The 121,896-nt window shown below is 37.7% G+C and overlaps 8 protein-coding genes and 1 long non-coding RNA gene across 15 annotated transcripts; 5 read left to right on the top strand and 4 right to left on the bottom strand.

Moving 5' to 3' along the window:
- Positions 1-987: 987 nt before the first annotated feature.
- Positions 988-1,846, bottom strand: LOC128861679 (uncharacterized). Its single transcript, XM_054099982.1, has 2 exons — positions 1,448-1,846; positions 988-1,387 (listed from the first exon to the last, which is right to left on the bottom strand). Exons 1-2 carry the CDS (start codon positions 1,773-1,775, stop codon positions 1,173-1,175), a joined length of 543 nt encoding a protein of 180 aa, XP_053955957.1. The 5' UTR covers positions 1,776-1,846; the 3' UTR covers positions 988-1,172.
- A 636-nt stretch (positions 1,847-2,482) lies between these two features.
- On the top strand, positions 2,483-5,045 carry LOC128859611 (integrator complex subunit 9). Its single transcript, XM_054096556.1, has 7 exons — positions 2,483-2,591; positions 2,655-3,251; positions 3,314-3,560; positions 3,634-3,947; positions 4,137-4,239; positions 4,296-4,495; positions 4,548-5,045. Exons 1-7 carry the CDS (start codon positions 2,583-2,585, stop codon positions 5,043-5,045), a joined length of 1,968 nt encoding a protein of 655 aa, XP_053952531.1. The 5' UTR covers positions 2,483-2,582.
- Positions 5,046-5,087: 42 nt separating this feature from the next.
- Positions 5,088-9,307, bottom strand: LOC128859610 (isoleucine--tRNA ligase, mitochondrial). Of its 2 annotated transcripts, none has more exons than XM_054096554.1 (12): positions 8,684-9,307; positions 8,503-8,622; positions 8,254-8,413; positions 7,912-8,119; positions 7,369-7,855; positions 7,064-7,306; positions 6,816-6,982; positions 6,451-6,753; positions 6,148-6,264; positions 5,865-6,084; positions 5,573-5,807; positions 5,088-5,503 (listed from the first exon to the last, which is right to left on the bottom strand). In XM_054096554.1, the coding sequence occupies exons 1-12, from the start codon at positions 8,846-8,848 to the stop codon at positions 5,088-5,090; spliced, it is 2,841 nt and encodes a 946-aa protein (XP_053952529.1). In that variant the 5' UTR covers positions 8,849-9,307. The 2 variants fall into 2 exon arrangements, with proteins under 2 accessions (XP_053952529.1, XP_053952530.1); XM_054096555.1 differs by having other exon boundaries at positions 8,679-8,764.
- A 2,352-nt stretch (positions 9,308-11,659) lies between these two features.
- On the top strand, positions 11,660-12,703 carry LOC128859612 (MRN complex-interacting protein). Of its 2 annotated transcripts, none has more exons than XM_054096559.1 (2): positions 11,660-11,850; positions 12,218-12,703. In XM_054096559.1, exons 1-2 carry the CDS (start codon positions 11,821-11,823, stop codon positions 12,674-12,676), a joined length of 489 nt encoding a protein of 162 aa, XP_053952534.1. In that variant the 5' UTR covers positions 11,660-11,820; the 3' UTR covers positions 12,677-12,703. The 2 variants fall into 2 exon arrangements, with proteins under 2 accessions (XP_053952534.1, XP_053952533.1); XM_054096558.1 differs by having other exon boundaries at positions 11,661-12,159.
- Positions 12,704-20,037: 7,334 nt separating this feature from the next.
- LOC128859739 (zinc finger RNA-binding protein 2) lies at positions 20,038-29,903 on the bottom strand. 2 transcript variants are annotated; one of them, XM_054096794.1, is made up of 7 exons: positions 29,796-29,903; positions 29,465-29,595; positions 28,363-29,403; positions 27,462-27,887; positions 26,887-27,393; positions 20,919-21,118; positions 20,038-20,851 (listed from the first exon to the last, which is right to left on the bottom strand). In XM_054096794.1, exons 3-7 carry the CDS (start codon positions 29,372-29,374, stop codon positions 20,300-20,302), a joined length of 2,697 nt encoding a protein of 898 aa, XP_053952769.1. In that variant the 5' UTR covers positions 29,375-29,403; positions 29,465-29,595; positions 29,796-29,903; the 3' UTR covers positions 20,038-20,299. The 2 variants fall into 2 exon arrangements, with proteins under 2 accessions (XP_053952769.1, XP_053952770.1); XM_054096795.1 differs by lacking the exons at positions 20,038-20,851; positions 20,919-21,118 and adding an exon at positions 26,044-26,176.
- An 8,910-nt stretch (positions 29,904-38,813) lies between these two features.
- LOC128859808 (uncharacterized) lies at positions 38,814-62,931 on the top strand. The gene is made up of 9 exons (XM_054096899.1): positions 38,814-38,845; positions 38,907-39,104; positions 39,286-39,443; positions 50,522-51,002; positions 54,643-55,483; positions 58,138-58,452; positions 58,520-58,709; positions 61,999-62,235; positions 62,323-62,931. Exons 1-9 carry the CDS (start codon positions 38,829-38,831, stop codon positions 62,370-62,372), a joined length of 2,487 nt encoding a protein of 828 aa, XP_053952874.1. The 5' UTR covers positions 38,814-38,828; the 3' UTR covers positions 62,373-62,931.
- A 4,294-nt stretch (positions 62,932-67,225) lies between these two features.
- Positions 67,226-68,353, top strand: LOC128860269 (mitochondrial assembly of ribosomal large subunit protein 1). The gene is made up of 4 exons (XM_054097684.1): positions 67,226-67,469; positions 67,534-67,696; positions 67,750-68,010; positions 68,084-68,353. Exons 1-4 carry the CDS (start codon positions 67,302-67,304, stop codon positions 68,266-68,268), a joined length of 777 nt encoding a protein of 258 aa, XP_053953659.1. The 5' UTR covers positions 67,226-67,301; the 3' UTR covers positions 68,269-68,353.
- LOC128860268 (rhythmically expressed gene 2 protein) lies at positions 68,288-70,487 on the bottom strand. 4 transcript variants are annotated; one of them, XM_054097683.1, is made up of 4 exons: positions 70,398-70,487; positions 69,196-69,691; positions 69,044-69,126; positions 68,288-68,941 (listed from the first exon to the last, which is right to left on the bottom strand). In XM_054097683.1, exons 2-4 carry the CDS (start codon positions 69,354-69,356, stop codon positions 68,355-68,357), a joined length of 831 nt encoding a protein of 276 aa, XP_053953658.1. In that variant the 5' UTR covers positions 69,357-69,691; positions 70,398-70,487; the 3' UTR covers positions 68,288-68,354. The 4 variants fall into 4 exon arrangements, with proteins under 4 accessions (XP_053953658.1, XP_053953656.1, XP_053953657.1 ...); XM_054097681.1 differs by lacking the exon at positions 70,398-70,487 and adding an exon at positions 70,183-70,391; XM_054097682.1 differs by lacking the exon at positions 70,398-70,487 and adding an exon at positions 69,930-70,174.
- Positions 70,488-76,874: 6,387 nt separating this feature from the next.
- On the top strand, positions 76,875-81,030 carry LOC128860267 (uncharacterized). The gene is made up of 3 exons (XR_008454235.1): positions 76,875-77,154; positions 80,417-80,794; positions 80,851-81,030. It is a non-coding gene; the product is annotated as an uncharacterized LOC128860267 (long non-coding RNA).
- Positions 81,031-121,896: the final 40,866 nt, after the last annotated feature.

The raw sequence follows: 121,896 nt of genomic DNA, 5'->3' as shown, positions 1-121,896 counted from the left end.
TGTAGGCATGCCTGATTCGGTTGCTTCGCCAGCTCCATCAAATTCGCCGATATCACCTTCATGCTCCTCATTTTCAGCTGCTCCGTCTGCTTCGTTTTCATTTTCGCCACCATCGTCTCCAGCACTGAACGAAGCTTCCGCACCTGCAGCAAAAACAAAAAATGCGAAAGTAAGTGAATTAAACGAAACTATTAAATCTTGTATGACGGAAAACAATAAATTAACTGCTGAGTTAATTGAAATCGAGAAAAAAAAGGTTGCTGCTATTGAGTTATTGACAAAAAGTGTGGTTAGTTTCTTGGAGAGAAATTAATTAACTAAAACTTATAATTATAAATCCTTTGAAATATTGTTTGTGAAAGTGCTTAAAAATTAATATGTGAAATGATATTTAAGTTTTAATGAATTGTGCCTTTTAAAGTTGCACTATGTGCCTACTACTATCTTTTTTCAAAAATGAATAAAATGTTATTTTATAAAATTATGTATTAGAAATTTTATTGTTCTGGTGAAAAGTTGTTTTTCAAATTCAATCAATTGGACTCTTTGTGGCTTTTGTAGGTCGAAATATTTAAATAAATATTTGGTTTGAAGATAAAATTGTTTAAACCAAATAACCTTTTTAACCAATAAATTATGGTTAATTTAATAAAACATACGGGAGAATCTAGATGAAAAAAGTTATATTACTCACTGAAATATTCCTTTAACGCATTTCTTATCGATTCTCCTTCAGATCGGTCAACTGCATTGGTGCCGTATTGAATATTGCGCCTGGAATCGCGATGCATTTCCACTAGTCAATTTTCCAAAATTAAATCCTTCTCAGCAATCAAAAAATTATGTAAAACACATGCACATGGAATAACTGTGTTTACATTTTTGATGTGGTTATCCACGCCTTTTCCAATTCTCCTAAGTCTAAAATAGAACCTGTATTACCAATTTTTTAAAATATTAGAATCTCTAAGTTGTATTTACCGGGCTTTTAAATGGCCAAAAGCATTTTCCACAACACGCCGGCACTTAGACAATCTATAGTTGAATTTTTTTTGTTCGGGTGTATTGGTCACACTATGCGGATATGGCTTCATTAAATGCTGAGAGAGACGAAAAGCAGAGCCCCCTATAATATGGACTGGTATTTTTGTGGATCCATACAGCAAGCTCAATTAATCAAGAAGTGCACAACTTTGCAACTCGCGCTTTAGCGATGATTTTTCAAAAATTCCGGAGTCGTTGCATCTTCCAGGACTGCCGCAATGTATATAAACAAATCTATATTTTGCGTCTACCAAAGCCAATAGTACTACGGAATACCACCCTTTGTAGTTGTAGTAATCAATGGCTTCTTCCTTTCTTGGATGAATTTCAATATGACATCCATCTGTATAATAAAGATGCTTTTGATTAAACGTTATTTTTATCGCATTACTTATAAACCTACCTATTGCTCCAATACATTGTGGATAGCCCATTGCATTAAAATCTGCGACTCCATTCTCAATTTGCGCCCTTGTCAGTGGAAAATGTTTCAAATATATTGGAGCCAAAGATGTCCCAACTTCATTGCAAAACTCGATGAGTATTTTGCAAACAGTTGCTTTGCCTACTCCAAACAAATGTCCAATTGATCTGTATTCACTAGAAGATCCTAGTGCATACAGAGCAATTGCCACGCGCTTTTTTAGTGAAATCGGGTTTCGATAGTTCGTTTTTCTTTTGGCTATTTTTTCAAGTTTGCTGCACAATTTTTCAAAGCAGGATCTTTCCATTCGGAAATTATCTTTGAAAAACTTGTCCCCATTACTCTGGCAGTCTACTTCCCAAAAGGTACTGGAATGTTCCTAAAATATAATATACATGTACATTATACACAAATAATGTATCATAAATCTGTTTACCATACCAAAGACCATACACTTTGCGAACGTATTAAATTGGCAGCAACGCTTAAAATTATTTTATTTTCCCTTAACCTTTTTTTTAAATAATATGTGACCAACTCACTATCAATTATTTTAAAATAAAATGATAAAATCAACATAACAAATTGAATTTTATGCACCATTTTATAATTTTATCAATTTTTGTAATTTTTATTTCACAATGTCAACAAAAGACAGTTCAAACACAATTTCTCCCAAACTTCTGGTGGAAACAGTTGACAGTTCTCCCAAACACAACTCCTGCAAACACGGTGTTTGCTTTTGGTGGAAACGTAATATAAACATCATTGCGTTATTGTAAACAATTTTACCAGAGAATGAATTTTAGACGAAAACATTTTACATCCCAAAAATTTAGCTTTACGTACAAATGCAATTTGGCGTCCACGTGACAGGGAACGTGTTAATAATAATTTTCTGAAGAGTATTTCCTATACGGGTTCTGTTAATTTCCAAATTGAGGTATGTGCCAGCACTAAACCTTTTCTATTAAATCCATGCTCTCTAAATTTAGTTTAATCGATAAAAATCATCGCTTTGAGTAACATCGATGCATCGTTTGCATCTCTATTTCCACTGTAGTCACTTGTTTCCCGGTAAATAAAGGAACTTATCAAAAACAAAGAAGAAACAATGCGTTTAGTAAGTGAATATTGATTTATAAATTCGAACACATTTAGTGAAACATTGCACTATTTTATGTAGTATTGTTTAAGCAACGATTTGGCGAAGCACTGCTACGTTATAACCTTTAAAGGACTACGTATTATGCTTGATTGTGGGCTCACCGAACAGACGGTGTTGAATTTTTTACCGCTTCCATTCGTGCAGAGCGTCAAATTATCGAACCTCCCGAATTGGATACCAAACCGTGAACATGATCCTCAAATGGATGGCGAACTGAAGGAGTGTTGTGGTCGAGTTTTCGTCGATTCCGCACCCGAGTTCACCTTACCCATGGATAAGATGGTTGATTTTAGTGAGATTGATGTGATCTTAATATCCAACTACCTGAATATGCTCGCGCTACCCTTCATAACGGAACACACTGGTTTTAAAGGAAAAGTGTATGCAACAGAGCCCACATTGCAGATCGGGCGTTTTTTCCTCGAAGAACTAGTGGAATATATTGAGGTTGCGCCAAAAGCGAGTACGGCGCATCTATGGAAAGATGTCTTACATTTACTACCTAGTCCATTAAGTGAGGCATTTCGTCCTAAAAAATGGAAAACTATATTTAGCTTGAAAGATGTGCATAACAGCCTGGCACGCGTTACCATTATGGGTTACGATGAAAAATTGGTAAAATCCGTTAACGCTTCACATACAACAATAAAAATTAAATATTTTCTGTATATTTTAAGGACATATTGGGTGCATTTATAGCAACGCCGGTTAGTTCTGGATATTGTTTAGGTTCGAGCAATTGGGTGCTAAGTACGGCACATGAAAAGATCTGTTACGTTAGTGGTTCCTCAACATTAACTACACATCCGCGCCCCATTAATCAGTCGGCACTTAAACATGCTGACGTTTTAATAATGACTGGGCTAACTCAGGCCCCAACTGTTAATCCAGATACGAAGTTGGGTGAGCTATGTATGAATGTCGGTAAGTAAATACGTAATTAGCCAGTGGTCAATTGACCGTTTTTTAAACTTTCATCTTGACAATATCATTACAGCTTTAACGATCCGTAATAATGGCTCTGCACTGATACCTTGTTACCCTTCTGGTGTGGTATATGACCTCTTTGAATGCCTTACACAGAATTTGGAAAATGCTGGATTGAATAATGTACCTATGTTCTTCATTTCACCTGTAGCCGACCACTCATTAGCTTATTCAAACATTTTGGCAGAATGGCTGAGTTCGGCAAAACAAAATAAAGTTTATCTGCCCGATGATCCATTTCCTCACGCATTTTATTTACGTAATTCGAAATTGAAACACTACAAGCATGTGTTTTCGGAAGGGTTCAGCAAGGATTTTCGGCAGGTAATTTTATTTCATTATTAACGGCTGGCGATTCTATGTAATTACCACAACTTGATAACCATATTACATTCCCTCTGAAAAGTGTATTTAATGTTTTTGTTGTTTTGTTGAATCATTGTTTATTTCCACTAGCATTCATACATACATAAATCTATTTAATTGATTTAAAAATAACGCCTTTTTCCTTAGCCTTGTGTGGTATTTTGTGGACATCCAAGCTTGCGATTTGGCGATGCTGTGCATTTTATAGAAATGTGGGGTCATAATGTCAACAACTCCATTATATTTACAGGTAACTTTAAAATTGCATCACGTAACATAACAAGTTGTAAGTAAAATTTCTTCTAGAACCCGATTTTCCCTACCTTCAAGTATTAGCGCCGTTTCAACCACTTGCTATGAAAGCGTTTTATTGTCCCATCGACACGTCACTAAATTATCAGCAAGCAAATAAATTAATAAAAGAGCTAAAGCCCAATGTTTTGGTTATACCAGAAGCTTACACTAAACCACATCCAAATGCACCGAATCTATTTATCGAGCAACCAGTAAGTTCATAGTGGCAAATATTATATCAATCCACTTATATTATATTTTTAGGACAAAAAAATTATAACGTTTAAATGTGGTGAAATCATTCGTTTGCCCTTGAAGCGCAAATTAGATCGTGTTTTTATAACGTATGATATGGCACACAAAATTTTACCACGAGATGTGGGTAACGGCATATCCGTGTCCACCATTACTGGCATTCTCGAAGTTAAAGACAAGGTGCACAATATACAACCATGCACTGAGACGACAGATGACAAACCAAGTGGCAGTAAAATGCTACCTCCTAGTCGAGAAAATGTGTTCAAGAATATGAAGTACGAGTATGGTACCCTTGACGTAGACACACTTAAAAAACGTCTTGTACAAGATGGCATTACAAACATTAAAGTCGAACGCACTGGCAACGTAGTTACATTACATTTGGTCAATGAGGATACAACGATTAAATTTGATGAGAATGAAACGCACATAATATGTGGCGGAAAACAGTCTTTACGACTGAAATTACGTGATTCAGTACTAAAATGCTTACAAAGTTTTTAAATAGAATTGTGGGATTTATAAGAAACAAATGAAATTTAACTTCTATTTGCTGGATAAAACATGTGCACAGCGGGCACAAACGCTATCGATGTTTTCTACTGCATAGCGTCGACAGCGAGCACACAGGGCTACATTTAATTTCTGCATCTTAATGCTGCACGAATCAACATTATGGGATGGATGTAGGGATACGCTTTGGACTTGAAGAAGCTCACAAAGCTCTGAATTTGACACTTGTACTCCCAGTTCTCCGTCGTGTAGTGCTCGAAGCAGTTGCATTTGTTCATTGCTTTCGTCAAAGAAAATTTGTACTTCTAGATTAAATGAATTTGTACTACCGGCCTGCTGGTTGATTAATCGTTTAATTTCCAGTGCAGCATTTATAGTATTTTTCGCGTTAGTGTCCATCCATTCAGAATTCGCACTAAAACTTTGTTGGTGAAATGCGCTACTAGGATCTGTATAAAATAAAATGGAAGATCGATCAGCTCAGTTTCATATATTTAAATAGTTTAATATAGGCATACCGTAAAAATTCCAACTTTCCTCCACTAAGAAAGGCGTAAGCGGCCACAGTGTGGTACAAAGTATTTTATAACAGTTAAGCAGAGTGAAACGTATATTTCTTAAGTCGACGTCATCGCCACAATAGAGGCGATCCTTTATGGTATGCACATAAATGGCCGAAACTTGGTTGGTCACAAAGTTTTGCACGCTAGTTACTACACGATTGTATTCATATGCATCATATAATTGCCTTATCTACATAAAATAAATATAAGAGTGTTATGTACGAATAGAACAATGGATTTTTCGTACCTCATTTTCGTATTCCACTAAAGCGCTTAAAATGTATCGATTTAAGTAAATGTTTTTGCTGTCAAGCAAACTATCGTCTTTTTCTGATTTCTCCCTGATTACACCATTTAAAAAGCGTAAGATAGCGCGTATTTTGTGAACGCTATCTGCGGATTGTTGCATCAACTTCTCACTGACCGTTATGGACATGTTTTGAGCGCCATGTGAAGCCACCCACCACCTAAATGAGTTTAAATGAAATGTTAAATCGGCAGATCAAAGTTTTTTACACAGCATTTCGTACCTCAAAACATCGACTCCATATTTATTAATGATATCGTTTGGTGAGATAACATTGCCGAGTGATTTCGACATTTTGTGGCCCTTGTCGTCGACCGTGAAACCATGTACAAATATCGATCTAGAGATTAAAATAGAAATATAATATTAACGTAGCCGAAAGCAAGAGAGGTTCGATTTATAAATTTGTTTCTGTATACCAAATTATCCTTAAGAACTTCGCTAAGGACCCAAAATAGTGACTGCTTTGTTTTCATTATTAGATATCCTACCGAATGTGAAGCAGAAATGAAAAGTGACTACTCACTTATAGGGTGAACGATTTCTCGCCGCAATACTTGTCAGCAACGATGATTGGAACCAGCCACCGAACTGATCATATCCTTCAAGGTAGACGTCTGCCACTTTCTCATCACGTAGCACGCTTGACCATGTACTGCCTGAATCGAACCATATATCAAATATGTCTCCACCTTGTTCCAAATCAACAGCACGCATATTAAATTGGTCCAAAATATTTTGAGGTATAATTTCTTCGACGCTTTTCGACCACCAAAAATCAACATTGCCTTCTTTCTCTATGAGAGCACAGATATGATTGATCAGAGGCCTGTAAGCGGTATTGCAGCAGTGTTAAATAGTAGCAAATTATTTTACTTTTCAATACTCAACTTATTTAAAAAAATATTTTTCGTGGCTCGTTCATAAAAAACTGGTATGGGCACGCCCCAGATACGTTGGCGTGATATGCACCAATATGGCCGTTTGCGCACTTGAGACATCAGCGTTTTTCTACTCGCATCCGCTTGTACACGGGGATACACATTGATTTTGCTGATCTAAATGTTAGGAGCCATAAAAAGCAAGAATTTTATGTTATATCAAATAATATAAAATTGGTGTGTCATTTTAAAGTTAACCTCTTCAATAGCGCGGTCTTTTAGCTGTTCTGTATTCATAAACCATTGCTCACTGGCACGTATTATCACAGGCTTTTTCGTACGCCAATCAATTGGGTATGAATGTGTAAGCTTGCCAACATGTATCAAATCTGTTGCAATGCTTTGCAACACTATTTCATCACCTTCGCCAAGTACAGGTTTTCCCCTAAGTATGCTAGGAGCGTCCAAGGAATATAAACCGTCTTCATTTACAAAACACGTCTGCGGGGGTATAAGAGTGTTACTTAATAAATATTTTAGCATTGATTCTAGGAAACACTAACCACTGGCAATTTATTCTCAAGACCAATCAAAAAGTCTTCAGGCCCATGAGCTGGTGCGGTATGCACAAAACCAGTACCCTTTGTTTCCTGCACATGAGCTGCATCGAAGAATGGCAAATTTTTCTTCTCTGTGAAAATTGGATGCTGGTAGGTACACTTAGATAGTTCTGTAGCCATCAATGTCTGTACTCGCTCATATGAAATGCTGGTAGTATCCTCAAAATTGCTTAATAAACTCGTTGCAATGAGGTACAAATGATTACCGAAATTCGGCAATTTAATCACACTGTATTCTAGCGATGAATTGTAGCAAATTGCTTGATTACTAGGTAGTGTCCATGGTGTCGTTGTCCAAATCAAAGCGTATAAATTAGTATTGGGAGCTAAACTGATACTACTGGGCACTTCCGTTAATAGTAAACGTAAGTATACTGATGGACTAACGAAGTTCTCGTCGTATTCCAGTTCTGCTTCAGCTAAAGCTGTTCTGAAAAGTACAAGGAAATGCCAATATCATGCAATACATTAAAAAATATGACGTACCCCGACGAAGGTGACCAATATACCGGCTTCAAAGCTCGGTATACCAAACCTCGCTCATATAAATCCATGAACATCTTTAACTGATTTATTATAAAGTTCGGTCGCATTGTAAGATAAATGTTTTCCTCATTAAGCCAATCACTTAGCACACCCCAAGAACGAAACTCGTGTTTTTGTCGTTGCATTGCACTTAAAGCGAAATCGCGAGCTTAAAAAGAAAATAATATATAATTTATTTGCGTACTTAGGAAAGAGGTGAAAGGTGTAGCTTGAAATAATCTTGAACTTCTGATTTTTTAAACATATTTGTATGCATTTAAAATAAGTTATATTCGTATTTACACATATGTCGTATGCTGAGCGCATCTTTGTCTTTGGTCTTCTCATTCTTTTTAGCGGTTGCTTTCAACTCAATCGGCAAACCATGACAGTCCCAACCAGGTATGTAATGCACTTTTCGACCTTGCGCCACATGCTGACGTATAGTGATATCCTTCAGAATCTGCAAAAGAATTGTACATTGAAATTTATATATAATATGTACATATATACGTTTGTCACTTTTAAAATTTAAACACAATAATTTATAACCTTATTTACGGCGTGGCCCATGTGCAGATCTCCATTCGCGTATGGTGGACCATCGTGTAGCACAAAGGTTGGCTCACGATTATGCTTAAGCTGGTAGCAATATGCCTCGGAAAGCACTCCCTGCAATAAGTAGATAATTTCAGACTATGCCTTATTTACCTTACTAATTAACTTACTTTACCTCAACCAATTGACGCTCTATTTCCAAACGTTTTGAAGCACTTAAACGATTTGGAAATTTTGTTGTTGGTAAATTAATAGTATCCGTATATTTTATAGGTGGTTTTGCCGCTTGTTTTATTGAAAAACATCTTACACAACGAGAATAAATTATCACCCTCAACATTTTGTTTTCATTAAACAAATGTCATCGAAGCTGTTGGGAGATGTGTTCCGGCAAATCAGCTGCGAATTGAGTTCATATCCGAATTGGCAGTTTCAGGTGGAAATATCGACAACACAGGTCTACATAGTTTTTATTTTGTATTAAGAGCTCGTTGCCGATTCTGTCAATTTGTATCAAAACTGCCCCATCATTTTTCCTTGGTCCTTGGGCCCAACTTTTTTTGAAATATTTAAAATATTCTATTTTCTTTTTTATATATTCTCAATTTTAGTAAAAATTTTGAAAAGTGGTAGAATTAAAGAGTAACTAGTACTTCTAACTCGCCTTATACTATGTGCCAAAGTGCATTTATTGAAGGTGGTGGCACTAGACCAACAACAATGTTTTGTACGTTTGATTGTCTCGGCAAGGTATTGGCGAACTAGAAAACAAAAAATTAATTTGCCCTGTTTTATTCTGTGCTGACAGCTACATGGACACAGGAAAAAAACAAATCAGCTGATTTACCAAGACCACCTTTAATACATTCGGCTTGCTATGTTCCCACCTTACGTAATTCGCTCTCACGTTCGTAATTCGCCCGCACATCGTAATTCACTTTCGAATTACGTATACGCTATACAAAAGTTTGAGAGCGAATTACCTCGTTTGTAAATAATTCAGTCTCGATTTTCCTGCGAATTACAAACAAATCGCCATCTCCTTTAATTTTTATCAGAAATTTATCCAAATTAGTAAGCAGAAACAAACGAACCAAACGAAATGGTAAGCAAAGAAACATGGTGACCAAACGTTTTAATAACCAGAAACAATGGAAGTAAACATAAAATTCGTGATAAAAATATTATACCGTGGAGGTTTCTGAATATATCAAGATTGTGAAACAAGGTGAAATTATTTTCAGGGACTGATCGACCTTCTCCTAAATGCTTTCAATGATACTTTCGATGCGAAAAGTTTAACTTGGAAGAAAATAGTACCTTTGTATGAACAGGTGAATTTTTTTTTATAAATATCATTGGTAATTATTTTAGTAGTAAACTTTCTGGGAGACAGACTGCCGGCGAATTCATTAAAGGGCCAATAACAATGTTGTGCATATTAAAATGTCACGGCAAAGTAAAAGGATAAACGACGCCAAACAGCCGACAAGCAATTAGAGTTAGAAGTATATGATGATGGCGCGCATTGAACGGTTTTTCGTCATTTCATTTTGTATTGGTGCCTTAATGTACACGGCGAAAGAAAAAAACAAATGAACCGGTCTACGAATATGATTTAATAGATTCGCATTACCCAGCGCACTGATGAATAAGACAAATCGTTTCCACGACAGTCGGTTCTACGTTACATAGGTTCGCTTTGGAACAAATTGTTGTCTACCAAGTTTGCCGTGCTCAGCTGACAAACCGTAGTTATCGACATGGATCGATAGTTCTCATGCAGCTAAACAAAAAAAACCGATATGTTAATTTGACCATCATACATAATTATGGCGCCTAGTATTGTAGACACCTTATAAACATAATTGAATTAACATTTTATTCGAATACAGTGGCAATATTATCTATGGCGGCAATAACAGACACTATTTACAAAAGTTCGTTTTCGTCACCCATTTCTAGCTTAGATTTTTGGGGGAAATCCCCATTTGTTCTCCCGCCCCTTTTAAAAAAAGGGGTATAAGGGGGGGTAGAGGGGGTATTCTACTATCCAAAAGTGAAAACCTCACTGGCCGGAGGCTTATAGTTTTTAAGTTATTTGAGTTTAAAAATTGTAAAATTGACCAAGAAGCCTCCTATTTTGGTTACTACAACCAGCCGAAGTGCTGCCAGACATCGTATAATTAAACAATTTTAGAAGATAATAAATGACTAGAAATACAAAATTTTACAAATTATTTCTATATGATATACGTCTATTCATATATATATATATATATATATGATATATATATTTTTAATTCCACATTTTCACTATATTATGAATATATGATATATATATATACATATATATATTTAAAAAAAAAGAAAAAAAAGCGCCGCAGGCGAAAATCGCGCGATTTTTAATTCCAAATTTTCCCTATATTATGAATATATGATATATATATATACATATATATATTTAAAAAAAAAGAAAAAAAAGCGCCGCAGGCGAAAATTTGGAATAAAAAAGCGCGCGATTTTTAATTCCAAATTTTCACTATATTATACATATATATATTTAAAAAAAAAGAAAAAAAAAGCGCCGCAGGCGAAAATTTGGAATAAAAAATCGCGCGATTTTTAATTCCAAATTTTCCCTATGTTATGAATATATGATATATATATATACATATATATATTTAAAAAAAAAAAGAAAAAAAAGCGCCGCAGGCGATAATTTGGAATAAAAAATCGCGCGCTTTTTAATTCCAAATTTTCCCTATATTATGAATATATTATATATATTCTTTTTTATATATTAAATATCTATATATAAAAAAGAATAATTAAAACATTTTGCGTAAAACTTTTTTCTGCGTAGGCGGCCTACGGCCGCACTTCAAAAAAATAACCCTTAATAGTGCAACACCGTCTCCGATGCACATAGGAGTTTTACGTGAAGCGGAACTGTATTTCGAAAATCATATCGATATTGTATTTATATATATTTATGAACTCAATATATACACCTTAGAGGTTGTAAACCCCCATTCCTTCATTATTCTAACAGAAAAGAGTGTGTGGAAATTATGTTCCTATGTTGCTTCGTTTTCAATCGCATTCTATTATTTTTTTTTATTTTTTGCTTCTGGCAGCACTCCATTCAGCCAAGCTTTTCAGTTATTGTAAATTTAGCTGGCATATTTGGAGTTAGCAACTTAAGAATGCAATATAAATGGTTAATTTGTGGTATAAATAAATAAAAAGAGTTAAAAACGTGTGTGTATGTTAATATAGTTTCAATATTTATTAAAATAAATGTGATAAATGCACTTATTCTATCAAAATTTGGTGAAGGTAAAAGACAAATTTTATCAACAAATAACTTAAAAACTATTATTAACAGAATAGTGTTGGTGCTAGTTTTAGCAAAATAAGCACGAAGTGAACATCTCCTGTGAATTTCATTGAAAAATTCGTAATATTTCTCTCAAAAGAAGTGATGGGAGAACACATGGGGTCGGAGCCTTGACAATTTTTACTAAGTTTTGGCAACTGAACTGCAAACTAGATAATTGCCAAAGAATTGTTCGCGCGCTTTTAAGGAATTTTAAAATGACGCAGGAAGTTAGAGTGTTGCAATGCTTTGACTGTAAAATCTACCAAGTAAATTTTGTCAGCATCAGTTTAGTCAAAGGTTACTAATTTACTTTTATTTCTTAAGGTCGATTTGGTAAAAAAGGCGAAAAAATGGACTTGCAAAGTTTGTAATGCCAAGCAGAGTTTACAGGGCGAATATTTTCGTGGAAGTGGACCGGAATGCCGTACGCGGGTACAGGAGCTGAATAAACAACGCGAACTAAATGCCCTGAACAAGGATAAGATTGCATTCGAGCTAGCGAAAAATTCTGAATGCAGTATAGAAACCGCCATGGAGCACCAGATACCACAAGGAATGTCAAGCGAACTTGAGCAGAAAACAGTTCCCAGTAGATTTTCACATTTTGTAGCTAAAAATACTGAAGCATTTGAGAGAAATAACGATAAATTTCAACTGCACATTGATAACCAAAGCATACAACAGAGGACAACGCCAAAATCTACAAGTATTAAACGCTCCTCCGTGGAAAATGGAGATTTCAAAAGCACCAAAAAATGTAGCAAGTGGGATTTGTATCTATAAGAGTAATATATTTTCATGAGCAAAGGATTTGAAATGCTTTGTTGTTGTTGTTTTAACAGCATAGTTAGCCCTGTCAGTGTAAGTATATCATCGGTCGTCTTCGTCTAGCTCATCTAAGGGTAGGCCCAGGAAACATGCTGTTTCGACAGGTTGGGTCCAGAGGGAGAGGGGGGTTAGATGAGTCGGTTTGAGGGGGCATGTGAAGAGGTGGTTAGTGTCGTGTCGGTACCTTCACATGCCGGACATGTGTTTGATATGTCGGGGTCAATTCTGGATAAGTAGGAGTTTAACCTGCTACAATATCCAGAACGTAATTGTGCCAATGTTACACGAGTCTCACGGGGAAGCTGGAGCTCTTCATCTGCAATGGGTGGTGGTTGGACTCCGATTACGGCATTCACAGGACGGGAGTTCATGAAGGTGGTAAGTGTCTCCCGGTGAATGTCGTTTATTGACTGTCTAAATACTGTCCGGTCCAGTAGGTTTCGGTCAGTTTTGTCCAGGAGTTCGTCAGCGTAGTCTAGGAGGTGTCTCCTGACGTGCCTGGGAGGCGGCTCAGGCTCAAGCAGGTGTCTGCAGGGGTGAAACCTGCGGTAATACCCCAGCAGGAACTGCTTGCTGAGCAATTTGTTGTGCTCCGCAACTGGGAGCATTTGTGCCTCGTTGTGTGGATGTCGGATGGGTGACATCAGGAGGCACCCGGTCGCTGTCCGAATGGCGGTATTTTGACATGTCTGAAGCTTTGTCCACAGCGAATCACTAGTTCCAGGCGACCAGACAGGCGCAGCATAGTTTAGAACCGGCCGGCCAATTGCCTTAAATGTCGAAAGCAACAGTTCTTTGTCATTGCCCCAAGTGCTGCCGGCCAGCGATTTGAGGACCTTGTTGCGATTTTGGACTTTTGTGGCAATTGCGGTTGTATGCGCGGAGAAGGAGAGCAAGCTGTCAAAGGTTACACCCAAGATTTTGGGGTTATTTACAGTCGGAATTGGTGTGTCGTCGACTTTTACCTTTAGGGACAACTTGACCTCCTTTGTCCAGGTGGTGAAAAGGGTCGCCGTGGACTTGGTGGGGGAAAGTTGGAGATTCCTCGCAGTTAAAAAGCGAGAAAGGTCGGTGAGGTAGTTGTTCACTTTGGAACACAGGCCATCGATGTCATTGCCCGACGCCATTATCGTGCAATCGTCAGCGTATGAGATCAGGGAAACTCCCGCTGGTGGTTGGGGGAGCTTCGAGATGTAGAAGTTAAAAAGCAAGGGTGAAAGGACACCACCCTGCGGTACACCTTGCTTAATCTTCCTCTGCTTTGATATTTGATCTCGAAAAATCACTGACGAGTGCCGACCGCTCAGGTAGTTCGCGGACTACCTCTTCAGCCCTGGCGGGAGTGTCGACTGATAAATATCATCTAGTAGCGTGGAATGGCTGACTGTATCGAAAGCCTTCTTTAGGTCCAACGCTACTAGGACAGTCCTCTCGCAGGGGCGGTTTTGGTTAAGCCCGCGATTTATCTGGGCGTTTATGGCGGTGAGTGCAGTGGTGGTGCTGTGCACTCGTCGGAATCCGTGCTGATGTGGGGCTGGGGCCAGGTGTGTCGTGTAGAGTGGGAGTAGGAGGGCTTCAAGTGTCTTCACTACTGGGGAAAGGAGAGTTATCGGCCGATAAGACTCCCCTTGGTTGGCGGGCTTCCCAGGTTTCAGTAGTGGGACCACTCTCCCTGCTTTCCACTTGTCAGGGATGATGAGAGTGGCCAGGGACAAATTGAAGACCCTTGTGAGGTATCCTACTCCCAGGGGTCCCAGATGCTTCAGCATCAGCGCGTTTAATCCGTCAGGGCCAATGGCTTTCGATGATTTCGACTCGTTGATGGCCCCCTGAACGTCATCACCGGAGAAAGTAAGTGGCGCACTGTCGCTCGTCAGTTTGTGCAGCCTTCTGGTAACACGACGTTTGGTTCTGTCGCCCGGAGGATGCAGTATGAACAGCCGGCTAAAATAGCTCGCGCATCTCTTCGGGTCCGACGAAGTACAACCGTTGAAGGTGATAGCCACCTTGTCGTTGTGTTTCGTCGGGTTCGACAGGGACCTAACGGTGGACCAGAGCTTACTCACTCCGGAGGTGAGGTTACAAGTCTTCAGGTGCTCAACCCATTTAGTCCGCTTATGTTGATTTACCAGTTGCCGGATATCCAAATTGAGATCCCTTATGCGGGGATCCCCGGGATCGGCCTGGCGTAGGTGGTCACGCTCGTTTGCTAAACTGGCTGCTTCTGCTGGGAAATGAGGACGGATGTCCTTATAACTTCCAGCTGGGATGAAGGGAGCCGCAGCAGCTGTGAGCACCTTGCGGAACGCGCGTTCGCCCACGCGCACATCAGTGGAGATGGGAAGAGCGGCGAAGGTGTCCTTGGTGAATTCCGTGAAGCCGGCCGAATTAGCTTCTTTAAAGTTAAAATAAGACCGGTGGTTCGCGGAAACGAAATCGGCAGGTCTCTCAATCGAGACGATAATGGGCAAGTGGTCTGATGCAAGCGATAGCATAGGTCGCCACGTTATGCTATTTATCAGACCCGCGCTAGCTATTGTTAGGTCAGGCGAGCTGCTACAATTGCCCACTACCCTGGTGGGGGCGTCGTCGTTCACTGTGCTGAATGTCGAGTCGTCTATCTGCTCTGCCAATTGCTGTCCCCTACGATCATTTGGCAGGCTTGAATGCCAAAGATCGTGATGCGCATTAAAGTCACCTACAACCAATCGGTTTTCACCTCTGATGAGCGTACCTATATCAGGGTGATATCCTGCCGGGCAGCAGGTGACAGGGGTATATATACGTTGAATATTTCGAGCTCGGAATCGCCTGACCGGACAGCTATGCCTTGACATTCTAAGGTGCTGTCCCTGCAGTCGATTCCTTCATCGATGAGACGATACTGCACTGTGTGGTGGACTATAAACGCTAGGCCACCACCATTGTCTCGCTCGCGATCGTGTCTGTGTACGTTATAGCCATCCCTGGTGATCAGAGATGACCTAGCGTGCAACTTTGTTTCTTGGACCGCAGCTATTTTAATACTGTGCCGGCTCATAAAGTCAACTATCTCGTCGACCTTACTCGTAAGTCCGTTGCAGTTAAACTGGAGAAGCTTCAAGCTTCTCGGTGAGGTCAGTGTAATCCGGGGGGTGAGGGACGCGTGGGGTTGTCTACGTTGGACCTGCTGTGCAATCCACTGTGGTTGTTGCGGCCTGATGGTGGTGGGCGGCCGCGCCTCCGGGGGAGGTAGTGGGTGCAGAGCTCTGCAGCAGGGGGCAACGTAGGCAGTTGTCCACTCACGGGTGGTGCGCAGGCCGGAACATCTCCGAAAATGGCACCAGCCACTGCAGGAATTGCATTGGACTGATACCAGATTCCGAGGTATTACGGTCTGACACACGGAACAGACTGTACGGGGGACCAGGAGCTGCTGGTTTGTCCCCGCACTGGGGTTGGAGCAGAAAGGGATGGGAGGGGTTGAAGGGGAGTTGTGTTGCTCCGATAGGCTCCTCACCGTGGAGGTGTGGGTTGTGGTGGCGGTTGGTAGTGCCGGCCTATCAGGGGGTGTAGTAGCCGTGGAGGCATCAGACGCCTGTTGGCGGGAGCAACACGTGGCCACATACCGTGTGGACCACTCCCTGTGAGACTTAAGGCCTGAACAGGTCTTAAGGTGGCTCCACCCGTTTCACTTATTGCACCTAACCGAGGTGGAGTTCGGGTGAAGCCGTTTATGGCAGACGCAGCAGTAGAATACTTCTGGCCCAGGGTTGGATTCGACTCCAGCCCTGAGGAGAAGCATTTGGAGCAGGATTGCTGCGAGAGTTTGCTCCTGTGACGTAAGGGGTGGGGTGATATACGATACACTAGACAGGGCTAGTGTACTGGGGCGGCAGCCCTTGATCGGGAAAAACCCGAGTCATTCCGGTAACGTAGAACCGGCTGCCATGGGAATGAAATGCTTCTTTATGGGTGTTGTTTTTGTTACCAATAGTATGAAAATTTAATTACAGTATATAAAATAAAATACATAATTAGTCATGAAACGGTTTGGCAAGCATAAAAGCTATTAATAATATAATATATAATTTTAATAAATATTTTTTCTTGCTAAATAAATTGAAACTTCAAATTACAATTAAAATCGAGCCATTTAGTATACTATCACTACATATTATAAAACAAAGTCGCTTTTTCTTTCCCTATGTCCCCTTATACGCTTAAATCTTTAAAACTACGCAACGGATTTTGATGCGGTTTTTTTTTAAAGATAGATTGATTGAAGAGGAAGGTTTATATCTATATAATGTGAAGAAATATATAAAGGGGGCGTGGCAATCGGTCAAAATGTGGCAAAAAAACATAATTTTTTTGTTTTCACGGCCATAAATCATAAACGAATCAACCAATTAAAATGAAACTTTCTTGAAGTTTAACTTTGAAATATTTACTTTCGTTCTGCATCAAAAAAAAAAATTGATTTATTTGTTATTTAACCAAAATTGTTTAAACAAAAGCAGCTCTTTTTCCAAAAAAAGCTGTTTGTTTGTTTGTTCGCTGTCAACCGAATGAAGCAACAGGCGTTAAGCGATAATCTCACCACACCTCATTAATGTTGAATTACATCGTATGGTGACGTATGTATGTATTTACGAATCGCTCGCTTTATTTCATTTCGGACATATGTACATATGTATCTATGTATATTATGTACTGAATTCCATGTAATTATATGTACATACAATTTTACAGCGAAATAAAACGCTATTTTCAGGTTCTATATTAGAAAATCGCACATAATTAAAATACAGTTTTTGAATAGTTTTATTGATTCGGAGCGCGTTTAGTTTGCTATCAATTCCATACAATAACATTTTTTGTCATTTACTTTTTACGACAACTAATAGCTTATTTTCGAAGCGATTTCAACAAATGGGTACAACATTAATCCTTATCCAATTAAATACCTTAAATACATTGTTGTTTTCATATAGATCTATGTATATGGCTCTTTGCAGCATATAATTAAAAACAATATTTTTCAAGATATTACAACAGTAATTAGTAATTGAGATCTACCGGAAAAATTGCGTTAGCTGTTGCGTCATCCGGCATTACCGCTACTCTTTTGGAAAGAGGCCGAACCACACACTCTACAATGAAGCAACCGCTGAAAATCGCCACCGATGATGATAACAGCGTCTGTAGTGTTTCTAGACAGAGCAATACAGGAAAATTGATGCGTGACTGCTCATTAATAGTCTGGGACGAAGCTACCATGTCAAACAAGACGTCTGTGGAAGCACTGGATAGGACAATGCGCGATTTGCGCAACAAAAATGCACCTATGGGTGGATGTACAATTCTGTTCTCAGGAGATTTCCGTCAAATCCTACCAGTTGTGACTCGAGGAACACGTGCTGACGAAATAAATGCTTCGCTAAAAAGATCCCACCTTTAGTCGTATGTCAATAAATTAGAGCTTAAAACTAATATGAGGATTTCGTCATCTTCACGTGAGAACAGGCTATTTCCAGAGATGCTGCTAAAAGTTGGCAATGGAGAATTAACACAAAGTGAGGGAAGGATTAACCTAGAAAACCTTTGTGTTTTGATAGACAACATCCAAGAGTTAGTCAACAATGTCTATCCAGACATTGATAACATAAGTTATAAGACAATATCTTGGTTTAAAGAAAGAGCTATTCTGTCACCAACTAACGAACAAGTAGATAAAGTAAATAACTTGATTATTTCAAAGATTGATGCGCCGACGAAAATATACTACTCGGTCGATACTGTTCTCGATTTGGAAGAAGCTGTTCAATTTCCTACAGAATTTCTAAATTCTTTGAAACCGTCTGGACTCCCTCCTCACAAAATGGAGCTGAAAATAGGTTGTGCTGTTATTTTATTAAGAAACCTAAGTCCACCTAAACTTTGCAATGGCACGCGTCTGCTGGTAAAATCACTGAAAACTTTCATAATAGAGTGCACAATACTCACAGGATGTGGTACCGGAGAAGATGTATTGATTCCCCGAATCCCTCTGATACCATCGGATCTACCATTCCAATTTAAACGCTTACAATTTCCGGTAAAGACATCTTTTCCAATGACCATTAATAAATCTTAGGGTCAAACCTTCAACGTTGCAGGCTTAGATTTGAGTGTTGACTGTTTTTCACATGGCCAACTGTATGTCGCTCTTTCAAGAGTAACCTCTAGAGAAAACATGTTTGTATTGTCTAATGACAAGAAGGCTATGAACGTTATATATAAAGACATTCTGTAATATAGTAATTGTTGTAAAAATAAAATAAATACATATGTAAAAATGCAAAAAGTTAATATGCAAAAATGTAGGGTATGAATTTAGATATCCCAAAGATAGCAGGAAATCTTCATGCTTCATAAAGAAAGGAGAATTGTTTTACTCCAACTTTAACGCGTGCGGGCCACGGGCAATAATGAATAAGCCAAAACTACTGGATCGATTTTAATCATTTTTTCAGTGAGTGACATAGGGTATATATTTTATACCCGTGCGAAGCTGGGCGGGTTGCTAGTACTTTATAAACTAATTGGCGGCCATCGTGGTCGAGGGCCCATCATTCGTATACCCCGGGTTTGAATCTCACTTTGGGTATTAAGATTGGTGGACAAATGATAGAGGAAATTTTTCGGTATTTCTACTATGTATGATTTTTTTTTGACGTACCACGTCTTATAATTCGATGTAGCCGGCTGCACGCACCAAAAAATGTTGCGTTATATTGCATGCGGCGTTACCTTGTTTGAACTGCAAGCGAGAGCGCGGAACGATCTGAATTTAGACAACGTCATAGCTCTCAGTCGGCGCTAAATGTAGTGATCACGGCGTGAAAATAAAAAAATACATAGCTGAACGAAAATGTATAATGGACAGAAGTATTCTAATAAAAAAATGACAAATTACGCAATACAAGGAGTTGAACGAAAATGGTTCGAAAGCTATTTATACAACAGAAGACAATACACAAGGATATAGGAGTGGGTGTCGGACCAGAAATCCATTGCGTTGGGAGTACCTCAAGGAGTGGTGCTGGGAACATTCCATTTCCTCATACAAATGTGGAACTGGGAACTAAGAAGAAATTGAAGCTGTGACTACATAAGGCTTACAAAAACAACGCTGAGCACTACAAACCTGATTTTGTTTGCACATTTTGTCTCATTCTTATTAACGTCCATTGTACGGTGCTCGGTTCCAATTGTTGTTGTTGTTGTCGTAGCAGTATACTCGGTTTGAGTCTCAACGTTGTTGTACGGATTATAAATAAAAACAACGTTGGTAATTTATAATAATATATTATTATATGATCTGAATCTTAGTGTTTACATAAATTTTTTTTGCAAACGCCCGTTGCTTTATATTAGTTCTAACCAGATTGTTTTCATATTATTTTGTGTGGATGGATAGGCTGGTTTCCAAAGTGTCCACTTTTTAAAACATTAATACAATATATTTTTATTGAGAGAAGTTTTTTGTTTTGAAATCTAAAACTACATATATTGAACGCTATACTAAACGATTTCCGCAATGGTCGAATAGACTTAGGCTGCCACATCTTTTTTAGATACTTTTTCGTCTGTACAGCTTTCTTCGCCTTCGCCAGCATCAGCTTCACCACCTGGGCCACCTTTGCCCGATGAACGACGACGCTTACGATTTAAGCGCCATGGTCGTATGGGAAACTTCAATGCCGGCAGCTGATCCATGCCAAGTACCTTATAAATTTGCCTGAATGCAATATAACGCAAGAATAATTGCGCTGACACAGTTAGATCTTCACGCTGTTGCTTGGTCAAATCGTGCAAAGCATCCTGTGCCTCCTTTTCGCATGGATCCAATAGACCAGGACCGTTTATAAGAAAACCAGAAGCCAGTGCTTCCATTATACGACGTAGGCAATCACCTGGTGATATAGGGAAACCGGCCGACGAGATCACTTTCTCTACTAACAACTCTAGAGACCATTGGGGTAAGGCCTGCCATGACTGGATACGCTGACAGAGATCACGCAAAATGCGTATAACCATTACACATGATTGTAGACCAGTGGCGCGTGCTTGGAACCATTTAGCGTGACGCAATTCAGCCAAAGCCTTTAATATAATAGACAAATTAAGGAAAAAATATATTTTAATGCGTGGATGTTTTTGAAGCTCATACCCTTAAGCACGGTTCACGTGGTAAAAGTGCAACATCACCAGTGCCCCCATTGGTATTAGCAGCATCATTTTTACCATCTTGTGAAGCCTCACGCAATAGTGGTGAAGTAAGCGATATCTTGACGGATACTACGTCGTCTCGCACAATGACGGCGGACTCTTGAGCTACAACTTCGACGACATAATCGACCGGGTTCTCGCCTGAAAGCAACAAAAGCAAATATTAATAAAAATTATCAAAAAAATATGTCGACAAAGCAATAATAAAAAAAAATTTAGACAAATGTCGAAATGTCTTTAATGAACGATTAGGAAATATGGGATAAAAGTGACAAACACTAAGAATTATAATTGAGTGGCATTTCACTTGTCACTTTTACCAATATTCACATCATTAAAAAATCATTAGGTTTAACCTTTGTGTGGCTGAGGTAATTTGTGTAGACCAATCGCTCGAGTATTTTTTTCGTACAGAGTAAGGAAAGAAATAATTGCTAAAAAGATCTGAATTTAACAGTTACTACTACCAACTATCCAAGACAAATTCAAATGAATTTCCCACAACTGTGCAAATCACGTGCAATGAAATGCATGCGAATGTATGTATTCAAAGGATGAGGATTTAGGATTCATATATTCTTACATACATCCATATAATATATATGGGTTTACATATGCACATACATTCAGCAACATGCTCAAAATGTATAAACTTGCGTCATTTGTTACAAGCAGTTGCCATTACGGCTATTTGATATTGTGCATATCTGCAGGTTGTGGGTTCAATGCCAACTTCCAACGAATATGGAAATAAAAAAATATTTTTCTACAAGCTGTCGTCTCTTGGCAGTCAATAGCTAAATACAGCAAGCATTTCTGCCATGAGAAATATCACTACTGAATTTATCTTGAGTGCGGAGGCGGCACAAAACTACAGGGCGCTTCATTCGATGGAAAAAATGACAAGCCAGAAAAGGTTGTACCCATACTACTAGTATTATAATTATTATGAGTGTATTTCTTTGAGCTCAAATTCCGCGATAAATTTTGGTATGTGTCCTGTTTTATTGAGTTTCATTTCCTCCTTCCAGGTGGTTATCCCGCTCATTTATTAGTACTGGGCATAATGTCAGCGCAAGTTTGGTGTTTTCTTCTTCCTCCCTACCGAATCTGCAAGTTCTATTTGAGTATATTCCCAAGTTGGTAAGCAGATGATTCAATCTTCAAAGCACTGTTAGAATTTCAGTGATGACTCTTAAATGATTCTTATTTAATTCCATAATCTTTAAATTCATTTAGGTTAAAGCTACCTATCACTGATATCGTTAAACCCAGTATGATCTTCTTTGTAATTCTTTTACTTTCTGAGTAAGAGAGCAGAAACTACTCTTCCCTATTCCACAAATGACTCTGGGTTTATAAATGGGGAGGCCTGGCTTTTTCTTGGCTCATTTATTTGCCATTTTGTACCCAGTAATTTCTCTGCAACAGTTTTGATGTAACCTGGAAAGAGTTAAGAGCATCCATTGCTGCCTGGCTACCTATAAGGATAGCTTTGCTTCTGTGGCTATAGTTGAGTTGAAGGTTAAAGTGAACGCATATTTCTATTGCGTAGGCTTCAGCTTGACATATACTTGTATTTGTGCCTAGCGCTTCTGATTATCTTTTGCCCAGTTCGCAGACACCTGCCAGTGCACCTTCCTCGATGAAGGATCCCTCCGTGTATCATTGAAATCTATATATTATAACTATAAAAGATTAAGCTATCGGAGAAGCCGCCATTTTTAACTGGGTTGGAAATCGAATACAAATCGATACAAATCTAACAAAAATGAATTACTTTAGAATTAATTCTAGAAACCATACAAAACCCATCTTTGTTTTTCACTTATTGCAATACTGTCGTTATGCCATTGCCGATAGGGGTAGAAAATCTGAGCTCAACGCAAAAAAAAAATTTGTTTTCAACACATCATTGCATGTATAGTAGGCTTATGGTACCAGTCTATTAAATCTTTTCATAAAAGCTGTATGGCAAGTGCGCGTGGCTACAATTTTACATTTCGACACTCTACCCATGATTTTCGCCTACAGAACTATTTTATGTCCGTCCACGTTACCTTCGAATATATTTTATAGGGTTGATAATTATGAACTATGGTTGTTGTTGTTGTTGTTGTAGCAGTATCTTCGCCGTCAGTGTAGTGTAATCACCGGTCGTCTTCGTCTAGCTCATCTAACGGTAGGCCCAGGAAACTAGCTGTTTCGACGGGTTGGGTCCAGAAGGAGAGGGGTGTTAGATGAGTGGGTTTGATGGGACATGTGAAAATGTGGTTAGTGTAGTGCGAGGTGCCTTCACATGCCGGACATATGTTTAGTATGTCGGGGTCTATTCTGGATAAGTAGGAGTTTAACCTGCTACAGTATCCAGAACGTAATTGTGCCAAGGTTACGCGGGACTCTCGGGGAAGCTGGAGCTCTTCGTCTGCAATAGGTGGTGGTTGGACTCCGATAACGGCATTCGGGGGTCGGGAGCTTAAGAAGGTGGTAAGGGTCTCCCGATGAATGTCGTTTATGGCCTGTCTGTACACTGTCTGATCCTGGAGTGGTGCCTAGGAGGTGGCTCAGGCTCAAGCAGGTGTCTGCATGGGTGAGGCATACGGTGACACCCTAGCAGAAACTGCTTGCTGAGCAGTTTGTTATGCTCCTTCACAGGAAGCATGTGAGCCTCGTCATGCAGGTGTTGTATTGGGGACATCAGGAGACATCCTGTCGCGGTCCTAATTGCAGTATTTTGGCAGGTCTGGAGCTTCGTCCATTGCGTATCACTGGTTCCAGGCGCAGCATAGTTAAGAACCGGTCGGCCTATTGCTTTGAAGGTCGACAGCAACATTTCTTGAACTATGGTAGAGTGCCGTAGATTTGTGGTGCATCTGACGAGTCCATGTTGGGACCTTGCTACAAAGATATATCTCACACTCACTTGAAGATAGTACATCTGTAATTTTCTTTGATTTCAAAATAAACACGCCAGTTATTCAATTCTGGGTGGGCACAGCATCTTCAACGGTTGGTCGCCCATTTAAAAACTGCTAACTGAATTAAAGTTGGTTGGTTGGTTAAAGTGGTGATGCATCCAGAATTCAACTAGCGCTTCCGCACCATTTTGTTGTCACATTCTCGCTACCAACTTGTTTAACAGTTGTTTACGACTATATTCAGTCTTTGCAGCTTATGAACATTCTTAGGTTGTTGACTTCTAAGCCAGACAGTTGTTCGATACTCTTGAACAGTAGTTTGTCCAGGGTTAACATTCTCTCCTTCCATAAAGCAGGACATTCACAAAGGAAATGGAAAACAGTATCATTTTTTTACAACTGTGAAAATATGTGTTGTGACGGGTGCCCATTTTCCCCGATAGTCCAGAAGCCAGTTATCACTGCCGTCAATCTGGTGGGCCATTGCTAACTTTGCAGAATTAGAGTTGATTGGTTAAAGTGGTGATTCATCCAGAATCAGAATTAGAGTACTAGTTGTTGTTGTTGTAGCAGCATTAAGATTCCCCAGACTTATATACGGGGAATCCTGCTGGAGTGACAGTCCTTGGCCGGATATAACGTAGGGCCGTTTCGGTTACGTAGAACCGACTTTCGTGGAAAAAGCGTACTAGTTCAAAATATTTGCTTTTGTAAAAAGGCGTTAGATGCATAAGTACATACATATATTATATAACACGGTATAAATATATGTATATAGTATACATACATGTCCAGGCTATTACTGGTACAACTTGTATGCAAATGAGAATTATGAGGAAAGGAATAATATATCTGACACCGATACTTGTTCCTACTTAGTAAATAACTTTCCAAGAAAAATATTAGTAGTCAGAAGAAAAACTATAAAGAATGTTGTGTTGACGTAGATTCCTACTTTCGTTACCATCATTGCAAATGCTTTCTATCGACATTAAAAACTTTTCGTTTTTCATATTTCTTCGTATTTTATGGTATATATTTTATACACGGAAATGAATAAACTTATAAGTGAGTTGAGTTGAAAAAAAAAACACATGCACGCGAATATATCCCTCTGTATGTACCTTCAAAAGTATAGTTGAGAGTCAGCCACATAAAGGTTAAATATACATTAGTAAATATAATTCCATAGAGAGATAAATCCTCCCCAGTAAGCAGAGGTACAAAGTATCAAAGCATAAGCATAGGCGACTTTACATAATAAACACGAATATTAAATGAACAAAGCATTACAAAGACTGCGGGTACATTTTGCTTTTGTACCTCTCTTTACGTAGTAGCACTTTTGCTATTTTCTTACACTATTAATTTAGGTATAAAAACTTTGACCGAAACTCAATGCCGAGTGACGCCGCGATAGATTTATAGTTCGGAATCTAAACCTTTGGATCGTAAACTAATAACTCATTTCGTGCCTTAACCGAGGACAATTGTTTAAATATGTATATCGTATGTTTACAGTGGACCATGAATTGCGTTATACACTGGTATATGGTATTTATGTATGTACATACACATTTGGTCACTGGCGTAACCGTCATTTACGTTTCGGTCACAATTTTCTCATATCGAACCACGTCTTCTTGTTATTTGATACACACAAAACGGCTAGGCAACAGCTTTAGGTTGCTATTTATAACGTACTCAAAAAAAAAAGCCAACTGCACCGAAAGTATGCATATCAAATTCTCTTAATTTGGAAAGGTCTGACCGTTTTGTTTGTGTAGCTATTTGAAGAGCTTAGTTTCATATGTGATTTTCACCTTAGAATTTACATCTAAAGGATTTTATTTACACAAAGTTTGCTTGTAACTGTTGAGAATTGCATTTCAATGCCGTGCCGTGGGAATAGAATAACCACGGATAGTGGTCGTGGTCGAAATGCATAATAACTGCACTAAGCGTAACTAAAATTGCGAATATTACTCGGAGGATGTTGCGAGATACTTAGTAATAAATAGTATTTTATTCGACCTAAAACTTTGTATAAATATATTCCTTTATTTGGGCCACTCGCTCCAGAGGTGCAGAGTTCATTTTACCGTTCAAGTTCCAGTCCAGCAACAAACAGCGCGAGAAAAGAAAGATACTATGAAGGAGGAGTACCCGTACGCGTACCCGCACCACAAGAAAAGTGAAGTAGGGTGAAGTTGAATGTCCTGTTCACAAAACTCAAATAACCAATCTCAATGGTACAATGGCATGTATATCCCGTGAAGAGCTGAAAACACCAACAAATAGGTTTTAGTTCGTTCATATCCTATTGTTTTTAAACAATTCGTATGCGGATATGCAGTACACCACCAAAACACCATTTTTCATTTTGCATTCACTTTTTCCATACAAATTGCCTTTGCTTTGTTTGCAAAACATAACATCCGCATTTTTTCTTTTAAATCAGAGATTGTTATTCATGCAAAAGTCCATACATATTTATCGCATGTAGAATGGATGTCTATTCAAAATTGTATTTGTAATTTGTAAGATCTATTCAACAAGTTTGGTTTAGTTCACCAATATATGAAATTAACCAATTTGTGTCAATTCATTTCACAGATTATTCGGAACACAACGTGGAAAACTTAAGTTCTCATATTAAGCTATTTCTTTGGAAAAAGTTACCACCCAGTTTTTCTGATTTTACACCAAAACTAGTGAACATTACAGTATAGTTTACAGTATTCAATCAGAAAACGCTACATATTTGTCATAAATAAATTTTTCTCAGATTTAAATATAGTGAAGTCGGTGAATCAAGCAATTTAAATGACCTTACCATAGTTTTAATTACAATTCAATGACAAAACTAATATTCGTATTTCTTAAACTATCGACTAATCCTCAGAAAGGTCATTCAAACTGGAAAAATTTATATCCACAACAATATGAAAATGGTTACGGCAACAAAACTGATTGCAAGTAGGAACTTACCTGCTACCTCCTTTAATTTAGCTGGTAATTCAGTGGCGACGCGCTTTAGTAGTCCAACAGTTGGCTTTTCCGAACATAAAACTACTAGCTCTACGGCGTTGTCACCTTGCAACAAAAGACCTTTGGCTAAAAATCCGACGCGCATAACGCCCTTCAGAATGCGTACATTGCCACTGTCAGCCTCTTTTTGGAATGACAACATTTGGTTATCGCGACCATCCTTTACTTGAGCACTCTCTTGCTTTTCTTTTTTATTGGCCGGTCCCTTTTCATCTGGATTCTCAGCGAGTTTATCTGAGACGAATTTTAGAGCACGTTCAGTATGCGAAACAATGCGTTGAATTGTTTGCAACTCTTCCTCTTTGGGGTATATCTCAGCGTGACGTGCAATAGCATGACGATCATCAGTGCTCTCAGGACGGCGAATATTTCCACCGCCACCCGGCATCATGCCAAAGAATGGTGGCGGCCCATTTCCCATGCGGCCACCAAAACCACGTTGTGCGCCTTAAATACAATAATTATGTAACAATGTGATGTAAGTAATATAAGAAATTTAAGTAAGCAATATGTACCTGCAAAGCTGCGTGCCAACCAATTACTGTAATCGTACTCGTCGTCGTACTGGGCGCGGCGACGTTGTTCATCCCAATACATACCTCCACTGTTTTCGTGCTCATCCCCAAAACCTACATTGCCTCCACGATGTGATTGCATTAGAGCACGTTGAGCGCGTGCCTCAGCGAGACGTCGCTGCCGTGGAGTCGGTTTGAAGTCTACAACCAAATCGGGTTGCACTTTTCGCTTATACTGAAGGCGATGTCGACGTCCCTTCATGTGCATTTCTTTTGCGTTAGGATCATTGAATTTACAATCACACAGCTTACAATTGAAACTAAGAATCTTGCCCTCATCATCCTTGATTTCCTCGATATACTCGCCCCCGACTGGTTTAATATTGTCAGTGTTTTCCCCAGCTACAGCATTATCATCTTGATTTTCTATAAAATATCAGATATCATAATCGAAATTTTTATATTTCAGTTTCGTATGTACACCTCTACTGTTGAAGTTGGCGCACAATGATTATTTTTACAATATTCAAATATTTTAAGCAGCATTTTTTTTAATTTTAGAATATGTAGTTTTATAGCTCATACTATTTCAGTGCAATGAAAAGTAGGTTGAAGCGAATAGAAATTCATATTAATTTTTTGTAATTTTTTTTCGCAAGCGTGTTGAGCTTCATTTCCAATATTCACTTCTAACCATTTCACGCATGATACAAAAATTTTCAAATCGTTTAAATTTTTTTAAAGGGTTGAAAGCTTTCATTAATGTGGTTTGTTATTGAATCAACTATATACATATATTTTTTAAGTTAACATCGAAAAATATTTGACATACAAACCACTCCGAATATTGCAAATATAATCATTGTACCCATATTTCTGCGTATGTGTGTTTTATTATTACCGTTTTCATTAGCACTAGTAGTTTCTCCTTCGGTGTTCTCCGGATTTTCAGTTGAACCACTAGCCGGCACGAAATTTATTTTTGACAATTTTTTAGGTTCATCGGGTGGTATCGGTTTGCCAAGCTTTTGGTGCAGTTTAACGACCTTTTGATGTTTTGCGCCACGAACATGAGCTGCATAAGCATCTGTCCCAGTGCATGTAACATCACATAACTCACAGTGATAATTGTTACCACGGTTTTGAGTAGCCGATTGAGCCGTAGCTTGCATTTTCAAAGATGCTTCTCTTTTTTTATGTTTCTGGCCCTCCAAATGCTCACGATAAGTTTGTGGTCCTGCACATGAAATCTTACATACTTCACAGTAGTGTAGCTGTTGCGGACGTGGGGCAGGTTTAGTTCGTGGACGTGCTGCATTTGCACCGCCAGCAGCAGCACCTTTTTGTGCTCGATACTGCCAACCCGGGTTTGGAGCTCCATTACCGTTCGGCTTAATAGCTCCGGGTTGATGCTGCTGTTGAGCAACATACATTGAAGCGGCACTATATAGTGCAGACTCGTAATTGCTGTAGGCATTTACAGCGGTAGCAGAGGTAGCCGCGGGAGTTGCCGCTGCTTTGGCAGCTCCATTTGCTTTATCCTTTGCTCCGGCTGCTTTTGTGCCAGCATTGATATTTTTGACAGGTGGAGCTGAATAATGCGTTTTACTAACTGTAGCCGCTGGTGCAGTGTTGTAGCTGGCCGACGCTTGTTGATAAAATGTTTTTGAGGCGTCATATGCAGGCATAGTGCGACCGTAATCGCCATAAGCTGCATAGCCGCCTGGCCCAGAAGCGCCTGCAGCTGCATAACCACTCTGACCAGCAGCTGCAGCTGATTGATATGCTGCAGCATTTGCATAAGTTGCATTAGTTACGGCAGGATAAGATACTTGCCCTGGATTGTAGCCTGCACCGGATGCACCATATTGAGTGCCTCCATAACTGAACCCAGCGTAATTATTATTAGCCATTTCAAGCAACTTTTACTAATCAAGATAACCTAGTATAATAGGCATGAAGAAAAATCAATAAATGTGACGTTATAAAAAATGGCTACTTACCAGGTATTAAGTTTTTGCTGTACTTGACAACGAATATCAGCCACAAAACTGTGGAATCTTTGCTTACGACGTAAGGTGAAGCCAATTATGAAAATTAATTTCCGCTATTCTCTGCAGCTAAATTCTGCTTTCTGAAAGAAGAAAAATCTTTAATCGACGCGTCACTTTCCGAAGAACATCAACCCCTAGATCGGCACATTTTCATCAACATTTTAGAATTTAATATACGCTATAAATAACAGTATGTATAACAGTAAAAACATTTCACCAAAACCTATACTAACAAATGAATATAAATTTAACAAATATTTGTAAATTTGTAGTGAATTACCAGCGATTTATAAATAAATATTCTAGAAGAAAATTCCGCACAAGTCGTTGAAAAATGTCGGAAATGTATAAAGGAATTATCGATTGCAGCGGCTAGAAATGCTGCTTTCTAATCGATATAGTCAATATGGCCTTAGCCAGTGTTGCAATTGAGAGTAAATGAAGGGACATGAAAATGCGATCAGTGCTTGGAAGCATACTGTTATAAAATTTCTGCTAAATGAAAATATTACTACGAAATAGCTACCCAAATAAAATGTCTCATAAATATTTCTCGAAAATCGATTATTGGATTGCTAAATAAAATACACAACTTATGGCAACACATCTTGCTTTTCGCAAGTGCTTCTCCAGATTGCGGTTAAATCTTTCGATCATTTCATCCGATTGCGGATGCAAGGGTATTATACGTACTTCCTTAATCTTCATCAAGCACAACATTTTTTTGAATACTATGGATTCGAAGTGTCTTCCTTGGCCTAATTGCAACTCAATATGCACTCCAAAACTCAGCAGTTGGTTAGGTAGAGCGTACACTTTTGACCATTTACTGAACTAGTCTATAAGAACGAGCACAAATTTGTTGCCTGAGTCACTATTTGGAAACGAACCCGCTTTAGTCTTATCTTCTTTGGACCTTACGCTGCCATACACTGCGCGCAATTTTGAATCCATTCGACAATTGATTTTCTGCAATTTACCTAGTAAAACCGCTGCTGAATTTTCTTTAGCGTTTTAGTGGACCATGTGGAATTGCTATAACACGTCAAGTTGTTGCTTTTGGGAGGCAAGGACTGTGGGGCTTTCAGTTGTGGGACCAGTTCTCGCCCGTTAAAGTTGGTTTATTTTAGTTAAACGGCTACTGTGTTCCCGGGCTGCCATTGTTAGTCGTAGCGCTCTTTTCACCTAATTACGTTTTTGTTTGGCTGCGTGGTATACTGCGATTGCGTGCGCCTATGTAACGTCTTAACGCAGTTTTAACATTTCAAATCCTAGCTTCTGCTTGTAAGAATTGAGAAATGGACTCTCTTATTACTTTCCTCATTGTTTTGTCCATCGAGGTAGTCTCTTCAACTTCAATCAGATGCACTATGTGCACTGATGTTTCCTGTGCCAGCGAAAAATACACTGTTTTCGCACATGTCCCTTTCATTGTTGAGTATGTTGCGATGACACTTGCGACACCATTTATGATATTGCAGTCATAATTTCACTCATGCCTATAGGTGATGCTGATCGTGGATGCTCTGTACTCTCTTTCACTTAAGTCGATGACATCTCAGTTTCTAGCTAGAACTCATATTCCTCTACATTGACATCCTTCACATATCTTCTGGCGAGTTCCGTAACGTCTCAAGCCGAGTCCATGTTATTGTTTTGTATCTCATTCGCTCGGTATTGTTGCCAATCGGTTAGCGATGCCTGTTGGTTTCCTATAATATTCATGCGAATTTTTTTTGCCCTTATCGAATTCTGCCATCCGAATCCGCTCTGATGTCTGGCTCCGGGAATATACAAACAAACAGGAAAGAAAATTACTTGGTTGTGAAGAAGATCCTTCCGACGAAAGCAATTAAAATTACCAAACACAAGAAATAATTTCCCATCACTTTACGCAAACCTTTTCTTTGCAACGGCGTTATCAGCATAAAAACGTAAAAAAAAAATTGCTTTTGGCGGTTTTTGGTTAGTTTGCTTTGTATTATTCATGTGTCAAAGGTGTTACAGTTGTCAAAATCGCGAAAAATTAAGTAACGGTTTTCAGAGGACGCCACCTTCTGTACTCAATTCGCCTTGCATTCTCTTTACCAATTTATCACATCCAACTTCCCGCATAAGTAATGCTAACCCTTTGAAAAAAAAACTGTTCTACATGTTAATTTATTTTGCTTCAATCAATTCCCTTTAATGCAACAAATGCATGTTAAAAATAAACTTACAAACACTTACGTATATTTGTACATACTTGATCTAGAATAAGTCTGCGTTCAGTTTGTTTTTTCTATAACATTAACAATGTTAATCACGCTAAATCGTTTTCGCTAATTTCTTAGAAAAATATAGTTTTTACTATAAGGCGCATAAATCAGAGCTTAAACTGTTTTGAAAATTCACAGAGTCTCAACTATTTAAAAAACTTTAAATTTAACCCTTTGATCAAAATTTCAACAACTTCTTTTATTGCATATATATTATTACGCGTTTTCTGAAATTGAGAGAGTAGGAAATAGCTTCTAAGATATTTTTATAAAAAAATTCCGAAAAAGATTTAACATAAGAAAAACTTAACACAGACCGTTTTTCTGGCTAGTGCATATTTGGGGATCTTTTTAAAAGCGGACAACACTTGTTCTTTCTTCCGAGAACAATCAGAAACAGAAACAAAATTCTAACTAGATTCGCGCGAGCAACATAAAATATGGAAATATAAGACATATTATTTGTGATTATATTAATTTGAAGAATATAAAACACATTACTAAAATTGATAGCAAATATTTTCTTAGTGAAAACGGTGTTGAAAAAGTGTGCTCATATTTACTTAGAACGAATTGTCTGACGTCGTTGTATTTGTATGAAATTAGGCGCTTCGCAACAACTGGGGCCGCATGCTGTGTACATAGCCGAAGGTGAAGGCGATTGTGCATTTCTTCTATCGACGCCGCTAGTGGCGACGACATTGTTTAATAATAATTTGTACAGTATATTTGCTGGCAGAGTGCCTAGCGAATTCCTCAAAGCTGGATAAACTCGAAAGAAGAGTGAAATTGACAAATATTACAAATCTGAGCGTTACCGATGAGGAGTTTATATACAATGTCAGCGGTGACATTGAGCTGTTCTTAAACCAAAGGCACAATTCTAGGTGAGTAGACTGTATAGCAAAAAGTAGAGAAATTTTGAAGTAGCAGGGGAAGTACTTGCAAAGGTGGGAAAACGTTAACTTTAGAGAACATTACGAGCATTACGAATTTTGTTATAGACAGTAATTACGAGGCTATAAATCTAAAAGACATCTTAATTTAAATGCTGCAGATATGAATGGATTTGCCAATGCATACCTGTAAAGGAAAAGTAAATAAAATATGCAAAGATTGGCTGAGCTTTCCTTTTCTACCACGATATATTTGCTTATAATGTCTAAATGCGTGGACCGAATTTAAAAATTATAACACGCAAATGTAGTCACTATATCAGCCTTTTGATTTATATTACTTTTTATAAATTAAAATTAAGAATTAATAGCAATATTTAACGTTAAAAATGCACCTTTTTTGCATAAGCTTGAAAAAATGCCCTATTACAGACGCTTATTTCACTTAAATACAAACACAGAAAAGTAACGAATTCACTTATAAACACTCTTTATTAATTGAAGATTTGATTTAAAGCTATTTTCACTAAATAATACTACAAATTCTATTAGAATTTTATTATTACAAATGTTCTTCTAAACGTTTGTAATGCCGTGCAGAATAAATGTGAGGAGCGAACTGTCAAACGAACGATGAGAGAGAGAAGAACAAAGCGAAATAAGAAAAACCCAGCCAACCAAAAGGGAACACTTCTTTTATTGTTATTTCTATTATTTATAGGAGCGCTTTTTTGCTTTCAAATATACATATATATTACAAAAACAAATATTTTTACAAATACTGAAAATTTGGAATAAAAATCGCGCGATAAATATACATATATATTACAAAAACAAATATTTTTACAAATACTGAAAATTTGGAATAAAAATCGCGCGATTTTTAGTCCAAATTTTCGCCTGCGGCGCTTTTTTGCTTTCAAATATACATACATATTACAAAAACAAATATTTTTACAAATACTGAAAATTTGGAATAAAAATCGCGCGATTTTTAGTCCAAATTTTCGCCTGCGGCGCTTTTTTACTTTCAAATATACATATATATTACAAAAACAAATATTTTTACAAATACTGAAAATTTGGAATAAAAATCGCGCGATTTTTAGTCCAAATTTTCGCCTGCGGCGCTTTTTTGCTTTCAAATATAAATACATATTACAAAAACAAATATTTTTACAAATACTGAAAATTTGGAATAAAAATCGCGCGATTTTTAGTCCAAATTTTCGCCTGCGGCGCTTTTTTGCTTTCAAATATACATACATATTACAAAAACAAATATTTTTACAAATACTGAAAATTTGGAATAAAAATCGCGCGATTTTTAGTCCAAATTTTCGCCTGCGGCGCTTTTTTGCTTTCAAATATACATATATATTACAAAAACAAATATTTTTATAAATACTGAAAATTTGAAATAAAAATCGCCTAAATTTTCGCCATCGGCACTCATAAGTTTTACGATAAAACAACATTTTCATAAGTGCTATGAATTATAAAACCTAAGTTAAATGCTTGCTGGGCTGTCGACTGCTGTATTCTCTTCTCTTCAACTGTATTTCAGTACAAACTGCAAATGTGGTCGGAAAAAACCTAATTTTTAAACTTCTCCTGGGGGTTCTATAGGGACCCTAGGAGGTTGGGACTTTCACAGTTATAATGGTGTGACCTTGCTCTTTCTAATGGGCGTGGTGGGTGGTGCCACGCCCCCTCCCCCTCCGCCCCCCATTCAAATATATCGTGGTAGTAAAGGAAAGTTTTTCCCAAAGATTCCCAGACTTCACATATGTACATATGTAGATACATACATACGTAACTACTTATATACATAATTTGATGGTACTACAATTTCATTTGATCGGTTGTGGTTTTTCCTGTATTGTATTAATATAAAACACCGTAATATTTTTTTAATTGCTGCTACAGTTGTCGGTGTATCAGCTTATAACTGCTGGAGTGACAAAGTTGGTTGAAATTAAAGTCCGGGGGGACGGGTTGTGGTTGTATCACTGTTACAAAAGGGTCACCAAGAAATGTATGCGGCTAAGAATAATTTCCGAAACCCGTTTATTTCTAGCTAAGAAAAAGAGTTGAATTTCTTTACAGTTAAGTTTTCAATAGCATTTAGTTTAATTTTTCATATACAGGTTTTTTTTTGTATTTAAAACTGAGTAATACAATACAACACAGTTTTGAAATCGTGTAGTTGGCTCATTTTGAGCTTAAGGGCCGCTTCATACCATAGTGCCGATCTTGGTTCGTTCTTGGGCAGGTAAAATACAATCAAGTAAGCATTCTTATTATCCATAACGGTTCGGATAATATGAACGTATAACATTTTAACGAGCTGTGATTGACACTATGGTGTGGAGCGCTCTTAAGGTAGCTTTATATGTAAAAATATACACATACACACATTCATATATGTAACGAAATTTGTATTGTATTTTTTAGTTATGGTACATTTATTTTATGACAGATATAGGAAGCATTAATCTCCTAACGCACCTGTGAACCTTTTGGTTATTGTGTTTTCATCATATTGCAGTTTTATTATTGAATTTTTCTGCGGCTATCTGTATACTGTGCTTTTGCTATTTTCACCATTTCGCAATCGTATATAGTCTTTCCATGCCTTGCAGTATTTTCCTGTTGGAATCTACATATGTGCAACAAGTGTACAAGCCAAGCTTAAACTAGTTTCAGTAGCATAGTAACCGACAGCATCGTGTTACAGATGGTTGCGTATATACGTGTCTATGTATGTAGTAATAAAGTAGTTGCGACTGCATCATACTTAATTACATACATATGTGGGTGAACATTTGTAGACATGTATTCAATATGCTCACCTACTTTTGAAATTTACGCTCCTTGAACGACCGTTTATTTCCTTATTTAGGTAGGTTTTAAAATCTTATTGTTTATGACTATTAAACTAAATATTGGCCGCCGTAGCCGAATGGGTTGGTGCGTGATTACCATTTGGAATTCACAGAGAGGTCGTTGGTTCGAATCTCGGTGAAAGCAAAATTAATAAAAACATTTTTCTAATGTCTCCCCTCGGCAGGCAATGGCAAACCTCCGAGTGTTTTTCTGCCATGAAAAAGCTCCTCATAAAAATATCTGTCGTTCGGAGTCGGAACAACATCTGTGGAACAACATCAAGACGCACACCACAAATAAGAGGAGGAGCTCGGCCAAACACCTAACAGGAGTGTACGCGCCAATTATTTATTTTTTTATTTTTATGACTATTAAACTACTTTGTTGTATATCGGCCGTTTTGTAAGTTGTTTCTCAATAAACTCTCAATAAACAAATTATATGTTAGCAATGTATTGCAACTTACCTTAGATTAGATTAGATTCTATATGAGATTTACACTTCGACCTAAAGGTATTTTGTGCCCTTTACTCATCACAGTACCTCATCCAGACTCAGTTCCCTCATTAAACGCAGGATAGAGCTGGGTTGAATTGAGCGTATCTGACTTTTTTCTGGCTGCAATTGGCTAAGGTGTCTCAACCTTTTCCACGCTATAGCGCTGCATTTCAGAAGAATGTGTATTGGAATCTCCTGAGATTGACCATAGAAGCGACAAGAGTCCGTAGAGCAAATCCCGATCATGTGCAGATACTTCGCAGTCTGCAGTGGCTGTGGGCATGCCCGTGAGCATTCTCAGTTTATCCTTGGGGAGGGTTATGAGTTTTTTAAACCTCTTTTGGTTGTAACCTCCCAGTAAGGTTTTCGCATGGCGTAGCCCCATAGCTTGGTGACAACAAATCTTCCTTAGCCCTCGTTCTTCACTCCTGAACTTCTCCTTATTAAAGGCGAGGCCACAGCCTCTCGCCAATGCGTCCGTTAAATCGTTCCAGTTATACACCTGTGCTCTGAGACCCACTTACCTTCCCTTTTAAGGAAATTTTACATAATCTTTTATAACTCATCATATATATGACTCGTATTTCTTTGAAGAGAAAGATTCGATAAACAAATAATGTAACAAAAATAAAACAAAATTCCAAAAAACTTTGAAAACATTATCAAAATAATAATTATTTAAAATAAAATGTTTATCATTCAATACTACTTTGTCTCAATAAATTTATTTACACTAGTTTGCTCGAAAAACTGATCTCGGTAACCTAAACAGCTTTGTTATAAGTTTTATCGCATGAGAGTTATTAGACGGGAAATATTTTTTGTTTCGCCAATAAGAGTTATATCACAACGTTTATTTTTTTATCCCTCGAAATAATTTTTTCGTTGCCAATAAGTGTTATTTCTAATGTTTATTTTTTACGTTGCCTATTAACTAATATGCAGTAGTTTTCTTTATTATCAATAATCAATAATCGGCGTGTAAACTTTACATAACCTCATGTCACAATAACACTGTTATCTCAATAAATTATTGACAATGACATATCTCTAACATTTTATTCAACCGATGTATTTTTTGTGTAGCTGAAAGTTTATTAAAAATTTAGTTGGTTTACGCACAATGAAAATCGAGATAAGTGAAATTTTTGCCATTTTCGAAAATTGCACACTTTCAGTCAAAACTGGTTCAATACAATTTTTGGAATTTGATGTAAAAGTTCATTTTCGCTCATTGTAAGCTTAAGGTCTTTAAAATCAAATAAAAATAAAAATATAGGTATGTGGAACCTTGCGCTAAAATTGCATTCCTTTTCCAAACTCGGTATGATTTAATCGAGAGATATAAATTATTAAGTATAAAAATACACAAAAAGATGCGAGAATGCTTTTTTAATAAAAAATGTATATATTTTCCAAGTAGGCCAAACATCTAACAGAAGTGTACGCGCCAATTATTTTTATTTTTTTTTATTTTTTTATTTTGCTTTAAAAAAAAAAAACATCTGGATTTTTTAAAAGATTGTTTATTATTCAGATGCTTATGTACATAATTGGCTTTTACACCTTTTGGGGCCGAGCACCGCCTCCTATTTGTGATGCGCGTCTTGATATTGTTCCACAAATGGAGGGACCTACCTGCAGTATTAAGCCGACTCCGAATGGGCAAATGGTTTTTTGTGAGGGTGTAAGCCAATTACATACTTATATATTTAACTCTTTATTTTATTTATTTTATATAACTTCATCCAACAGCAAAACAGTAGATCAATCCAAGACAGTCCGTTTTATGAATTACCCAGATTTACAGTACTGTTATTTGAACAACAACTAATCCACTTTTGTGTGTTTATAAGGTTGAATACTTTCCAATAGTAAAAATATTAAATAACTCTTGCAAAACTAACACTTTTGTCTTGAATATGAATATATTCTGTTCTCACTTTTGTCAGCGTGAATATCCATCACTTTTTCAAATATATAAAAAAATTTGAAACATAAAAAGGTTTGATTTTTCGAAAAGTATGTTTGTCAAAACCTACCTACATTCATGTCCACAGGTGGTCGAAACCTGTAGTCTGCTTGCATTTGTAAGATAAAATCAAGCCGCATATCTGCTTGAAAGAAGCTTGCGCCAATCCAATCAAGTTTGTTTCACGCCACAATGTTACTATTTAGATTCCCATAGCTTTACTCAACACTTGCGGTGCATATTACACACACCACTTCACATTCCTCTCTTATTCGCCACGTTCATTTCGCGTATATTACTTTATGCTATCCGCTAACACGGCTGCCTTAATACTATTACATAATATTCTCATTAGTTGTCTATATATCTCTTCTGAGGTTTCTTTTTTCTTTGTTGGTTTGTTCACTTCTTCTTCAATGTTGTATTGTAAATAAAGTTATTCGCGCATTGGGGCTTCGCTCAGCTTGTTTATGAAAATGAAAAAGAGAAAGAAAATATGAACAGTACGAAGACTGAAACGCGCCAATTCAATTGTTTAGTCACCGACTTGTCAACCAGTTTTTGCAATTTTCCTCGAAAGACTGCATTACCACAACAAAACAAACCAATATCTTCCTATAGTTGGTCTGCAATTGTGAAAAGAAAATTGGCTATTGCTCTATTCGCTTCTCTACTACATTAACTGTGGCACATTCGTTAACTGTATTAATTAACATTAAATAAAAAATCTGAATAGAGTGAAAATCTTAAGATCTTAAATCTTTTAACTGACTACTTAATAAATGTAACAAATATGTGCAATGTATTTGATACAAATGTAAAAAATATGTACAATGTATTTGATACAATCATAAATATTTTCAAATTATTATTTGCAGTGTTCTACTTTTTCCACCTGTGAACAATTTTCGCCGTTTTCTCATACATCAGACATGTGAGCAATTTCGTCAACAGTACGATCTCTTCACTTTTTCAGTGGGGCAAGGTCCATTCCGCCGTACAGTTGTCTGTTTTCGGAATCAATTATTGGATCCGAATAAGTTTACAGATACTGCGGCAGCAGCGAATTTCGAATCGTAAGTAGTACATACCAACATACAAATATGTACATACGAGTATATATCATACTTATACATGAACATACTCGTATATATATTTATGCATGAACTTGGTGATTTTTTTGCAATTTTTATTTGTTTTTTGCTAATTTTTAAACACATTGGTATATTCTATTTATTTTTCCATGGGCTGATGAAGGCGAAAAAAGTCACCGGTGAAATGCTGGCGAAGTGCTGAGCGAAAAGCGGAAGGTGTCGCAAACGGCATAACTGCAACGACTTCTTCGTTAATTGTTAGACATCAAAAAACTACAATTTGTAAAATGGGTGTGGAGAAGAACGGAAGTGAAACTCGCTGTAAGTTTAGATTTTTTTAATACACAAGTGGATACGTACATTTTAAAATTATTGTCATATTAATTTTTGCTTAAAACTTAAAAAAAATAAATTTTGATAAATGTTTTGAGTATTCGTGTTGGATGAAACGATTCGCTACTCACTCATAGATATTTTGTAAAATTAAACCTCTAATACAATTGCGTTTTTTTTTTATATATTTAGCGTTTATTTTAGTACGATATTTACTTAAAAAAGTCGAGGAACTATTTTTATTTATTTTCTTTATTTATTTAGTACACATACAACTATAAAATTGACATTAAAACTAGATTCCATATCTTAAACTTAATATAACAATTGAACCTTAAATTATTAAATTGGAATAGTTGCTCAAAAAGTTCCCAGTATACATTCAGAAAATTCAAAATACAAGTTTAAAGCGATATTATTACCTTCAAAATACTCCCCATCAACTGTAACGCACAGATATTCGAGCGTTTAATACAACTCTCGAACATTTCTGGAACTCTATTTTCGGTATAGCCCTCAGAGTCGTTTTCGATTTTTTCCTTTACTTCCTTTCGACTGTTAAATGCGTTCTCTATAGTGCTTTTTTGAACAGAAAAAAATCGCAGGGAGCTATATAAGGTGAATTCGATGGCTGTTGGGTGGTATTCGTTTCGCTCTTGGCCAAGAATTCACGGATGATGATGGCTCTGTGCGACGGTGCGTTATCATGGTCCAAAATTTACGAGTTATTTTCCCATTAATCCTTTTTTTTGGCGAATCGCTTCACGTAATCGTCTCATAACGTCCAAATAATAGTGCCTATTAACTGTTAACCGTAGCAATCTATAAAAACCGTTAGCATCGCTTTCTTATTTCACTGAAAACGACGTGCTTTTTTCCGGTCTATGAGACATCAGCACCAAAAATAGAGCTTTGAGGAACACCTTTACATATACATAGGTTATGATGCCGACAAATTAAATTAAATAAGTTTTTTGTTAGTATTGAGTTTAATATCGTCCGAAACTTTTAAGAGTACCGTAGGGCAGCTCCTATTGGATCTAAACGTCGATTGCAACGGGTTCACCAAGGAGTTGTTACGCCAAAGTGATAAAGCCAAACTGCGACTTTAGTCGCACCATAGTAACATAGTTCTTATTTAGCCCTTCATAATATTTCGTTTCACATATTCGATCGGGTCTACAACCTCCCTAAAAATATTATAAATTAGAGCTCGTCCTGGTGTTGAGCCTTGCTCATTTTCTTACCAAATTGAAGCATCAGCTGCAATTTCAGTGCATAATTTCTCCATATCACATTCATTTTCTGAACTCGAAACTTTCTCTTGTTTTCTTCGTACATTCAAAATATTCTCGACTTCACTTTAATTGAGGACGACTCACATTCGTCCGTAGTGTATTGTTCTATGTTATTCATTTTACTTTAAGATAGCTTCTCTTCACTAAATAAATTCCAATGATTTAAAATATCTTGATGTTTCCACATTTTTGGGATAAGAATTATTAGTAAAATGTTAATAAGAATTCTTGATTCGCAAAATAGCACTACAACTTGAAATTGGAGTAGAGTGAAATTTGCTATTCATCTCCGTCAGTCTACAACAAATATAACAATGCAGAAAAATATATCACGCGATATCAAAAATGTCCAACACAGCCGTTTTGTATCACAAGAAATACAAATCAAGATACAGAATCTTAGCATGAGTCACATGGCCCCTTGCGGTAGTTAAGGCAGATTACATATATTTCTAGGTTAAAAAATTAATAAGAGGGGAGTAGTCACAAAAAATTTAAAATGGGTCATTGAACCCGTGATGGTAGATTAGTATTAAATCACCATCCTGTACGATCCACTTTATTAGCTTATTTGCTACATTGGTTGCACCGGTATATACCCAGGGACGAGGTCTTCGGTAACACCTGCGTCGTCTTCGCCATCGGAAGTAATACTGTTGTTAGGGGTAGTTAGAGGTTAGGGGTAGTTAGAGGCCCGAAAAAATGATGATTTTCAATAATTTTGTTTGCTAGTCAATTGCTTTATTTTACAAAAATAAAAATATAGCATTAATACATCATGTTTCGACTTGACTTTAGCAAAATTTAACAGAAAAAAATTAATAATTGTAAAAATTATAGCTGTTTGTGTGGAGCCCGTTTCTCCAGAAGTTCCTTGCGGTAATCATCGCAAGTCCTTGGAGATTCATTTAAAATCAATCGGACAAGAGAAATCAGTTTTATTAACACGTTCACGCCGGCGCTGTTATTCATGGTCTTCGCCCACAGACGGCAACGTTTACATCTTTTCGCTCTATCGGGAGCGATTGCAGGTCATAAAACGAAATTTTTTCGTAAGGGTAGTCGTTTATGGCATCTCATCTCATAGGTACCGTCTAATAAAGTACCATTGGTGGTACGCGCTGCCAGATGACGCAATCTTGTGCGGGCCACCGGTGGTACACGCCGCCCCATGAAGCAATCTTGTGCGGGCCACCGGTGGTACGCGCCGCCCCATGAAGCAGACTTGTGCGGGCCACCGGTGGTACGCGCCGGCGTGAACGTGTTAATAGATAATCTTGTGCCTGATCGAAGCTTTTTTTCCCAAAATTAACAATACGGCGGCCTCAGGAAATATTTTTCAAAAAAATAGGCACGAGTATTTTATGTTTTTCGAAAGCAGTATACATTTTATTGAAATCTACCAAAGGGTTTTTAAGTTACAGTGATCACCAGTTCAAAAAACATAGTTTTGAGAAAAACGCATTTAAAGTTTTGCTATCGATTCCGGAGCGCCCTTTGTTAATTGTTGAATAACTCAAAAAGTATTTGTCGGACTCACTTCAAATTTTTATATACTTTAAGAAAATGCAAAAAAAATCCATTTTTTTTTTAATTCTGACTACCTCTAACCCCTTAAGTCAAATCTCAAGATTTTATATTAGAAAGTTAGATGCGAGGAAAAATTGCTGTAGTTTTCTGGACAATACAGATTTTCGAACTTAAGAATTTTGACCGTCCGCTGTATAACTTTTTTGTACTTCTGTTAAAAAAATATTCGCAATTCTTCATAAAACGAAAAAAGGTCGATTATACAATGATTTTATCCAACTATTCATCAGATATATCGATCCCATTTCAAAGCTTATTGAACAGGAAATATTCTGAATATGCATGTATTTTGTTGTTGCTTTTGGGACTATATTTACAAAAACAATGACAAGTTAGGGCACGTTATGGAAGACACTAACGATGTGGCTAGACTTAGGAAACTGTTATCCAAGAATCCGTCTATGCCAAGAACAATACGAAAAATTAACGGGGAGTGGGCTGACAGCTGTGAGGACTCTCTAGAAGACCTAGTCAGCACATATTTTCCAGGGTGTGCGGACACTGCAGATCTCGAACCTAGAGGAGATATTGTGCACGAAATCCCGACGAACGTAATTACAACCAACAAGATAGAATGGGCTATACAAAGTTTCGACCCATATAAATCGCCAGGACTGGATGGAATCTTCCCAGCCATGCTCCAAAAGGTAAGCCATCGCATTGCCGCGACTAAGATGCCTGGGAGCCCTACTGTTTGAAGGTCTGGAAGAGGTCTCAAAAGCGGAGCTCCCAGCCCTACTTAGATTCGCTAAAAGCGCTGACATCCTACATGATGTCTACTTTAGGTATTCATAGAGGTCGGTCTCCATCTAGTATCGCTAGGGACCAAAGGGTCTATGCGTGGCTTATTGCCAACCAGGCTAACCTAACCTAACATAGAGCACGTTTTGATAAAATATGAATAAAGTGAATATGTGATTTAGATAACAAGTTGATACCTAATAAATTTAATTGAAAAGTCAGTATCTAATTATTTAATATGCTTTGCTGCCATTTAAAAATCTTATTTACATATTTGTGTTTGAAGTAGAAGAAAGTATAAAAATTCTAAAATGCTCATTAAAAAACAATACACACGGTCATCGGATCAACATACTCAAATCAAAAAAACATACGAGTACATGTGTATTTGTATGTGCGTTTGTGAAACCACAAAATGTGGTTATATGTACATATGTATGTACTATCGCTGCGGTCACTGGATGTGCGCCTTCATATGTATTTTGCCAAGTAAGCATCAATCCAAAAATATAACAAAAGCCGGTTGCACATACATAAAATATTCATACATACAAACAAATATAAACGTATTTACTTATATACTATATGTCTAACTCACATGTTGAGCAGAGCGCTCTCAGGCAACCTATGATGAACTCCAATGTTGAAGCGTTTTTAATTTGTTTGCGCTACATAGTCAAATTCAAGGTCGCCATCTAAATACTCGTGCCTGTGTACATATGTATGCATGCCCATTGTAGATTGTTTTGGACTTTTCGTTTATTTTCTCTTGTCCCTTCATTTCTTACTTCATTCGCTTATTTATTAACTCCCTTTTAACGCTATTGTACACTGCGTTTCGGCCAAAATTTGTACGTGATGTCGCGTTTACGTTTCAGGGTCGAACAACCAGTTAATTAAGCCAAGCTATGTGGTGCACCCCCCTCTAAACGCTTTGTAATCTCAGTTTAGTTAGTTTAAAATTTTCAATGTTTTGGTTTATATTTTGCTTTATTATTTTCTTTTGCAATTGGTATGCGTGTGTATCTTATCGGTGGTGCTGTTATTGCGCACACACCTTTGCATATTTCTATTGCAATAATAAAATAATAACAATAAAAAGAAACGAAAATAAATAAGTAAGAAGTGCTGAATTCGGTCCGTACCGAACTTTATATATCAGTGCATTTATTCACTGTGCTGAAGTACTTTTACTAAAATTTAATTGGGTTTGGCTGTAAATTTTTTAATTCAAACAATTCTTATACAATGAGAGTTATAGCATGATACGGACGGACGGACGGAAATTTAGTCCAGTTACATTAGTAATAATAAAATAAAATGTGTACTAAAATGTGAGAAATTTTCATGTAATACTTTGATGAATTGAAGTAACGTATGAACTTTAATATTGTAAGGGAGAATGGAGAGTTGTGAGACGGGTTTTGTTTTTGGACCCGTATTACTCAACATCTTAATATTCTGCATATGTCAACGATGGAATCTTTAGTCAATGAATACTGGAAGCTATTGGTATGACCTATTTAACAAAACTACAATTTTCCTTAAAATTAAAATTGTATATAATCATATAAAATATAATACAAAATACAAAAATGTGGGGAGTTGTGAGACACCATGGTTTAAGTCAATAAAAATGACTTATTTTAGTTGTTAGTTCTTTATTAAGATGAAAAATAAAAAAGAAAAGACAATTGTTATAAAAAAGTGTATAAAAAATGTAATGCCATCAATCTGATGATTCGCAGTGAGAACATGCATAATAACCAGTTCGTAAATTGGCGCACTTTAGGTGCACAGCTCGATCGCGTACATTGCAATGAATGGAATTGTTTCTGCTTAACTTTTTCGGCATTGCACCTTTGCAGATGATATATATACAAACAGTGCATGAATATTGCGAGGTACTTATGAAAGATGCGTTAAAACGTCGAAAAAAACGGTGTCTCACAACTCCCCATATTTGTTGTCTTACAACTCCCCAAATCGTTTTTTTTTATAAATGGCCGCGTAGTCATAAACACATCGAACGTTCATGCCCAAGTGAATGTGTAAATTCAAAGCTAATAGGACAATTAATAATTTGTATATATTAACATTTGCAGTTTGCTTCAACAACTGATCGAATGTATCGCAAAACAAATGATGAAAAAAACTTACCGAGAAATTCTAAAACACAGTAACTGGAGAGATGCGTCGAATGCGTGTAAATATGACCAATGCTAGCTGAAAAGTGAGATCGCATCGAGAACACTTGTTGACACTTAAAATCGAATGTAAACAAATGAATAATGCCGAACGGTAACAATGTCTCACAACTCCCTATGTCTCACAACTCCCCATTCTCCCCTACATATAAATTAATTCACGGGTCGAGTGCTTTCCTATTACTAAATATTATATAAATCATATTATGGTAAATAATAATAGTAACAATCGCACACTGTGCTCACCACAAGGCCATTGCAAGAGAGTAAGAGTAAGTGCCCTCTCTTCAGCTGCTAAAATGAAATGACAAAAGCAAAGCAAGAAAACGAGCAACAAAATTTTGTTATTTGGGTCAACACTTTTAATTTGTATTCAACAATTATTTCCACATTATTACATTGAATACATATATAAATGTGCATGTGCGAATAAAGTAAATCGTTTAATAAGTTTTGCGATATTAGCAATAAATATGTTTAAAAACTTCGATAATTACGAAATAACTAAAATTTTCAAGTACACACATGTCTACACCGTTATGTTTATACACATACATACATATACATAAGTACATAACCCAATAAAAAAGTTTAGCTCTTGGCAGCGCATGAATTTCATTTCAAAAGAACAGCTCGTGTTTGCAGTTCAGTAAGCTAGCCCTGTCTAGTGAACCGTTTATCATCCCCCCTCTATATCGTCACAGGAGCAATTAAAAAAAAATAAATAATTGGCGCGTACACTTCTGTTAGGTGTTTGGCCTAGCTCCTCCTCCTATTTGTGGTGTGCGTCTTGATGTTGATCCACAAATGGAGGGACCTACAGTTTCAAGTCGACTCCGAACGGCAGATATTTTTATGAGGAGCTTTTTCATGGCAGAAATACACTCGGAGGTTTGCCATTGCCTGCCGAGGGGCGACCGTTATTAGAAAAATGTTTTTATTAAGGAGCAGGAGCAATTACATGCACCAATCTTGCTCCAAATACTTCTTCGCAGGGTATGGTATTGAATCCAAAGCTGACCCAGAGGTATTCTATTGTTGCGTTTGCCATAAACGGCCTCATCCGACCTCCACCTCGGTGATGTGCAATGAGTGCAACGGATGGAGCCACCTTAAGACCTTTCAGGCCTGCTGGGAACGAACCAGCAGCTTTTGGTCCCCCGCCGATTCTGTTCCGTGTGTCAGACCAGAATACTGGGGAATCTGGCATCAGTCAAATGCAATTTTTGCAATGGCTGGTGTCACTTTCGGAGATGCTCTGTTCTGCGCACCACCCGTGGGTGGACAACTGACTACGTTGCCCCCTGCGGCGCCCTGAACCCGCAACCGCCCCCGTGGCGCGGCTGCCAACCACTATCAGGCCGCAACAACAACAGAGGAACGCATAGCAGGCCCAACGTATATAACCACACGCGTCCCTCACACCCCGAGTTACAACAGTCCTACCCAGAAGCTTCAAGCTTCTGCAATTTAACTGTAACGGACTAACGAGCTAGATAGATAAGATAGTCGACTTTATGAGCCGACACGCGTTCATAGTCCACCACACAGTGCAGTATCATCTGATCGACGAAGGCATCGACCGCAGGGATAGCACCTTAGAATGTCAAGGTATAGCTGTCTGGCCAGGTGATGCCGAGCTCGAAATTTTTAATATTTACATACGCCCTGTCAGCTGCTCCCCGGCTGGATACCACCCTGATATATGTGCGCTCATCAGAGGTGAAAACCGATTGGTTGTAAGTGACTTCAATGCGCATCACGATCTTTGGCATTCAAGTCTGCCAAACGATCGTAGGGGACATCAATTGGCGGAGCAGATAGACGATTCGACATCCAGCACTGTGAACGACGACGTCCCCACCGGGTGATATACTGCTCACTATACAGGGCTAGTTTACTGGGGCGGCAGTCCTTGGTCGGGAAAACCCCGAGTCATTCCGGTACCGTTGAACCGCCTGCTATGGGAATGGCACAACTACGTTTTGGATACTGTAGCAGGTTAAACTCCTACTTATCCAGAATAGCAAATATATGTCGGGAATGTGAAGATACCACGCACGACACTAACCACCTTTTCACATGCCCTCTAAAGCCTACTCATCTAACACCCCTCTTCCTCTGGACCCAACCCGTCGAATCAGCATGTTTCCTGGGCCTACCTTTAGATGAGCCAGACGACCGGTGATATACCCCACACTGACGAGGCTTCTATTACTGTCAAAATAACAACAACAACAACGTCCCCACCGGGGTAGTGGGCAATTGCAGAAGCTCGCCTGTTATAACAGTAGCTAGTGCTGGTCGGATAAATAGCATAACCTGGTGACCTATGCTATCGCTTGCATCACCTTCACAACGAGGCACAGATGCTCTCGGTAAAGAAGCACAATAAACTACTCAGTAAATAGTTCCTGCTTGGGTGCTACCGCAGGTTAAACCAGAGCTGCCTTCCAGGCACGTAGACATCTCCTCAATTACGCCGACGAGATCCAGGACAAAATGAACAGACATCTACTGGATCAGACAGTGTTTAGATAGATAATAAACGACATTCATCGGGAGACCATTACCACCTTCTTAAGCTGCCGAATGCCGTAATCGGAGTCCAAACACCACATACAGCAGATGAAAAGCTCCAGCTTCCCCGTGAGACCCGCGTAACACTGGCAAAATTACGTTCTGGATATTGTTGCAGGTTAAACTCTTACTTATCTAGAACTGACCCCGACATACTAAACATATGTCCTGCATGTGAAGGCACTCCGCACGACACTAACCACATTTTCACTCATCCCACTCATCTAACACTCCTCTCCCTCTGGAACCAACCTTTCGAAACAGCATATTTCCAGGGTCTATCTTTTTAGATGAGTTAGACGAAGAGGACCGGTGATATACACTACACTGACAGGGCGGTATTGCTGCTACAACAACAACAACAAGAACGAACGCTGCCCTTCCAAATTTTAGTCACGTTCCCACCCATTCGGCTCACGCGGCCGTCTTATTTTATTTATTAAATTAAATTTATTTAAAAATAGTCTTAAGGCAATTCTTTGCTAGAATTATGTCAAGCTCTTAAGCCGACGACAGTCGGATTACCCGGATACTGGGTAAAAAACACACAGCTAAGTCCGCCTAAAAACATGTTTCTAATAGCGGTCGCTCCTCGGCAGGCAATGTCAAACCTACGAGTGTATTTCTGCCATGAAAAAGCTCCTCATAAAAATATCTGCCGTTCGGAGTCGGCTTAAAACTGTAGGTCCCTCCATTTGTGGAACAACATCAAGACGTACACCACAAATAGGAGGAGGAGCTCGGCCAAACACCCAAAAATGGTGTATGCGCCAATTATATATAATATATATATAGGTCCGCTAATTTGAAATGTGAAAATAACACGGGATCAGATTAGTAGGAGCATCCCTCATACATGTACGGGTAATGCGGTTGGAACGACCCCATGAGGTAGGGATATACCCTGAAGATAGAGATTCCCTAAATATCTTAACTAACCATATATTATATTAATCGTTCCTATTGACTGCTGTAACATCATTGGTATAATAAAGTCCGATCATCCTGAGTTCTGCGGTTGAGAGAAGTTTACCGCCCAGGTTGCCTTAGTCTCACAGATAGATTCCCTTGCAAGTTCGTCTATCTGAATTCCAGAAGGGCTAGAATTTTTCATATTGTTCCTCCATTCTTGGCATCCAGGGAAGCGTGTTTGTATGAAATATTCAAGTGTTTCCTGCCCTGTTTCTGTGAAGCTGTCATCCGGTTTTTGAGCCAGAGTTCCTTGGAGAGCCATTTTCTAAGTCTTGAGAACTCAAATGTGCTGTCCAATTCTTCACGAAAGCTCATCCAGGATTCTTTCTTTGCCTTCTTTATTTATCACTTAAAAGTATTGAAACTATTTCGGTAGCAGTCCCAGTTATCTGTCGTCTTTGACGCCTTTGCTGTATTGTGAAATCTTTTTGTTTCTCTTCCTAGTAGTTCGGGATCCCTGGTCCATCATGAGTTTGGTTAGATTTTTGAGGGTTGCTTACTGGGCTGTTGTAGATGTCAACAAATTAACGTTATTTTCCAAGCTGGAGACGTTAGTTGTTTCCTCCACTTCAGGGGAATCTAAACGATATCTAAAATACGGTATTTAAAAAGGTTTTACATCTAGGGCTCGCGGGTATGTCGTCCCTAATTCATAATTATTCTACGCCCGTCGATGAAGTAAAAGCAATTCAGCCATAACATAGACCCTCTACTCGTTTTACATATAATTGGCGCGTACACCCGTTTTTGGGTGTTTGGCCGAACTCCTCCTCCTATTTGTGGTGTGCGTCTTGATGTTGTGAGATGGAGAGACCTACAGTTTCAAGCCACAGAACGGCAGATATTTTTTTATGAGGAGCTTTTTCATTGGAGAAATACACTCGGAGGTTTGCCATTGCCTGCCGAGGGGCGACCGCTTCTAGAAAAAACTTTTTCTTTATTTTGGTGTTTCACCGAGATGCGAACCGACGTTCTCTCTGTGAATATCGAATGGTAGTCACGCACCAATCCATTCGTCTACGGCGGCCGCATAAATTATACATACATACATTATTTTTAATTGTACATGACGAATTAAACATTTTTCACGATATTGCTTTTTTGACGGTTATAACAGTAAATGGTTATTATTGATAATTACTCCTGTGTTCAAAATAATAGGAGCGCGACGATTTAGCAAGTCTTAACTTTTTTTGTATTTAATTTTTTTTAAGTTTTTATAAAAGTATGTTGCATTCTACAACAAAAACCATGTAACTCAAGGCGCCAAACTTTGTATAGAATTCATAAAAATGTTACAAATTAAAAAAAAATTGCAAAAAAGTTTTCAACTTTTGAATCAGAATCTTTAGAAAACTTCAGATTCGCAGTTTTAATGGCCTACTAAATTTTAGTACAACAAAAAGTCAGTGTGAAGTCGCTCAAAAATCGCGTAGATTTTTGGCAATGTATTTTTGCATATGATGCTGAGAATTTTCTTCCATATAAAGCATATGCTCGGAAGTCTTTTATATGGAGGAAAATACTCAACACCTCAACGGAAAACAGTTATATTCTATTGATTTATGTATATAAGTACATACTTATGTATATGATGAAAGCCATGTTTTCGTTTTATTTTGTTTTAATATACCTATATAGTAACTTATTTATAAGCATTTCCTTTTGTTTTTTCCAGTAAGCAAAACGAACTCAATAGATCTCTATAAACCTCCAGCTTTAAGAAATCATAATCAGAGTGCCGATCAGGTTGATACGACGGCTACTGCAACTTTTGCCAAAATTGGGTCAGTGAATGCAACTGTTACAACAACTGTAGAGGCTTCATGTGCAGCAGCAGCAACAGCAGAAACAGCAGCAGCAACAGCAGAAACAGCAGCAATCACAACAACAGCAGTAACAATTGGCAAAACACCACTATTATCTACCTCAATATCATGCAATAATTCCCCAACACATGCAAATGAGAATAAGAGTTTCGATAATAATGCAGTGACCTCGAGGTGCGTAAGCGACAGTGACTGCGCAGTAACGACAACAACAACAGGTACATCAGCCGCAGTAACGATCAATTCAGCGTCGCCAACAACTGAAGCTGAAGCTATGCCAGATAAGCCAGTGACGAGCGCTGTAGTCAGCAACAGTAGCGGTCAACAAAGGTAAACGAACGTAGGAACAGCTAACAAATAATTACAAACATACCTACATATTTGATTGCCGAAATTCCTAAACGAGTTTGATGTGTAAAATATGCTAATTGGTGCGTGTGTAAAGAGCATATGCAAAAGCAAGGGCAAGGAGGTGTATCCATCACTTCAGCAATTTTAAATTAAAATACTACCAATTTTTATTATCGCTTATATATTTTTATATATATAATAAACGCGGTCAGTGAGTGTACTTGAGCATGGAAATTTGGCTGTGAGTAGTCCGAAGTTTGTTGGTGTAATACCAACTTCTTGGCATTAAGCAAATTTATCGATTGAATTAACTCGGCTATGTCTTATAATGATTACCCAACCTAGTGAATTTTGTGGCAACCATTTCAAGCACGACCTCATATGGCTAGAAATGCGGCAAATTATCAGCACAGACCTCAGACCTCACAGTATTTTTAGGTATAAAACCCCAGATCATAATTCTGTTGGATAGTTTTTTCTGACGCATTAACGCTCCACCTTTATTTTTATACAGCTAAGGGCAAAGAAATATCGCACTTTCCGCAATAACATACAGGTATAATGATGATTACTTTTACTGGATGACCTAGTAAACAGTTATTTTTGCACAAATCTATTCTTTTATGTCAGTATTATCAAAAACTGGATTTTTATCGATCTGCAAGAAAAACAGAAATGAGTTATTTCAAATTGGTAAAATTTGATTTTTAATTACTTAGCTGATTAGTATTTTGTTGGGTATCCATTATTTTTTTTTTAATTTTTTCACTCCTTCTATTAACTTTTCAAAGGAATATAGTTCCATGGTACCTGCACTCCTTGCCATAGTTCATTGGTATTTAAAAACTTTTTTCTTTGCCCAATCTTAACCACAGATTTCCAATGAGGTTAAGGGCGGCACTTTGTGCTGATCAATCGAGAACTGCAATTTATTCTTTGGAAATCCAATTTTTCACCACTCTGGCTGTATGCTTGGCGTCATTATCGTTATCATTACCATAACCAATAAGGTGAAATGGACTCGAAGGAATATGGCTTAATCGTAATTTTGAGAATATTAAGATAAGCAAACTTATCCATATTGCCATTTATTCTCACTATTGGACTAACCTCTTTCCAAGAAAATAATCCTCAAACTTTTAAGTTGCACTCTCCATACTTTACGGGGGATTGAACTCTTGGTTTTTTTAAAAGTCTACTCATCAGGACCACTCACATTAATTTTGATTTCGTCCGTGAAAAGTATTCTTTTCCAGAATTTTACGTTTTTGCTTCTATAAGCATTTGCAAAAGACAGACGTGCCCTGGTATTTTTATCGACCGTAGCTGTTTTTTTCTGCTAACACGCCCATACATTTCGTCTTCGCCCAAGTCTGCTTGACATTTTCAGGCTATATTCCTCATTTATTTCCAGCGTTATCGCTCGAGTGGACTTAAAAGGGTCACGTTTACTTTTCTTACCGATGGCCTTGCCCCGCTGAATTGTAGTGTTTCGAGCAGGCGTCTTTCGAACTTTCTTTCGATGACACATTTCTGTAATTTTTGTTTATTTTGTACCTTTTTCGTAAAGGTCCCAAATAATGTTCTTCCTGCAATGTGAGCAATGAGGTCCTCTTTTCTTAATTGGCGCTTACATCCTTTTTGGCTGTTTGGTCCAGCTCCTCTCCTAGTTGTAGTGTGCGTCTTGATGTTTTCGACAAATGGCGCGAGGGGCGGCCATTATATGCTGGGGGCGACAGGTATTACAAAAAAAAATGCCTTCCATTTGATGTTTCATGCTCGTGGAAAACTACCGAGGGGTAGTCATGCATCAACCCTTTCGGCTACATCGCCCGCGACTTCTTTGCACATGGATATTTTTTACCCTTTCAGCAAAAATGAATAACGGCTTGGATAGTAAACCAAATATTTCTAAAAATAAATACTTTTAATAAAAAAAATATGCAAACCTTCATATATATATACATATATACATATAATTGGCGCGTACACCCTTTTTGGGTGTTTGACCGAGCTCCTCCTCCTATTTGTGGTGTGCGTCTTGATGTTGTGAGATGGATAGACCTACTGTTTCAAGCTGATTCCGAACGGCAGATATTTTTTATGAGACGCTTTTTTATTGCAGAAATAGACTCGGAGGTTTGCCATTGCCTGCCGAGGCTCGACCCCTATTAGAAAAATGTTTTTCTTAATTTTGGTGCTTCGCCCAGATTTGAACCTACGTTCTCTCTGAATACCTAATGGTAGTCATGCACCAACCCATTCGTCTACGGCGGCCGCATAATTGAGAAAAATTTACTTCATTTTAAAAGAAAGTATATAAAGGGGGACCAATTTAGAGGTATCGAACTTTAAATTGAAATAAATAAGAAAATGAAAATTCATATTACTATTATTATTCTTGTGTAGAACCATTCATGACATTTATTTTTTAAAGATAATCCTTTTCAAATGTTGGCCCGCAACTGCGCCGTAATTCGGCCAATTTTAAATGACTCCCTGGAGGACTTCGGTCGGCATCTCGTGAAGAACTTGAGTAATGTTGGCTGCCAATGTTGTTTTATCCACAAAACATTTGGGCTTTACACATCCCCACAAATAAAAGCCCAAAGGTGTGATATCACGCGATCTTGGTGGCCAAGCCACTGGACCCAGACAAGAGATAAATTGCTCACCGAAACGACGACGCAGTAAATCCATTGTTTCACGGGCGAGCTATATGACAAGCAGCGCCGTCTTGTTGGACCCAAATATTGTGGAGATCACGGGCTTCAATTTGCGGCATCAAAAAGTCGTTTATTATGGCGCGATAGCATTCACCATTCGCTCTTACATTGGCGCCAGCCTCATTTTTGAAAAAATATGGGCCGGTGATCTTTCAAAAACTCGTTTGGAAATAGTATCTCCAATCTGATCACCCTTTAGTATATGTATTATGTTTCGAGAAACATAAAAGAGCATGTTGGCTCTATTTAGTTGCCCAAATCTGTAAATTACAGGCTACATTTTATTTTGAAATATATTTTTTTAAGGTTGAGTCGCCTTAGAGATTAAACTGTAAATATTAAAAAAAAGTATTATATATATAAATTTCTTGTCAATAATTTTGTTATGCATATTTATACAATATGCACCTACTACAGTTTTTTTGCAATATTTAAATATTATTTTTTCAACGTGAATCCACAAGCGTCTACATTGAATGTAACGATACAGGTTTAGCTGTAAGCCACGCTACGGGTAGCAAGAAGTTAGCGCATCACAATCCAACATGTTTAACAAGTTTTATTGCATTTTACGGAATTCTTTTGTGACTTTTTCCCATTTTGTTTTGCTCATCGCTTTCTTAGTGTGTGTATTACATACATACATAGAGTTGCAGTTATGCTTAGGTGTTTCGTTCACCTGTCTTCCGCTCATTCATTCACCTACTTACCCCGAAACATGCGAACGATTAATAATATTACAATTGCCTTTTTTGCTTATGTGCTTATGAACGAGTACATGCATACATTGTTATTAGGTATATGAACTGTATGTTGTAGTTGCTCATTGCTATGCGAGGTTTTTCTTGTTTGATTACAATACTCATTTATGTATTTATCCATACGTTTTACAGGCAATCGTCAGTAGTACGACGTGAACGTCGGCCAGATAGAGCGGTTTATATTCCAAGGGCACGACGCAGTCAAACTACCCCGCCAACGACGCCGGCGGCAACAGCTGTCGAAGTAACAGGAATACAACAACAGCAACACCAGCAAGCAACTGCTACTATCGCACCATCGACTGCTTCGTTAATTCCGACGACGATGCCACCAACGACAGTTTGTAATAATAGCAGCAGCAACGGCGGCGGCAGTAATCAACAGCAATTGGCAATTACTTCAGAGACAAAAGCGTCAGTATACACAGCAGCGTCGACCAAGTTGGACGAAATATCTGACAATAGAAATACTGCTGCTACTGTTGTTTCAGCCGGAAAGAAGATAAAATCAGCTACAGTGAGTAGTCGTGAGCGGAGAGAACGTTCTAAAAAGACAAATGTGAATGTGGTGTCGCATGACGCGAAAATATCAAAATTATCATTCGAGAGAAGTGAAACGAAACAACAACAAAACGGGCATGATTCAATAGTGTTTCCTGATACAAGAGTTAGCAAAGAAACATTGTTAAATCAATCACAACAACAACAAACATATTTGAATACTGATAATTTGCAAAGATCCTCGCTCTTTGAACAACAATCTACTGAGGCAACGCAAATACCAGCGGAAATAATTTTGAACAACGAAATGAATTCGAATTCGGGCAAACGAAATAAGGTGAAACGAAGTAGTTCTGGAAATGCTAGTAAAGTACAGAATATACGCATTGAAGATGTTGCATCGAAAGAAAATGGTACACGGAGTACAACAAAATGTGATATTGAAGCGCAAGAGTTCCAGCGCGCATCGAAGGTAAATTAAAAGTAAAACTACTATAGTTGAAATATTGTGAATGGATCTGTAACCAAACGTTAATATTCGCGTAAACAAAGGCATTTGTAATGCAAAGTGTTAAAATGTATTTACGTATCCATATGTATGTGTGTACAGAGGTGTGCGATGAACACAGATTTTAGTGTATTCTAAATTCTCAACTACAGGATTCTTAGGGAAGTTAAGGGTGCGGCACTCGAAGTGTAACCAATTAAAAAGGCCATAAATTTAGTTTGGAAAATTACTGTTATTCAATTCAAAGTAAAAAATGTGTGAAAATAATACAAAATTAAGAATGAATTTATTTAAGGTCGATATGACCACCTTTAGACTTGACTATGGCCTTCAGATGGTTCAGAAACGAATCGCACGCTGCCCGATTGTGACTTGCAGGTATTTTGGTCCACTCGCGGTCTGGTGAATCTTTCAGTTCAGTCGTCGCTCTCCAAAAAAGGGCCCAAAGAGAATAATCCACCGTCTGGTGAATTTGAGAGCCATTGTGCGGACGTTATGAAGTTCGGAACGTTGTTTTTTTTAGCCATTCTTGATTCACTCGAGCTTTGTGAGACAGTGCCGAGCCCTGTTGAAACGTGCAAGTTCTGCCATCGAAATGTTTGTCTGCCCACAGCTTCAAAGCAACCTCCAGAATACTTTCCCGACAATATTTCGCATTTACCTCTACGCCAGGCTCGATGAAAACGATTAGAGAGCGTCCAGCTGCAGTTAAAACCTCCCATACCATTACCTGTGCCGGGTGCTGCCTCCTGGTGGCCAATCGATGACTTAAATCCCCGTATGAACGGTCGATCAAATACCCGCTATCGTTTTGGGAGTTCACGAATTGCTCAATTTGAAAAATTTTCTCGTCAGAAAACACCATGTTCGGAAGTTGACCGCTTTCGGCCAAGCGAAGCAATTCCTTCGTTCTCTCAAGTCCCGTTTCCACGACAGTCGGTTGTACGTGACCGAAACGCCCCGGATTTATATCCGGCCAAGGACTGTCACTCCAGCAGCATTCACCGTATGTATGGGGAATGTTTATGTTGCTACAACAACAAAAACAACAACAACTCTCTCAAGTCTCACTTATTGCTGCTTTGGTGTGAGATCATGCACCTTTTAGATCTTGTAAGGCTTGCCTTTGATATCATTTTTCCGTATGCGGTGGATGCTACGGTCAGATATTTTCAGTTCTTTCGCCATTTGATTGGATATTCGTCTTTGCTTCACGTGACGTTGCAGTCTTTTGATGACCACCTCCATGACGTTTCGCGATGCTACCAGTATCCATGTAACGAGTAATGGTGCGGTAAACAGAAACTTCATTTACTTTAAGATGCTCGAGCTCACGAACAATCGCTGGTTGTGATTTTCCAGCGAAATATAATGCAATCTCAATTTTACGTTTGAAATCCATTACCGATTTTCTTTTTTCGCATTTACTCTTGGCAAAATGCTTCCGCGCGCTTGTAAATAATACTCTGGAATGTCATTTAGCCAACTACCAGACAGCTGATGGCCGTGTATCAGCTGCGCGAGCGGTCTGAAGTTGGTTACACTTCGAGTCCCAGACCCTGCATATGACAGATGGATTCTTATAAGAATGAAATGTTACGGCAGTATCTTCCTAGCTTTCAATATATTAACGCATAATCAAAGTCGAGTTACAGTCGGCTAAAAATAAGTTAGAGCTTACTTTATTTAAATGTGTACTTTATACTAGTCGAACACGCTCTACAGTTAAATTGACGAAAAGCCGCTACTAAGCCTGTTAAATGAAACGAAATTTCAATTTATGTGTGTTCGCTTAACTTTTGATTTTGATAAAAAAAGAGTGAATAAGTATCTGCTATTTTGAAGAAATTAAGAGGCCTCATTTGAAATGGTGTTTTTTGGGTGTTTCCAAAAACAGGTATGTCGCTGGCGACACGGATTCCGAGACTCACAGGGGTCTGAAAAGGCAAAAAGGTTCTTGTTCAGTATGAATGCCGCTACTGTGTGAACTACGATCTTAAAAAAAATTGGCAAAATGGCGGACGTTGAAAGTTGAAAAACCGTTTTTTGACCCTTTTTTTACTTTAAAGGTCCGAAAAAAATACTAAACATTTTTTTCCGAATGATCGTAGTTCATACGATAACGACATCAATTCTACATAATATAAGATTTATTTCATCAAAATCGGTTCAGTAGAAACGGCTATATCTGTGTCCATTGTCTATGACAATTGACCATTTTTTTTGAAGGCTGACAACTTTTTGAACGAACCTCGTATGGCCAAAAAAACATTTTGAGCTTTTTAATAATGGATGAAAATAATAGTGGAAACAAAAATAAAAAATCGTTTTTTCGTTTCCGTTTTACAAGCCTTTAAAGACTCCCCAAAAATACCATTTCAAATGAGGCGAGCCTTAAGCAGTTCATTCCATGTGCCGTAATATAAAGCTACATAAATAAATAGATTATGGATCCACAACGCTCACTTGCACTAGCTTATGCAAAAATAACAATTTAAGATTGAATGAAAATAAAATCTCATTTATCATCGCTTCATCTGGTCAATATAAAAATTATCCTTCTCAAAATTCGTTTTAAAAGTTATTTTTATTCAAATTCAAAACGATATCCTTTGCAGGAAATAAATCGCAGCAATCGCCGCATCATCAAACAAACATTCGTCTCAGATGTACTTGAAATTCCTGAAAAAATTGAACATGGCACTGAAAATGATAAGGACTCAAGTCCAAGGAGTCCGAATATTATATTGCAGCTTCCCGTTCCGACAATAAGTTCGCGTTCGACGATAGATAGCACTACGGAGGAGGAGGAAGAAGACGATTGGGAAACTTTGTATGATGATAGTGGAGAGTGCTTAGATCCGAAAATTATGCAGGAACTCACTGCTTCGGTGGGAAAAGTGAAAATTGAATTGCCAAAAATGGATTATAGTGTAAGTAAAGCAACGAATTTTCAATTTACTTAATTTGAAATTTGCATGTCTCTGTAATTATTCGCAGGCATATCTTACAAAACAGTCTATACTCAATGATGAAGAGTTCCCACACGTACTGGAAGTATCGAATTTCCCTGTTGAGTTTAAGAATCATGACCTTCTTATGGTTTTCTCACAATACAAAGAATCTGGTTTCGATATCAAATGGGTGGATGATACTCATGCATTGGCTGTGTTCAGTAGCTCACGCATTGGTAAGCAATTTTGCAAAGTATTAATTACTTGTCTTTTTTTAACCTGCCCACTTGTGCACAAGGATAATAACTTTGTTCATGTAACGGTTGTATGAAATAACGGTATAATAAATAAAGGCAGCGAGATCGATATGGGCATTAGAATAGACACTCCCCACGTTTATACGGAAAGTGCAATTTTTAAAATTAATAATATCAGATATTCAATTGTGTGGGATTTTTATTTCATAGAATAATATAACAATGATAAACAACAATTCAAGGACCTTTAAAACTTAACTACAACCAATAGTTTTAATTTTTTTTTTTGTATTTGATTTTTTTATTTTCTTATAAAAGTACCTATAGTGCATTCCGCAACAAAAACTTTAGCTCAAAGCTGCAAACTTTATATTGTACCAAATTTACAAAAATTTAAGAAATTAAAACAAATTATCATCAAAATTTTAAACTTTTTAATTAAAATCACATGTTCGCCAGCGTTTCATATAGAAGAAAATGTTCAACATCATAGACAAAAAAAATTTCTGAAAACATCGCGCTGTTGGGGCGACTTATATCTTACACTAAACTAAAATTGAATGGGCTATAACTCGAATATTCAAAATTTTTCTAAAAAATCTGAGTAAAAAGGTTGCAAGTTTTGATGTTTTTGTTTTGCAAATTTGTTAATTTTTTTTAATTTGTACAGAATTATAAAAAAATTAAATACAATAAAAAGAAATTAAGTAAACAAAACCTAAATTAAAAACAATAAATAAATAAAAAGTTGTAAATAAACAAAAAAAAATTTTAAATACGAAAAATTAAATAAAAAAAATAATTAAAAAAATTAAATTTAAAAAAAATGTAAATATAAAAAAATTTAATAAAAAGAATTAATTAAAAGAATTTAATACACAAAAGTTAAATACAAAATTATGATTAAATGATAAAATTAAATAAAATAAAAAAAAAATAAAAAATAAAAAAAAAAATAAAAAAAAAAATAAAAAAAAAAAATAAAAAAAAAAAATAAAAAACATAAAATTAAAAAAAAGTAAAAATAAATTAAATAAAAAAACTTAAAATTAAAAAAATAATAATAAATAAAATGGGCTATAACTCGAATATTCAAAATTTTTCTAAAAAATCTGAGTAAAAAGGTTGCAAGTTTTGATGTTTTTGTTTTGCAAATTTGGTAATTTTTTTTAATTTGTACAGAATTATAAAAAAATTAAATACAATAAAAAGAAATTAAGTAAACAAAACCTAAATTAAAAACAATAAATAAATAAAAAGTTGTAAATAAACAAAAAAAAATTTTAAATACGAAAAATTAAATAAAAAAATAATTAAAAAAATTAAATTAAAAAAAAATGTAAATATAAAAAAATTTAATAAAAAGAATTAATTAAAAGAATTTAATACACAAAAGTTAAATACAAAATTATGATTAAATGATAAAATTAAATAAAATAAAAAAAAATAAAAAAAAAATAAAAAATAAATAAAAAAAAATAAAATAAATAAAAGAATAAAAAAAATAAAATAAAAAAAAAAGTAAAAATAAATAAAATAAAAAAACTTAAAATTAAAAAAATAATAAATAAAATGGGCTATAACTCGAATATTCAAAATTTTTCTAAAAAATCTGAGTAAAAAGGTTGCAAGTTTTGATGTTTTTGTTTTGCAAATTTGTTATTTTTTTTTAATTTGTACAGAATTATAAAAAAATTAAATACAATAAAAAGAAAATAAACAAACAAAACCTAAATTAAAAACAATAAATAAATAAAAAGTTGTAAATAAACAAAAACAAAAAAAAATTAAATACGAAAAATTAAATAAAAAAATAATTAATAAAATTAAATTAAAAAAAAAATTTAAATATAAAAAAATTTAATAAAAAGAATTAGTTAAAAGAATTTAATACATAAAAGTTAAATACAAAATTAAATGATAAAATTAAATGATAAAATTAAATCAAATAAAAAAAAAAAAAATAAATAAATAAATAGAATAAAAATAAATAAAATAAAAAAACTTAGAAAAAATAAAAAAATAAAAATAAAAATAAAAAAAAATAAAAATAAAAAAAATAAAAATAAAAGAAATAAAAATAAATAAAAAAATTGCACAAAATAAAAGTAAATAAAAAAATTGAATAAAGAAAAATAAATAAAAAAATTAAATAAAAGTTAAAAAATACATACATAAAAGAAAAAAGTTACATAAAAGTAAAAAAATTGAGGACAAAATAAAAAAAATTAAGAGCAATTTAAAAAAAAAAAAATTGAGAACAAAATTAAAAAAAAAATTGCGAACAAACTTAAAAAAAAATTGAGAATAAAAGTAAAAAAAAATTCAGAACAAAATTAAAACAAAAATTGAGAACAAAATTAAAAAAAAAAAAAAAAAAAATTGAGAACAAAATTAAAAAAAAATTGAGAACAAAAAAAAACATTTTTTTTAATTCAAAAAAAGTTAAAAAAAAAATTTTTTAATTAAAAAAGAAAAAAAATTAAATAAAAGAAATTGAATAAAAATTAAGTTAAATAAAAAATTAAATAACAAAATAAAAAAATAAAAAAAAGTTAAATAATAAATAAAGAGAAATTAAATTAACAAAAAAATAAAAAAAAAAAATATAAAGATAAAAAAATAAAATGAAAATATAAAGAAAAAAAATATATATACATATAAATTAAGTAAAAACAAAGATAAAAAAATGTATACGAAATAAAAAATAAATAAGAAAAGTTAAATAAAAAAAAATATATATAAACTAATTTAAGAAAAGAAAAAAAAAATTTATACGAAATAAAAATAAATAAGAAAAGTTAAATAAAAAAAAATATATAAACAAATTTAAGAAAAGAAAAATAAATACAAAAAAGTTTAAAGTTGGTAATTCGCCGCACTTCTATTATTTCGAGCACAGGTGTATAATATAATGAAAAATTGCTCACATTATATAAAAAATTATGCACCCAAAAAAAATATTTTGAAGGAATGGGTAATTCCATGCTCACTTTTGTGCAATCTGTATCTCCGATAACGACTCAATAAAACTCGCCTAAATTTACTACATGCATAAATATTATTGAGATCGAATAAAAACCACGTCCGCTTTCTCTATGAAAACTAAATTTCCGTTCGTCCATTGCATATGAGTCTGTTTGAGCCGCCCACTTAAATTTAATTTTACTATAATAAAATGTACGCGGGTATATAAAGTTCGGCCCGGATCAAATTTAACACTTTTTTACTTGTTTTGTATACATTTTTTTTATTGTCCTTCGAAAAGCTGCTGAAGTTTTAACAATGGGCCATCCATTCGTAAAGCTGAAACCGTTAGCTGAGGCTACAGCTGAATCTCGCTTAAAGGCTAAGAAATGTGCAGCATCCCTGCAACCATATCGTCAGAGGCCGGAGACTTGCGCAGCACTGGCACGTCGTCTTGTAACCGGCGCTCTAGGCGTTCGACTGAAAACGGCAGCCGCAGAAAGAGAGAATGAAAAACGTGTTTTACGTGAAGCCAAAGGTAAATTTTTTGTTTTATTAATTACAATTTAGTAAAGAGTCCAAATATATGGCTACCAATAATCATTTTATTTTTCACCTCTTGCAGAACGTAAGATGTTAGCAGCTAAGCAACGTGATGAAATCTGGGAAAGCTAAACGTCAATGAATGCGTCATAATTTATGCACCATTTTCCTGCCGGCATTCTAAATATTTATGGGGAAGATACATAAATAATGAAAATCGTTTTAAACATGATTAGCTATAGTTAATATAAATTTTAAAGAAGGTACCAATAACAGATGTAGAAATAAGATACTAGTAGAGAATTATTAATTTAAAATTTTGTAAGGATACAAACACGAACATACAGTCAGTAGTTTGTCATAAACAAACAAGTGCAATATATTTGCTCAACAAATTATTTGATATATTATTTAAATATGAGCAGTTCGTTTACATTCTTTTGTGTGTACACATACATACAAAAATGTGCAATAAATGCCAATGTACTGCAATCCAACAAACAAAATGTATATTTTTACAATATTTTAGCAAAAAATTGTAAGTTATGAAAAGTGAAGAACTTTACAAAATTCACATGGATGTAAGGTATTTTATTGTATGCATTGTATTTTTGAAAAGTTGTTTATTTATAAGAGAATATTTTGCGAATAAAAATTCTGAAAGGCAACAAATATGAAAGTTGCGTAAGAATGTGGTTAGCACTTTCAGTAACAAGACGTTTTTTCATTGAATACATTTTGAGACGCTGTTATTTTCGTAGAATCGCCATTAGGACAGCTGATTAATTTTGAGTAATTCAAAGCATAAGCCAGCAATAAAAAGTAATGGATCCTAGAAAATTAACAAACAAAATATTTGCAGTCACTTGCGAAAATAGATGGGAGAAGGCAAACCTCAGGCGTGTTCTGGAAATCATGCAATTTTAAATCCGCCCTAGCCGAATGGGCTGGTGCGTTACTAAAACTCGGTAGTACATGGGCTGGAAGCACCTGGCATGAATGATAGTGGTCGCAGGCTATTTTAAACTTATGTCTTTCGCGCAACTAAAATTGAATGGGCTATAAGCCAGCATATTCTAAATTTTTCTAAAAACTTGGAGTAAAAAGTTGCGAGATTTGATGTTTTTGTTTTGGAAATTTGGTAAATTTTCTTGAGCTTTGTGCAAAAATTAAATACCATAAAAAAAATTAAATAAACAAAAACTAAATTAAAAACAATAAATGAATAAAAAAATGTAAATACTCAAAACAAAAAAAAAAAAAAATATGAAAAATTAATTGATAAAATTTAATAAAAAAAAAATATATATATAAATAATATTAAAAATAGCAATAAATAAAAAAATTGAATAAAAGAAAAATAAATAAAAAAGTTCATTAAAAGAAAAATAAATAAAAAAAATTGATTAAAAGAAAAAAAAAGAAAAAAAATTTAATAAAAGAAAAATAAATAAACAAATTTACTAAAAGAAATAGAAATAAAAAAATTTAATAGAAGAAAAGTAAATAAAAAAATTTAATAAAATTAATAAAAATTAAAAAAAAAAAATTAATATATATAAAAGTAAAAAAAAAATTGTATAAAAGTAAAAAAAATTACATAAAAGAAAAAAGTTACATGAAAGTAAAAAAAGTTACATGAAAGTAAAAAAAGTTACATAAAAGTAAAAAATCAAAAAATTAAAAAAGTTAAAAAAAATTTAAAAAAATATAAAAAAAATAATAAAAAAAATAAATAAAAAATTGATTAAACGAAGAATAATTAAAAAAATTTAATAAAAGAAAAGTAAATAAAAGAATTAATTAAAAGTAAAAAAAGTTAAACAAAATTAAAGAAATTAAAAAAAAATTATATAAAGGTAAAAAAAAGTTATATAAAAGTAAAAAAAAATACATAAAAGAAAAAAGTCGCATAAAAGTAAAAAAAGTTACATAAAAGTAAAGAAAAAAAAAACAAAAAATAAAAAAAAATTAAAAAAATAAAAAAAAATTAAAAAAATAAAAAAAATTAAAAAAATTTAAAAAAAATTAAAAAAAACAAAAATCTTAAAAAAACAAAAAAAAAAAATTTAAAAAAACAAAAAATTAAATGAAATTGAATAAAAAAAAAATAAAATAAAAACATAAATTATAAAAATAAATAAAATATAAAAATAAACTAAATTAAAAAAAAGAAACTAAATTGATAATTTATAAAAATAAATAAAATATAAAAATAAACTAAATTAAATTTAAATTAAAATAAAAAGAAACTGAATTGAATTAAATAAAAAAAAACAGATAAAACAAAAATAAAAAATATATAATAACAGTAGTCGCTCTTAGGCTCCTAGGCAGGCTATTGCAAACTTTCGACTGTATTTCTGCCATGAAAAAGCTCTTCACAAAAAAATCATCTTCCGTTCGGAGATAGCATAAAACTGTAGGTCCCTTCATTTGTGCAAAAACATCAATATATTGCAAAAGATATCGAGTACAGTGCTGCAACGGTACTTTTTGCGCTTGAATATAGGTACTTGCTGTGATCACATTCATCGTTTTAGTAGGAGCACTGATATTCTTGTGACAAATAAACTTAAGGGGTTATACGCAGTTATGACTTTCAAAAAAATCGATTTTTTTATTGCATTTTTGTAATGTACATATATTCAAAAGTATACGCACGAAATTTGAAGTAGATCTAAGCAATACTTTCGGAGTTATACCTAAATATGTAGAGATGCCTCGGCACGTTTTAAGGTAGGTATTGAAACTTTAAACGTGTTTTTTTCAAAACGGCATTTTTCAAGTCGGTGTACACGATATCTCGAAAACGGCTTGTTTGATCGGTCAACCGTTTTAACTCAATCTTTAAAGATACATTTTCTAGTAATTAATCGTTCCTTTTGTAAATCTGATACTTATTTTCCATTTTATAATCAATTTACGGCCAAATTTTAACATAAAAATCGAAATCATTTCTTTTAAAAGCTGCCATTTTGTGAAAATTCACTATTTTGATTAGCCGAACGATTAATTACTAGATAATCTAATATATTAACAAAATTTGTTTGGTTTTTTGATTTCAGATAATCCAATCCTGAGTTACGATGTACCCCGTAAATCGTCTTTTTTTAAAGGAGGTTCCAGAAATCGCCTGCAGCGCGCTCTATAATCAACATTTTCATAAATAAAAAATTTTGTTACGTTCTTGAAGGATGCTTTTATAACCGCCAAAAATTTTCAAATTAAAATATTCTGAAGTTTCTTCAGGATAAATCCTTGACAACCCGTCTTTTATTTGCTTCATAACTGCGTATAACCCCTTAAGAACGATGCGATCTTCTAGCAAAATTTTGCGAATTGTTTCCTGTTTTATATTTTAACTGGTAAGTAAATAAAAAATGAAGTATCTGGAGTAATCCTACAGCACTATTCTTTAGTTGAAACGATGCAATAATGTCGGAAAAGAAAAATTACACCTCAGATCTTCGAAAAGCCAACATAGAGTTGCAAAACATCGACTCATCCTAGATGGCTATTTCAACACAATTAAACGTTTCAGAAACGATGGTTTTTAAATCTGCAGAGAGCGTTCCCAGAAAAAAAGCGCGAAAGATTATTAGCCACATTGATAGGATGATCGTTAAATTGTCAAAACAGGATCCCAGGAAGAGTGCTGCTGACATCCATCGAGAAATTTTTGTTCACGTGGAAAAGCCGATTTCAGTTCGTTGGAGAGCACATATTCTGGACACAAAATCAGTGGACTTATATTTTATTTCATTTGGAAATTTAAACAAGTCACTGATCCGAACACGTCCCGTGTTTTCGAAGACGATTTCATCACTATTCTGGATTGGGCATCTTCGAATGCCAACTTAAATCTAATAGAACACCCAACGTTAAAAAATGCATGAGTACGCCGATCACAAATTTGATCAGTTATTCGAAAAGGTCACGGCAGCATGGAAATCCTTGCCAGTTGAATGTTGTAGAGATTTATCAATGTCAATGTAAAGGCGCTGCAAGGAAACCATTTCAAATTTATAAAATAAAACCTCATATGCAAAATATTTAAGTGATCTTATTGAAAAAGGTCTCAAATGGAGAGAATCGGGTATCGTTCTTAAGTAATTTTCAATGACTGTATATATTAGGTCGTTCAATAAGTCTTGCGCTGCGATAAGAGAGGGCGTTGCTACTCAAGAATGATAGAAACAAGATTGCGCCCCTCATCCGAAAATTTTTAAGTTTGGTGTTTGTTTCTTTTTTTAAATTTAAAGCTACCGAAGATGTAAGTTAAAAAAAAAACTGTATTATCAAACAAAATAATGTTAAAAAAGGTCAATCTGAGAAGATTTGGGAGTTAATGAAACAATTATTGATTCTTATAAAATTTGATGTTTTCAAAGTGAAAATTGTATTTTTTGCTCCTTTTAAGGTTATGCAAGAATATTAAATCTTCTTCTCTCAACTCTTCTTAACATTGAACACATTTTAAAAAGCGTTTGAATTTATTGAATGCGAATTAAAACCACAGAGGTGTAATCGGTCCTCAATCCTTAGTGGGCCAAGGGCATCAAGAGGTGTGTTCATAGTAAAAATAAGCAACAAAATACTTCTGAAGAATCTATAACGGCATTTTTACTAAAAGAGTACCTTATCTTGTTACATATCAAATATAACAAACAAGTCGTTCTCTTAACAAAAGAGAACTAAAACTCCGAGACTAAATAATAGAAACAAAATGCTAAATCAAGTTACGAAAATGGTAATATGGCCATGCTGGTGTCAATACGACATCACTCATTGTCTAATTTGCTGAGAGCATAGTAAAGGTACCACGATAGGCGCCATCTATTTTTTCTTTCCATCATGTATCGCATCGGTATGTCATCTATGTAGGTATTGCTAAATCTGTTTGAGTGCACCTTTATTTATTCAAAATCTAAGACCGTAAATACGTTCTTTCATCGGCAGAATTTGACAACCGATGTCACTTTCAACTTGCAATGTTTGCCTGAACAGCTGTTTCCAACCAACAGAAAGATTTTGGCATTTGTTTAAGAAAATAGAAAAATGTTAAGACGTAACGTATTTCATATAATTCGATCACAGCAAATAAATGGTCATTTGCATCGTGCATTACATCACGAATTTACACAAACGGAGCCACAAAAGGAAGATAGCAAAGGCAATAAGAATCGGAAGGTTTCTCCTTTAGCCGAGGCAGGCGCTGCACAAAAAGTAAGTAAAGTTTTGCGCCAACTACTCTTTCAAAATGTAGCAAATTACTAATTCACAATTTCAGTCTGAATTGCCGTTGCCAGGGGTCATGCGACATAAATACAAAGTATTCCACGATGAAGATGCCAACGAAATTTTTGATGTCGAAGAGGAACGTCAACGTTATCAGTTAGAGGAGGAGCCAAAGCAAATGGCGAACGATGAATTCTTGGGGCTGGACTTGAATCGTAATAAAATATTGTTAAGAAATATTTGAGTATTGTAAATGAGCTTTTTGCAGATGGCAAACATGGTGTATTCGATGTAGAGGATCTAGTTGATGTGTTGCGGAAAGAGAGTGCAGAAGATATTTTTGTATGCTCTGTGCCGAAAGATTTGAAATACGTTGATTATATGGTGGTGTGCAATGGGCGCAGTTATAGACACATGTTGGCAATTGCGGAATTTGTAAGGCGCATCTATAAAGTCAAACGTCACAAGGGTGAGGTTATGCCGAAGATTGAAGGTGAAAAGAGTCGCCAGTGGATGGCTTTAGATTTAGGTAAACATAATATTTGTACCCATAGCGAAGTAATATATTTTAATGAACATCTTCACATATTAACTGCTTTCAGGTAACATAGCCTTGCACGTGTTCTCGGCAGAAGCACGTGAACTATATGATTTAGAATCCTTATGGGCTATTGGAATTAAATATGATAAAGAAAGCAATAAGCCACAGGATCCACTTGTTGAGCTTTTCGAAAATTCTATAAAACTAAGTGACATGCAACCAAAGAATACATTGGCTAATCACTGATCAAGCACGGTCATCCAGATGAGTTTGTATATTTTGTATTTATTACATAGGCCGTAGTAGTAAACACTAGTTAATGTTAAAATAATTCACCACTTTATAAAATTATTTGAAAACTTTTTATGAAAATCATATAAACTAGGGAAAACGAAATGTTCTTCAATTTTGTCGCCATATTTTGGAATGAGATAGTTGACATTCTTCTCGTGTATAAGTGCGGAATTCCAGCCAATATTTTTCGCTGCCAAATAATCTGTAGTTGGGCCATCACCGATATGTAAACATTCTTCTGGCTTCAAATCAGTCAAATCGGACATCCTCATGGCTAAGTTAAATATTTCAGGATTTGGCTTTTCACAATTACTATCATAAGAATTGATTGTGAAATCAAAATAATGCTTAATTTTTAGATTACGCAATAGAATGTCTAAGCGCGGATCAAAGTTGGAAATGACACCCAGAGAAATTGGCGATTTATGACTGCTGTGATCATCATTAAATTCATTGTCATGATGGTTTGTAGCGAGTTGTTGTTGCAAGCGTAAATAATTGAGTAAATCGATGCTGCCGTTACAATGCTGCCAACAAAGGCTTGTCTTATAAAGCTCCAACAAATGATTGGACAAGTTTCCTAATTTATCCTCGGGTATTAATGAGCCACTGTCTGCGAATGTGCCTGGTGAAAAAAAAATTTATTGATGGGATTTTAGCAAAAGAGGAACAAAACATATTTTGAAACATTTTCTCTACTCTTGATAATTTATGCACGCCTACATACCACTAATAAGCTGATGCCACCACTGTTGCCAGCCAATACGCGAATTGCGTCCAAAGTTGGGATATTTTCTATTCATCATATACCTGAACAAAAGCAAAAAAGAAAGTTTGTGTGTACAGCTTAACTAACATTCAACTTCATTCATAACTTACCAATTAGCCTTGAAATTTTTTGCGAGTTCATCATTATCACAAAGCACACCAAAAAGTGCACCAATTTCGCCATATTGCTTGCCAGGACTAGTACGGAATTGCAGCAAAGTATTGGTGACGTCAAAAGTGATTAGACGCAAGCGGCCCAAGGCAGTTGTCATGCTGGTTAGACGGATGCGGAATTTTTGGTGTGAGTACTTAAGATCTCTGTATTATGCTATTGGTATCACGTACACTAGCGATTTATTGTTGCATATACTCGTACATATGTATGTACATAAATGGCTATTCCTTTCGATGCTGTTTAATCAACACTCTGCGTACAACTGCTGATGCGATTGGTGTTCGTTAGCTTTGTAGCAAATCAAATCACCATTTCGTTTATAAATTTGGATGTCTTATCAATAGAAATAAATGGGGATTCGCTTTGCTGCTCTGCTTGGCCCGTGGTCTGTCGGTTATCGGCCTATCTATGTATATGTATGTACGCACACGGCTACATAAGAAAATAAATAAGTGTGATGTTTATGGTTGCAGTAAATTTCAGGAAAGCGTATTTTCTTAACATTTTAGTGATTTTGGTTTTATTTAGAAGCGAAAGATGCACCTGGATATGTATGGTTGTTTGTATGTATAATATACGTATATATGAGTCTTGAAACAACAGGTATATCCACTGTTTTTGTGGAATACAGCGCGTAACCAAAATGCAATTGTCATATCAGTGCACTCACATTTCAAATACATACAAATGAATCTAACTATAATTCTTATCTATGTTGCTTGGCACAAGTATGCAGTTGTATGTGGTGTAGAGCCTTTCATTTCCTTGACATTTTTCTTCCAAACACTTGTTTTCACAGGCATTTTCTTAGGAACAGAATAAGCTGTTGTAAATGACTAAATATTAAGACAAATGCGCGTATATCGAAAAGGCTTAATTTGTTTTCTTTATAATGAATTTCAAATTGTATGTGCGTCAATTACTTCTTTGGTGCTAGATGATGATAATCGGTTCACTAGACAGGGCTAGTTTACTGGGGCGGCAGCCCTTGGTCCGGAAAAACCCGAGTCATTCCGGTAACGTAGAACCGGCTGCCATGGGAATGACTTCTTTGCTGCGCTTGCAGTCCAGTTTGAAAGCGAATAGTAAGCAAACTACAGCAGCAGGCAAAGAGTTACTAAATAATAAAAGTGTATACCAATGAAACCCCATTCCGGTAAATATTAGCAAAAATGTAAATACAAAATGCAATATGCATATATTTTCCTGATTATTTTCTACTTTGCTTGCCTTGATTATCGCATTAACTGCAATAAATGAAGTACATTTCTCCGCCCATACATACATACTCAGTAAAATGAATGTTAGAATGAAAGGCATTAAAGGCTCTTTCAAAGAGAATTTCCCAGTAGTGTTGTTATCTCCTCTGATAATGCAACGGCATAACTTCTCTTATTAAAAATTTGTACTGGTTGCATATTACTTATTTGTGTTTTTACGAGTTGGTGTGGTTGATCAGATAACGTCTAGAGAGTGAAGAGAGTGCAGAGATATAAAACTGTAAGCTCTCTGGCTATACGTTCTTTGGTTTCAAGAATTATCGATCACGTTTGCGTTCGCTACCTCGTGCTTTGGCATAATTTTTGAACCGGCGAATTGTGTGTTGATCGGTGTGCGGCCTAAAAGTATACTACAATGTTGGCATTATTTTAGTGAAAAGCAAAAACCCAGCTGATGATGCGTGCCTTATTAGTGCACAAATGAATCAGGAACTGTAATATTCAAATTTCATATTTCATATATACAGTCGAACTTCCATATAGTGAATTCGCACGGGACCTGAAAATCACTTCACTATATAGAAACTTCATTATAAAGAAACATTGATTTTTTATGTAATTTTATTTAAAATAATCAGTGAGTTTGGTTTGAATTACAGTCTTCCATTTTTCATTTTCAATAAAAGCTTCCAAATCATGTAGAGAGTTGAAAACATTAATCGGCACGTCACTCCTCATTTCCACAAAGGTTCTAATTACGCTAATGGATGAAGCAGCTTGTATCAACGTAGGTAATGCCTCCTCAGTTTCTGCCAATTTTTCAACGGTCAAATCGTGTTCATCGTTATCTGAAATAATATTTACATATTAAATTTTTGTTTGACTATAAAAAGATAAATGCTTACCAGGTTCAGCTGGAACTCCGCGACTTTCAAAAATGCTGTTGAGAATATCTTCTTCGGATGGGTTGTCCGAAGTCTGCACACCATTATCAACATTTACGTAGTCATCAAACGATGCTTCGATATTTGCTACTTTCTTAAATGAAGACTGTAAAGCAGCCAAATCTGATATTGAAAGAAGGTCCTCTTCAGCCCAATGCTCAAATGGAATCTGCATAGCATCTTTTGAAAATCCAGCCTTTTTAAAACAGTTGGCAATTGTTTCTGGTTTAACATAGACATTCCATACATTGCTAAGATTTCGAACTGCTTGCAGCAAGTCTATGGCCATAACAGAATTTCCCTCATCCACTTGAGTCAATATATTCGTTAAAATTCGTTTTCTGTAATTTTGTTTCATATTGTCGAGAATGCCTTGGTCCATTGGTTGCAGTAACGAAGTCATGTTGGGAGGAAAATAAGCGAGATGAATGTTTCTCAACTTATCTCTTACATCTTTAGGGTGGGCAGTGCAGTTATCAACAAAAAACAACACCTTTCTGTTTTGATCACAAAATTTTTTGTCGAGTTTTACAATCCATTTCGTATAAATCTCACTGGTCATCCATGCTTTTTTGTTAAACTCATAATCGACACCTAAAGATTTTATTCCCTTGAAGCACCTCGGATTTTTGGCCTTTCCGATTACCAGCAATTTTAGCTTTTCTGATCCAGTCATATTGCTTCCCACCAGGACAGTTATTCTCTCCTTGCTTTGCTTCCCACCAAAGCATTTTTAATTTTTGAATGCCAGTGTTTTAGTTGGCAAGCATTTGAAAAACAAAGCAGTCTCGTCGGCATTAAAAATGTCGTTAATGTTGTAATTTTCAATTAATTTCGGTAAGACGTTCGTTACCCATTCATCACGGTTTTCTATGTTGGCGTCAGCACTTTCCCCACATAATGTCTTTTGAATAACGCCATGCCGACTTTTGAACTTGTCTAACCAACCTATACTTGCCTCAAATTCGTGGTGTCCTAGTGCTTCCGCAAAATCTTTGGCCTTTTGCTTCAATAATGGTCCACATAAAGGGAGATTCTTACCACGTGCAACGAGTAACCATTTCAGCATTGCTTCGTCAATATCCTCAAAATGACAAGGTCGAACTCTTTTGCGTTTGGTATTTACTGCCAAATCCTCCGCATTTTTTAAAATCACTTCCTTATTTTTTAAAATATTTGATAAAGTGCTGGGAAGAACTCCGAATTCATTGGCAATATCTTTTTTTTTTTTCTTTCCTTCATTAACTTTGTTAATCATTAATAACTTTTTTTCAAGCGAAATGCTGCTTCGATGCGTCATTTTAACTTCAATCACTGAATAAAACTGTAATAGCTCAGCTTTTTCTGTTTTAATTTTGGGATTCCCCTCATTACAGTTTGTCCACATCTAACTGTAATTTTTTGCAACAGAAAACTTTTGAAAAAATTCACTATATGGAGACAAAAACTTAGGACGCTTGAATTTCCAGCTGTAAAATTTGTTCATTATATAGAAAACTTCACTATATAGAAATTCATTATAAGGAGACAAAAATACACCGAAAGTAGAACGAAAAAGCAGTGTCTTCGAAACCAGTTCATTATAAGGAGAGCTTCATTATATGGAAGTTCACTGTAGAGAAGTTCGACTGTATTATTATTAATTTTTACAGGAGTTTCCAATTTTTATTGAGTAAAAATTTCTAACTAATAAAAGTATAAATAATTGTAACCAATAACATAAAATTAATTTTTTTTGCTATGTTGTTGTTTTTGTAACAGCTTACTAAATTTGGCTATGTTTCTTATTGGTTGCGAAACTATTAATTCCGTGAATTTATTTCTAAGGTAATTCTGCGTTATTCTGTATTGATTTTGTGTTAAAAAAAAACAAAAAAAAACCAACGCATAGCTGATAAAAAATTGTATGAGGGTTGCGATTTATATTTCGCGTTCAATAATGAAAACACAGTTAAAATAATATTCATTATGGCTATATTGTTTGTCAAAATATTCTTCTTGGAAGTCAATACACTTCTGCTTTCGCTTTAACCACAGCACTTTTGCCACTCAAAAGTGGATACCTGCAAATCGAGCTGTTTAAAGCTTCTTCAGGCGTTGAAAAACGTTTATCTCGCATCTAATTTTTGATGTTCGGGAACAAAAAGAAATCTTTAGGTGCCAAATCAGGGCTGTAAGGCGGATGTCCCATTAATTCGATCTTTTGAGTGCTCAAAAACTCCTTTATGTGAGCCGATACGTGAGAGTTCGCCTTGTTTTGGTGACGAATGATTCGTCTTGGGCGGTTGATTTTCCTTAGTTTTTCGAAAGCTTCTGACAAACAAATGGTTGTGTACCTCTCTGAATTGACTGTTCTAAGTTTCTCTGGTGGTAGAGTGGCGACATGACCAGATTTTACGAAAACAGCCGACCATTTGATTTAAGGTGTTTCCTCTGCGAACAACTTTGATTGAATACGGCTGATCTTGGAGCCCCCACACTAACGATTGCTGTTTTGTTTCCATCTCATAAGCGTAGATCCAAGATTCGTCACCTGTTACGAAGTCATGGACGTGCTTTGAATCGGGCTAAACCGCGGCTAAATTTCTTCAACATTTTCTTAAACCAATCGACACGAGACCTTTTTTGGGCAATTCTCAAATTATTCGGTATCCAATGTTCAATTCATGCAATTTGGTTCCACTAAAGCTCAAGGATGTCTCTATCCCGCGACATGAAACATGACGATTTGGCGTTATCATTTGCTTGTCGATAATTTCTGGTACAATAACCGTTTTCGGACGGCCTTCATGGAATTCATCCTGCAAAGATCGGCGGCCAAGTTGAAACTCGTTCTACCAGGATTTTTTGTTTTTTTTTGTTGCTTTTGTTGAGGATGAGGGTGTTGAAAATGCCGAATGCATCATCAAAGCTGCTGCCACTGTCGCCCACTCTGGAACCGCTTTCGCATTACTTCAGAGTGACGCTCCATCTTCCTCATTACAAAGTTGTGTCTATGCATAATTGCCTGCGTCCAGGTGCCGATTTTTTGTCCGGGTAATTCTTTCCGCATCTTGTCGATTACATTTTCAGTAGTTATGTGAGTGTACGACGTCCTTTTTCCCAACGCATGCATTGAAAGAATGTGTGTTTAGCGTCATCTTTGGCGACATCCTCGTATATGCATGAGGGGTGCTCGTCGATCCCTACTTTTAACTACTTTATTTCATAGTGGAGTGTTTCAACGTCAACAGTCGAAGAAAGTTGATCAATGCATTTCTGTCGAAAAATGTAATCATCGCATGAACATATTTTAATTCCTTGTTATGGGCGAGATGAATAAATGGAGAATTTAAAAAGCTGTATTTCTTATGATGTGGTAATTTTGAAAGAATTCATGTTTTTCAAATAGCATTTCCCAAAGAGTTACAACATTGAGTATAATTGGATAGCCCCGCTGCGGTCGGGGCTTCATTATAAGAAAGTTGCGATTGACGAAACTTGCTTCCACTGAACCTACCTTCACATAGGTGGATGAAGTGTCCAGAGAAGGCGAGGAGGAGGCTTAACAAAGCACAGTACCAGCTTTCCGAGTATTTCAGTTAGTAGGCAGAGACCACCTTCCATGGGTTTCCGCGATGACACTCAAGTCAATCGCAGTATACAGTTCGTTTAGAGCAATGCTTTTTTATGTCCTTTACCACTCGCTGAAGGTCCAGCCAGAGCCTTTCCTTGCACACTCTCCGCTCTTTAATTTTCCTCCATTCCAGAGTGGCAGGTGACCCAATAAAGTGTGGTGTTGTGTTGCTGGATATGTGAGAGCGACCTTATACATTCTTTAACACTTTAACGCTGCTTGACTATCTGCAAAAAATGGTATGATTTGCCGGTGTTAAGTCTATTAGTCTTATCATTTTTGCTGCCTTGTCTATGGCGGGGATCTCAGTTCGGAAGTCGTTACACCGGTGTGGGAGTCTAAAGGAGCAATTTAAGGATAATTGTTCCGAGTACACTCCCGATCCAGTGCCATTGTCCATCTTTGAGCCCTCAGTATAAATATGGTGACCGCTATCATCTGATATGACCCTGGCCTGCCAATCTTTTCTGTCGTGTATTCTTGTTCTATAGTCTTTGTTCAGATTTTTAGATTTTAGGGAACCAGGTAGTCTGTTTTCAATGCAAGTGTTCCACAGAAAGTACAGCTGATGCATGAACGTGCGTGCTTTTCTTCAGCATGCCTGCTGCTTTAATCCTGGAAGCTGATTTGGTCGCTATCCCTTTAACATATATGCATATCATTGGGTGGAATATGTAGGATCACTTCGCGTGCCGCGTTTCCTACACAAGCCAAGACCTAATCGTTGGACTTTTTTGAGATTCTTTAGGTAGGATTGTTTCTGCATCGTCTTTCACCACACGAAAGCTCCATAAGTCAAAATCGGTCTGATGGTCGTATTGTTCGCTCAGTGTTTTGTACACCGTTTCAGACCCCATTTTTTCCAAATGTCCTCTTACAGATAAATAGGGCAACACAAGCTTTCTTTATCCTCTCCTCGCTGTTCCTTTTCGAAGAAAGCATTGAGTCCAGAATTATGCAAAGATACTTGACTTCGCTCGATAGGGTTAGTGTTACTCCATCTGCTCTTCTTCGCTTTTCATCGAGGTCAAAAAGCTACCAAAGCAGCCCGAGACATTTGCATTACGTGTATGGAGAATGTGTCATAGGTGAGTCAATAGCACGGAAATGGTCAAGTCGGAACTTCATCCAAAAAAAGTTCATGATATGTGCTTGGTTGGACTGGGAGGGCATGGTACACTGGGAAATGCTCGAAAAGAGTACCACGACCAACAAGGTGCTCTGCATACATTGCCCAGCTACTCCGCGTGAATGAGACTATTCGACTGAAAATACCTGATTGACATGGTCGAACCACAATCCTTCACGACAACGCCAGGGCCCATGTTGCACAAGTTCGAATGAGAGGACCTTCAGCATCCGCCGAATTCTCTGGGCATTGCACCAACCGATTATCATATTTTCTGCTCCCTGTCAAACCATATGAAGGGCGTTTCCTTCGATAACAAAGAGGTCCTTAAAATCGGTCTCAACCACTTCTTTGACAACAGACCAGGCGATTTTTGGCGGAACGGCATCAACAAATTGGTTGAGCGGTAGGAAGAGGTTGTAAATAGCAACGGCGCATATACATATAATTGATTAACTGATTGATATAATTATTGTTTTTTCTTTAAATAAAAGTCTTCGATGAAAACGCTACGAACTTAGTATTCCTCAACCCAATAATTTTCTGAGAAAATTGTAAATATGTATTTACTTTTCATTCTATGAATCTAAGCAAAATTATTTTCTATTTGTAAGTGCATTTATAGAAATTTAGGAAAGTGTTTTACTAACTTTAAATTTGATATTTCTTTACTTACTTTTTGTAAATTTGATATTTCAGATTTTCACGTGCATTTTTAACGCATTCAATAAATCTTCATACATTTTGTACCCACTAACTCATAACTTACGTATACTGCAAACAGATATTGTACAATACATACGTGCATATGTATGTGGATAGGTATGCAAGTAAGAAATAAATATTTCGGCATTTCTTATGGCTCAATCCATATATGAATACGTGCCAGTTTTATTAATGATCGTGGGAAGGGAATGCGCGATGACGATTCGCAGAAGTGAAGCTCTCAAGCACGCTGGCTAAGTGCAGAAACACCTATGCACGCAGTAAGTATATATGTATATTAAAGTGGTCCGAAAATACTTCAGAAATATTTTCAATAGCAGAAATGTTGTAAATACGTACGAGTATATGAATGTATGTACATATGTATGGACTCGTAGTACAGTGAGTACCTGTAGATAGATTAGGCAGTTACTAGTGGCTACCATCATTTTCTGCCCCCATTTTTAAGTTGAGGAACAAATTTTAGTAGGTACTACAGTAAATAGTTTCAGCCCCTTTTTCGCATTCTCAGTATCTTTAAGAGCGTCGCTTATAAACTGACTTGGATTGCCTAATAGGGAACTAAAATGCCTCCCTTAAAGCAGCGTACAATCGTTCTATTAAAGCCTATGTACACCTAAACTTCTCGTATGTCTTCGGATCAGAAATAATTTTGATGTCTTAAGTTGTAATAAAGAATCTCTGCGATTGTTTAGGTTTCTAAAATTAGGTTTCTTTTAGACGCTTAAATTTTTTTAAATTGAACACTTTTTTATTGATTGGTTTGAAACTTTCCAAATAGCTGCACAATTACATTTTATTTGGGAATGGCTTTATTACTGAATGCAAACTTTCATTTTGATAAATAATTGTCTACTATTTTTTCGGCTAAAAATGGAACTTTCAAAAGTGTAGCATTTTTATAAAATTTTATTAAAAGACCTCACATTCATATCGACTTCTAAAGAGAAAAGTATGTACATTTCATAAAACTCATTCAATAAACCTCAACTTAAATAGATGCGAACTACCTGCCTTTTTCTAGAATATACTTATGCGCCTATTACTAGGATTACTAGGGGATTAGAGATTGTGAAAAAATAAAATATACTCGTATAATGTTTTGGTAACAATTTGCCCAAAAAACCTCACGCAGGGCACACTATTTGTAAACTGTTGGGAAAAAATTGTATACTCCACTTCAGAGATTCACATCTAATTTTATTTAAAGTTTTATTGAAGAATTTAATTAACTTAAAAACACATTGAAATTTGCAATTTGAAAAAGACGAGCCAAGAAACAACACCTAAAACTTTTTCTTCTTGATTGGCGCGATTACCGCTTACGCGATTTTGGCCGAGAGGTCGTCATCAGAATAAGCAGTTCTCATTCGAGGATTTGTTGTCGTTTTCATTGGGGAAGGATTTTTACGTGACAAGCTCCCAAACCCGGCGCACAACCAGAAATCCTCGGATGCTTCGCTTTCTCACATTAGGTTGCTCTCAAACGGATGTTCGGGAGCTACACGGAGGATATTTGGGCTAATCCCGTTAGTTGTACGCTGCTTGGACCGTATGCAGAAGAGTGGTCCTGGCCACTCCCAAGTGAATAGCGATCAGAGACTTTCCCCACTTGCGTGGACTTCTACGCACAGAACAATCCTCCTAAAACACTCAGGCTAAAAGGCTCATTATATTCGAAGTTCTGGAAAGTAAAAGGGTTAATAGTCAAGGAGGAAAGGCGAGAAGTGACAGCGAGAAAGAGATAGGATAGAATAGAGACAGAGACAGAGTTGCCTAGTCCTGTGAGAATTTTCCAGACTCTTTGGCTAATCTGAAAATATCCTCCAGTTTCAGAGAACGAATTTTACTTTCTCTCATGAAATCGGATCCCAAAATTCTAGCAAAGGCAGAACGCTCGCTGCTCAGTAAATACTCAGCGTTATCTGCTTCCTATAAGCAAGACAGGCAAATTGGGTCCTCAATGATTCCAATCGTGGTTATATGCTGACTCCATGGGCTGTGTTCTGCAATAATTCGGACCATCAACCGAACGTCTTCCCTTCCAAGTTTTAGTAGAAAGTTTGTCAGTTTTCTGTTCGCACTTGTCGCAAAACACTTTGCAGTTGTGCTGCGTTCTAAGTCGGACCATCGCTCTTTATGTAAATTGCCTACATAATCGCTGATCCACTTCTTGATTGCTGTAGAACTGATTCCGATTATTGGCTCTGGTTGGGGAATCGCTAATTCGCTGTTGGGCAATTCATCGGCAATTTCATTCACTTGAACCCCGCAGTGTTCTGGAAACCATGTACTCGTAAGTACGAGCTTATTGCGTCTTGCAACGGAATTAATTAGTAGAAAGGTCTGATGAAATTTTGAAATATTTTGGTTTTGTTGTAGTACGAACTATATTTTTATAAAAAAAAATTGTGGTCTGTTTATTGTTTTGCAATGAGATAAGCCCCGTATGCTTACTGCAAGTATAAAGACTCTGAAAAGAAGACCCATCATTTCTGCCACCCTCAATAGATCACACTAAAATTAGGCCTTTTATATTTGGCTGGAAAATCACTACCAGCGATTGTTCGTGAGCTCGAGCATCTTAAAGTAAATGAAGTTTTTGTTTATCGCACCATTACTCGTTACATGGATACTGGTAGCATCGCGAAACGTCATGGAGGTGGTCATCAAAAGACTGCAACGTCACGTGAAACGGTTCAAAAAGTGAAGAAGCGACTTGAGCGCAAACTCCGACGAAGTGCCAATCAAATGGCGAAAGAGCTGAAAATATCTGACGGGAGCATCCGCCGCATACTGAAAACTGAACTCAAAATCGAGCCTTACAACATCCAAAAGGCGACAGACTTGAAAGAGCGAAGGAGTTGCTTCGCTTGGCTGAAATCGGTCAATTTCCGAACATTGTGTTTTCTGACGAGAAAATATTTCTAATTGAGCAATTTGTAAACTCCCAAAATGATAGGGTTTATTTGACCGACCGTTCATACGAGAATTTGAGTCATCGATTGGATGAGGCAGCACCTGCCACAGCTAATGGTTTGGGCCATTGTAACCTCAGATGGGCACCGTCCAATCGTTTTCATCGAGCCTGGCGTCAAGGTAAATGCGAAATATTGCCGGGAAAGTATTCTGGAGGTTGCTTTGAAGCCGTGGGCAGACAAACATTTCGGTGGCAGACCATGGACGTTTCAGCAGGACTCGGCACCATCTCACAAAGCTCGAGTGAACCAAGAATGGCTAAAAAACAACCTTCCATGAAGCACGTCTACACAGTGGCTCTCAAATTCACCAGACGGTGGATTATTCTCTTTGGGCCATTTTGCGAGCAAGGTCCGAACTAAATGCGGGCAGCTTGCGATTCGTTTCTGGACCGCCTCAAGGTCATAGTCAAGGCAAATGTTGGTCATATCGAGCAAAAGTGAATTAATTTCTAATTTTGTATTATTTTCAGAGATTTTTTACTTTGAATTGAATAATTGTAATTTTTCAAACTAAATTTATGGCCTTTTTAATTGGTTACAGTTCGAGTGCCGTACCCTGCACATAAATCTAATTTACTTCAATAGTGCCATAAAGAAAAACAATGTTTTTTAATAAATGCGCTCTAGAAAGGCTTGTTGTTGTTGTTGTAGCAGCATAAATATTCCCCATACATATATAGGAAATGTTGTTGAAGTGACAGTCCTTGGCCGGATATAAATCCGGGTCGCTCCGCTTACGTAGAACCAACTGTCGTGTGAAGAAAGGCTCTTCATTTATGCTGTGCAAAAAATAATTTTCAACTACTCTGCGCGCATCCACGAAATATATTCTCAATTATGTGGAAATTTTACTTTGCAGCAAGCGGTTAATGAACCAACGGAGCGAGCTTGTGCGTGATAATCATTCAGTTAATACCAGGTGAGATGCATCTAATGAGAGAAAACTTGTTTCCAATACCGTTTGTCACTCTGTAGTTAATGCCAAACCTCTGAGTACTTTTCTGACGTCAACCAGCTTCGCAAATAAATCCATTTGCCGTTCGCAGGTGGCATGGAACTGTCGGAATGCGCGTCACAAAATGCAGGAAAGGCACGGCCAAATACCTAAACAAAGGTCAACTTGGTAAAATACTTAAAAGTACTACTGCTCTCTATTAATCATTCTGTATGCCACTAACTTGGATTCAGTTTTAATATTATACATTATTTCATTTAACTTTGATAATAAATAAAAAAATAATTCGAATTTATTTTGAATTTGTAAATAAATTGAAATAGTTTTAAAATATCTCATTAATTAAGTTGTGTTCCCACTAGTACTTGAGCCACCCTAATGCGCATAACTTCGAATGTAGGAACGTAAAGTCATTGACAATATTGTTGAAGAACAAAAAAAAAAGAGCCAACAGCAACCTTGTATACCGAAAAGTTTCACGAGCATGCGAAAAATGCTTTCTGGAAACCTCAACCAAAGCCAAGTGCATTCCACAAGCACATAAAGGCCGAATAACGACGAAGTGGAAATAGCAGAAGGCGACAACAAAAGCAACTGTGATTTACTTTACAAAACCGCTACATCACACCTACATAAATATGTGCACTCACTTATGTTTGTATGTATGAATTTACTTACATACTTACACGTGTATTTACAGACATTCCTGACTTACCGAAAGTTAAGAAAAACTAAACAACCAAACGCAAGTCGATTCCGATTCCAAGAGTATGGCGCGGTACAAAGGAAATTGGGAGGTGTTTTTGTTTGCCAGAAAGTATTGCGCTAGTGCAATTGTGCCACAAATTCAAAATACATTCCTACCTATCTGGGTGATTTTTTTTAGAGCTATAGGAAAGTTTTTCAAAAAAACACACGTAAAATTCAGAAAAATGCATGAAATTTGTATTTAAATCGATAGTACAGTTCATACAATTTAATGTTTGAAGATTATGATATGCAAATGTTGACCGCGACTGCGCTTCAAATGGTCCATCCACTTAGTCCAATTTTGGCATACTCCTTCAATGTTTCGGCCGGTATCTCACATATAATTGCTTTAATTTTGCCTTCCAATGCGTTAATTGGAGTAGGCCTGTCTGAATAGACATGAGCTTTAACATAGCCCCACAAAAAATAATCTAAAGGCGTTATATCGCACGATCTGGGTGGCCAATTGACAGGTCCCGAAAGTGAAATAAAATATTCACCGAACTCGCCTCCCAACAAGTCCATTGTTACGCGTGCTGTGTGGCATGTGGCACCGTCTTGCTGAAACCACATGTCATGCAAGTCAAGCTCTTGCATTTTGGGCAAAAAAAAGTTGGATATCATTTCACGGTAGCGCTCACCATTCACAGTTACGTTACGATTCGCGGCATCTTTGAAGAACTACGATCCAATGATACCTCCAGCCCATAAACCGCACCAAACTATGCCCTTTTCTGGATACATGGGTAGCTCTTGCAATTCTTCTGTCTAATCTTCACTCCAAAATCGACAATTCTGCTTATTTACGTACCCTTTGATCCAAAAATGAGCTGCGTCGCTGAACACAATTTCTCGATAAGAAAGTGGATCTTAATCTTTCTTAACAGAACACGCATTTTTATAATAAAATTCAATGATTTGCAAGCGTTGTTCGTTTGTAAGACGATTCATGGTTAAATTATAGACCAAACTGAAGATGTTTGACAGTGAAACAAAACACGAAACGTGTGTTAGCTGTTTAAACCAACTGTTTAAAAAGATAATAGCTAAAAAATCACCCTTTATATTCACCGTTGCTGTTTACAACCTCTTCCCACCGCTCGACTAATTTGATAATACCAAAAATCGCCTGGTCTGGTGTCAAAGAAGTTGCTGAGCCAGTTTTTAAATACCTCTATGTTAGGTAATGCCCTTAATATGATCTGAAAGTGAGCGGAAAAGATGGTAATCGGTTGGTGCAATATCCACAGAATACGACGGATGCTGAAGGACCTCCCACGCCATGGGGCCTGGCGTTGAGACGTTGCCGTGAAGGAGTATGGTTTGACCATGTCAATCAGGTCTTTTCAGTCGAATAGCCTCATTCACGCGGTGTAGCAGGGCAATGTAGAGCTTCTTGTTGAGCGTGGTATTCTTTTCAAGCATTTCCCAGCGCACCATGCCCTCCCAACACCCACCACACACATATCATGACCTTCTTTGGGTGAAGATCCGGCTTGACTCTTGGCATTGACGTATCTGCTGGAGCCACCCACTCCTTTCTTTGCCTCATATCGATGTATAGGCAACATTTTTCATCTCCGGTGATGATTTGGTACAAAAAGCGCTGTTTATGACCGCGTGTCGCTCGATGGCGTGCGAGATGCTGGGAAGCAATTTGAAGGCGACTTTCTTTGTTTTTTTCGTTGAGGTCGTGAGGTACTAAGGCTTCCAATTTTTCGGTAAATCCCATTGATTGAAGGTAATTGATAATCGTTTTATGATCGCAATTCATTTTTTTTCGCCAATTCTCGACTGGTTTGACGACCATTCTCCTTTAAAAGTGATTTGAGACGTTCTTCATCGAATTCAGAAGGCCTTCCGCTGCGGGACGTGTCATCGACGTCAAAGTCGCCATTTTTGAACTTTGCAAACCTTTTCTGTGCTGTGGACTTACTATGACGCCTTCTCCAACACGTCGCAAATGTCCCGGGCTGCTTCGGTACCTTTTTGACCTCGATGAAAAGTAAAGAAGAGCAGGTGTCGAAAATGTAGATTTTTGCCTCCAACGTAGAGGAGGCCTTTTTTCTCTGCTACCACCAGCTGGTATCGTATCAAATACTTTCAGAGCTGAGGCGTTTGTATCCATTCGAACGACATGACTCAGCCAACGTAGCCGCTGAATCTTTATTTGCTGCGCTATGTCTATGTCGTCGTAAAGCTCATACAGCTCATCGTTCCATCGTCTGCGATATTCGCCGAGACCAACGTGTAAAGGTCCAAACGACTTCCGCAGAATGTTTCTCTCAAGCACTCCAAGGGACGCCTCATCGGATATTGTCATCATCAAAGCTTGTGCGCCTTATGTTAGGATGGGCATGATGAGCGCCTTATAAAGTGTTAGTTTTGTTCATCGAGAGAGGCCTGTGTAGTTTTGACGACTTGTGATCCAAAAACTGAAAAATTTAAAAGCAAAACTTAAAAAAAAATTGTATAAAGCAGTGCTGGAAAAACTAGCGATGCAGCTCGATTTCCTTTCCATTCCGAACACGCCTTTGAAGCATTTTGAAAATAAATATCCTTAAGCACTGGGTATAAAGGTTATTACGGCACAGATGTCGATGACAAACTCGTCCAAAAATTTGGAATCAATTCTCACACCTCTAATTGTGTTTTGAAGCTGGAAAAATTGAGTTTCGCAGTATAGTAATACAGACTGTAATTTGTGTCTGGGCCTCCAATTGTGAAAACTTGCCGGTCTGTTCTATTATTGCCTAGTAAAAGAAGCTTTCCTATTTTTATCAATTGATCAACGCCTCTGTACGTCGTAGCCAAAAGAAGTCCAAAGCACAGTACACAAATGCACCTACCTGTTGATGTGTTGTTGCTGCGTATCTTGGGGTGAGGGGTGTTGTAGGGAGGATTGTATAGGAATTAACAAAAGGCCAAAGTACAGGAACAATAATGCGGCACCAGCAAAGATAACAACAACAGCATCAGCTCCATTGTAATGCCAAAAAGCAAATAACATGATAGTGGCACGTATAACGAAAACAACAATAACAACTAGCAACAGCAATGACAATAGTCACCGTATACAGTGTGTGAAGCTCTTAAAATACTTGCGGAAAAAGAATGGTTGCGCTTACATGTGAAATAATGGGTATTATTTATTGGCGGACAAAGTTACATATACAGGGTGCATACGGTGGGTGAGGACATATGTAAATATATGAGGCTATAATTTCCCGAAACCATTATTTTTCTTTTTGCTCTTTTTCAAATAAGACATGGAGTACTAAAATTTAATTCAAGAAATGAAGGGACATGGAATTATCGTCGCTATATGTGCAAATCACACCGATTTGGAAATCTTGTACTTTCTTAAGCGCGCCCGTTTATTCGTTTATAAGATTCGTCGTGAATTGTATTAAGCATCCGGCGGCGATCTGATACTGTCCGATTTCAAGAATTTTTTCATCAAGTGCAAGCGATCATTGACGAGAATCCTTCAAAATCAATGAGGATTCTTTCTTGCGAGGGAGCTTAATGTTTCTGAGGCTCTTATCCGTCGAGTTGTCAATGCAGATCTCCGGTATAAATCCTATGTAATGAGTGAAGTTCCTGAGTTGTTTTGTTTTTTTCTAACGAAAGACATTTTGACCGAGACCAAAAAATCAACCACAGAAATGGCTGGTGGCTATGTAGCAATCCTACAGAGGTTCCTCTTGTCTGCACACGAAGTTTCCAGCCATTGTAATGGTTTTAGGTGTTGTGAGCAGCAGAGGACATTTCATGTCACCACAATTCTTTGCTCAAGGACTTCGAGTGAAACCCTGGATTGATAGTGTATGCGGTGACAGCTCATACATCTTTCAGCAGGACTTTGCTCCTTCACACAAAGAGATAGCGACACAATACTGGACGGCTGAAAATTTCTATGGCCACATATCACCGAACTTATGACTGCCTAACTTCCCAGACTGCAATCCTTTGGATGAAAACAATAATCATTCCCATAACCCTATTTCTTATCTGAAGGCTGCAAATAATACCGTTATGGTCAATATGAATAAGATTCGGACTTGCAATCGTTTCCCAACCCTGATCGAGGAGGTTATCGCAGCTAATGGAAATTGTATTGAATGATTTTACAGATATACAGGGTGGGCCATATAGCGTTTGCTTTTTGAACCACCTATTTTTTTGAGAACGGTAACACAAATGACATGTCAAATGTGTTCATAATTTACTTAAAGGTTTGAAATTTACGAAATGGGACGCTATACGCTTGAACAAAATTGGGGAAATATTGAAAACCGATTTCCAAAGTGGTGAGTCTTCTTCTTCTTTCCTGATTTTCACATCAGTGGCTACGTCAATAAGCAAAATTGTCGGATTTGGGGCTCAGAAAATCCACACGTTACTGTAGAGAAGCAAATGCATCAACAACGAGTCACTGTTTGATGCGGTTATTGGTCTGGCGGCATCATCGGGCCATTTTTTTCGAAAATGAGCGAGGAGCCGCGGTTACGGTAAATGGCGTGACATGCTCAACGAGTTGTTTCCAAAAATTGAAGAGGATGACATGGACGCCATTTGGTTTCGATAGGACGGTGCAACTTGTCACACTACCAAAGTTACACTCGAACTTTTGGCTACCGTTTTTGAAAACCGAATAATCAGCCGAAATTCCGATATCAATTCGCAGCCTCGGAGCTGCGATTTAAGCCCGTTGGACTATTTTTTGTGGGGAGCCGTTAAGGACGAATGCTATGCGAACCATCCAGAGACGATTGATGCATTAAAATACGAAATCGAAGTTGCCACTCACGAAATTGGAGCCCAAACAATCGAAAATGTGCTTAAAAATTGGGTTGATCGAATGGCCTACTGTAAAGCCAGTCGTGACAGTCATTTGAACGATATTATTTTTCATTCATAAATGACAATGTTCAATCTTCAAAATGAAAAAGAAAGTTTACAAAAATATTTATTAGTTTTTTTTTATAGCCGATTCAAAAAGCAAATTTTACATGGCTCACCTTATACAAAACGTTAGTGCTGTGTAGCACGTCGTCGTGCGCATGAAGCTCGGAAATTATGGAAGAAGTTTGTTCTAGTAGCGGTTGCCGTTCGCCAGGCGATGGCGAACTTCCGAGTGTATTATTGTCATGAAAAAATTCCTCATAAAAAAGTATTTGCCGTGGGAAAGAACCATAAAATTGTAGATCACTCCATTGGTGGAGCCATATCAATACGCACCACAAAAATGGGAGGAGGAGCTTTGCCAAACATCCAACAAACGTCGTACGCAAAATACAATATAAATATGTCTACATACATATGTGGGATTTTCTGCCAAAATTTAGATCTAACTTTGTATTGGCTCCACAATGCTTCTTCGAGTAAGATAAGTCCTCGATTCTCGATACGATTGATCTGCCTACTTTATACATATTTTACAAAGACTGGGCTTGAATCGTTACGATCACGAATGTCATAATCCCTAAACCTGCGAAAAGTAATACATTCACATACATATGGATGTTGTAATCCGTAATGTCAATCTCTCAGTATCGAGTTGTACCTTTGCTGATTTGATACATTTTTTTACTTCATAGCCAAAGTAGTGAACAAGGCTAAGTCCTATATTAGAAACCAGGTATGCATTTGGAATACTTTGAGTGTTGAAACTTAATTTTTTTGCTTGCTCTGTTGCTTCATCAGACCCGTTCACGCACTAAATCTTACCCTGCTAGGAACCAATTGGTTCGAATAGGAATTAAATGGTTTTTGGCATTCAATGCCGCGAGTATTGCTGTACACACACACACATACATATATAGGAGTATATGCTCATTTTGCTTAATTTTTTATTGGAAATAGAGCACTGTCTGTCAATGGGCACAGTCATCATAAAAACAGTGGCATCGGCACGAGTACCCGCTAGGGAAAAGCTTGTTTTCAAAAAATGCTAAAATAAAAAGTATAGAACTGCCGTTTCCTCTCTGTATTAAAACTAAAGAATGAACCAAACTCGCAAACTATATTAACCATGCTAGTTAAGAGAAAAGGGGCTGGAATGTAGCTTCTCTATTTTAGATATTCCCTGGCAACAGTTGAAGAAAGCCCCGGTAGAAAGAATACAGACGACATCTGCGAAACGCTCTCCTGCTCTCAGTGAATTTGTCAGAATCCGCCGATTTACTGAGGTAATATATTAATAAAATATTTGTGTACATTTCTTCTTCTTGTTTAATTATTGTCACGCCGCCACCTGAATTACTCGCACCGTTGTGGCAATCCTCTAATCTATCACTCTTGGTGTAATTCCAAACAAATAGAGTAGTTTTATTGTCTTGGACCTATTCTGCCCGCAAAATTCATCTAGTTTATTTCACTACCAAACAAAAAAAAAAAAAAACAAACAATTTCAATTATCTTCCTGCAACTGCTCAGCGGCCTGTTCCGTTTTAAGGCTCAGAGCGAGCTCACAATGGAACACTGTCACACGTGGACATTCAACCATCTTAGGGTCCTATACGGATATACCCAGTGATTGTGATTGTCACTCTCCCAAAGGAATTTCTCAGTGAAAATCCCTTCTAGACGGGAATGGCTTGAAGAAGATCCATCACCCAATACACGCGTTAAGATTTACACTGACGGATCTAAAATGGATACCGGTGTAGGATTAGGGTTATATGGCAAAGAGCTTTTTACTACAGTGTTTTTCAACCGGAAATAAACGCTATTAATGAAGTCTTAAGATAGTGAGGGATAAACAGAACATCATCGAAAGATATCTGCATTCTATCAGACAGCTCTGCTACGGGCTCTGGATGCATTCCAAATACCATCAAGGAGTGTCTTACATAGTCGCCAATCTCTTAATGAGATGGCTGAGCAGAGAGATATACCAGGGAACTGTAGAGCTGACCAACTTGCAAGAGAAGAAATATAAATAATTTTATGGGGGTACCTCTCGCAACTTGTGCGCTTCTTCTTATGAACGCACCAATCAATTCTGTAAATTAAATACGGACTAGTGCCAATAACTGTGAAATTGTTAAGCAAAAATGGCCAGGGCTAAATTTACGTCTATCAAAGAATATTATAAAATTGAGTGGATTACAAATTAGAACCTTAGTGGAGGCTCTCACAGGACATTGCCTCATAGGAAATTACACAAGGAGATTAGGCATTTATATATATTACATGATTTCTGCCTTAGTTGTATCAATTAGGAAAATTTGGCAAAAATTCAACACCCTCTTTGCACATGGTCGGCTCTAACCAGAAGCAGGAACCGATATTTAAGGTCTTACTTCTTAACGAATATGGATGATCGATACACTTTAGGTATCAACAACCTTCTGCGCTTCGTCCAAAGCTTAAGATTGTTCAAACTGGAGGGAGAAATGTAGCCAGCTAACGGACCCATTTCGTGGTCTAAGCGGCATCGCTCTCTCTATGTGCGATGCGGCTGCCAAACCTAACTAATTTCTGTTTGAAGCGATTGGGTTTTGAGTGGTGAAATAAGCTAGTATACTCCTATATTTGAGGCCAATTCCTCTGTTTGAGACAATCGCTGTTTCTATTTTGTTACTAAATTAATTAGAAATGAAAAAAAAAACACCTGAAGATGGGAAGGTGCAGTCTTAGCATATTCTACAATAATACTTCAGCTCACTTACTTTAATTAAAAAAAAAAAAAAAATAAATAATTGGCGCGTACACTTCTGTTAGGTGTTTGGCCGAGCTCCTCCTCCTATTTGCGGTGTGCGTCTTGATGTTGTTCCACAAATGGAGGGACCTACAGTTTCAAGCCGACTCCGAACGGCAGATATTTTTATGAGGAGCCCTTTCATGGCAAGAATACACTCGGAGGTTTGCCATTGCCTGCCGAGGGGCGACCGCTATTAGAAAAATGTTTTTATTAATTTTGCTTTCAACGAGGTTCGAACCAACGACCTCTCTGTGAATTCCGAATGGTAATCACGCACCAACCCATTCGGCTACGGCGGCCGCCTACTTTAATTCACCACTCACAAAATCGGTCGAGCTTGACAAACAATGTACCCCATCTAGATGAGGAATTTCGCCATACAAAATCCGTTTGGATCCCATTCGAATCAATTAAGGATCAATTAGTTTTTTTACGCGGTGAGAGGAACGAATGGGAACGGCTTCGCCTTGTATTTAAAAGTTCTTGATTCCGATTTGATTGCTTTGCTTTAAATTCCCTATGAGCGCAACAGTTTGGTACGAGTGCATTTCCCTGCAGGGAATTGCTACAAACAAATACAAATACCTACGTATATATACATGCATACACACATACATACTTATAGTTATGTGTATATACTTATGTAGTGGATATTTGCTTGTTGCAGCGGCGCTTCCCGTTCATTCTTCATACGAGTATTTGCATTGCTGTCCGTCCTTTTGGTTTTCGAAATTTCTCTGACTTTACTTGATTGTTGGTGTTGTTCATTTTGTTTGCTGCTGTCGTTGCATACCCACATTGGAATGTTAAAGTAAACATCAAATTCGAACCGAAAAATGAAATCGCTGAATAAGGCAAAATGAAATTCCAAAGAAAAACATACATAAAAATAACAGAAACATAAATTCATTCATCCGAGGGGGCCTTCGTCTATGCGCCTTTGCTGTCGCTTCGCTGTCTCGTTGCCGCTGCAGCCACGTACTTTTTGTGGAGTATGAATGTGACGTGTGCATGTGTGTGTGTGTGTGTGTGGTGTATGTGGGCATCGGTATGAAACATGACCACTTCGCGTGCATGTTGCGTTATGCTTATGCTGCGCGGTCATTCGGGCTGAGACGTTGACTGAGGGTGGCTCTTGATTGTGTTGGCAGCAACGACATAGCAGAGAGCGACGGCACTTCTTCTGTTGTTGGCAGCCGTATTCATGTTGCTATTGGGTTCTATGGTTGTTGTTTTTATTGCCATTGCAGTTGTTGGGGTGGTTGCTCTTTTAGCTGTTGTTTTGATTGGACTTTGTTATTGTTGTTGTTCTTGCTGATGTTGACGGCATTCGAAGCGTTTGTTTTGAAGCAGGAATGTGTTATCGCCAAACAACAACAACAACACACTCTTTATTGTGTTTGTTGGTTTTATTATTCTTAGTTCCGTTGTTGTTATTTATTTACAGCATTTGCTTTATACCACTGCACCTACCACATTGGGCAATATGTTGCACTTAAATTAGTTTGGTGGGGGAGTCTATGGAATTCCATTTAGTTTGATGTAAAAGCTTTTTATTTATAGACATTTATTTTTTTAGCAAATCTTCCGTGGGGATAACCGGATATCGTTGTTGTAAATATGTATGTATGTATACATATATACACATAATTGGCGCTTATTTGGGTGTTTGGCTGAGTTCCTCCTCCTATTTGTGGTGTGCTTGTTGTTGTTGTTCCATTGTTATAAATATATGAAGTAAAATTATGAGGAAATGTAAAATGTCAGAAATTAGAGAAACTATGGTATGCATATGGCACCTACAGTGACGCACAAAACTCATGATACACTTTATCATACAAAGTGAGGTATATTGCCAAAAAATGGGGTGTCCATAATGTTACATTGTTGCTTTTGCCCATATTGTCATGATCCATTAAAAGTGAATCCAAATTGAATATTTTACTTCGATCTCTCTAATTTTGGGTTGTTGAAACGTGTTTTTTTCTTACTGACGCATATCTACGTGTGCCCCACCTAAGTATTGTTAAATTGGAATTAGAGGCATATCTAACGAATCTACGGAGAGAGCGACAGACCGGGATACTTGGAGTTGGCGTAATCTTAGACCCCACAGCTTTGGAAGGCGGATTTAACTGCTAGATTAGATAGATAGATTCTATAAGAGATTTGCACTTCGACCTCATGACCTTTTGTGCCCTCTACTCATCACAGTACCTCATCCAGACCCAGTTCCCTTATTAAACTTAGGATGAGCTGGATTGGATTGAGCGTATGTGTCCTTCCTCTGGCTGCAATTGGCCAAGTTGTCTCAACCTTCTCCGCGTTATAGCGCTGCGTTCCAGGAGAATGTTCATTGGAGTCTCCTGAGATTGGTCGCAGAAACGACAAGAGTCCATAGACAAAATCTCGATCATGTGCAGATGACGTAGCAGGTTGTAGTGGCCTGTGAGAATGCCTGTGAGCATTCTCAGTCTATCCTTGGGGAGGGTAATGCGTTTTTTATACCTCTTTTGGTTATACGCTCCCAGTAAGGATTTCGCCTAGCGTAGCCCCATAGTTTGGTGCCAGCAAACCTCCCTTAGCCCTAGCTCTTCACCCCTGAGCTTCTCCTTCACTGTGTGTTGTCCTATTAAAGGCGAGGCCACAGTCTCTCTCGCCAATGCGTCCGCTATTTCATTCGCAGTTATACCTCTGTATTCTGGGACCCAAATTGTCTGGATGCAATTGTGCGTTCCTAGTAGATAAAGTTTCTCGATACACTCAAGGACCAGTGCGAATTTAATCTCATAGGATGATAGGGCCGTGAGTTTCGCCTGACTATCACGCAGAATGGCAATTCGCTTATTCTTGACATTGCACATAAACAAATGGCATACATCCCGGCTTGGAAGATGCTTGGAAAACTGCCCATCTGTCCAAAGCGCTTGATTATGGGCCCGTAAATTCCAGCACCTATGCCTTCTGAGGTCTTGGATCCATCTGTGTGCCAGTGCAGTGTACACTCCTGGAGTTTCTTTTCAAATGTAGGTCTACTCCAGTTTAACTTATTGTTCAGTTCAATTCTGAACTTCTTTTCGAATTTGATCACCTTAGTGATATCTCTCTGGGTAGCTGGATAAGTGGGAGCTGCAGCCTTAGCACTTTCATGTGCTTAGATGACTTCACTTTTCCTCTTCCGAAGTCTTCCCTGGTAATATTCAGCAGAGTACGCTTGGCTGATAGTTGAATAACTATATAGGGCGGTGCCAGCTCAAGCATCACTTACATCACGCTTGGCGCATGGCGCGGTAGAGTGACAGACACCAAGTAACCGAAAAACGCGGGCCAATTTGTGGCATGCCAATTAATAGTGTTTAACTTGAAATTACTTTTTGACTTTTATTAATAGCTGCTTTCGATGCACCAACCACCTATCGAGTGGGGAATAAAACAAAAAATCTTCCTTGAATTAAACGTGGCATATGATTTGGCAACACTGCAGTATTTTGCATTGCCTAAGCATTCCGTTTGTGAGCTAAGGCAAGTCTTTCTCCACCTGGTCTTTCCAACGCAGAGGCGGCCTTCTTCTGGTACCACCAGCTGGTGCCGCATTGAATACTTTCAAAGCCGGGGCGTTTGTATCCATTCGGACGACATGACCCAGCCAATGAAGATGTTGAATCATTATTCTCTGCACTATGTCTATGTCGCCGTAAAGCTCATATATCTCATTGTTCCGGCGCCACCATATTATTATCTCCATCGTGTGGGAATGTGCCATTCGCGGAGTCACTTCTTCCATTAGTTTTTTCCCCCTTAGGGAGAAACTCTTTCTAGTAGCGTCAGACATTTTTTAGATAAGGAGAAACCAAGTAGGCTGGTATTGAATAATGATTTATAGTCTCGAAGTCTTAAGTCTTAAAGTTTTTCCAAAAAAAAAAGGTAAAAATTGCGAAGACTTCTTTGTGGAACATTAAAGCTTATCCGCTCAAGTAGCTCCGGACAGTCAACGATGTCGTAAATAACGCTGAAAATAAACGAAAGTGAAAAGACTTCACTTCTCTTTTATAGAAATTCTAAATTAATTAATTTTAGCCGAGAGTTATAGGATGGAAAATGGGACCCAAATGATGGGGAACGTAATACCTGCTTAAGAAATGTTTTTTGAACACTCTCAATTATATTTATCGAAAGTTCGTCGTAAGGTCTCTAAATGATAAAAGCATAAACACTCTAAGTGAGAACGAACAAGAGCCGAAAGCAGCAGTTTATCGGTATATGGATCAGAAAATTCAGATGTATTACGACGACGGAAGCATAATGAAATACGATTTTGAAAGAATAAAATTAATGTGACCACTGAAGGAAAATTTCGTATCGAATACATCTCCAAGATTCTTAAACTCCGTTACACTTGGTAGTTAGAAATGGTGTAGGCTGTGTTAAAATATACTGATACCGCGAAAATGTCAATTGAAAACATTTTTTAATATTCAAGGACAGACGCGACCTCATGCACCAACCATGCGGATTGTTCAAATCAGGTTGAAGTTTCTGAGCATCGTGTGGAGTTTGGGCTTTTACTCAACTTGGAAAACGATGACATACAGAATTCGCTAAAACAGCGAGATTCATATGCATTCAAACAGTTTCGAGATGCTTGATACCTTCGAAATTGGCATATATTGGGTTGGGGAATAAGTTCGTAGCGTTTTTACCGCAGACTTTTATTTAAAGAAAAAAACAATAATTATATCAATAAGTTAATCAGTTATATATTCGCCGTTGTTGCTTACAAGGAGTACCTCTTTGTTTGTGGTTTGACAGGGAGCGGAAAAGATGGTAATCGGTCGGTGCAAGGGAGAATACGGCGGATGTTGAAGGAGCTCTTGGGGTGCGGCTTTGACGACTTGTGCAACATGGAGCCTGACGTTGTCGTGAAGGAGTATGGTTTGACCATGTCGGTCAGGTCTTTTCAGTCGAACAGCCGCATTCACGTGGTGTAGCCGGGCAATGTAGTGCTTTTGTCTTTCATCTTTGGCGTATCTCCTGGAACCATCCACTCCTTTCCGTGCTTCATATTGATGTATAGCTACCATTTCTCATCTCCCGTGACGGTTCGATACAAAAAGTCTTGTTTATGACTGCGAGTTGCTCGATGGCGGGCGAGATGCTGACAAGCAATTTGAAGGCGACGTTCTTTGTTTTCTTCGTTGAGCTCGTGAGGCACCCAGGTTCCCAATGTTTCGGTAAATCCTATTGATTGAAGGTGAATAAGAAGCGTTTTATGATCGCAGTTAATTTTTTCTGCCAATTCCCGACTGGTTTGACGACCGTTCCTCTTCAAAAGTGATTTGAGACGTTCTTCACCGAATCCAGAACGCCTTCCGCTGCGGAGCGTGTCATCGACCTCAAAACTGCTATTTTTGATCTTTGCAAACCATTTCCCTGTTGTAGACTCACCTATGACACTTTATCCATGCACGTTCCAAATGTACTTCGGGAGTTTTTTGACCTCGATTGAAAGCAAAGAAGAGCAGTCGTCGAAAATTACGATATTTGCCTCCCAGATATTCCCTTTCTTAGCCTCAAAACTATGTAATAAAAAGTTAAATAACTCAAAAATGGATATAACATATATTAGTTTTGTGGAGCAAAAAGGGTTCTATCGAATGAATATTTACCGTCTTTCAAACTGCAAACAAACTCTTGTAGAATAAGTAAAAGAAAATATAAAAACCCAATAATTATGAGTATCATTTTTTCTTCCGCTTTTAAAAAAAGTTGTAATTATTGTAAATTTCCATTCATTCAAAGACCATCAGCACCAGTATATGATGAAGATTTGAGAGATAGAGCCTCTTGAAAACATCATCAGATGAGATGTGCAAATTGCCAAAATTTGGAGATGAAGATATCTCGGATGATGAAAGGTCAAGGGACGCCTCATCAGTTGATATAATTTACATAAATTTCAGACAATGCACGGATGTTGCAAAAATTTTTAGACCTTTGCACATTTCATAAAAACTTCATATCATCGAGTGTCTGTAAATACACATATGACCTGTATTGCGTCATACACATACATATATGCATATACTTACATACATATGCGTGCATTTACAAACATTCAATTACGCGGCTTAATTTACGGATACCGATAGCCACTTGAGCACTTCCGTTACCACTTAGCACCTTTTACTTCTAACTGCATTTATTTATTGCATCCTCATATTCTCGCACACATCTACGTACGCATGTATGATATATACACACATGTATCAATGTTCTTCACATGTGTGCGTGTACAAATAGACAAATGCACACGCATACATACATACATAAATATAGCCTATACACTACATTTACGGCCGTACGGCCACCCAGAACTCTGCTGCTTGCTTAAAAATTCTTGGAAAAATCACATTTGTAGGACAAGTGTAGCTACCCAGCATTTAGCCATTCCCAGACACATATAAATGCACATTTGTGTACTTATTAGACGCAAGCCAAGTCATTGACAACATTCTAACGCCTCACCTACATTCCAATAACAGAACGGACTGACATTCCAAGGAATTTGCAAACTTGCAACACCAACCAACGAACAAGAACTCACAACCGTGTCTATACAAATGCTGCAGTGCAGCATTCCTAACTTAATAAGCGGTGGACGAACGCGGCCTGTGCTTGAGAATGTGGCAATGCTGGACTTTGTATTTAGGCGCATGTTGCTCATGGCGAGCCATATACCATATACAGGGTGTGCCATTTTCATGTGGTCAATTGAATTCTTTACAATCTCGACAATGCTTAGTAGATTTGGTAAAGTTATGTTTGGTTTTTATGAAGCTTTTCCGTTTACAATTTATCTCAAATAGTTGCGGAAAACAATGCTGATAAGTGCCCGTGGTTCTTGGTAAGAAAAAATGCCTGTTCGGTCTGTATGGGCATTTTCCATCACCTTTGCGTCTCGGACGATATCGTTGCCAATTTTATATTTGAACTATTCTACGGCGTTCGGCTTGTCCGCATCAACTTCAATATAAAAAGGATGTAAAAAGGGAATTTCAGGCTAGATATTTATGTACTTATTGCGCTCTGTGGTCAGAACTTCACTCCAGGAATCCGCCTTTACTTCTTCAACCCAGATGCTACGAGGATGATAGATTACAAGGTTTGGCCATCCCAAGTAAAATTGTGCGAGTAACTTTGGCTGTTACGTCATAGGGGATTTGATAGAGAGAGGCGGATGAAATGAAAACAAAATGTGTAAAGTGAGGTTAGTTAAATATGCATATATTGGTAACCGAAAAAGTCTTTTCGTATTTCTAATCAAACTTCAACTCATTTTTTTTATATTTATAATGAACTTTATTAAACCAAATATGTACCATTTTGGTCGACCACCTTTTGCCATTTTTCTTCTAGAGACATTATTCCATCAGTGTAAAACTTTTGTGGTTTCTCGGCGAAAAACTGCGACAAGTAATTTTCACAGGCTTCTCTTGAAGTCAACTTTACTCCATTAAGGGAGTTCTGCATTGACCGAAACAAATGGTAGTCCTATGGTGCAAAGTCAGGGCTATATGGTGGATGCATCAAAACTTCCCAGCCAAGCCTCCCAGATTTTGCCGAGTCATCAAAGATGTGTGTTGCTTAGCGTTGTCCTGATGGAAGACGACGCCCTTTCTGCTGATCAGTTCTGGCCGTTTTTTCTCGATTGCTTGCTTCAATCTCATCAGTTGTTGACAGTAAAGTGTAGAATCAATCGTTCGAGCAGGCTGGAGCAGCTCATAGTGGATGATTCCTTTCCAATCCCACCAAACACACAGCATAACCTTTCGAGGCGTCAATCCTGGCTTTGCGACCATTTGTTGAGCTTCACCACCCTTGCACCATGATCTTTTTCGCACATTATTGTCGTATTTGATCCACTTTTCGTCTCCTGTTACCATCCGCTTCAGAAATGGTTCGATTTCATTTCGTTTCAGCAAAGAATCGCAGATGTTAAATCGGTTCATTAAATTTTTCACAGACAATTATGTGGTACCCAAACATCGAGCTTCTTTTTGTAACCAGCCTTTTTTAAATGCTCCAAAACCGTTTGATGATGAATGTTTAGTGCCTTGGCGATGTCATGGCAGCTTATGTGACGGTCCTGGTCAATCTTTTCCATAATTTCATCGACTTTTTCAACGATAGGTCGACCGGAGCAAGGTGCATCTTTCACATCGAAATTTCCAGAACGGAAGCGAGCGAACCATTGTTGTGCTACACGAACTGATACAGCATCGCCTCCGTAAACTTCACAAATTTCATTGGTGGCTTACGTAGCATTCTTCCCTTTTTTATACAAAAATTTGAAAATATAGCGAATTTCTTCATTATTTTCCCTCATTTTTGAACACCTAACTTTTTTTCAACTTCTCCGAATTTAATTTTTTTTGGTTAAATGAAGCTTAAAATGTCACCTTTCTAACACCATATGATATGACACAATGTGAATGGTAGCAATGGAGATAGATGACTCCAACGACATCTACAATATAATTGGCGCGTACACCCTTCTTGGGTGTTTTGCTATTTGTGGTGTGTGTCTTGATGTTGTTCCACAAATCTAGGGACCTACAGTTTCAAGCCGACTTCGAACGGCAGATATTTTTTATGAGGAGCCTTTTCATGGTAGAAATATACTCGGAGGTTTGCCCTTGCCTGGCGAGGTTAGTTGAATACCCAAGGCGTATTGAATATAGAAGGTGGCGTCTTCCGCAAATAGTTCCTTATTTTTCGCGATTTTGATAAGCCTGACTGATTGTGATTTTTGAGATTTAAAATAAACCAACTAATTGTAAAAGCACAAATTAATATAAAGATTTCAAATCCATTTTTTGACGTTTTTATGCGGATGATGTCGTGACGAGGAAGTGTGTGTGTCTGTGTATATACTTTTTTGTATTTGGTAGTTTCTGCAGGGTTGCCAATATTCGACGGACCCATCTGGCAACCCTGGGTCTTTTGACAGAGACGTCAGATCGCTTAATGACATACCGCGTTGGAAGCGTCAGTCCAAGCAAATTTTTACCATGGAACAGTACACGCCACGCGAGCGCTCCCAAATTGTTGAAATTTACATTCAACAAAATAAATCAATTGTGAAAACTCAACGTGCGTATAAAAAATTAATTAATGTGAAAAGTGCGCCTTCTAAGAACACCATTAAACGTTTGTACGAAAGGTTTTCGAGTGGTGATGCTCTTTCTAATCCAAAGAGGCCAAATCAAAACCGACCAAGGCGTCGCCAAGGACATCCCAAAATCGCCATTCTCAGCAGTTGGACATTGCTCGGATTGGAATAGGCCCAAAGAGTAATCGAAGTCTGTCGGGTCCGTCGAATATGGGCAACCCTGTATTGTTTTCGCCTACTCTTCCTCTTCACAAATAATAATCCTTCCTTGAATTTGTATATTCTCCGAGCCTGAAGTCACGGCGAATTCGGAAGGCGCAATCTCTTATTCTATCATTATTGGCTAATCGGCAGCAGAATTCTACCCGCTTATTTTACACTTTTAACGCACCCGTCCAATCAGTCGTTGTTCAGACGGCAACAAAGCAGCCTACTTTAAACGGGAACTGTCCTATTTTTTTCGCATATCACCAACACAATCTCAGTTGTTTGTAAACAAACCGCCGGTTACGTCAGCCAACCAGCAGTGCTAGCCACGAACAGTTATTTACAGTATAACTATATCCAGTCTGTGCGGTTTAAGAACCTTATTAGGTTGTTGACGTCTAAGCCAGACAGTTGTTCGAGATTCTCGAACAGCGGTTGGCCCAGGGTAAACATTTTGCCCTTCCATAGGGCAAGCCATTCACAGAGGAAATGGAAGATTGTCCCCTTCTCGGTTGTTCTCCTTTCTCCGGTTGTTTACAACTGTGACAGTATGTATTGTGAGGGATACCCATTTTGGCTGCTTGTACTCCGATAGACCTAAAGCCAGTTATGACAACCGTTAGTCTCCAGGCGTCCTGTCGTTTCATTCTTATTAATGCCGACGATTGCTTGAGATTGTAGGTGGGCCATAACGTTCTGCTAATTTTGTATTTCGTCTAGTCTTTCCACCTACAATCCGCGATTCGCAGGTATTTTTGGGAAATTGTACTCTTGACTGCACCTAATGGTGTGAATACCGATTCTGCAAGAGCGTTATTCATGGCAGATCCCCCTCTTGCCAGTTCGTCTGCTTTTTCGTTACCTTCAATATTCCAAAGTCCCGGGACCCAGATTAAGGTAACTTTATGGTTTTCACTCAAGACGGTGAGGCTATTCCTGCTTTGTTCCACCACTTCAGAGGTTGTAGTAGCCGAATTCAGTGCCTGGATTGCAGCTTCGCTATTCGAAAGAATAGCGATTTTGCCTAAAAGAGAAATCTGTGATTAGTAGCCTACAGGCTTCCCCAATTGCCAGTACTTCCGCTGCTGGTATTAGGGAGACGCACAGATTTCTCAATTTTAAGTCTGTGGGAAAATATACCAACTCCAATACCGCGGCCCATTTTACTGCCATCCGTATAGACTGTAAGGTCGAAATTGTTTAGAGAGAATCCCTTATTCCATTCTTCCTTAAATGGAAAGAGAGTGGCAAAATTCCTATTGCATGTTACCTTCGGGACGATGTAGTCAGTTCTCACCGAGATTAATAGACTTGTGTGCCCATAAGTTTTTTCTCTCCAGCGACCCGCTTCATTTAACCTAAATGCTCTCATGGTTGCCGTCTTCTTAATATGTTGGTCTATTGGAATAACGTGTGTCTGTGCATTGAGAGCCTCTCTAGGCGGCAGCCCTTCAGTAATCAAAATATAAACAGTTATCGGTCATCAAAAATTGGTGAAACTTTCGAAAATTTGCTTGAACACTTCAATTAAAGTTCCCAAAGCTCAAATTTGAAACTGCTATTCCATATAAAAAACAAAAATAATAATAATAATAGGCTATAAAACTGCATTTCAAAAATTTTTCTAAAAATTCTAAATTTGAAGCTTGAATTTTGATGCAACTTTGAAGAGTTTTTTTAATTTTTATACAAAGACTGAGTTCTGGATTTATATGGTCTTTGTTACATATTGAACTACAATTTTGTAATAAATTATTGGCCATTAAATAAACAACAGAAAAATAATCGAAACTGGTAAAAATTTGGAGCTGCTATTATTTTGAAAAGTGTTTTAACTTTTATTATAATTTTTTCTTACATTTGAGTCGAGAAATATATGTACAATAGATATATATGCTTTTTATTTTTTTTATATTATGTAGATTATTAGAAAAATTATGCTGCTTGTTGGGCTTGTAAGGCTCGGATTTTCGGCAATATTCTCTCTAGAAGCTTCAATATTTTCATTGAAACGATGTGGACGCCATCTAGCGATCTGCTATAGGCCCGTGCTCGAAAAAAGTTGAGGCTAAATGACGAGTTTTGTCGCCTTAAGACTCATATGGACACCTGGACGATATGCTTCAGTTAACACAATTGATCCATCATTTTCAATATGTGTATATATCAATGCATTGTACTCAATCAAAATAACAAAAAATGTAATTGAAGACGTTGATCGGTTGAGAAATGTCAAATAATTCTATCGATCCGATTGAGATTGAGGTACACCCTGTACAGCTGTATGTACATTTTCTGGTGCTATGCATCGTGCTTTTAGTAAAATTGCAAGTTAGGCGTTGTTAGATCAGTTTTCAACAACCGCCACTTATGTGCACGCTACTTTCGGACTGAAGAGGGCACTGACGCTTTCTATCCGTATATTATAGTATACCTATATGTACAGTGTACACGTATGTATGTGTGTATACACATACCTGGTTTATTAGCTTAAAGTGCAAATTCCGACATACCCTTCCTGCAATAGGCATTTCGCGAGTATTTCCAAATCGGTATTAAAAGGATGATCATACCAAGCAAGAAATACGAGTATGGAAGAGGTACGAATATCCGAAAACGTATAAAATACATAAATAAGAGCCTAAAGTTCTAAGAAGAAGTGGCATTGTTCTAACCGATAACGAGATTCCAAATGGTTCCAAAATGAACTTCACATGACATGTTAAGGCGTCTTCTTCCAGCAACACTCATTTAGGGAAGCTTACGCAATTCCGACTTTTGTAGTGTTTTTCAGGTTGAGCCCGCTGCTATTAGCAAGCATGACGAGTGAGGTTACTCTTTCAAAACACGTCTTTGTTGTGGGCAGTTAGGTAGGTAGGTATAGTGGTTGTCAATTGACACCCCTAGGCTTGCTGTAGGCCCATTGTGATACCACCAGGGCTGTCCCCTCTCCTCACTCTACATTGTCCTCATGGAACCAACTTGTGGCTTTAATATATGCAAAAAGTCTTGTTATTTTTAAATTGGCTACTTTTGACAAGTTATTCAAGAAACTTTTTCCTAAAATATTGAACCTTCTTCTATCCAGAGCCATGCACCCGCATAGAAAGTGTTCTTCTTTTTCTATGTCGTTACAGCTTCTACAATAGTCGTTATAGGGTGCTCCCAATCTACTGGCATGCCTGTCAATTAGACAGTGCCATGTTAGAACCACAAGAAGATTTCTCATGTCCTTCCTCTACAGTCGGTTTGTGCGTCCCAGGTTCCATTCTGGCCACGTCATCTTAGTTGACGCACAGGTCAGGGACTGAGTCCATAGCCCGTTGGCAGCTTTGATTCTGTGTTTGTCTATAAGCCTCTTACAAGTTGCTAAAAGTATAGGTATGTTCGCTTTGTCTGGTTGGCTTGGTAATGTAGTACTCAATCTCGCTAGTTCATCTGCTTTGCAGTTGCCTGCTATGTCGTTGTGAACCGGCACCCAGAGCAGGTTTATTGTAAAGTATTGTGATAGTTCTGTCAAAACGTCGATACATTCTTTTACTGTCTTCGAGTTAATAAAGCGTTTTCCAAACAGAGGTGTTATTTTGATATGCAAAGAAAAATGCTATTTTTTAATATAAATCATCGGATCCGTTAATAGTGGAAAATAACATCAGGCAAATGACCACCACGACCACGCTTATAGGACAATATCCTTTTTATGAAATTTTCCATAACCGAATTGCAAAGTGGCTGCTCTATGTCCTCGATAGCCTCACGAATTCCATCTTTAAGGTCTTGAATCGACCCTGGGCTGTGGGCGTATACTTTCTCTTTCACGTGGGCCCGAAGAAAAAAGTCACAAGCTGTTAAATCATAACATCTCGGTGGCCAATTATCATCACCTCTTAGAGATTTAACGGTCCGGAAACTTTTCCCGTAAAAGATCAATGGTTTCGTTACTTGTGTGGCACGTAGCGCCGTCTTGTTGAAAATAAACGTTGTCCAGATCAATACTATCTAATTCCGGCCATAAAAAATTGTTAACTATCTCCCGATAGCGCTATCCATTCACCAATAACACCTGTTATTGGAAAACCCTTTATTAGGTGATTGTAATGCTTTCAGGGCCGATTGAGTATCTGAATATATATTTACTTCTCTTGTGATGAGAACATTTTTCTTTATAGCCAGGGTTTCAGCTTGACACACTAAAGTCATTTTGCTTGGAACCATCAGCATAGATACTGATTCCACATCTATTGTCCATTACTCCATTGTAACAATCTTCGCTCGTTGGGAAACTTGTGATAAAGGATATATTTACATGCAGCTCTACTGAGTTATAAAAGTCTGTCATTTGATGTAATGCATTTAGTATTCTTGCGTGACCCTTCTTGTTAGTGGCTACCAAACTAAGACACCATATGTCATGAGAGGCTTTACCACTGCTGTATATAGTCAGTGCACTATTTTTGGGGTTTAAACCCATTTTGCTCCCACAATTCTTTTGCATGTATAGAGTGCTGTGGCTGCTTTTGTTTTTTGTGGGCAGTTCAGTTACGGACAACGCCATTGAGTCGGCAATGACTCATTCGATATGACTTTCGCGGCAAGAAATTAGCTAAATTACTTGTACGGGGGGCACAAAGAGAACGAAGACCACAATATATAGTCAAAAACAGAGAAGTCATACTTTGCCGTGAAACCTTTGTTATGTCCCAATCATCATGGGTTTGTTCCTACGCTAACGAATTTAACAGCCTTCACGGAGGATTGTTTGGATACATTTAAAATAGATGCAATGTATAAGGATTTTTCTAAGGCTTTTGACAGGTATCTCACCTTATATTAATAGCTAATCCTGAGGGTTTCGGCTTTCGCTCTCAATTTATTAAGTGGCCGATTTCCATCTTAATATAGGCACTGTGTCGTTCGACTTGGTAATGTTTCATCTCATTCTTTTATTGCTTCGTCTGGTGCTCCTGAAGGTAGTATCCTAGGTCCGATACTATTTATCCTCTTCATTAACGATATATCCTCCTGTTTTTCAATGTGTAATTTTCCTCTATACGCGGATGATCTGAAAATCTATTATGAAATTAAATGCCCCGAAGGTCCATCCACTCTCCAGCGAGAGTTGAATAGCTTATATACTATAATCGGTGTGTGCGCTATCGCTTGTTCCTTAACATTAACTACATCGCATGCGAAAGTGTTTAATATTGCTCCAAAATCTTGCTACATCTCAAACTCGCCGCTAAAGACAATGAGTGCATTAAAAGATCTGCGTGTTTATTTTGACTCTAAACTCAACTTTAGCACCCACATAAACTTTATTCTTTCTAAATCGTTCGCAATGTTAGCCTTTATTAGATTATAGTCTGTTCAGAGAGCTTTTGTGCGCTTTGCTTTGCACTCGATGAAATTTGTAGATGCCATTCCGTCCTATCGCTCTCGTTGCTTATTAATAAATCTACAGGGTGAACGATATGAAGTGTTACCAACTTCACACTGCTTGTATCTGTAAAACAGCTCATGACATCAACGTCAAAATTGTTCTAATGACAGTTCAATATATTGTTTATAAGCCATCAAAAGCATTTGCGTCTCAGTTTTGTTGAATTTTTTGTTTCTGTGATGGAGTTCAATGGTTATATTTGGCTGGAAAATCACAACCAGCCATTGTTCGTGAGCTCAGTCACCTCAAAGTGAATAAAACGTTTGTGTATCGCACTATAAAACTTTACAATGATACTGGTAGCATTGCAAAACGCTATGGAGGTGGACCAAAAAAACCGCAACAACGCCAGAAATGGTTTGGAAAGTGAAGACTCGACTTGTACGAAATCCACGTCGAAGTAGAATAAAAATGGCCAAAGAACTGAAAATATCGCAAGACAGCATTCGACGCATTTTGAAAAATGAGCTCAAGGTCAAGGCTTACAAGTTCCAAAAAGCACACGATCTTTCACCCCAGCAAAAAAAGTTTGGTGCGAAAGAGTAAAAGAGTTGTTGCGCTTGCACGAACGTGGCGAATTTCCTAACATTGTGTTTTCTGATGAAAAAAATTTCGCAATTGAGCATTCCATAAACACTCAAAACGATCGTGCTTACTTGACCGAATGCTCATACGAGGATTTGAGTCTACGTATGGCCACTCGAAGCAATTTCCCATCGCAAGTAATGGTTTGGGCCGCAGTGACCGCTGATGGACGCTCTCCAATCGTTTTTATCGAGCTTGGTGTATGGTGAATGCGACTTATTATCGGAAAAATGTTTTAGAAGCTGCTTTAGAGCCGTGGACACGCAAATATTTCGGTCGTAGACCATAGACGTTCCAACCGGACTCGGCACCGTCTCATAAAGCTCGTGTGAACCAAAAATGATTAAAAAATTATGTTCCACACTTCATTTCGTCCACACAATGGCTTTCGAATTCGCCAGGCGCAAATCCGATGGACTATTCCATCTGGTCCATTTTGGAGAGCAAGATGAGGACTAAAAAATATGCCAGTGTGGATGCGTTGAAAAAAGCGATTATACGAGAATGGGCCAAAATACCTCAAGATCACATTCGTGCAGCATGCAGCATATACACTAAAGTGTATATAAGATATTTTTATGAGGACTTTTTTCATGGCAGAAATACGCTCGGAGGTTTGCCATTGCCTGCCGAGGGGCGACCGCTATTCTCTCTCTGAAATCCGAATGTTAGTCACGAACCAACCCATTCGGCTACAGCGGCCGCCAACCCAATACTAACAAATTCACAATATATAAGTAAAGAAGATCAGCTGATTCGAAAATCGATTTTGTGCCAAAGTGCATGACAAGTGCCAGGACATGAAGAACGTGCTAAGTCGACTTAACTGGACAAGTTTGGCAAAGGAGTACAGATCTTGTAAAACTAGGCACAAGTTAAAAAAAGCAAGATTTTAGAATTTTAATTTTTAATTTTTAATTTTTATGTTTTATATTTTCAAAGAATACGCGTGCAAGTAAAAATTATTTAATGTCGCGAAAAACTAAGCAAATTTTTTTTCATGGAAATAATAATTGTCGCATACTAAAATAGTATTCTTATGTTACTTATAATCCATTTTTATGAACCGGATAAATGCCTGATTGACAGACGAAAATACCAACTCTCATGCACATACAAATATATACATTTAAACCAATATATACATACATATGTACCGTATGCATGAAGAAGTGTAGATGGATGGACAACACTCAGCATAGACAGCCAGACAAATACTATAGACAGAGCAGCGGTAAACGAACGCAGCACTGGGCTCGACTAAATGGAAAGAAATGTTTACGAAAATAAATTTAACTCGGAGATATCACAAAAATATTTCACTTCCTTCTACACCGAATACAAATAGCGAAAATAGAATTAGAGACAAATTATAAATAGCAACGTCGACATTCTGAACATCGAAGAAACTCTCCGTACATATACGCATACATAAGACGTCTCTAGCGTTGGCTATGATTTGGTAATACTGTTTGTTGCCTTCGCTGTTGGTTGTGTTGTGTTGGCAAATGTGATGATGTCGCTGGCCGGTGATGAAGATAAATACAATTATAATAATGATTCAAATGATGAAGATGGTGTCGCAATGTTGGCGGCATGGCGTTAGCGACGTTTTTCACAGATCGCGTCAAATTAAATATCGTCTGGGTGCAAGGAGGTATGGCATGGTCGAATCACGTCACTTCCAACCACACCGCACTGCGACGGGACGGCTAGAATTGGATGCTCACACTTACCTACATATATACGTACGTATATACCTATATAGCTGCATACATACTTGTACATATGTATGTATATTTATTTATGAATATAACACACGTATGTACGTGACAGATAAAATTCGTTGCGACAGCCGCAGACACTTTAGTAGAAAAAATACGCATAGATCAGGACATGGAATGTGTAACCTATGCAGATATGTAGCTAGACATATGCACATACATACATACATACATATTCATGTACTTCTCTGGTGCATTTGGCGGTATTAACTTATAATACCGACTCAGTTCTTCGTTTCAAGTGACACCATAATCGCCTAATCGGTAAATTAAAAATCCCGAGGGACGGTAAACCAATCCATCTTTAATTTGCCGCGACAGAGAAGGCCTCTCGTGTCTCCGCACCGACAGCGGTTACAACGTGTTTTACCTTCAGGGTTGGGGAGTTGGTATTCAGACTGCCAAACCAGTCAATCAAAGGCTATTGGCTCATTCTTCTAGCTTCGGCGGTAATCTCTATTCATAGAGAGCTAATTCTCTCTCTTAATCTCTGGTGGAGCTCTATTCTTCAAGAGCTACCCGATCTGTTGTCAAGCATTTGAGCCAAAGAAAAGAAGTGCATAGCATTAAACTTCGGTTCTCAAGTTGCCTTGCAATTCAAAACAGCTCCTCCTTTTATGTTGTAAATGCCGATTCCCGATTGATATGCATGAAAAGGTTGCGTTGAGCCGGGGCTTTTCGTATCGGCCGTTGGGATGCTAGAGCAAAGATCGTGTTTTGAAAATATTCTGCTGCGGTCCGGAAGTGGCCCCTTATTATATTATGTTTCAGGTCTTAGAGTAATCAGTTAATCTCAGTCTTTTAGTGAAGACTTCACTGATTTCAATTGAGAGCCCCTTCTTATTTCCTTGAGGTTGAAACCTATTTTGATATTGTAAGTACGCTAGGCCACCGTTGCCGAACGGATTCGTGCGTGACTATTGTTCGCCACTACGTAGGTTCGAATATTCGTACATGAAACAGAAATAATAAATTTTTCTAATAGCGGTCGCGCCACGGCAGGGGATCGCATACCACCGTGTGTACGAGGCGGGTTCAATAAGTACCCGTGTTAGAAATGAAGACACCATTTTTTTCAATTTTTTTTTGTTTTCAACATAGTCACCCTTTAGAAAGATACACTTCTCCCAACGCTCCGACCATTTTTTAACCCCTCTAAAAAATAGGATTTGTTGAACTCTCTAAAACACGCCTCTATCTCGGCGATGACTTCCTCGTTTGGACTAATTTTTTGTTCCACGAGCCATTTCTTTGCGTTAGGGATCAAGAAAAATTTCCTGGGAGCCAGATCGAGTGAATACGGGCGGTGCGGCAGCAATTCATAACGCAATTCATGCAGTTTGGCGGCGACAACTTCGGATTAATGGGCTGGTGCGTTATCGTGGTGAAACAGCACTTTCTTTTTCGCCTTCAATTTTTTGTGAAAGCGGTCCAATAACAACTGTAGTATTGTCCAGTGATCGTTCTTCCTGTTTCTAAAAACCCATGAGGATGACGCCGTTTGCATCCCAAAAAAATCATCACCATGACCTTTCCGGCCGATGGAACTGTCTTCGCCTTCTTTGGAGCAGATTCACCGAAAGAAATCCATTGTTTTGATTGTTGCTTAGTTTCTGGTGTGTAATGATGAATCCAGGTTTCATCAAAGATGACTACCCGACGCGAATATACCTTCGGATTTCGCTTAAATTGCTCCAAACACTGCTTCACAGCCACATCCACTTGTTGTTGTTTGTGACTAATAGCGGCACCCATATAGCCAACAATTTTTAAATCGCCAACTTATCATGTAAAATATTAATTGCCGTTGCAGGCGACACACCTATGGCCTCTATTACTTCGCGCACTTTCGTTCGTCGATCAGCGAAAATCATATCGTGGGCTTTTTTTATTGATTTAAGATAACATTAGTGGGCCATAATATTTCGCGGATAGCGAAGGCGATCCATGAACACCGAACTTTCGCAACCATTCATCGGGGAAAATCAATTAGAGGATTATTGGTTCCAGCAGGATGGCGCAATGGCTGCCATAGGGCGAGGCAGACTCCCTAGGCAATAATTAGGGAGTCTGAAAGTCTTTTAGAGATCGAATCGCGGACAAAAGACAACCGCTCCTACTCCTTTAGCCACTTTGGATCCATCTGTAAAGAAATTGTATGAATGGTATGTGGATTTTAGAACTTTCGCCATGAATTTCGCTCTATAATGACGCTAGGGTTTTTGCCAAATTTAACTCGCGGGATTACGTAGGTAGTTTGACCTTTTGTTTGAATCCAGAATGTAGCTGTGACCAGAAAGCCTCTGTGAGAATTGTCGTTCACTCTTAAAGCAGATCCTTTGGCGGAGTTTCTTACTACCAGTTTGATTGGATGCCAGTTGAGAATTCTTTCTATTGCCGCCGAAATCCTTTGCACGCTTTCCAATCTCTTAACGTAAGCCACTTTATTGCACGCTGTGCACCATAGTAACGAACCATAGAGCATTATTGGTCCAATGATCGTCATATACATACATATATCCAATGTGTGAGTCGAGAAGATAAGCCCCAAGTCTTAACGAACATTCTGCTGTATGCGTAGAAGAGGCTTTCTGTGCTTTTTCTGCCACATCTAATCTCCATGACAGTTTGCGTTTGCCAACAAGGCGTAGGTATTCAGTGGATGTTTTTGGTGTCAACTCAACTCCTCCCAGCCTCGGAGTTGACCAGCTCGGATTCTTGTACTGCATTGTAAAGATTACTAAGTCCGTCTTGTCTGGACTTACTTCTCGACTGACCATTTCCATCCACTTGCAGATCTCTGTTGTTCATTTTTGTTTGTTGACGCTGACTGTTTTTATGAAGGGTGGTTAAGTTTCAAAGGCCGGTGTTGCTTTTGAATAAAATACAATTCTTTTAAGAAATTATTGTCATTTCTCCTTATTATTATAATACTGGTATGGCTCAATTACGTATGAAATAAAATATCGGCCAAATAGCCGCCGCGGCCTCGGCGGCACACCTCCATCCGATGGTCCAAATTTTCGATGCCGTTAATGTGCCGAATTATCTCATCCTTTAGCTCTTGAATTTTTGCTGGCTTATCGACGTACACCTTTTCTTTCAAATAACCCCAAAGAAAAAAGTATAACGGTGCCGTTGACGTTTACGTGAGATTCACATTCAACATCGGCCCTTGAAATTTAACCCCCTTATATATGGAAAAATTCACGCGGCGTCCTGAAAAAAAAGAAAATCAACACTATTTTTGCGCCACTTCAAACTTGCACAACATTTTACCAAAATAGCATGGGTTACAATGCTGCATAACAAATTTTTTTCTTTATATTCTGATTAAAAAAGTTTTGAGATTTTGATGGAAATTTTTCCAAATTTGTTTTTAATTTGGTACAAAGTTTGAAACTTCGAGTCTTACGGCTTTCATAGTAGAACCAAGGCATATTAATTGAAGGTGGTGGCGCTAAACCAACAACAATGTTCTGTACCTTTGAGTGTCAAAGTAAAGTATTGAGCAGCTAGAAAACAAATAATGAATTCGCCTTGCATCATTCTGAGCTGACAGCCACATGGACACGGCGAAAGAAAAAAAAAACAACTCCGCTGATTTACCAACACCTTTAATAGATTCGCCTTGAGTAGAACCAATTATATTTTTAGAAAAAGAAATTTTAAAAATTAGAAAAATCAAATATTTGCTTTTTTTAATTAATTTCTCTCTCTAAAATCAAATATAAAATAAGTAAATAGTCCAAACTTTGGAATATGCGCTGCTAATATTGTGAACAGCGGTGTATGCTTCAAACTGGAGTTGGACACTTTTTGGCTTGCTTCATTAACTACCGTTGAAAGCATTAATGCAAAGGGACAACAAAGCCAAAGAAATGCTCAAAGAATGCTTCCAAGAAATTGCGTCCAATAAAAGTAAATTCAAATAGAATCAACGAAACATTCAGAAATTAAAAGTAATTCCGCAGCCAAATATCAAAGGAGGCACGAACTAATAAGGCAGGCCAGGTATAAAACATGCAAGGTCCCAAAAACATCACTGAGCATGTCTCAGTACGGAAAAAAAAGCAGCAAAGTAGAGATTTTGCGGTGCGACGCATTGGTTCATTGACGCTGTACGAGTATGTTGGCTTGCATTCCACTTGCTGTCGGTTTCTGCGCCAGTGCAACATACCTTTCGGCTGCCCAACAAAAGCGATGCGTTAAAATCAATGCTCTCGCGCATTAGTCGCTTATTGCGGCCTTCTGTTGGGGAGGTACCTTTGTTGCGCACAAATAGGAGCATACGAATATACCTACATATATCTGTGGACATATGTATATACATTCATATATACCCTACTCACATACTTAGATATGCGCATGCACACATGCGTAGGGGTCTGTCTTGCGAAAGTTGCCACATTACCGACAGCGCTGCTGTTAACAGCACTACTAATATTTATATTGCTTTCGTTGTTGTTTTTGTTGCGCGTTTCTCTATGTGGACGGCTTAAAAGCAGCAGTGCAAGGTAACGCACATACTCGTGAGCTTCTGTTGCCTGCAAGTTGCTACTGCTGTCTACCTTAAACGAATCCTTAAGATTATTTATTAACGTTGTGGAAATGCGGCAAACAAGTTGAAAATGGATCAAAAATAATGAAAAAAGACAAAGTGCAAAGACTGCAAAGGCATAGGAGTAAAGCAATAAAAAATAAGTCGAAGATTATGTGGCCAACTCGATGGGTTGTACAATGAAATTCCAAAAAAGACAATGACTTTCGCGCATGAAGCTTACCGCGTGGCAATTTTGGCGCGTTTTTGCTACTATCCCAAACAGTGAATTGAAACACTAATAACACAACGCTCGTTTGCCGGAAGAACGTTATAACTCAAAAAATCAAAAGTTTGAGAAAAACGGCTTGCCATTTTTCAATTTATTTTGCCTTCCTAAGTAAGACTAAAGACAAATTTTCGTCTAGTGAAGTACTCTTAATAGATATCATCATGCATTTTTTGGGTTATGACGTTTTTCCACGAAACGAGCAATATACTCAAAGGTATGTGAAATTAAACCTTTTCAAGCACTTAAGACTAATAAAGGGTGATCAATATAGAGGTGGGTCATAGGTAGAGGTAGGATTGTTCGGATTTAGGTTGGCGCACTGATATAGGCTGTCGAAGAAAGGAGCGCCCAGTGGCCTTAGTCGTCTAGCTGCCAAACCCGGACGTTTACAGAAAAAATGCTCTACAGTTTCCTTCTCTGAAAGGTCCCCACAGCTTCTGCAAATGGTAACCCTAGCTTTTCCGCGTGTGTGCCGATCGTCCAGTGACCGGTAAACACAGCTACGAGTTTGAAAATTGAATGGCGAGGAGTCCGAAGGACTTTCTGAGTACTTCGTATATCGTATTGTGGCCAAAGGGTTTTCGAAATAGCACATGAAGAAATGGAGCTCCATCTTTTCTGCGTTTTTCTAAGAAATAATTTGTGCAGTTCCCCTTTAACAACTGTCAGGCGGATGCCGATGACCGGGTAGGAGGTCTCTGAGGCCAATTCAGTCCCCTTCCTGGCAAGCTCATCAGCAATTTCATTTCCCTCTCTGTTCCCATGTCCTGGAACCCAGATCAGAGAAATGCTACCTGCACACCCAGGAGATTTGATCTCCTTACAGGAGTTTACTCATTTCATTCTGCACCATGGCGTCGTCAGAGCCTTAATCGCGGCTTGACTATCGGAGAAATAGTTAATATCTCCCCCGCTCTCGCGTTTCCTAAGCATTTTGCATGCCTGCAGGATCGCAAAGACTTCTGCTTGAAAAACAGGAGATAGATAAATCGGATTTTAAATTGAAATAAAACAATGAAAATTCCAATTTGTTGGGCAATCTTTACTATTTTTGTGTAGAACCATTCATGACATTTATTTATTAAAGATAATCCATTTTAAATGTTGGCCGCAACAGCGCCGTATTTCGGCTATCCATAAATACCAATTTTTGAATGACTCGCTGGCAGACTTCGGTCGGTGTCTCCTGAATAACTTTAGTAATGTTGGCTGTCAATGCCTCAATTGAAGCTGGTTTATCCACAAAGCATTTAAACTTTTCATACCCCCACAAACAAAAGTCCAAAGGTGTAATATCACACGATCTTGAAGGCCAATCTACTGGTCCGAGACGAGGTATAAATCGCTCACCGAAGCGACGACGCAGTAAATAATATTTTGACAGGCTGTATGGCAGGTATCGCAGTCTTGTTGTGGAGATCACGGGCTTCAGTTTCCGGCGTCAAAAAGTCGTTTATCATAGCGCGATAGCGTTCGCCATTCTCTGTTATGTATATAGGCGCCAGCCTCGTCTTTGAGTAAATATGGTTCGATGAGTTCTCCAGCCCATAGGTCGCATCAAACCGTTGTATTCAATTAATGTAATGGTTGTTCTTGAATGGCTTCTGTATGCTCTTTAGCTTAAATACTACAATTTTGCTTATTGACATAGTCATTAAGCCAAAAATGGGTCGCACCGCTGAAAAACATTGTTGGCCTGAGCGTGCGATGATTTAGTTAAGTTTTGTCTTTGGTGAGCCGATACCAGTAAAAAACCCAAGTTAAGTTTCAATTCATTTAGATCCTCCGAAGTATGTAGATTCTTTATTATGTCATACTGAGCAGATGGCAAACCAAATACTGTGGAACGTCACGTCGGCTTGTACGTCGCTGCCTTCGGTTGGCAGTGGTTCGAAACCAACTGAAATATAAAATTATAGAAAAAAAGTCTTTCTTAATGGCGGCTATCCCTTGGTAGGGAATGGTCAACCTGCGAATGCATTTCTGCCTTGAAAAGCTTGCTCATAATAATCATCTGTATCCGGTATTGCCTTAAAACTGTCGTATCTCCAGGAGTATGATAATATGCAAGTGCACACCATAAAGTATTATGTGATATTCAGGTCTCAAACAAACTACCGGCTGCCCTTAAAGGCATGTCATGGTACACTCTCTCCATGTGTGCGTGTTAATCTCAGGACGATCACTTGAAGCCATATGCAATAAAATGCAGGTGCTCTAAATAAGATTGAGCATTGGTGTGAATTGCATGGTCTTTCGGTGAATCCTATAAAAAGTACTTTAGTACTTTTCACTAGGAAACGCAATATGGAAGGCCTGTTAGTACCCACATTAAAAGGGGTAACACTGCAACTCTCTTCTGACGTTAAATATGATGCTTAGGAGTAATACTATATAGTAAGCTTGCCTGGAAGAAGCACGTTGAGCAGAAGGTCTCTCGAACACTAAAAGTTTCTGGCATTGTAAGACAACCTTTGGCAAGACATGGAGTCTAAGACCGGCGATAGTACACTGGTTTGTACTGGTGTGTACACTGATTAGACCCATTATTACATACGCCCCTGTAGTATGGTGGAAGGCTCAAGAAAACACTGGCCACTGTCAGATATACCACCAGTTGTCGGAACGGTGCACACTGTTCTCGAGGCCAGTGGACAATCGGGTGCCTTTCATTAGTTTCGGTAGGAAGTATGATGTTTTGATCCCAGATAGAGATTAATGGTTAAGTCCGGAGAACCTATTAACGGGATATCAGCAGACTTTCTATACCAACGGATCCAAAACCAGTGATGGTAGCAGATCTGGATGGTACTTAGACGAAGACCCTAAGTACCCCTTTCTTCCTTCTTTACGGAAGTCTATACCATCTTGAACGTGGCATACTAGATAATTGAGTAAAAGTGACGGGATAGCAGTATTGGAATTTGTAGTGAGAGTCAAGCTGCACTGAAAGCCCTTGCTAACCCACGCTGCTCGTCGCAATTAGTCGGTGAATGTAAGACAAAGTGAACAGTTTTGCAAGACACAACAAAGGCAACCAAGTGGACATTGTGGTATTACAGGGAACGAGTTAGCTGATACACTGACTAATGAAGGCTCAACAAGTACGCCACTAGGCGTTGAACCCTACGTGCCAATTCTGCATCGATTCAACTATGGATTAACGACTTCATGAGGTTTACCCATAGAGGGCGTTGGTTCGGGTTGAACGCGTGCAGAGTAGGCAAATGCTTTGTGAAAGAGTCAAACAGGAAATTAGCGACCTTTTTCCTAAAACTCAGCAGAAATGACCTGAGAGTACTTGTGGGTGTAATCACAGGGCACAATGCCTGTGGTTAGCATATGGCTACCATGGGGGTCGTCGACAGCCCGATATGCCTATCCTGTCAGACTTAGGATATTGGGTTGCGATACACTGAGTATGGATCAGGTTCATACTCTTCCTCTTCCGGATCTCTTGAGAATTCATCAATGAATCCAAGAGATTTGTGGAAGAGTGAACTCAAACTAACTTTTCCGTGTTACCACCCACATTTTATCTTTTCTATCTCTAGTATTTCTATTAAATTCTGTCCGGATGTAGTACAATGGTCTTCTGATTGAGTGCTTGGACTTGTCTAACCCTACACAAATCTAATCTAATCTATTCATGAGTCCCCTATTATTTATATGTACATACATAGCTCTTTTTCTAAATTCTCGCAGTAGCTACTAAATGGAGTTTGGTCGAGCTCAACAAAGGGCACTAGCCGTTTTTTCCTTTCTATTGTTGATTGACATTTCTAGCCATGTTACGAGTCATGTATCGTAGTTCGCTAAACGATTTGGATGTTGCATTAGTCGCCTGTACGCCTCCACGTATTTTTTGATCTCCCTCTGCTCTAACACCGATCGGGTTCCATTCTAAAGCTTAATGTGCAATGTTGCTTGCGTCCTTTCTTTGTGTGTGACGGATCCACGAGTATTTCTTGCGCTTATTGTCATTATGTATACATTTTTCCTTTGTGCTTTCCTTATACAGAAATTGTTCTCGGTCAGAAAATTCTCATTATTCGCCGTAGGCAGCGATTGACGAAACATTGCATTTTGTGTACAATGGATTTTGTTGTGTGCCACGTCTCGCTACCGTAAAGAAGCTCAGTGAATGGATCACGTTAAAAGAACTCGAATTCTTTGTCAGAGGAATCCGCATGCTGTCTGAAAGATCGAGTCAAGTTGTAGCTTCCGTGTTTTATTTAATTGTTTAAATAAATCGTAGCGGAAACAAATTCCCATACTTGCGAAAGAGAGCGTAAGCCCGCTTTGCCATGCTCAGATGGTTATTTACATCCGTCGAGGTGCCTCCTTGTGGCGTAAGGGCGCTGCCTCGTACTCGTAGTTCTCCACATAATCACGGGTGTCGTTATCAATATGGAAAGGTTGCATATTTTGAGCATTAGGACACATTGTTTTCGATTTCTGTATATCGATTTTTAGGCCAACTTTGTGGGAAACAGTGATATTTAATATGCTTGCATTTCGTTGCTCGTCGTCCGCCGACCGCGTAAGCTAAGTTGCCAAGCTTCTCATTTAATTTCCATTGTACCACGAAATCGCAACTTTCGAAAATCATGCCGAGAGTGACAATAAATAAAAGCGGAGAGAGAGCGCAACCCTCTTTAACCCCGGAAACTGTATGAAAGGAAGAGTTGCCCTGCTGGTGGCTCCATTTGATATGAGCTTTTCATTATATTCGTTAGCTTTGGTGGGATACCGCGAGCTTCAGGCGCGGCTCATACTGCGACTCTCATAAGCTCATCAAAGGCTTTGAACTAATCGATAAAGGTCATCCATAGCGTAGTGTTGAGCTCAGCAGCTTTTTCGATGAGGATACGCATTGTTCGGATATGATCTCGATACACGAGTGATTACAACGAAAGCTGGCTTGAGTATTTGCAATAGTGGCTTCAAGTGTGTCTATTACTCTATTAAATATGATGAGATTAAGAATTTTAGTTACTGTTGGTAGGATCGATATTCCACGCCAATGGAAACATTTTCGTTTGCTACATTTTTAAAGCTGTCTTTACAATTATTGATTCCTTCCATACTGTTGGCAGGTTTTCCTCTTCCTAAATTCTTTGAAAAAGCTCATCCGTTAGAAGCAGGTCAGTTATTCCTGCAGGGACTTTTCCTATCTGCTCACTTGTGCTCACATTCATATCGGATAGAGTCAACAACATTTAAATACCCTAAAATTTTAAAAAGGGTAGTGTGCGTAACGCATACAGACAAACAACTGTTTAAAAATTGTGCGCATACATTAGAAATATGTTTGATAGTATAAATTATCATAGCGTTAGTGGTGAAGGTGAGCGAGCGGTGCTCAATCTGTGGATCATATCGTCGGGTTTGGTATTGTATGAACATATATATGCATACATATATGTAAGTATGTAAAACACGTAGATATAAATTGTCACTACATAGCTATATAATGCTATACAAGAGAATTTCTTATGAAAGCTTTCTTGGAAACAAAAAAAATCTCATTGATACAACGCATTTTAAAATATAACTTAAAATGGTAGACATAATTGAATTGAAATTTGGAATTAACAGCATAGATATCTATGGTAGATGTGTCGTGGAAAGCGTACAAAATATTCTTTGGAAATTATTTTTTCAGCTACCGTCAGCGCAATCTACCATGAAAGTATTCAATTCGCCTCACCACCCAAAATGGCTGAGTCGCATTCCCTTGCGAACGTCGTTGCGCATTTAACGAACATTTAAAAGAATCGTGAAAATTTTGAAGAAGTCGCTGCGCAATGATCATCGATGATCGTTGTCGTTGTCGTTGCCGTTGCCGCGGTGGTGGTTGTATATCTGCTAATGCCCACCAACTGGTCGTGCTGCGTCAACAAGCGATAAGACGAGGCCAATCGACCCGAATAGCAAACTTGTGAATGAAATGATTTCTATGTATGTAGAGCTCGTCATGGAATGTGGATTGGTGAGATGGCAACTGGCCGCAGACAGAGATGCCAGAGTGGAATCATTTGATTTTTTATTTTTATTTGAATTTTTTTTCATACTATTTTTGCCATTGCTAATGATTGTTAGAGATAACGGCTTGCTTGTTGTTCTTGTAGCCACGTTCTGCTCACGCGCGCTCGTGCATGTGTTTGTGTGTGTATTTTGGAGAATATGCTTTTCTCACGATCGCAAGCTTTAATGGTAGTGAGGCGCATGTTGTGGTAGTGGTGGTAGTGTTGGTGTTGGTGTTGCGCAAATTTGCGCTTGCATGAGTGAGAGTGAAAAATGTTTGCTCAGAGATCGATAACTGCTTTGAGAGTTGTGTGTGTGTGTGTGTAGTGGAATTTCTCCCCCCTTTATTTAAGTATGCGTGAGAGGCGCTTTAAAACGTACCTAAGTGAGTGTAGGTGAGTATTTGTTGATTTCAATTGAATACATTCGTGTTACTCTTTTTCTAAGAGTTGTTTTTGGTTTTTAGGTGATTTCATTTAATTGTATTCGTATTAGAAGAAATGTGCACATGTATGTTTGTATGTATATAGCGCTGATGCTGTGTTTGTCAAATGCTAGCAAATTGTTGGTGCTAGCGGATGTGTTGTGGGGTAGCGACCAACGGTGGTGGGAGGAGTACACGAAAATAATAATGGCGGCACTGAAAAGCTTCTTCTGATTAGATTATGGACTTCGCAATTGAATTTTTGATCGAAATTTTTTACGAAATATTACAATGAATGAAATATATCGTTAATAAAAAAAATCTGTATTGAATTTTATTGTAATTTTATAAATTTTCAGTGATCAATAGACGTTTTAAAACAGATTCACGTGTAAAATTAAATTAAAGGATTAAATAATTCGAAAACAGGGTAATGTATGATCAACTCAAAAGTGTTGCTTTCTAAAAAAAATTTGATCTCAGCATACCTGGAAATCTATTTCCGCTAGCGTCTCAATTTTCTAAAGGAAAACTCTGTAAATCGTATAAAAGTGTTCTTTGTATTATATATTTTAATTTTTTCACCGAGGAACTGGAAATTATAATTCCCTATGTTTTAATATTCTTACCTGTAAATATGTAAAGGTTTTCTTCTTTTTTTCTTGTTAAATACGCCAATCATTACGCTGTCTGATTTCTTCCAAATGTTATCCACATTCCGCTTCAACTGTGCGCGTTCGGTGGAACAAATTTTCGGCAATTTCTGCTTAGCATTTGTGAAATTTGGCATTTAATTTTGACAATATCATTAATAAGATGAGTCCAGTTGTAGTTGAGTTTGCTGGCTTTTATACAGCTACAAGACACATCCCCAACGAAAATAATCCAACAGCGCCACATCGTATAATCTTGGCGGTCAATTGGCAGCACCACTTTCAAGAATGATTGAATTCTTTACTCAAAAGACATACAAGACAGCAAACTTCACGGTTTAACTCCTTATAATTTGTCACTCTGTTACAGTTCACTTAATTTAAAGGCTTAAGTACCCATGAAAACTGTTTCGTTTATAAGAATTTTCATATCAAAGTATAATCAAACACAAAAGATATCTGCAAATAAAGGAGCAGACTCAAATATAATCGACGGTCCAAAAAGTGGCCTTAATCACTCAAGCCTGCATTGCTGAGCGTGTAACCCTACCCTGCCCTGCTGCAAGTAGTCTTAGAACTGAGTTGCGTCTATGTAGAAAATATATCGAATAGATATTCCTTGTTGGGGGCATTAAGATCTTTCAGGAGCCCCAAACTAATGCTTAATTTTTAGTGCTCGAAGGTAGATTGCAGATCAGTATTTGCGATACTCACGGACTACTGTGTGGCACGTTTTGAAACGCGGAACGGACAAAAGTTGCCAACTCTCTTATTTTGCAAAGGCGGCAAACCCAACACACAACTGATGGCACGGCAATACTTTTATGCGGCATATTAATCGAAAGCATTGTCGCTGTCGTTTCACATCATTCAGAGGCATCGAGTGGAAGTCCATGACGTCTATGACATTTCAAAATTATTTAAAATCGTACTTTTTTCTAATAGTGGTCAAGTCTAGACAGGTAATCTCAGATCCCTGAGTGCACTTGTGGCATGAAACAGTTTCTCATAAAAACTATCTGTCGGTTTTTAAGCTTCCAAATAGATTTAGTAAGAAATGAAAATAATATTTAGATACTGTAAAGGAGGATCTTTTACAAAAACTATTACCTGACGTTGCATTATCTCACCTCAAATGTGTTTGTGTGCCTAAAGTGTGTTACTTAGAAATCAGGTAATACCTATGTCGGAAGCCTAACGATATGCACCGACACCACTATTCAGACATTCAGCACGCCAAAAAGTTTGGTTAAGTTCGGCAATCAACATTTTTCAGTCTTGATACTCCTTGCAATCGTTTAAGTGGGTTTGACAATATATTACAATTTCACCTATTGTTTTTTTTGCGTTCCACAGAGATCTGGTGAAATGAATTGCTTTTAAACTTGGTTCTGCTAACGTTGAAAACCTCGAATTTTTCAATTGCCACCACCGGTTGTTCCACATAAAGATTATAACTAAGTTTCGATGAGTTCTACATCAGACGCGGTGTTTATTCCGTCATTCTAAGCGCTGACACTGTATCCTTGCTAAATTTAGTTAAATGCCTTACAAATCTTGTAAATTTAGACGTGGCCTAACGTTAATACCACTAAGTGAAAGTTGTTCGGCTTTCGGTAGCAATGCTGGATATTGAGAAGTCTCTGGCTGTGGCTCAGAATGTGAAAGGGTATAGCTGCATAAAGCTTTAGCTGGCAGGCATCATACCAGCAATCACACAATCAGCCTCATATGAAACTTTTGTTACTTTTGTCAGTCTCTTTACGTTCTAATTCAGAATTTGGTGAAACCACCTCGTCTCTCTAATAAACGATAGCATCCGATGCTGTGAATGACATCCAAAGAACTAAGAGTTTAGACAGCGGCAAGAGCAGGACCGTGGCATAGGAAGTATTCAACGCTTTCCACCTTCTCCTCGTCCCTGCAGTTGCGACGAAGTCATTGTGCTCCCACTGTAGAGCGCCCGGCGATGATACCATTCGAGTTCACGCCTTTTAGACCAGACTTGCCTAGTTGCCTCACAAATGGGCTCCGTGCTGCATCTGCTCCGTGGCTTGTGCGATGTAGACCGGCCTGATCTAGAGCCTGATTTAAGGTGTTAAGATCAGTTTCTATCCTTGTAAGCTCATTTGCAATGCAATTTTCAGGATTGTCTTTGAGTCCCAGCCAACGTGCACCGCTTAGCCAGCTCGTTTAGAAAAGCTCTACAATCCACTGCTAGTTTGGATGAAGTATTTGGCCGCTGTAAAGATTTTATGGTAGCTTGACTGTTAGAGTAGAAACTGATCGGCACTGCTGCGAAAGACGAATCCCTGACCCAGAACACAGTCTCTTTTATAGGTATTAACTCAGCTTGAGAGAGGCTGCAGTCGTCAGGTAGCTATAGACTTAGATTCAGTTGCAGCACTACTTCCGCCCCTATTATTTAATCTTGTACCGCCAGTTAAGATAGCCACTGACGCTGGGTTAACAATCTTAACGTTATCCTTATCATTCACATCTCTATGGGAAAATTATTCCTCATGGCAGCCGATAATGTTAAGACACAAAAATTGTTATGCGGATCTGGTCCATGAATACTGGCCTCCATATCGTCAGTAGTTCGCCACTCTCCGCTTAGAAACCGAGTGAGAGGCCATATACCTATACTTTTTTGAGCGCTGCAGTAAGCGCCATAGTTAGCCGAAATGCAAACGCGAACTGCTGTTAGTAGTTATTTTAGTCTTCTTCCAATTTGTGAAAAAAGGAAGCCAGCGGAAGCGTGGACTTAAAATTGTCTCTTCGATATGCCAAAGTTACCGATGTACTAAAAGACTACACTTATCCATCGATTATAAATATTTTATGGTTCTACGAAACTGTCATTACATACTTTGTAAACCTCACACAGAGACCATTATACGATTCCTGAAAAGTAGGCATCTTCGTCCTTTATCGCCATTGGCGACGCGCACACTTGAACGCAGCGTAGAGCATAAGTGCGGCAGATCGTATTTGTGTATGCACACACTGTGTGTGTGTTTTGTGCGTGTGCGTGCGTGTGTGTGTGATATATGGTGCGCAGTAAATTGCTTTGGCATACCAATACGATCATCGCCTTTGCGGCTTTGTCCTTTCTTTTTCCCACAATTTGCTGACTGTCTTTTGTGCGCTTTGCATTGATTTTCGGCGTTTTCTTTTTATTTTTTATTTTTCTTTTTTTTTTTGTTTTTTTGTTGCGCTTCATTTGTCCAACCCTCTTCTATGCAGGAAGTGGATATTGATATAATTAAGAATTCTGGGAAAACGGGATTTTTTTTAAATCCTTGCTACGAAGACAAATGGAATGCAGACTTGTATAAGATGAGACAAAACAAAAAATAGGAAAAGAACAAAAACAAGGAAACCTGTTAATAGGGATGAAGATAGCAGGAAAGCTTCTTTTGTGCATCCTTCCCGAAATGTGTGATTTGCGAAAAATAATCGTAATGGAAATAAT

The sequence above is a fragment of the Anastrepha ludens genome, chromosome 4 (assembly GCF_028408465.1).
Source record: "Anastrepha ludens isolate Willacy chromosome 4, idAnaLude1.1, whole genome shotgun sequence".
NCBI classification, from domain to species: Eukaryota; Metazoa; Arthropoda; class Insecta; order Diptera; family Tephritidae; genus Anastrepha; species Anastrepha ludens.
This window is presented reverse-complemented; position numbering and strand designations above follow the sequence as displayed.

Excerpts from the sequence above, each read along its gene's own strand:
- LOC128860269 (XM_054097684.1), top strand. The coding sequence starts at position 67,302 with ATGTTAAGACGTAACGTATTTCATATAATTCGATCACAGCAAATAAAT. Across the intron at positions 67,470-67,533 it reads AGGCAGGCGCTGCACAAAAA|TCTGAATTGCCGTTGCCAGG; the intron begins GTAAGTAAAGTT and ends TCACAATTTCAG. Across the intron at positions 67,697-67,749 it reads CTTGGGGCTGGACTTGAATC|ATGGCAAACATGGTGTATTC; the intron begins GTAATAAAATAT and ends AGCTTTTTGCAG.
- LOC128859611 (XM_054096556.1), top strand. Across the intron at positions 3,561-3,633 it reads TGAGCTATGTATGAATGTCG|CTTTAACGATCCGTAATAAT; the intron begins GTAAGTAAATAC and ends ATATCATTACAG. Across the intron at positions 4,496-4,547 it reads ATCTATTTATCGAGCAACCA|GACAAAAAAATTATAACGTT; the intron begins GTAAGTTCATAG and ends TTATATTTTTAG.
- LOC128861679 (XM_054099982.1), bottom strand. The coding sequence starts at position 1,775 with ATGGAAAGATCCTGCTTTGAAAAATTGTGCAGCAAACTTGAAAAAATA. Across the intron at positions 1,388-1,447 it reads ACAATGTATTGGAGCAATAG|ATGGATGTCATATTGAAATT; the intron begins GTAGGTTTATAA and ends TTTATTATACAG.
- LOC128859612 (XM_054096558.1), top strand. The coding sequence starts at position 12,109 with ATGACGCAGGAAGTTAGAGTGTTGCAATGCTTTGACTGTAAAATCTAC. Across the intron at positions 12,160-12,217 it reads TTGACTGTAAAATCTACCAA|GTCGATTTGGTAAAAAAGGC; the intron begins GTAAATTTTGTC and ends TTATTTCTTAAG.
- LOC128859610 (XM_054096554.1), bottom strand. The coding sequence starts at position 8,848 with ATGTTGAGGGTGATAATTTATTCTCGTTGTGTAAGATGTTTTTCAATA. Across the intron at positions 8,623-8,683 it reads TAGAGCGTCAATTGGTTGAG|GGAGTGCTTTCCGAGGCATA; the intron begins GTAAAGTAAGTT and ends TACTTATTGCAG. Across the intron at positions 6,085-6,147 it reads TATGGAGTCGATGTTTTGAG|GTGGTGGGTGGCTTCACATG; the intron begins GTACGAAATGCT and ends AAACTCATTTAG.
- LOC128859808 (XM_054096899.1), top strand. Across the intron at positions 39,105-39,285 it reads GCAGCAGCGAATTTCGAATC|GCGAAAAAAGTCACCGGTGA; the intron begins GTAAGTAGTACA and ends GGGCTGATGAAG. Across the intron at positions 55,484-58,137 it reads AGTTCCAGCGCGCATCGAAG|GAAATAAATCGCAGCAATCG; the intron begins GTAAATTAAAAG and ends TATCCTTTGCAG.
- LOC128860268 (XM_054097683.1), bottom strand. The coding sequence starts at position 69,356 with ATGACAACTGCCTTGGGCCGCTTGCGTCTAATCACTTTTGACGTCACC. Across the intron at positions 69,127-69,195 it reads AAAAATTTCAAGGCTAATTG|GTATATGATGAATAGAAAAT; the intron begins GTAAGTTATGAA and ends GCTTTTGTTCAG. Across the intron at positions 68,942-69,043 it reads GTGGCATCAGCTTATTAGTG|GCACATTCGCAGACAGTGGC; the intron begins GTATGTAGGCGT and ends TTTTTTCACCAG.
- LOC128859739 (XM_054096794.1), bottom strand. The coding sequence starts at position 29,374 with ATGGCTAATAATAATTACGCTGGGTTCAGTTATGGAGGCACTCAATAT. Across the intron at positions 27,394-27,461 it reads GTTGGCACGCAGCTTTGCAG|GCGCACAACGTGGTTTTGGT; the intron begins GTACATATTGCT and ends ATTGTATTTAAG. Across the intron at positions 21,119-26,886 it reads TAAATTAAAGGAGGTAGCAG|GCGAGAACCCGGTCGATTAT; the intron begins GTAAGTTCCTAC and ends TGTTGCTTTCAG.